This window comes from Vipera ursinii, assembly GCF_947247035.1.
Source record: "Vipera ursinii genome assembly, chromosome: 4".
Taxonomy (NCBI): Eukaryota; Metazoa; Chordata; class Lepidosauria; order Squamata; family Viperidae; genus Vipera; species Vipera ursinii.
The window spans coordinates 23,845,750-23,983,126 of NC_139514.1; the positions used below are offsets into that span (position 1 = coordinate 23,845,750).

Consider the following 137,377-nt stretch of genomic DNA (forward strand, 5'->3'; position numbering starts at 1 on the left):
TCATCATTGGGGGGGGGAAGTAGCTCTTTCCATTGTGGTGAGGGTGGGTGGGTAGTTCACTTGTACATTTTGTAAAACTAGTCAAACTAGTCAAGGAGAGAAGCAACCTAGAACTAAGGAGAAACTTCCTGACAGAACAATTAACCAGTGGAACAACCTGCCTCCAGAAGCGGTGAATGCTCCAACACTGGAGGTTTTTAAGAAGAGACTGGACAGCCATTTGCCTGAAATGGTATAAGGTTTCCTGCCTGAGCAACATCATCATCATCATCATCATCATCATTATTATTATTATTATTATTATTATTATTATTATTATTATTAAATTGCATTTTTGAACATATGCCATTGTCATCAAATGTCGGACCATGACGCTGTAAAGCAGTTTTATAGATTTGCTTTTTTTTAAAATTCCATTTATATCCCACCCTTCTCCGAAGACTCAGGGCGGCTTACAAGCTTAGCAGTAGCCTTCATTCTATGTGTATATGCCTGCTTATTAGGGCTTTCACACACACACCCAAGCGGCATTATTACAAAGTCAGCTTATTGCCCCCAACAATCTGGGTCCTCATTTTACCTACCTCGGAAGGATGGAAGGCTGAGTCAACCTTGAGCCTGGTGGGATGCGAACCTGCACTAATTGCAGGCAGCTGGTGTTACTTAAGGAGGTATTAGCCTACTGCTCCACCAAGGCTCTTTTGCTTTTCTTTTTTGCTGGCCTGTTTGAGCGAGCCGGGGTTGTGGATGTCACATCTTCTGTGCTAATGGAAGATTTGCTGAAATCTCCATGTGTCAAAATGTTTGTTTCTGCTGCACTGAAACTACTGAAACCGCTGCATACATGCTGCTCTAATGCCCTTACTAGTAAGCAGTTACCAAACTGTATTGTCTCTTCTGCTACCATACAATCTAGATCAGGGGTGTCAAACTCAATTTCATTGAGGGCCACATCAGCATTGCGGTTGCCCTCAGGGGGCCAAGTGGGTGTGGCCTGGGTGGGCATGGCCTACTGGGTGGGCGTGGCTAAAGTGCATATGGCCTACTGGGTGGGCGTGGCCAGCTCTACATCATTCGCATCAAGGGTGCCTATGGGGGCCTGGGCAGGAGTGGGACAGATCTGAGGGTCTCTGGCAGAAGGAGGGTCTCTGGGCCGGGGCCAAGGCAGTGGGGGCCGTTCCCTCAGTGTTTCCAGGATGGCTTCGCGGGCCATATGAAACCGCTTCGCGGGCCGGATCTGGCCCCCGGGCCTTCTGTTTGACATGTCTGATCTAGATCAAAATAAAATTCCACACATGTAATGTAGGTACCTGGCTATTTCCTTGCACGTTGGGGCCAGGGTGTTTGGAGTTTCCATTAATAGAGGGTAACAAATTGTGAGTTTTTCATTACCTATTAAGGGTTATATAGTGATTTTAATTAGAGTTGCTTGCCCTATTTTTGTTCGTTTGGGTTTTTTGGAAGCTGCTTGCAGTGCTGAAGATGGGCCATGATATACATTTTTCAGATAAATAAAGTACATATACTTCCTTCGCAAGTTCTCTCCTGTTCTAGTTACAACTTTTGAATCCTTGACAAAATTCCGTCCTTTTCTGGTTTCTCTCTTTTTTTAAGATGATCTCCATTTTTTCCTTTGAGGAAATATATTCTGCCTTTTTAATATTTCCCAAATATTTCTTTCTCTGGATTCTTCCCACTTTGCAAATTGTAACTTTTTAAATTAACATTTTTATAGATGCCTTCAAGGAGCTCAGAGTACAATAGTGTATGTATAGTTATCCCTTCCCCTCCAATAATGTTAGGCAAGGTTATGACTTAATTACTAATATAAAACCACCTACAATGCTTTATGGCTGGCAGAAATGTATACTATGTTAGCTCTAATCAGTGTTTTTCAATTTCTGCAACTTTTAAAACCTGGAAACTTTAACTTCTAGACTTGCCCACCCAGAATTGAAATCCATGAGTCTTAAAAGTTGCCAGGTTTGAGAAACACTGCTATAAATATATAGGTTGACTCAGCCTTCCATCCTTCCTAGGTAGGTAAAATGAGGACCCAGATTGTTGGGGGCAATAAGCTGACTTTGTAATAATGCCGCTTGGGGCCCCCCCGAAAGCCCTAATAAGCAGGCATATACATAGAATGAAGGCTATTGCTAAGCACATTTGATTTGTGCTTAGATTGTAAGCCGCCCTGAGTCTTCGGAGAAGGGCAGGATATAAATGGGATTAAAATAAATAAAATAAAAATAAATAAATCCTTCATAATGTTGGCATTCATATATACTATATATCTGGTGTTTGAATAAAAATGAGTAACATTGCATAAATAATGGAGATAAGAATTGAACCAATTTGTTCTTTCACTATTTCATAGAGAATTGAAAGCTATTTCAACTCATCTTACTGTATTTATTTTAATAAGTCCAACTTTGAAGTAATATATTCAAATCTTTAACATAAGCACTCTCTTCATTACTTTGACATTTTGGAAACCCATGTATGTTTTTCTTACTACCGGTAAATACAAGCATTTTCATATAAATGACTCTATCATTTCTGAAAACAGTGTCTTCAAGAAAAATAAACAACCCAGAATCAAATATTACAAGAATTTCAGTAAGGAGAGTTAGAATTTACTTGACTTACCATTCTAATTAGTGGTTGTAATTAACCATTTCTTCCCTGGTGATCTTTTATAAAGCAATTTATTCTCTATTTTTAATAGAGGCTTGCGTGATAAGTAGCATACAGTAGCATTAAAATAAAGGCACACAAAATCCTTAAGCCTAATTAGAATACTAGGGGGAGCTCTTGCCACACAGAAAATATTAGCATTATTCACTTTTTGCTGAAATTCACCAGTACTAAAATTATTAAGAGATGGCCATTATTTCTTCATAACTTTAGATGAGTCACAATATCTCATAAGTGATAGGTAATAGCGCCTCTTTTTAGCCTAAAAGCATAAGATATCATAATGCTGCTGAACATGTATACAGCCTTTTTCTGCTATTATATAACTGTTGCAGGTGCTCAGATATCTTTTATTTTCAGCCTCAAGGAATTTTATATAATGACATTGGTAATCTGAAGTATAATGTTATGGCATGTTTTATTGCTGTACACTTATCTTCCAGGTTTGAGAGGACTTGGGACAAAATATCCTTTAAAGCATCAAAACATCAGCATCTTATGCGCCAGCAGCCTATTGCAAGCTGGTATCTTGCTCTACCTCTCTCATATTTTACTACTGACAGCTCCTCTTCTCCAAAATGCTCCTTCCACTGATGTTTCAATTATCCTGCTTTCTTCTGCTTCCTTATCATATTTTTTCAAGGCTTGTGTTTGTCTTTGCAAAATACTAGCTTACCGGTTTAAATTTAAATAATTTAAATAATTAAGTAAAGTAAAAGTGATGTTGTTGCTCAGTTGCTAAGTCATATCCAACTCCATGGGTTATAGCGTGCCAGGCTCCCCTGTCCTCCCTGTCTTCCAGAGTAGCCTCAAATTCATGGTCATCGACCTAATGAATATAAATTTGGGCAAATTCCAAGAGACAGTGGAGGACAGGAAAACCTGGCATGTTATGGTCATGAAGAATTAGACACGATTTAGTGACTGAACAACAACAATATGTGTAGTCTTACAAGGTAGTCCAGACAAAAAACATGACTAGCTCTATCTTTATAGTAAGGTCACATTAACAGAATCTTGCAATTCTGAAAGTACCCCTGCCATCCCTTATTTTTACTCTCCTGGAAAGTAGGGAGGGTTACTTCTGAGGTGCTTTCTCCCTACTCCTTTGAATTTAAAATTTGGTTATCAGACTGTTGCCCAGGCTGTGGAGTTTCCTCCTGTCTCCCAAGGTCATTCTCACATACCATTACAATGTACTACTATCTAGTCCTTCCTTAAATAGGTAATAAAAGTGGGAAGAAGTGCTAAAAAGTAGAAGTTTGGGAACTGGAATTTAGGTTAGACATTCTCAACGTTTTTACCCTGGAGGATAATTTTCAGTCTCAAGGAACCCATGCATAGAAATTGTTATAGCTACAGCTAGTATTCCATGGTGCATAAAGGGTTCCAAGGAATCCCAGTTGAGAAAGCCAGTTTAAATGTTGGGAAAATTGGAGATTACAGAGCTAGAAAAACAACTGGAAGAAGCAAGGAAAGTAATAGAGGAGAGCTCAGAAAGTTATAAATACTTAGAGGCAAAGCAACATAAATTGGAAGGAAGTTGGAAGAGTTGCTCTCAGTATGAGCCCTTCCCTTTATAGGCTGAATCCATGGATCATATGTCTACGTTGGGCTGCATTTGGGAGGCAATCAATACTTATTTGTGGGGGAGGGATGATCATACCTTGCCACTTGAAGGGGCCCACCCTGGATATGGCTTGTTTAAAGTTTATTTTTTAAATTAAAAAAATTACTATCTTCTCTTCAACCTCTTCTTTTGAATTTCTCAGCCCTAGCAATTTCTGTAGGGGTTCTATATTTATTTAAGAAGCAAAGACAATTTTTTTTCAGAGAGCTTTTAGGCCAGGGGTGTCAAACTGCCAGCCTGTGGGCCGGTAATGTCATCTGGAAGCCACCCCATTGCCGGCAATGGCGAAAAGGCTCCGATACGTTGAGCGACGTGACGTCACAAATTTGACATGTCTGTTTTAGGCCTTTGCTGTTAATGGGCACAGGGTAGTGTTTGGTTTGAGTTTTTATTGTTTTAAAAGAAATATTATAAACCATTGGGAATGGTTGCTGGAATGTGGTGGTTTGTAAGAATGGTTAAACAAATGTGTAAATCACTAATCCATTGAACATTGTTTACAAATCCTCATATGCTAAATCAAAACCAAGAAAAGCACATTCCAACTTAGTTGCTAACCTAATCAAAGATCTTGGAAAAGAAAGTGAAAGCAGGAGCTAAGAAAAAGTTGCCCAAATATTTTAAAATATAACTAAAAGAATTATTTTTTCTCAAAAGTCTGTTTGATCCACCACTCAGTAGCACATACATATGATATAGTTTCTTTAAGGTGAAACAAATAGAGAGTCAACAACATTGCATAGGGTAGCCAGGAAATGACAAGTGATTGAGAGCTTTGTATTTCAGAGCAGTGCAAAATTCTGGACAAACAAAATAAGTAGAAAGCTTATGAAAGGATATGGGATTAGTTGTGACAATGGAGATAAGGCACTTCAATAAAACAAGGCTATGACTAGGAAAGGACTATGAGGAACAGTCTGGGAGACCAAGTGAATTCTAGGTTAATCGAAACAGAGGTAAAACTTTGAATACGGTAGGAGACCAGATAGAACAAATGATACCCAAATCTAACTTCCATTACAGCAGGGGTGTCAAACTCGCAACGTCTACCACATATAGCGACTTTTTCCCCATTGCCGGTGCTAGGATGGGCGCAGTTTCAGCATGACGCATCTGGCCTGCGGGCCGGCAGTTTAACACCCCTGCATTACAGATTTCATAATGTGCTGAAAGATTTTAATGGAGCAGAACAACAGGATCAGTGCTGCAACTTCACTGTGTTAAAGTCAGCTAACTAAATTGGGCTGGTTTCTTTTCTGGAATTGAGTATTTAGACAAAGTCTTAAGGCAATACAGTAAAAATATAAGACACAAATTAAATCTGGAGCCAGAATCTTTGAACTCATTAATAGCTGCAGACTTTCATAGATGAGTCTTCAAACATTATAGAATGTACTTGTTAAAGAGAAACATCCATAGTCTAGCTTTAAAAAATTGAACCATTTTGGTCAGAGCCAAGTAAATAACTTGCTTTATTCCAAACTTAATTTCAGTGCAAACTGGACTATGATGTATCTTTGGTGTCACCAGGAATAGAACAGACCTTATTCTTTGTTAACCAACTTTCTAACCTCTCTCTCTCCCCCTATCTCTTTCCTACCAATCTGTTTGCTGCTTTCCTTTCTTCCAATTTATCATCTATCTGGAATAAGAAATAATTTCTTAGCAGTGGTAGAAATTTGTATTCCCCAGTGGCCTAGCCACTCATTTGCAAGTTGGTGCCGCATACCAGGCATTTGTGTGGGAGGGGTAAGGTAGATTTCTATTGCTCTTCCCTCCGCTCCTGAATAGGTTGCAAGGAAAGAAAGTGGCAGAAAGAAGGAAGTGATTCTGGAGGCAGGTGGGAGATGAAGAACCTGTTGGTTCTCCAAGCAAAAAACTGAGCCAAAGATGAACCTTGGAGCATGCTTCATGTTTAAAATGAAAATTTTAAAAATTTTAAAATTAATTGTTATCAATTAAGGTTTGCATTCCAAAAGTAGGGAAGATGAGCATTTGTGGTATTTTTACATTATTAACTGAATGTGGAAACATAACAATTTTTTTAAAAAAATAATGTTTAGATTAGCAAGCTAATGTGATTTTTGTCTAACTGTTCTGCATACTTGTAGCATTAACTTTTAATTCTAACAATATTTATACACATGATTTCCAGCTGAACACATTTATGAAAACTCCTCCACATCTGGAGTCTTTTTTCCTTGTATTTCATTATTCTGACAGCTAAAAAAAAACCTTAAATAAATATCTCCATTGCCATTCTTTTGCAGTTGCTGTGTGCAAGCGCCCTAGCCATTTGGTGCCCAGATATATGTTTTTGTCCTTGCAGGTTAAGATGAGTCATAGACTGCCAAGACTGCATTTTGCGGAAAGACCTTCATGTTCCAAAGTAATATATTGTCATTATCTCTTTCAGGCAGAAGTGAGCGCTGAAGGTACTTGAAGCACGAGAGACAGCCTGATTGTTGCAGAAAGAAGGCAAGGTGGTATTTCATGCTCAGGGTATCTATGTGTTTGGCAGAAAAGAGAGTCTACTTCTGTAGTGCCAGTTTACTTGGGGGAACATGAATTTTAGATAAATCCTGTGTTTGTTCTCTGTGTAATGCATTATTGATTTAAAAATAGGGGCTTGGGCTATCAGCCATCTGTCAGCCACTATTTATGTCATAATTATAATTTAGGTAACAAACCTTTGGGCAAAACAGTTAGAAGTTTATTAAAATCTACTCAAGCAGAAAATGCAGTTTTCCTGCTTATAAAAGGTAGTTTTCTTTGAAACTAGTTTCACTCTGGGCGCTTCATGGATGTATCTATGTAGTTTTTGTCATGTAATATGGATATGGTCTGCTGTTCCCTTTGTCTGACATGTCTTTCAACTTCCCGGTTTAGCCTGCAGTCTGCAGATTTCCTGATTTCCTATCCAGCTACTAAGAAAATCTAACCCTTCAGTGGGTTTTTGAGATTCTGTTTGTAACAGTATAAAGTATAAAAAGGATTCTGTTGAGCATAACCAGGCAAAACTTAGGTGTATTTTTCCCACAAAGCCAATATATTATTTTAAAAAATAAATTTAAAAATGTATTAAACTTTTAAACTAATTTACTAACATTAGTAATATTAATCAGATGAGACAAGATTGAATTTGGGTTGGGTTGGGTTGGCACTAGACTTCAGGATATCTTTGGTTATAATATACCGGGAATTGCCCTGTTACCAAATATTTTAATCACGCAGCCTATCATTACTACCATCAAATCTCCCTCCCCCACCTTCCAGGTACCAAGCTATCCCCAGGCCCCCACCCCCACCCCAAAAAGGAAACAGTTTCAGCTACTCTTTCATTACACAATGATTAAGAAATTACCCAAGTTAAATTATCCCCATTAGGTGATAATACATTTTTGACTCCAGCAATTTTTTTGCTTGTGGATGCCATATGGGACTCATTCTCATAGTAGCTATATAGCACAGCTGAAGAGAATTATTGGCCTTCAGATGTGAACAGATCTATTGGATGGAAGGACGGACAATAAAACTATCTCATTCATTCCATGAATCCAATACAGATTACTGAGTTCCCTATAGCACAGACATGTCAAACACAAGGCCTGGGGGCCGGATCCGGCCCACAAAGTGGTTTCATGTGGCCCCCGAAGCCATCCTGGAAACAGTGAGGAAACAGTCCCCACTGCCTTGGCCATGGCCCAGAGACCCTCCTTTTGCCAGAGACCCCCAGATCTGTCCCACTCCTGCCCAGGCCCCCATAGGCACCCTTGATGCCAATGATGTAGAGCTGGCCATGCCCACCCAGTAGGCCAAATGCACTCCAACCACGCCCACCCAGTAGGCCACGCCCACCCTGGCCATACCCACCCGGCCCCCCAAGGGCAACCACAATGCTGATGTGGCCCTCAATGAAATTGAGTTTGACACCCCTGCTATAGCAGGAAGTGAGCAATCTATTCCTAGAAGGCCAGCTATACATGGTAATTATTTGGCTGCAAGCAAAATGAGTAGAACATGTTTGGCATAACTGGTCTCACTTTTTGCTAGCAAAAGTTGCATGGAATTGCAGGTTTCCCATTTTAATTTGTGAATTTAAAAGATAGAAATACCACTAGAGTCATCTTCTCAGCAGAATTTCAGAACCTGCAGACCACAGAGTTTGAGTGCAGTTGTTATGAGTCCTGTGTCTTCCCCCATCCTCTGCCCACCGTAGCAGTAAATAATAACAGCAAATACAATTTTTTAAAAAGGCAAAATGGTTGGGAATGAGATAAGGAACTTGCAAGAATAGAAAGTACAACATAGGAGGTGGAACGTATGGAATTCATCTTGGAGGGTTCCCTCATCCTTGGCAGTGTGACTATTAAAATAATGCTGCATTCATCTGTTTTGGGAGTATAATGCAGAGGCGCCATGACATCTACAGAAATAAGTGATTCCCTTTATTTACAGGCAAGTTTAATTAAGTAAATTTGCCAAATCTGCTCTTAGCCTCATTGTGCTTCACAGCCAGTTTGTAAGTTCAGCTACTTAACATACATAAGCCATAAGTACCTCTAATTGATTTGTAGGTGATACAATGGAAACAGGGTCAAAAGTGACTAAGAAAAGTGCCTGTGCTAATAACCTGGAAACATTTTGGATCATCCATTCTTCTATGCCATTGTGTTGCCTGTTAATGTATTCCTAAAGAGTGGTCCTTTTGTAACAAGAGATGCATTTATTAAGGATTTTAGTATTTAAATGTAAATTACTCTAAATTTATATTTTAATGACAAAATTACAGTCTTAACGTAAAAACATTAGTGGACACAAAAAAATTTAGCCCAAAGTTTTCCTACTTCAGTCTTTCCTATCTGACATCCATAATGGCTGGGAATCCTAGGAGTTGCAGGCGTCATACAACTTGATCCAGTTTGAAGGGCTAGCTTATTATCTTCAACAACTTCTTTCCTATCTCTTTTCTATCCATTATTGAAAATACCTGAAAGTAAACTGCAGAATATCTTTATTAAAAGAATTTAAAGATTAGCAAATAGGTGCTAGATTAAGCAAATAGTCTTTTTTTTAGGTTTCTGAGCCTGTCTGAAATTTAAAAAATAGGCCATTGTTTTAAGAACTGCATTAGATTGTCATGGAGAAAAACTATCCATGTGGTCTATAAAACTTGACACTGATTTAATGGTGGATAATCAATAAATTAATGGTAATTATCACTATCTCTTGTGTAGGTGTAAACAGTAGTCTGAAAGAAAGTGGGCTGGTTCAATGAATGTTGAAGAAATACCACAGTCAGGTTTGCTCTAAAACATGAGTTCTAAAACATTATTTTTAAAATATGCATCACCAAGAGCTGTGGTGGCACAGTGGTTAGAATGCAGTATTGCAGGCTAACTCTGCTGACTGCCAGCAGTTCGATTCTCACTGGCTCATGGTTGAGTCGGCCCTTCCATCCTTCCAAGGTAGGTAAAATGAGGACCCATACTGTTGTGGGCAATATGGGGACTCTGTAAACCCCGTAGAGAGGGCTGTAAAGCACTGTGAAGTGGTATATAAATCCAAGTGCTATTGCTAATACCAAACATTTGTATGGTTGGTATAACTGAATATTGCCTGGTGTACCATGTTCAATAATTGAAGCATGTCCTACACACCTTTACTTTGCCTTTTGAATCCTAACTAGGACTTGGATTGTTTGGCTTTTCAGTCAGATTATTAACTCTTGATATCTTCTGGTTATGAGTAATTCATTTTAGAATTAGGTTGTATAACTACTTTTTTGCTTCTCCTAATCTCTGACTGAGAATGGGACATTAGTTATATCTAACTGAATATGGCTATAGCCTAGTTCCCAAACTTTGATGGTTCACAGCAATCTTAATGTCTTAGTATTTTTTTCACAGTGCTCTAGTGTCTCTCAAGATGTGAGCCATGGTTCTCTGGCATACTGCAGTGAACTCACTAACATCTTCATTCATTAACTAGTAAAATATCCTGTGGCATGTCTGTAAGTTTGCTGCAGTGCCCCCAGGCACTATGGTTACAGTTTGGGAACCATGAGTCTAGTGAATAATTGAGCATCCTGGAAGATTACTCTTCCCTGTATTAAAGAGGACATACTACATTCAGCTGAACAGGACAACACTTTTGTTACATTATTTTTATTCACCATAGGAAGTTTGTGGAAGGAAGGGAATACATGCATTGAGTAGATTTGGTACTCTTGAATATGGACTTCTTGACGTTATTGTCACTGGTTTTCTCAAACTTGATTTTTTTTTGTTGCAGTACTTGCTGTTATGTATTCTAGAGAGATATATTTTATTCTTTGTTCTATTTTCAAAGAAAGCACATGAATCAGTTACAAACGGAAATTACATTATAATATACAGCTATATAATAGCAGTTACACATTTATTGCTAGTTTCTAAATGTTTACGAGAGCACTTCACATAGGCAATACCTTCAGAATTCAAAATAAAAATAAAATAAAAAATGCAACCTGCTGCTTCCTAAATTATCCAAGATTAATGGCCCTGTAGAACAAGTCACTCATAAGAAAGGCATTGCCCAGCTTGTAATTGGTTAGGATGGGATGTCTGGACCACAATATTAGGAAGCGTTTTGTATTATCCCATTTTATATATTACTGAACTGGGGAATGTATATTTACAAACAAAAGGTTTATATGTTTAAGTGAGTTAATTATTGTATTTTTGTATTATTGCCAAGCATGTCACATGCTGTTGGACTTGCTGGATAAAGCAGATAGGAATCATGACCAGATGAGCTAATTTTACTTTATTGTAAAGCTACATTGATTGGGATGAGCTACAATTCTGCCTCCCTTCTCCTTTATAGCCCCAAAGACTAGGGAATGTCTTTACTAAGCCTCCCACTATTTAGCTTTAGGGTTAGGCTGTCTCATATCTGGCTGTTTCCTTGGTAACTTCCATTCACCTACCTCTCCCAAGTTCTTTCCCATATACCATTACACATGCCACTCCAACAATGGTTTAATTTTTTGATGATTCATTTGACTTCAAAAGCCTGGACTAGAGAATGAATCTGTACAAATATATATTGTTTTCATTAGGAGAAAGATGTTCAGCAATTCTCTAGTTGGGTGAAGGGTAATGTTAGGTTACCACATAAGGAGAACTTTCAGTGCATTTTAAAAATCTTTCAGTATTGTTCTATCATACATATTCACCACCAATGTAATTCACAATAATCTTTAGTTTTCCCCAAATGGACAAGCAAAATAACATATCAGGTATAGTATGCCATTCTGTCATTATGAGATTCAGTTTGATATAGTGATTAAAGGCATTGCATTAAAAACTGGGAGACTATGAGTTCTAGTCCTGCCTTAGTCATGAAACCAGCTGGTTGACTTTGGGCCAATCACTCTCAGCCCTAAAAGGAAGACAATGGCAAACTACTTCCAAAAATATTGTTAAGATTAACTGCAGGGATTAGTCCAGATAGTCACCATATACTAGTCATTAAACTGTTTGCATACAGATAGTCCTTATTTAGCAACAGTTGGGACTGATAACCGCTATGATTGTTAAGTGAAGTATCATATGACTGCAATATTTCTGAATTTTCTATTAACTCTGCTAGTTGCAAGTGTTTGGGAAACATATGTAGCGCCATCCCCATAGGGACCGCTTAAGTCCGGACCTTCCCGACGTCCCCTCCAAGTGACCACCATCCCAAGGAGGTCTCTCACGTTGGCGCCTTTGGCTAACAGGGCACATAACACGATGGGATTCAGTCAGGATCGGCAGCCATGCACATGGGGCAGTGATGGTCACTCTCGATGGTGATTCACGTGGTTGATCTCAGGCAATAACTTACAGGGAAGATGGTAGTCAATCTCTAATGACAACAACTTGCCCAGAATGATGTTAATCAGCCTCTGGTGACAGCAAATTGCCTAGAACGATGGTGGTCAGTCTCTGGTGACAGCAACTTGCCCAGGATGATGTTAATCCGTCTTTGATGACAACAACTTGCCTAGAATGATGGCAATCTCTGGCGCTGGCAGAGGCCTCCCTTGACCGCTCTCCTCGCCCCTCTCTGACCTCACTCCAGATAATCCATTTTTATCTCCCCAGCTGATCCTATAAAGAAAAACCCCTTACCTCCCACTAAAAGACATGTGTCAAACTCTTTCCTAACTCTCCCTCTGCCTAACTTACTCCAATGAGGGAAAGGAATTAAAAGTCCCCATACTTCCTTCTCTCCCTCTCTTCGTCTGGCCTACCTGCAACAAAAGAGAAAGAAACAGTAAAACTTCACTCTTCCCCACCCCTCACTCTCTCTCTCTCTCTCTCTGCCTGGCCTGCTTCAAGGAAACAACTCCAACCAGCCACTCTCATCCTCTCTCTCTGCCTGGCCTGCTTCCAACAAACAGCTCCAGCAACTACTCTTACTCTCTCTATCCCTTCCACTTTCATCCGGCTTGCCTGTAAGGAAGCATTAAAAAAAAGCAAACACAAAACCCCCAGCTTCTCTCACTTTGATCAGCTGGCTCAGAACAGCAAGCTCCACCAAGCCTTCTCTCCGCTTCCTCCTCCTTTTTCTTCCCTCCATGCCCCACCACCAGACCCATGGCAGCTGCAGGAGCTCCTATCTTCCTGCCTAATCGGCAGGGCTCCTGCAAAGCCTCTCAGCTGGCCCTATTCTCACCCCAACTCTGCTACACATGCAAATGAGAATCATTTGACCACAGGATGCTAAAACAGTAGTAAATGGGAGGATTGGTTACAAAACTGCTTCTTTGTAACTTCAAAATGAAAGTTTGTAAGCAAGGACTACTTGTACAAACTTACTGAAATTAATTTCCCCCCCAACTCCGAACTAGACATAATCTTACCTTCATCAAAATCAGTGCAGCTTAACAGTCTAATCCTTAATGTAATTACTTAAAGAATAAATCCTGTTTCCTCACTGCATCTGCTAGAAAAAATGAAATCTTACACTGCAGAAATTTGTATTTGCCTGGATCCTGTCTCTGAGATTGCCTTTAATGCTTACCGTACTTTTATTTTAAGCATTACAAAAGATTGATTAAGTGTCATCATTTTCAACTCCTAGTGATTACATGCGAGATAGATTTTCTCCATATTGATCTATTCCTAACCTGTTTTTCACGTCTCCCAATAGTGCATCCATTGCCACTGTACTGACACCATCCACCTTGGGGCTGGTTGTCTTCTTTTTCCTAACAAAATAACTTTTTCAAGCACTCAATTTTCACATAAGGTATCCAAAGTAGGATAATCTGAACCTACTGTGATTATTCAGTTGTTATTAAAACAATGCCAAATACAAAAATACTTTGAAGAAAAAATTAGAAATGCACATATTAAAATTTGCTTTAAATGCTATTAATGTAGTAATCTTGTATAATTTATATTGATGAAATCCTTATAAAGATTATTCATTTATATTGATATTTATCATATAATTTTTCTCTACATAAATTAGTCCATTTAGTCAATAAGATTATCTATTACTCCAATGAAAAATCTTTTGCACTTAACTACCGGTAACTCTCCACGGGAAATCATTCATATGTAGTCTGTTAGTTAAATCCTGCATATTTTAGTAAATGCCTTAAAACCTCATAAAAATTAGAACACAAGGCATATCTACTTAGAAACAAGGGCTCTTGCTCCATTTTGTTGTTGTTGTTCACTACTGAGTGATAAAATTTTATGTCCAAATTTTCTTGAATTATACAAACATAATTAGTACAAAATCCTTGTGATCATTATAGCATGGGAACATAATTTTGCTCGAGAAGCTATCAAACTTCAATTAATAAACCTAACTTACTTGGAGGGGGAAAGTGCCAGACAGCTGCAAGAAGTGGACTTAATTCATTGGTTCATGAAACTAATTGACCAAACATTTTTGGCAGGGGGAAAAAAAGGAACAAGAGATGAAACAAATTTGACTGAATTGAATTCAGTGAGATATACTTCCAAATATAGTAATTATATATTAGATTTAAGTTTTAGAATGCAATAGGGCGTACTATTGTATTCTTTTTCTCCCAGATGAGCATGTATACATTACAGTCCTAATTTCATTTAAAATAAATCAGTATTTCTTCTGCAATTTTTTTGTAATATATTACACTCTATTCTTTTGTTAACCTTTCTGAAATACCTTAACTGACGTGTCATGGTTCTATTCAATTGATACAGTAATGTTAAATGTAACTATGTTTTCTTTTACATTTTCTGAACACTTGGTGAAGTGATAATAGAATTCACAAATAATTTTCTCTGGAGTGATAACATTTAACCTGTTTCTTGTTTTCCTTTAAGTGGGAAATGAGGAACCTGAAGCCCCTGGGTAACTTCTGTACCTTGGCTTGTGTTTTAAAAGCACATATGTTTTAGTTAACAAAAATGATGATTGTCCATGCACTTATGATCATGTGATCACAGTTTTGGCACTTGGCAACCAGCTGACATTTACAACCATTTGTAGTGTTCTGCAGTCATGCAATTGTGATTTGCGACCTTCCCAGCCAATGTCTGACAAAAAAGTTAAATTAGGGAAGCTATATTTACCTAATGATCATGTGATTTGCTTAATGACTATAGTAAAAATTGGTTCTAATCATGTGATTATTTGCTTTATGACCTCCTTGATTTATAATGGAAATTCTAGTCCCAATTGCGGTTGAGAAATATCTGTATTGAAATGTTTTCTTACTATACTACTTAATCATATCAAACACTCATATAGTTGTGTTCACACGTTAGTCATATATTAGCTTTTGAGTCAGAAATTCCTATTACCTTCTTGTGTACTCTGCCCATGTCCGGACTCAGATGACTTACCATCCCATTTGCCCAAATCTCCTGGTCTGACAATGAAAACAAAGCAGAATGTGAGGGTGAGCAATGTTCACACACTATATACGTGCCAGGATACAACTGTAACTGATAGGTTAACTGCTTTGCAAAGCCATAGTGCTTGCAAAGAGCTGACAGTGAAGCATAATGTGGTCTCCCTAGCCAATAAGTGAGTACAAAGATGGCTCAATCGGTTAATGTTTATCTGATGGCCAACATGGAATCCCTCATTCATTCTCTGCTCTTTCCTCATCAAAAGTAACCATGTAAAAACAAACAATTTCAGGTGCATTTATTTATTTATTTAACTTACCGTATTTGTATGGCTGCCCAACTCACACATGGTGACTTTTAATAGAGGCAATCTGCCAAACCACCTATTCTGTCCTGAATTTGGAGCCCTTTCTGTACTGATTTCACTCACAGCAATAAGATGGTGAGAGATGAGTTACTGGACATTAAAAAATCATTCAGTAGTAGAAGATGGTTAAAAAATCAAATAGAATTTAAACCAGAATTGTTCTTGTTAGGAATGATAGGTCCTAACTATGACAAGGAGTGCGGTTATTTAATATTACATGTATTAACAGCAGCGAGAATTATCTATGCCCAATACTGGAAAAATAAAAATTTACTGACTGAAGGAAGTATTAATAAAGAAAATACTAGATTGTGCAGAAATGGATAGATTAACTTTAGAGATTAATGAGAAAGAGGATTCAGTTTACTATAGAACTTGGACTAAATTTTATCAATGGCTAGATAACTGAATTAGAGAGAAAGGAAGGTGATATGTATTTTTGAATGTATTTTAGTAAGAAAAATATTATGGATTGAAAACTTATTATTTTTATTATAATTTACTATATTTATTATTGCTATCAATCATTAACTCTAATATTCTCACTTATATATATGTACTCAGACAATATGCCGTTTGCCAAACATTGAAGGTTATCGGGCGAAACCCCAATCCCTATACTAACTTTCCCTGTATTCTAACCCCAATCCCTACCCCTTCTTTTAACTTCCCATCCTTATAAAAACCAATAAAACCCTTTTAAAAAAATCATCCAGTAGTGAAATTCTGTTGTTTTGGAGGCAATGTGAGCAATTGTTGCAGCTTAAATCAAAAATCCAGATTACAATTCAGGATAGCAAAGATATAGGAAGATTTTCCCCCCTCCAATCATCCATTATTCCTATCCCAGATACAGTAACTGTCTTAGTCCTCCGAGCTTGGGTCTCTTTTGTTAAAATACAGTATATTTATTTCTGCTCAAAATTGATTACGTCAGTTCTAATTCATATACAATTGTTCCCAAACTGTAGAATGGTGGTGCTTCATTGCACTAGAGGCCACAGAATTGTGCACATTTCTGTAACTCCTTATTCTGAATTCTTAGCCTAGATTGTTTGGTAGTTGCAGAACAGGGCTGATCAGTTCCAGGAAAAAATGTTCCAATAAAGAATTGCAAATGGGTGCCATGTTCATTCCGCCACATATTTTGAAACACCCTTCAGCTTTTAAATCTGAAATGCTGTACAGCCCTAGAAAAAGTCTGCTGAGGCTTAACGTCCTATTTGGTGGGAATGTGAACAAAGGCATTTTTATGGCTTTTACCTAGCTAGGGAGGTCAAGCTAGCTTCTTGTGAAAGCCAGTCCAGAAAACTATGACTTTAAAAGTGATTACTATCTCTACTAGGTATATATACCAGGTAGCATTATTAGTATGGAATAGATTCTTAACCATCCTACCTAGAAAAGTGAAAGGATAATTAAAAGTATTAAGTTGTACCCTGTAACAATCCAAGCCAAGCCAATTTGCAGTTTTCAATACAGTTAAAATATAATACAACAACAAATAGTATCATGCTCCAAAGGCCCATTAGAAGCAATCCATTCTCACAATCTCTTGAAAAGCAGATGATGGAAATGAAACAGTCCTACCATGGAAAAGCACTGCTTCCAAGCTTTGGCTCCCTTTAGCTGCTGAAAATGGAGACCAAACAGCTGCTGATCCTGGCAAAATCATCAGGCTGACTCGTGGGGAGGGTCAGTCCTGCAAGTAACTCTGGACCAAGCCATAAAGAGCTTTATAACTTTATAACTCAAATTGCACTTGGAAGCTACCAGGAAGCCAGTATAGTGTAATATGATCCCATCAACAGGTATAGGATAATTCATTCATTCATTCATTAATGAGGACAGATATATAACTCATGTATATCTCAAGGAAGCAGATAGAAAAATGTATGGTCAGAATTACGATTATAATTTCTATAGAAAGAGTTTATTTAATTTAATTTAATTTAATTTAATTTATTAATATTTCTATACCGCCCTTCTCCCGAAGGACTCAGGGCGGTGTACAGGGCAAGAATAAAACATAAAGTTACAAAAATTAAAAAGTAATTAAATACATGCCCATAAAAACAATAAATACATTAATAAAACCCCCAATAAAATGATAATAAAAACCCCAGCAATCCCACCCTCAGGCCAGGCCGGCTTGTTCGAACAGGTATGTTTTCAGATCGCGGCGAAAGGAGCGAAGATCGGGCGCCGTCCGGAGCTCAACCGGTAACTGGTTCCATAACTCCGGGGCGCCCACAGAGAAAGATCTCCCCCTGGGGGCCACCAATCTACATTCTCTGACCGGTGGCACCCTGAGGAGTCCCTCTCTGTGGGAACGCACAGGGCGGAGGGAAGTTGACGCCGGCAGCAGGTGTTCCCTAAGGTACTCCGGCCCCCTGCCATGTAGGGCTTTAAATACCATAACTAGTACCTTGAATCTCACCCGGAAGACAACTGGCAGCCAGTGCAGCTCACGGAGCAGAGGTGTGACATGGGAGTATCGGGAAACTCCCAACACAACTCTCGCAGCTGCATTCTGTGCCAGTTGGAGCTTCCGGGTGGTCCTCAAGGGCAGCCCCATGTAGAGAGCGTTGCAGTAGTCTAGTCGAGAGGTCACGAGCGCGTGAGTGACCGTGCATAGATCATCCCGGCTTAGATAGGGCCGCAACTGGCGCATCAGGCGAACCTGGGCGAAAGCCCCCCTAGTCACAGCTCCTATATGGTCTTCCAGGGTGAGCCGTGAATCTAGGAGGACTCCCAAGTTGCGAGCCCTATCTACGGGGGGTAATAATTCGCCCCCCATAGCGAGAGGTGGAATGTCCGAATAAACCCGGGATGAAGGTATGCAAAGCCACTCGGTCTTGTCGGGGTTGAGTTGAAGTCTGTTCCTCCCCATCCAGACCCGAACCGCCTCCAGGCAGCGGGACATCACGGTGAGGGCATCACTGGGGTGGTTTGGGGTCGAAAAGAAAAGCTGGGTATCATCAGCATACTGATGATACCCAACTCCAAAACCACGAATGATCTCACCCAGCGGTTTCATATAGATGTTGAACAGGAGAGGCGAGAGGACCGACCCCTGAGGAACTCCACAAATGAGAGACCTCGCGGTCGACCTCTGCCCTCCTGCCAACACCGACTGTGAGCGTCCCTGGAGATAGGAGGAGAACCACTGCAAAACCGTGCCTTCCACTCCCAATCCCCCGAGACGCCGCAGCAAGATACCATGGTCGATGGTATCGAAAGCCGCTGAGAGGTCTAATAGGACCAGGTCAGAGGAATGCCCCCTGTCCCGAGCCCTCCAGAGATCATTCACCAGCGCGACCAATGCCGTCTCCGTGCTGTACCCGGGCCTGAAACCCGATTGGTACGGGTCTAGATAATCCGCTTCATCCAGGACCAGAGGGAGCTGATGTGCCACCACACTCTCAACAACCTTCGCAAGAAAGCGAAGGTTGGAGACAGGACGAAAGTTGTTCAATATAGCTGGGTCCAAGGCAGGCTTCTTGAGGAGAGGCCTCACCACCGCCTCTTTCAAGACGGCGGGGAAGCTACCCTCACTCAAAGAGGCCGATATAACTGCCTGGAACCAGCTACGTGTCCTCTCCCGGGCTGCATAAACCAGCCAGGAAGGGCACGGGTCCAATAAACATGTGGTGGTGCTCAGCCTCCCCATGATCCTGTCCACTTCCTCCGGAGTCACAGAATCAAACTCCTCCCAGGTGATATCGACAAGACCACCCGTGTCCTGCTCGACAGACTCTGCCCAGTCAGAGTCCAGACCGGTCCGAATCCGAGAGATTTTGTCCGACAGATGCTGGTTAAACTCCTCGGCACGACCCTGCAAGGGATCCTCCCTCACCTCCTGATTCAGGAGGGAGCGAGTCACCCTAAACAGGGCGGCCGGGCGATTATCTGCGGACGCGATAAGGGTGGCGAAGTGGTTAGACCTCGCCTCCCTTATCGCAGCGAGATAAGACCTAGTATTTTTGTAAAAAGGATACAAATCAAGAAGTTCATAAAGGCTATACCTTTTGAGTACAAACTCATAATTAGTTTATTACCGACGTACCTTTCTAGAAAGCAGTGCTAAGGACATCTTTGACCCCTGATAACTCCACAGGTATAGTCATGCGGCTTTCAGTGGTAATACACAGTGGTTTGCCATTCAGCCTTTTGGTCTTACACCATATTTTGGAATTCTCTGGTGTTCCCCTTTTAGAGGACTGTACTAAGCCAGCCTAAATAAGGCTAAGTTTGTCAGCCCAGACAAGATTGATGGAGCTGAAGTACAGTGCTGGAAGATGCTGTCATTTCCAGATGCCTGTTGTGGAACACCTACCACACTGATACAGGTAGTCCTTGACTTACAATGGTTCATTTAGTGACAGTTTGAAGTTACAACAGCATTGAAGAAATTGATTTATGATCATTTTTCACAAGACAGTTGCAGCATCCCCATGGTCACGTGATCAAAATTCTGATGCTTGGCAACTGACTCATATTTATGACCATTGGGAGTGTCCTGGAGTCATGTGACCTTCTGACAAAGCCAATGGGGAAGCCAGATTCACTTAACAACCGTGTTACTAAACAACTGCAGTGATTCACTTAACAACTATGGCAATTAAGGTCGTACTTAAAAATCACTTAATAAATGTCACAGCAACAGAAATGTTGGGCTCAGTTGCAGTCATAGGGTGAGGACTTCCTGTATCAGATTTAAGAAGGGGAAAAAATGGGGAAACACAGGCATCATGAGTTCATCTTTAAGAATTCATACTATGAATTTGATCTGCAGGAAGTATATAGATGTGGGGACACTGGCCAATTTCTGGTGGATCACCTATTTACCTGTTGGCTAGTTATTTCAAAGGTTGCTCAATACCGTACAAGTTAGGCTCTTACTGCTAAGAGGCACTGTGCCCGCTCTTTTGCTTTATACTTTAAAATCAATCTGTGGACCTCAGGGACTTTAGTTCAGAAAGGAAAAAGAAAAGGTGCATTACAGAGACCAAAGGAAAGCTACCTCCGCATCAGATCTTCTTTTCCCTGTGATGTATCACAGTATCCAGCCACACAATGTACATTGATTGGAGCAGCTGAACTAGAGGGGGAAAAAAAAAGTGTGGCTCCCTAGCCTGCAGCAGACACTGAATAATTATAACCCAAACACGAATGCAGCACTACAGCGCAGTCTACCTGTGCTGCTAAAGGCTTGCTTGAAACAGCCAAAAACCGAATCGCAAGGAGAGGGTACGAAACCAGGCAGCCCTGCCGGTGAAGGAGGACGGGTTTGGAGGGTGTGTGTGTGTGTGTGTGTGTGTGTGTGTGTGTGTGTGTGTGTGTGTGTGTGTGTGTGTGTGTGAAAAGCTAGTTCCGAAGGTTGGGGTCGAGCCCCTTCTCCGCAACCGACTGGCGAGGGGATCATTTCTCTCACTAGGTGGCGCCGCCGCCGCCACCCCCAACACGGCTCTTTTATTTTCTTCCACAGAGCTGCCCGGCACCGAGATCTTCCCGAAGCCGCTGAAAAATCGGCTCCCGCTGCAGCAGACGCGGAGGCCGGCGCACGCTTAGCGCTTCCCTTCCGTCGGAGCTGCGAACTCCAGGAAAGAGACGTTGTTTGTTGCTGCCGCCGCCGCCGAAATGAAGCGCGGGGAGGAGCGCGGTTGGCTCAGGACTCCCTCCGCCTTGGCTGCCTTTTTCCTCCTCTCGTGCTGCGCCTGGGGTGAGTGAGTTGCTGAACGGGACCGGGGAGCCGGAGCAGGAACAACTGCTTTTCGCCGCCTCTTTCCCTCTTTGAGGCGGGAAAAGAAAAGGCAGCCGCGGCTGCAGGCGCGGCACGAGAGCTGCTTTCTAGCCGCTAGCCCGGCCGGTCCCCGTCCGCCGCCGCCCGAGAGGGGAAGCGGATGCGGCGGGAGCTTTTACCCCAGGGGGTCTTCAAACTTGGCCCTTTTATGACTTGTGGACTTCAGCTCCCAGAATTCCTCAGCCAGCAAATGCTGGCTGAGGAATTCTGGGAGCTGAAGTCCACAAGTCATAAAAGGGCCAAGTTTGAAGACCCCTGTTTTACCCTGCCTTGAAGTTTGTTCGCGGGAGATAGGCTGGCGGAGAACCGAAGGAAGTCCCCTGCCCTTCGCCCCTCGGCGTTGCTCAGGGCTGCCGCTGTTTCCTGTCCCTCCTCGGTTTCGCGGTGCAGCCTGTCCGGCAGGGGGAAAAGTCCGGAGTCCAGAGCCCAAGACCTTGTTTTTGTGTTTTTTTTCCCTGAGGTTGAGGGCGGGGTGGGGGTGGGGAAGCAAAAGCTAACCCCGGAAACGAGTTGAAAACTCCGGAGAGGCAGGGTGCTTTTAACTCGCTGCAAGCGCTTTTCCCTTAAGCCAGGGGTCTTCAAACTTGGCCCTTTTATGACTTGTGGACTTCAACTCCCAGAATTCCTCAGCCAGCTTTGCTGGCTGAGGAATTCTGGGAGTTGAAGTCCACAAGTCATAAAAGGGCCAAGTTTGAAGACCCCTGCCTTAAGCCAAGAAAGCGGGCATGGCGTGGAATTTGCCGCCGCCGCCGGCTGATCCTTATGCCGCCGCTGCGATAACGGGAAGCGCGCTGGCCTTATGTATGGTGTGCCGGACTTGTTAAAGGCGAGGAATGGCTGGATTCCCCAGGCTTTGTGTCTCTCGTCGGATCAGTCAGGCGGGAAAGAAACGTCTCTAAGTCATTCTCCCTAATAATTGGGGCAAAGGCAAGTTTGGATAAATGGCTAGCAGGGCAGATGTAGCCGTCTGTTAAAATTGATTTCCATTGGAGCTGTTTTTGTGCCAAAGAAGCAGCCTACCAACACCTACCCCGCTTCTCTGAGCTGCCACAGAGGCCCCTGCTTTTCTGAGGCGGGGGTATCATGGTGTTCCTTGCGAGTGTGTCATAACCTTACTTACCGCCACATCTCTTCTCCCATTCAGATAGGTTTTTGCAGCTCAAAAAGCAATGATAGGATATAGTGGTTGGAAAGGCAGACTGACTGAACAAATGATGCATGAAGTTTAAATATGACAAAAGAAGGAGAAACAAACAGGCATCTGAGTCATCTTGGCAGAACTGGCTTGGAATTTACACACTGGTTATGTATTAAATGTAAAGAAAAAAGCTAATCAGTTTCAGATGTGTGGGAAAACACAATATGTTCCCACAAAATGTATTTAATTAACCTGCATGCATGGGCCATGTGATTCAGCAGCCAAGATTGAAATTTTCCAATGCTTATGTCTTGGTTATGAACCCCGAATGAATGTCATGTCTAGTTAGTATTCCCCTTTATTTGAAGCATGGTTTTTCATTACTTTAAATTTCTAGTTAGAAATGCAGCTGCTGTAAATTTGGGCAACACAATTAACTACAGAAAAGCCACTGGGGAGCTTCCTGAGATGGCAACAAAAAGCCTGTCAACATATGCACCTTGATGAGGTGGAGTTGTTTAATGTTTCTGTGGCCTCTTTTGTCATAGTATAGCTGTACTGTTAAAGGATTTAAGAGGCTTCAGTATCTACATGAGGAAAACTTAAGGGACCTGCATTACAATGCTCTGGAAATAGCAAAATATATTTGAATACTATATTACAGTACCATACCTTTAATAAGGCTTATGATTACTATATGGGGCAACATTTTTAAAAGAAAAAAATGTTTGTTATGGTAGAAAAACTTATTTTAATATTTGTTTCTATGTCTCCAGGTTCAACTGATTCCTGGCAGTTGATAGATAGCATTTTAAAAGTAGCTTTTTTCTTATTGAATGTTGAAAAGGGGTTGTCGTTTATCTTTCTGTCTTTTAGTAATCACTTCCTATCTAAGTCTGCACACTGAAATTCTCTTAAGAGTAAAAATGGAAAAACTAGAAATGTCTTAGCATAACATCTTATCAGGTAGTGGATAAAAATTGGCTAGTTGGATATTTTCTTTTGATTTTCACTTCTGTTTCTGTTATCTGGTGGCACAGATGTCATATATGTTAAGCTAAGAAAGCTAAGTTTCAGTATAAATATAAGAAGTACTTCCCTTCATCCTGATGTTCTACAGCAGGTGCCATTATTTTGCAACTAGAAACACATGATTTTCCCTTTAGGAACAGACATTTGCTCGCTTTATACAAGGCAATCTATAACCAAATAAGATTATAAGTCTGATAAGATGTATGTTATATCACAGACCTATCAATAAAAGATAAATAAAAGAAACCATCCAATACATGTTGATTTCAAAAAAGACTAAAACATCTCCAAGGAAAGAACAAAATTGAATGATAGCCCTTAATTTTTTGTGTGTATTTTTGCACAGGCTCTAATGGTAGTAGCATTCACAAACGTTCCAATTGCTATTCAAAAATTAAAATATCATGTCTGTAGGCCTACAAAACATAATACCTAAGGGAAAGTAATGAAGACAAAAAAGGAAAATCAATATATTAAGTCCCAAGTTATATAATCTCATTTATGTCACTTGGCATACAGAGAGAAAACAGTTTCTGAGGTCTGTCACTGCCTTTTGTGTGTATTTGTCAATTACATAATAACACCTAAGAGGAAGCCCAATAAACTTCTGTGATTCATTTTAATGGTCTTTCACTTGTAGAAAAGCTTTGGATCCAACATAGGCTTGTACTATTCATAGAGGCAGGGAGGCTGTTGATTCCCCATTTCCCCTGAAGACACTGCCTGCTGAAAATGTGCAACCGGCAGCAATAGGGACCTTTCAGATCAGCAAGAAAGATAGTATTGAGAGGCAGGAGGAGAAATGGTTGAAAATCCTCTTTCCTACAAGAAGCCTTTGCTAGTTCATGTGGGAAGACTAACAGTGCAGGCACTGTTAAAATCATACCACTGAAATGTCAGCAATTACAAACGTTAACCGGAAACATATATTGTTGTGTATTGACGTTTAAAGAAACACCTAAGCATTTGTATACAGTCACTACCAGTATGCATTTGAAATGTAACCGTTTTGGCGGGAGTCGATTATGGCGGGAGATTTAGGTTCAATCTGATTGGTTGACGGTTTACTCAGAAAGATATATAAAGAGTGCAAGTACCCCCTAACCTCTCAGTACAGTCACTTCCCCCCAATAAAGATCTGCCATGCTGTACTCATCGTCTCGGCATCCTTCCTACTTCCCAGAATCCAATACACAATATATATTATTGTTTCTTCTTTTTCTGATGTTTGGCTTATCTTATTTAATGTAGCCAAATAAGACTACCCATACATTGACAGGCCTAGAGAACCCAAGATTTAAATAAATGTTCAAAAAATCTGCAATCCCATGTTCGCACTTATCTCTGCCTAAATCCCATGAAACCCAAGGGAGTTACTTCTGAATAACACATAAGCCAACACTCTTAGTTAAATAATTAAATCATTTTCTCTGGAAATTTTCAGTGGCAGAAATCTAAAAGTAAACTCATATGATTGCTAGGCTGAAGCTTCATTCCCATTATTTATTAAGTGATTATCTGGGAATATGTTTTATTTAGGAAGCATTCACTTTTGACACCTAACTGTATTATATAATTTACCAAAACAATGGAGAAAAGGGCATGAGGCAGTGGAGCAGTAAGTAAACAAATGAGAAACAGAAGTACTGACTCAGTGTAAAAAGGAAATGCCCTGTGTACGTTTGACAGTGTAAACATGACTAAAATGAATTTTATATCCCCATCTCTGTTAGTGAGTCTCCTTGAACTCAACAAGTCTAATTTGCATAGGACTGCATTATGAAACACGTAAGATTTATTTACAGGGTTTCTTTCATAGAGTTTAGATTATAAAAAAAATGATTTTGACAGAATATTTATAGCTCAGAGATGAACTGTGGGATCCTTGGTGCTCTCTGGACTTGGTTGTTTTCTTGCAGACGTTTCATTACTCAACTAGGTAACATCATTAGTATTAGAAGGGAGTGAGGTTTGCTTTCATTTTCTATACTAGTGCAGCAGCCCCCAACCTTTTGGGCACCAGGGACCGGTTCTGTGGAGAGAGGTTTTTCAGCGGCCCAGAGGGGGCATGGTTTTGCATGCTGCCTGCATCCCACAGATGGGGCTTCGCTTGTTTGCGCGGACCGGTTTCTGGTACGCTGCAGACCAGTGCAGATACACAGACCAGGTGGTTGTGGACCCCTGTACTAATGGCTTGCTGTGTTGTTGGTGGGAATTTTATCTGTTAATTAAAAAACGGGTTATCTGGTTTAATTGTGGATGGATTTAAGGTATTTAAATTATTCAGATGTAAGTAGATATCACTTGACAGAATATGGAGATTTCCTACATGATTCCATAAGTTTGTTGCTGTTTTCTTATCTAAATGTTTTTTTCAATATGGCATTTATCACCATAATCTGCATTATTCCTGGAGGTGTACAATAAAACCCCTTAGGACAGATGGTGCACACTCATTATCTCCTAAATACTCTCCAACAAAGTAACTTTGATAATATTTTTGATTATCTAAATAAAATTAAGAATGCAATAAATGCCCTTAGTTAAGTTTGCTAATAGCTGAGTAAAGAAACCAGATTGAAATTAAATCTGGACAGTATTATGGGTCAGTAGGAGATAACACTTGGGAATTCACATACAGCATGTTTTGAAAAGGATTACATTCCTCCTGAAAGAGCAGACTCATAGTTTAAGATGTTGTTGCTGGACTGAAAGATAGCAGTTGCATAGAATGCATTTGCTTTGTAGTCTTTTATTGCTCTCATATACAGTAAACAAGGAATACAAAACAGGAAATAATTTGTCTTACAATACAAAAATAAATATCAACATCAGCATTAAACTTTGAACATACAAAATAATACTGGTCAACCTTTCCAAAATGTAAAGAACCACTTCATAGGCACAGATTCAGAAATAGTGATCTTCTGGACTGCAAACTAGAGGCAATAGCTTTCTCTCATAATATTTTTTGGGCTAACGCTCTTGCTCAGTTAATCCTTATCTGCCTCTAGGAGTTATTAGGGAAGTGCAAGGCACAACTGGATGAAAAATAAGAGTAAAAGGAGAAGCAGTAGAAAAAGTGGAAGAAGTAAACTTCAAAGGAAGAACTGGCTTAGTGTGGTGGTCTGGTAATTCGTAAATGAGGGAGATGCTGAAAGCAGCATAGGAGAAAAATTCCATTCTTGCCAGCACACAGTCAGTACTAAATGAGCCCTCAAAGCTGCAGCTGTCATGGTGGAGCCATTGGGCAGAATGTCAGTTGGGAGAGGAGATTCTCAGCAGAGTTGTGTAGGGTTAGAATGTCACCAAGCTGTCATATGTGTCTGCCAAGAAATACAAACCTGTGGAATTGTGATTGATGTGGTAGCTTGACTGGGTCAACAGAAAAGATGGTCAGAGAAAACGGGCAGCAAGCAAAAATTGAATGATCAGCGGAGAACCTGAAAGGCTACAGGCTCTGTGCAACATTTGGCAGTTGCTTCATCTGTTGTAATTCACCAGTAACTTGTGTGAGATGGGTGGGGGGCAGAGAGACAGAGGGAGGGAGAGGGAGATACTGAAGCAATTAGAAGAGATATCCCTCCATCTCTAACTTCCAGAACAGCACTGATTGAAGTGCATTGAACAGGGAGATATAACCAGGGCAGATGGTCCCCAAACTAATCTGATCCAAGTTATGCAATGCTTGAATTGCACTTGGAAAAAAAGAGATATCTGATGTAGCACCTAAATCAGTGATCTAATCATCCTAAAGCAGTGTTGGCGACCCGAGTGCCCAAACTGCAACCCAAAACCCACTTATGTATCGCCGGGTGCTGGGTGGGCATGGCCCACTGGGTGGTTGTGGCCCACTGAGTCGGCATGGCTGACTGAGTGGGCGTGGCTATGGTAGTCATGGCAGACTGGGTGGGTGTGGCCACCTAAATCTTGCCCCTGGGGAGAGATTCCTGTGGGGGTCGGGCAGGGTTGGGGGAGATCCAGGGGGTCTCTGGTGGGTGGGGCAATGGGCAGGAGGCTCGTCCTGCAGGGTTAGGTGAGGTGAGGGAGGGGGGAGGGCAGGGCTGCCATTACCATGGGGCAAGGCAAGGTGAGGCAGGGGCTGGTTGCAGACAAAGGGCGGCTCCGGGGAGGAGGAGGTAGAGGAAGAGAGTTTAAACAAGCTTAGCAACTGGAGTGGGGATCCCCCCCAAAACAAACGTGTTTCATGGGTAACCTCAAAGCACGACAGAAGAGACCAAAACTTGCTGCAACCACCCAGTAGATGGGAGGGGAATAAAAACCAAACAGCCCCCCCCCGGCCAATGCTCAACAGAAATGCTCACGACAAAGAAAGCCTCGGACAGGGGGAAGAGCGCAGGCAGGTGGGTATCTTACCTGATGGCTTGGGGGAGAAGGGGGCAGCTATACCCCCTCCCAAATGCTGCCCTCTCATGAAAGCAGGTTGAAAACTTCCAAAAGCGACAAGGAAAAAAAGTTAAAACAGAAGAGTGTCTCGCGATGGTTTTCTTCCCCACTTCCTTCTAGCTGCAGTTTAAATATATAAAGACCACAAAAGAAAAAACTTTCTCTCATTTTAATTCAGAAGACAGGAACAGGAGGATTGGGGGGTGTTTGTTTCAAAGGAAGGGAGAAATGCTTGCTGAGGAATTCTTGTAGTTGAAGTCCACAAGTCATAAAAGGGCCAAGTTTGAAGATCCCTGTTGTACATTGTATGCCAATGTTTGGAAACACCTCCATGAGAGCCAGGTTTTGCATACTCATGTATGTTTGGGACTACATCACCCTGTTCCAGTCTGATCCCTCCTGAACATGGGTGTCCAGTTAAAATTAGGGAGCTTCTAATTTTTCAGCCATTACAATGCGCAGCTCTCCTCCTTCATCAAACCGACACCCAACAGGGCAGGAATTGCCTGCAGACAGAAACCGATGAAAGTCGAATCGGTTTTCAAAATGGCTTAGTCAGGAAAAAGGTCTGAAAATGCCCAGGTCAGTCGATCGTCTCAGATGCGGCATTAAACCAAACGCCGCATCTGAGCGGCTGCTCTGCCACTTCTTCCACTTACTGAGCCCAGGAGCCCCCCCCCAGGCTTAAAAATCTCCCGGGCCAGCCCGACACACAGCTTTCCCAAGAACTGGAAGATGGATCTCTCATCATCCACAGCTGGCCATACCCTCGGTCTGCTCGCTGGCAACGATGCTGGAAAATCGGTCCAAAGGGAGCCAGTCGGTTAGCTCCGATTCTCAAAGCTCACAGCTTCGGAAGGAGAAAGTCCCCGCACAGTGGCAGAAGGACCAGCACCCAGCTGGGCCAACCGCAAGCCCTCAGGGGCTCCGGCGGCCAGTTGATCCCCTGAGTCGGAGAAGCCGTTGTCTGCATCACACACTGAATCACGAGCCTGGGAAAAGGGTCGGCCGTGGGGGAGACAGACTGACCAACCGAGGTGAGCCACCGCTTCCCCTCCCATGGCCGCTGCCGCCCCCCTCCCTGCCCGAGGGTCCATGCAGGCCCACTCACCGCCAGAGCTTGCCCAGCGTCTTGCTGAGCTTGGCGTTACGCAGGTGCGGGTACTGGTCAGCCAGCTTCCTGCATGCCGCCTGCACCCACACCGTGAAGGCGTTCATGGGCCACTTGACATGCGGCTTGGCCTTCACCGCCCTATGGCCCCGCACCGGCATGGGCCCCAGGCTCCAGTCGTAGCCCTTCAGCACCTGCGAGACGGCATCCTGGATGCGAGCAGGGAAGTGCTCGTCCCTGCTCGTCCCTGCCTGGCTTAATCAGAGCCTGCCTGGGCCGCTGCCACCTCCACCGCCATTGCCGCGCACGAGGCTCGGCAGCTAACTTCTCCCCCACCCCTGGAAGAGGTAAAAGGGGACAGATCCCGATTCCTCCACCCAACCCTGCTCTCGCTGGCTGGCTGGCTGGCTGGCTCTTCGGCCCTGCCTGGCTTACCACAGCCTGCCCAGGCTGCCATAGGTTCGCCACCACGGTCCTAAAGCATTTATCAGTTGGGTTGCTATATTCTGTACATTGTGCTGCCAAAATAGGTTAAACAGTTTCCTTCTTTTGTAGCACACATTAACTTTAAAAGATTTCAGACTTAAAATAGTTAATTCCTGAAAAATACATTGCCCAACAGAAATCCATACATTATTACAATAGTCTTAGTCAACAGGCTCTAAGTTACCAATGTATGTACAAAGTTATCATTGCCGAGAAAGATAGCCACCATAACAACACCATAACAACAAGTAACAGGGTTATTTAGCACAATACTATATACCTGTTTCTGCAGGGAGAATGGAACCATACCCAAAGATATTCAACTTCTATTTCAGCCAATTGACCTTTATCCAGCCAAACTTTGTATCCAAGCATAGGCTTGACTGTATACAACCACACTTGCCAGGTATAACACCTATAAAATCTTGTTGCAAGTCTTTTAATGTTGTTGCAAGTCTTTTATAAAATCTTGTTGCAAGTCTTTTATCGAACTGCTTCTTGTAGATCATGTTGCTTTAGAAATTAAATATACTTTTGATATCCATATAGTACAGTATTACCTCCTGTGTGTATTTAGGTGAACTATTCTGTGGCCAAACATGAAGATGGTATCAAATTATTCAGGATAATTGATTTTAAAGCAGAATAAGGAAAAAAATGATGAGTAAGAATCACAAGAAGAAATAAGGTTCTGTGTAAGCAATTCAAAATAATGCATGTAAAATATATTAAAATTCTTTGAAAAACTAATTGAGATTGTGGCAGACAGTTCATTGGACTAATTAACTTGTATTGGCAAATACTGTACTCTGTATTATTCCATTATTTATCAAATAAATTTGAACTCCAACAGTTCTGCTGATTATATTTATATTTTTATATTTATATATATATATCAAAAGGATACAAAGGTCTTAAGAACAACACTCATACCAAATCAAACCAGATTCTGATTGTGGCTCTTTCTTAGACTTGTTATCTTGGCATTGTTTCAGGAGAAATGGACTGTGAACAATTCCAGCCTCTGAAGAAGTCCTCTTTAATAAATATAAATGTTAACCTAAGGGTAAAGGGAATATCGGTATGCCATGCACATTATTTAGAAAAGTGAAGTGCTGGATGACAAAGCTATGTGTGTATTTATATAAGGCTGTATAGGTTTTGTTTTGACTTGAAACTATCTAAATTGGCTTCCGATCAGATCAGTATTTTTTTTATTCCAGGAAGCATGGGAATAACATTTTCACACACTACTAATTTCAAATATAATTATACTTGAAAATAATACCTATAATAATGACTATTATAGACATTCTACACATTTAAGAGGTATCATTACCTAAATTGCTTTTTAATTTCTATGTAAACATAATTTCTCATAGTTAAAAAAACAAGACACAAACTTGAGAGGAGGATAACTTTGTTCTCCTTTTTTCCAGGTTTAATTCTACATGTTGCTGCTGAAAATAGAAAAGATTGGATTGAACGTCGGTCAGAGGTACCAAATCTTTGTCGAAAGATAGCAGAAACCTTTGAAAAGATTTACCTATAAAATTCATCAAGTTTTGATATAAATATTTTTATTTATTTATTTATTTTATTGGATTTATATACCGCCCCTCTCCCGAAGGACTCGGGGCGGTGTACAGGGCAATTAAAACACAATATACAGCACATAATATACAAAAATTAAAATAAATTAAACCAAATAGCCCAAGCAATAAAACACGTTCTAAAATTTAAAATTTGGAATTTAAAATCTAAAACCCCAATCCCTCAGTCCAGGCCGGCAAGTTCAAATAACCAAGTCTTCAGGTCGCGGCGAAAAGAGCGAAGGTCGTGAGCCATCTGGAGCTCAACAGGAAGCTGGTTCCACAGGGCAGGCACGCCCACAGAGAATGCTCTCCCCCTGGGGGCCGCCAGTTGACATTCCCTGACCGACGGCACCCTGAGGAGGCCCTCTCTATGGGAGCGCACAGGACGATGGGAAGTTAACGCCGGCAAAAGGTACTCCCGTAAATAATCTGGGCCCATGCCATTTAGGGCTTTATAGGTCATCACCAGCACCTTGAACCTCTTTTGCTTGAAATGAAAAAGAGGTTTTCCACAGCTCTGATTGTGAACAGTCTTGTAATTGCATATGTTAAAATTGAATACCCATCGTGCTTACTCTCCACTGGAGTTAAACGCTTATAAATTCCAAATTTAAAAAATATTGTTCATTTATAGTTTGATATACAGGTAATCCTGTACTTACAACTGTAATTGAGCCTGGAATTATAGTCATAAGTTGGGTGGCTGTTTAGTGACTAACCATGTGACTGCACCCAATTTTATATATTTATTCATTTGCCCAATCTCTGTTTTTGCTGGAAACTGGCAAAAATTGCCAAAAATCTCAGTCATGTGACAATTAGACACTGCAAATGGTCATAATTGCAAGTCAGTTGCCAACACCCAAAACGAAGGGCTCTAATTTATTACATTAGAGATAGTGAATGATTTCTATCACTGATAGTTTTATTAATTATTTTGAAAGCTTACCTTTTGCAAACCATCTATTAAAAGTCTAAAAGCAAACTGCCAAAATGAGTATTAGCAGTAATCAACTTGATATGAACAACAGATTCTTATTCAATTTTTTTAAGGTGTGAAATGTCGTACTTGTCAGTGGAAGCTCAATAGCAGTGTTTCTGAAAGAATTCTACAAAAGGTGTCATAAAAGCACATAAAATGATACAAACAAGGCTTTTGTAAAAACTGCTACCTGACTGCAGGGACACTGGGATAGGTGGAATTTGGAGGACTTGTTGTCAGTCCTACCCTTTCAGCATCATTGTAAGTTTGAACAGTCGCTGAACGAGTGGTTGCTAAATGAAGACCACCTGCAGAGTGTTCACCTTTCAAAACAAGCTCTTCCCAAAGCAGCAAGCAAAATGTAATATCTGCAAATGCAAGCAGCTTGCATAAACTTAATATCTAGAAATACAATTTTTTCTCTGCATGAACATTTCTGGTATTTACCCTTTTGAAAGAGGCTCCATGAAATAATATGGTGTATGTTTACATCAAGTATCTTTTTTTGTACTCCTGTATGCCCTGCATTTCTGCGGAAGGTACAGACTCCATAAAGCTGCTGTTGGTGCCCAAGAGTCACACACAATTTGGGAAATTTTGTGGGTTTTTTATGATGATGTGTATCTAATCTTTTAGGATCATTTTCCTCCATATTTTATTTTCAAAATGTCAGGAGAGTTCCCTATCTCAAAATGAGAACAGTCAGTAGTTAACAGCCAGAGGATGCGCAGAATGCTATAAAAGAGACCTCAAGGGCTGTAGATTACTAATGTCTGATGGAAGGAAGAGAAAAGAAAAGCAAAGTGATTATAGGGCTGGAGAAGAAATTCAATAAGCACTATCTTTAAAGTTAGATCATAGTGAGCTAGGATTTGGAATAAGTTAAAGAAGCTATACTTTGCAGGTTGTTGAAAAATACAAATAATTTCCTCGTGCCTCTTTATGTTGCTGCTATATTTCATTGGTTAGGAAAGCTTCCACTTGAATAGTGAGATTGCCACATCAGATTGCCTGATGTATAGGCGATTTCAGCAAGTATCTGCTATCAGTTGCTTAGTCACTACTGAATAATAGTCAAGATATTTTTAGAACTTGGTTTCCAGGGTGATGCTATGGTGAACTTTTTGCTCCAAAGCACAGTGCTAAGTTCTGACATTTCTGTACATAACATTGAATTACTAGATTTTGTTTTGGCCTTTTCGGCTGTATTTAGATTGTAATATAATTTAGATTTGAGCTTTCCTGGGATATATGTTCTCATCAATATTTAACCATATGAACTTACTTGTAAAAGTATTTTCGTTTAATTATCTATATAAGTTCTAGTCGATTATAACAAACAGTAACTTAAAATGGCAAATTTGATCACAGGAGCGAATTTTTTATGCTACAATTTCTAATAAAGTGGTATAAAACAAAGTTCTGCCAGGGGCCCTTTTAATAAACCTACTTAAGCTAGGCATAGTTTAGTGCAGGGGTCAGCAACCTGAAACAGTGAAAGAGCCACTCGGAACCGGTTCCCTCACAAAAGGAAAAACTGGGAGCCGCAAAAAATGTGTGCGCATGCGTGTACATGCGCACATGCGCAGAACAGGGTTTCACTGAAGAGTGGAGCCAAGGCGAGATATGCACCTACCCTGCATATTTGAATTGATTGGTTGAAATTTTTTAGTCCCACTTTTTTGGGGGGGGACTGCACATGGCAGAGGACTGGGAGCCACAGGAGATGGCTGAAAGAGCCGCATGCGGCTCCGGAGCCACAGGTTGCAGACCTGTGGTCTAGTGTGACAATAAGAATGTGAACAGGGAATTAAAGAGCTACCAATGCATTTGGCAGCCTTAGGCAAGGTCCTGTTTTCTGCTATATGAAAATAATAAGATTAGCTTAATTTTGCAAAGCTTTTATAAGAATTACTGAGTTGGTAAGTGTGAGGCTCATTAGATACTCAAAACTTGCAATATAAATGGTGCTGATATACTAAGATTTTTGTTAAAGGTTGTGAATATTTTTAACCACTTGTAACTATCTTAAAGAGTTGTTTTTTTTCCTGTTCTTTTGCATTTTCAATGTAGTTTCTGTTTTCTTAATACAGATGCCAGGAAAAAATGAGAATTCAAGCCAAATAAGCAAAGGTAAGTCAACATTTAACATTTATAATAAGTCTAACAATCAGGATGACTAATATATGTAGCATTCATTGTCACATTATGGCTGGTAGTATCTTCCTAGGACTTAATCCTTGTAACTACCAGTATAGTATTGTGATTGGATCACAAGTTTACATTGTTTTCTTTATCCTCACAAGAACAACTTGTAAGAACATAAGAAGATGCCACACAAGATCAGACCAAGTGTATGGTTTATGCAACTGTTTTCCCTCAGACACCAGCCAGATAGCTTTAAGAAGTCTACTTGTATAACAAAAGAACAGCAACCACACTTTCATTCCTGTTCTACTCCAATTGACATTAACTGCAAGCTGTACTGGAAAGCTGTAAAGTCCAGAATAACAAATACCCTTTGCTCTATTAAGTTCTCTTTTCAGTAAAAATACATTGATTTAACTAGGACAGATTGTCCATCTAGCCTAATCCTATTATTCCAGGAATAAGAACTATGATATCTACTTGTACTGCAGTTATTTGCCATCAACTGTGTCACTGATTGGAGCTGAAGTCCAAAATATTGTGATTGGGGTGGGTCTTGCAGTAGGTCTTCATGGATAGGGACAGAGTTCTTTCTCCTCTTCTGCCACTGCAATGTGATTAGTTTTAGTGAAGATCCGAGGGAATTATGCATTGATTGCTGCGCTATGGACTCTTTCTCTTCCCCCTTGTATTTCTGATTAAGTACTTCTGATAAAAGATGTTCCTGTACTTCATCTTGGCAAGGTTATATTAGTCTCTGCATTAGACATTTATCTGCTTAATACCATTCTTTTCATGGCTATGTTTATAAATGGTTTGAAACAAGATGGTAAGAAATTATGCTATTACAAAAAGCATTATGAATTGAAAACTAAACAACATGATGTTCATGGGATACGGCACCTATGTGTCAGTGAGTGATGAAGAGGCACACACGTTTGTAGCCTTTCAGTAAATGTCATCAGAGTAGGACAGTTTGTGACTTTTGTGTGCATTTGTGTTTGACAATTCTGATTTGACTTCAGGCATCTGTGTGAGTATTTAACACAAAACAATTTATGGGACTTTAAAAGAAGTTATGCATCTGAATACTATAGTAGTTGTACAGACTATATTCCCGAGTTATTGAGATTGTGCATTATTAATGTGAACATTAATATTAACTTGCTCTTATTTGCTGGCTTTTGATAAACTATTTAGTCTTGTATTTTTATATTGTGAACTGCTTTGTATATTTTGAAATGTGGTACAGTGTAACTACAGTAAAGTTAACTTTTGTATAGGTCTGACTAGAGGGGCCCTTGATACAAAGAAATGGACTGAAAGGGATGGTGCATACCAAGAGCAGTTAGAACCACAGCCCAGATTAGCAGAGATGGTTCCTGATGTGATTAACTTAGAACAAAACACAAACATTGCCTTTTCCCTTCATTATCTGATGAAAGGTTGAATATTTTTAAGAGAAGGTTGCAGTCAGAATTGGAGAAGCAAAGCCTCTGAAAATCTTTCTGGGCAGCAATGAAGTTTTAAATGAATTGATTAATGTAAAAGCTGTTTTAAAACCTTGATATGAATATTAATCAGCTTGGTTCATCAGTAAGAGCCCCTTTCTCTTGATCTTAGTAATACTTGAAACAAGGGCCTGGGTGTCAGGTATGGCCTGGGAAATGAATTGGTGGATAAGACAAATAATTCCCTTGAGCTCTCTTTGGACCATTGAGACATTCACTATGCTTCGATCAAACTTTAGAATGCCATAATGAGCACGAACAGTTTAATGTAATTGTATCTACAGTATAGCTATATTGACATTAAGTCCCTCTCTAAGGAAGATAGGTGGTTAAGAAGTATGAAAAATAGACAGACAGAGACAGACACACACACACACACACACACACACACACAAACAAACACCAGGATCTGATGATTAACCAGTAGTTGAAACAAGTGAAGAGATCATTAAAATTCCAGTAGATTCTTTTATATACGTTAAGGAAATCATTATTTTTGTAAGTACCACTGTGTGAATTATTTTTGTACCTATGAGACAAGTTTAGATTGGTTTTTACAGGGGCATAATGCATCTGAGAAAACAAGTAGCATTTAAAACTGTTTACTCTAAATGAAATAGTAAATTACCTTAGGTTCAATGCACAAATACTTTAAAAATCCAATTTGCTATACAAATACTTGTAAAATTACATGAGTATTTTTATTGTATCTTATTTTCCACACTGTAGTTTGTGAATTGGATTTTCAATAGTTAGTAAGATTCTAGCCCTATTCTTTCATTTAAATTGAAAACTTTTTTCTTGCTTTTCTCAGCCAGTTTAGGAGATGTGTATGTGTACATTACTTGAAAACCCAAGGTGTTTTTCAGTGTGCTACTTACAATAATACTGAATTCACTTAACTATTGTTGATGTCATTTATTTATTTCTATTTACAGAGCTAAGGGAAATAGTATTTGTCATCCAGAGTCAAAAGAATTCTTATCATTTGAAGAAAGCATATGATCTTAAACAAAATATTTTAAAACAGGCTGCCTCTTTGGGAAAGGTATGTTACTATGCAAAATATATTTATTTTTTGCCTTCTTTTATGTTTGAAAGTTGAATTGTAATTCCAGGATACGTTTTTCATTTAAAGCTGAAAATATTCACCCATACAATTATGTAACAGTTCATTTCTAAGCTTCCATTTATATACTTTTTAATTATTTTTTAACACTATCCTTATGCTGTTTGATTTTTCCTTTGTTTTGCATGATTTTTTTCCTCCTCATTTAAGCACATTATGCAGATTAAATTCATACTTGAGTTTTGTTTAATAATTGATCCTAACAAGGTCCTAACATTAATATGTATGTTCTTACATATTGGTTTTTATTGATAAAATAGATGCTAAGTTCTTAATTTAAAAGCAAATAGAACTTTATTTGCATTGTTGACTTAAATAAAATCAAGACTATTTGCGGTTCACAGGAGTTAGAGCTAATCACAATTTAACAAGGTTAGCTCTGTCACAGTAATTAATTGATTACAGGTAGTCCTTGCTTAGCGATCCAATTAGATTGGCAACTTAGTCACTATGTGCTGGTCACTAAACAGAAAATCACACAATCAAATAGGTTTAGAACCTTACTCCCCCTTTGGTTGTTAAGTGAAGGGCTATGGTCACTAAGTGAAACATCCCCTGGTCACAACGTATAATTTTACTTCTGCCTTCTCTATTAACTTTGCTTGCTTCTCACATCCAGTTGTAAACACACAAATAGTGATCGCCTGATCATAGAATGCTGTAACATTCTGTAACATTTGTAAACATATGCTGGTTGTAAAGCACATGAATGGTGGTTACATGACTGAAGGGCACTGCAACGATCATAAATGTGAGGATTGGTCACAAAGCTATTTTGTTTACACTGTATAATTTAGAACAGTCCTTAAACAAGGCAGTCTATAAGCAAGGACTCCCTGTAGAATCCTTGGCAGGCTCCAGTTACTGCCTGAAACTGACCAGACTTTAATCAGTTTCACACTGAATTGCTTTGGTGTACTAAATGTTGGCATTTGAGACAAAGGTACTTTTCATAATCATCCTAATTGCAAAAGGTTGTTATCTGAGGAAATTACTATCTGTAACCATTTATCAAAAACCAAGATCATGGCATCCGGCCCTCTCAATTCCTGGAAAATAGATGGGGAAGAAATGGAGGTAGTGACAGATTTTATTTTCCTGGGTTCCAAGATCACTGCAGATGGGAACTGTAACCAAGAAATTAAAAGACGCTTGCTCCTCGGGAGGAAAGCCATGGCAAATCTAGACAGCACACTAAAAAGCAGAGACATCACCCTGTCAACAAAAGTGCGTATAGTCAAGGCTATGGTCTTCCCAGTTGCAATGTATGGCAGTGAAAGCTGGACCATAAAAAAGGCTGAGCGCCAAAGAATTGAGGCCTTTGAACTATGGTGCTGGAGAAGACTCCTGCGAGTCCCTTGGACTGCAAGGCGATGAAACCGGTCAGTCCTAGAGGAGATCAACCCTGACTGCTCTTTAGAAGGCCAGATCCTGAAGTTGAAACTCAAATACTTTGGCCACCTAATGAGAAGGAAGGACTCACTGGAGAAGAGCCTAATGCTGGGAAAGATTGAGGGCAATGAAGTACGGGACGACAGAGAATGAGGTGGCTGGATGGAGTCACTGAAGCAGTAGGCGTGAGCCTAAATGGACTCCAGCAAATGGTAAAGGACAGGAAGGCCTGGAGGAATGTTGTCCATGGGGTCGCGATGGGTCAGACATGACTTTGCAGCTAACAACAACAAACCATTTATCAATAGACATATTTTGAAAGTATAAGCAAGAAAATGATTGATAACTAATAGCAGTTTCTATTGTATCAACAAAACAAGGAATATTAATATTGCAAGCAAAGGAAAATATCAGAGATAGATAACCCTACCTTTGTAATTTTTTTAAAAAAATGAACACAAATTTATGAAAAGTCAGGAAAATGGTAACGTGCCTGACGTGATTTTCATACATTGTTGTATTTCTATTTTCTATCTGCCTGATAGAAAATCATGCATTTTCTTTTTTCTATCTGGATGTTTGTAGTTTCTATCTGCTTCACTATTGGTTTGTTAATGTTCCTGCATTCCTTGTTACTGTTGTATCCTTGCATTTGTTGACTACAATATATTTTCACAAACTAATGAGTAAACAGTAATAAAACACAATGAAACATTTTTCATATTACATTTATTTAGAATTATTAAATGTACTGGTATAAATAGTATGTGTAAGAAGAAAGAAATGGACTGCAATGTTGTTATTCTAAAGAGAACCACTATATTGAAGAAAGACATTTTTTATTTGCATGATAAATAATGATAAAACATATTAAAATTGGGGTAAGTTATTACTATCACACTGTAGCTATTATTATTGCCTTCATATAAAATTGTTATATTCTCTGAGGTCCATTCCATATGGACATTTCCTACATCATCTCTCTTCCATGCACATCAAGTAAACTAAAGAATTTTGCTTCTGAAACAAGAGGAATTGTAATTGAATTGAATAACATGTTTTACATGTGTAAGATTGTAGCTTCATTCCCTGAAATTAAAAATAATCAATAGTAGATGATGGGAATGCACATTGCCTAAAACGTCTTAATTAAAATATAGAATATGTTTCTATTGGACTGCAAGGCGATCAAACCGGTCAGTCCTAGAGGAGATCAATCCTGACTGCTCTTTAGAAGGCCAGATCCTGAAGCTAAAACTCAAATACTTTGGCTACCTAATGAGAAGGAAGGACTCACTGGAGAAGAGCCTAATGCTGGGAAAGATCGAGGGCAATAGAAGAAGGGGACGAGAGAGAATGAGGTGGCTGGATGGAGTCACTGAAGCAGTAGGCGTGAGCTTAAATGGACTCCAGAAGATGGTAGAGGACAGGAAGGCCTGGAGGAATGTTGTCCATAGGGTCGCGATGGGTCGGACACGACTTCGCAGCTAACAACAACAACAATGTTTCTATTTTCTTTCATCCATGTATATTCTTTTGCTATTGGTTTGGGGGGGAACCTATATGTGATCTATTATGTACCAATTATAATGTGTAATACTGAGAAAAATATATAAGTGGGATGTGGATTACCATTTTGCCCAAGAGTAATTTCATATAAACATCAGGAAATGGAGTGAAATTAAAACCTTTTTAATATGCTGTTCTGTGGTTTGGTCATACAGTACTAGTTCATATTTATTTTATATAGAGATTATATGCTATAATTGTATTTGGAGAACAACAAATATACTATGAAAGATAATAATGAATTCTAGTTAAATGCAGATTAGTACTTCTGCATCAGTATTGGAAAAAATGGCTGGGACAAGGGGCGGGGAAGGGCACAAGGCCACAGTGTTTGTCTATAATGCATAATAAAACATGGTTTATGGGACTTCCGCTGGTGGCGCGGCGCCGAAGACAGCCTCCCCTGGCTGCCCGCGGCTCAGCTGTTTGTTTTTTCGCCCGAAACAGCGCCGATCAGCTGTTCGGGCGAAATTGAAGCCCCCTCCTCGGGAGAAGAGGAGGGGGTGAGGCCCCAGGTAGGGGTAGAGTTCTCCGAGGCCGCCTGAGCTTTGAGCTTGGGCGGCTGAAGGATCGAACACCCCCGAAGCCTGGGTTGCTCCCAGCTGGCCGTCGTCTCTGCTCCGAACTTCCTGGAGCAGAGCCAGGCGTCTGCGAACCATCCCTGCCTGAAGAAAGGACTATGATTTAAAGGAGCAGGCAGAGCGGTACAAGAGGAAAAGGTGAAGAGGACTATTTTACTGTACTCTCTAACTTGTTGGACTTTTTAAACTTTAATTGAAAGTGCGTCATAATTGAGGATTAAAAGATGGCGGCTAAACCTCCCTCTAAAACTCTTCGGAGTGGAGGATCCTCGCCGGTGCAACAATCATCACTACAGGCATTGCACCCTCCTGAAGTGCTGACATCGAAGGATTTGCGAGATGCCTTGGATAAACATGCCCAGGTACTTTTGGAATCAATTAATCAATCAATTGCTGATAAATTTGCACAGATGGAGGAGAAATTGGAGAAATTTGAGGAAAGAATGGAAGAGAGGATGGAACAGAAGTACAGCGTGATGAAGGTAGACATTTTGACTTCAGTGCATAAAGTGGCGGAATTTGTGGAAGATTTAGATGAAAAAGTGGATGATTTGGCTCAAAGGAATGCTATACTAGAAGTAAAAGCACGGGAGAATGAAATTGAAAGAGGCAAGTTGGAAAGGGAGTTAAGCCATGCCCAATATTACCAGATGCAGTTTGCTGTCAGAATTAGAGGCTTAAAAGAGAATGTTAAAGAAGATTTAAAGCAGCTGATCTCTGAGGCTCTCGAAGGGGTATTGAATCAGCCAGCATCTGAAATAAGAGCAGCTATGGATAAAGTGTTTCGGGTGAATTCATGGATTGCCAGACAGAGAAAGTTGCCTAGAGATGTGGTGGTTTATTTTGCAAAAAGAGAAATTAGAGATCAAGTTATACAAGCTGCCTATGATGCTAAGGTTGTGATTGCTGAACAAGAAGTCTTGGTTTTAAAAGAAATTCCTCCAAGGATTTTAAGGGGAAGAAAGGACTATACATTTCTTGTGCAAGAGCTCAAGCAAAGAGATATAAGGTTTAGATGGGAGATTCCAGAGGGGCTGATGGTGATGTATGAAGGTAAAAGGTATAGGCTGATTACTGTGAAACAAGCACGTGATTTCTACAATAATGTCTTAAAAGCAACCCCATTAATGCTCCTGGAAGCTGGAAAGGGATCTGGAGAAGAAGAACAACAAGAGGAGGAAACAGAGGAAAATGGTGCTGGAGGAGATCAAGCTACAATCTCTTTGGATGATCCTAGAGAGCAAAGAGTGACGCGTGCTGCTTTAAAACGAGCAAAGAAAATAAAAGAACATGATCAGCAAAAGTCTTCAGATTCTTCACAACGCATTCATAGCCAAGCTGTGGGAGGAGCACGGCCTAAAGTAACCAGTCCTATCAAAGCTGTGGTCCAAGAGCTTTTCGGGGATATACATGGCAACTAAATTTTTAACCTGGAATGTTAATGGACTAAACTCACCGCAGAAGAGGAAGAAAGTTTTTCAATATTTAAAACAATTTAAGATAGATGTTATATGCCTGCAAGAAACGCATATTAGAGTTTTGGATCAAAAGTATTTATTGAACTCGAGGCTGGGTACGCAATTTGTTGCTTCTGCAGAGAATAAGAAAAATGGAGTGGTTGTTTATGTTAAAAGTGCCTTAACAGCGGACCTAATTGAAGCAGATAAGCATGGAAGATATGTTATGATCGAGCTGTTGTTTGAAGGTAAAAAGACGCTTTTAGTTGGATTATATGCTCCAAATCAACAACAAGCTGACTTTTTTAGTTTACTTCATACAAAGCTTACCCAGTTGGATTATAAATCCTTTATTTTTATGGGGGACTGGAATGGAGTTATGGATGTACAGTTGGATAAGGCTGGAGCCTTTAAACGCATTCCAAGTCACGCTAGACTGCCTAAATCTTTTTTTGAAATGAAGGATGACCTGGAATTGCGAGATATTTGGCGTGAGAGACATTTGCGGGAGAAGGATTATACATTTTATTCTGATAGACACCAATCTTTTTCGAGGATTGATTTTATTTTGTTGACTAATGATCTTCTTTTGAGAACTAAAAAGGTGAAAATCTGCGCAAGAATTATCTCTGATCACAGTCCAGTGTGGTTGGAGATTGATAAGGAAAGAGGAGATAGACGCTCATGGCGCGTAAATGAGAATTTGTTTAGAAATCAGAGAAATGTGGAAGAATGCAAACAGCGGATGAAGGATTTTTTTGAGATGAATATGAATAAGGGTACCTCTATGGATATGGTTTGGGATGCTAGCAAGGCCTATATGAGAGGGGTGTTGATATATATGAATAATAGACATAGACGTGCAGTGGAAACTAGAAGGAAAGAACTGGAGAATGAAATAAAGGAAAAAGAAAAGGCTTTGATTTTGAACCCAGAGGAGGTGAAGATCAAGGAGGCTATTAGACTGTTACGAGGACAATTTGATAAATTAATGGCTGATCAAGTGGCGACCAATCTGCGGTTTGCTAGGCATAATACTTTTTGCAATGCTAATAAGCCAGGCAGATGGTTGGCTTATAGACTGAGGAAAAAACAAAGGGCATCTAATATAGATAAGATTGAGTATAAAGGAAGGGTTATGTATCAACAGAATCTTATTAAGGATGCCTTTGTGGATTTTTATTCGAAATTATATACTAAAGAGGACATTAATGCAAAAGATATTGATACGTATTTGGAGAAGGCTAGCATCCCGGTCCTTACGCAAGTACAAAAAGAGGGGATTAACCAGCTGATTACAGAAGAAGAAATTTTTACAGCTATTAAGGAACTGAAGGTGGATAAAGCACCAGGCACTGATGGCTTGACTGCGGCCTATTATAAAAACTTACAATTAGAGATGATAAAACCGTTAAAGGAACTGTTCCAGACAATCCAGAGGGGGGGAAAGGTGCCCCCGTCTTGGAGAACAGCTTTTATCTCTTTGATTCCGAAGGAAGACCAGGATGCTACTTTAGTTAAAAATTACAGACCGATATCGCTTTTAAATACAGATTATAAGATATTTGCTAAGGTTTTGGCTAATAGACTGATGAGGGTTCTGCAACAGGTGATTCATGGGGACCAAACGGGGTTTATTAGTGGAAGACAAATGAAAACTAATGTGAGACATATAGTTGATGTGTTAGAGTTTTTGGAAAGGCACAACCAGATCTCTGCTGCGCTAATCTTTTTAGATGCTGAAAAGGCTTTTGATCAATTGAACTGGCAATTTTTGTTGAAAGTTTTAGACAAAATGGATTTTGGGGGAAAATTTTTACAACCGATTAGGGCATTATACCAAAAACAAACTGCCCGAATTATAGTTAACAATAGTTTGACAACAGTATGTAATATTGAGAAGGGCACAAGGCAAGGGTGTCCGCTATCGCCCTTGTTATTTATATTAACATTAGAGATATTATTGGTTAAGATTCGGAATTTGGAAAAAATTAAGGGGATACAAGTTGGAGATCAGGATTACAGATTGAGAGCATTTGCAGATGATCTGGTTGTTACAGTGACCCAGCCAGAGAACTCTGTTGTGGACCTGATGGAGATAATAACACAATATGGGAAGGTTTCTGGATTTAAAGTAAATATACAGAAAACTAAAATTTTGGCTAGAAATATGACAGTTTCGCAGAAGGCTCTCCTAGAAGGATTAACTGGATTTGAGATTGTTAAAAGGGTTAAATATTTGGGGGTGATTTTGTCGCCCTCTAATACAAAGCTATATAAAAATAATTATGAAAAGTTATGGGGGAAAATTCAAAAAGAACTGGAGAGTTGGGAAAAATTGCAATTGTCTTTGTTGGGACGGATTGCAGCAGTGAAAATGAATGTCCTGCCCAAATTTTTATTCTTATTTCAAATGATACCGATTCTTAAGAAAGACTCTAACTTGGAGGAATGGCAGCGTGGTATCAATAAATTTGTGTGGGCAGGGAAAAAGCCACGAGTTAAACTTAAGATTATGCAGGATACTCGTGAGAGAGGTGGCCTTAAAATGCCTAATTTTAAATTATATTATGAAGCTGCTGCACTAGTAGGAATAAGTGATTGGATTAATTTGACACAATCGAGGTTATTAAATCTTGAGGGCCATGATCTGTTGTTTGGCTGGCATGCATATTTGTTGTATGATAAGAAGGTAGATACTGTGTTTAGGATGCATATTTTAAGACAGGCATTGCTGAGAGTTTGGAAGAAGTATAGACATAAGTTAAGCAGCAAGATACCATTGTGGGCAATCCCAAAACACGCAATAGAAAATATACATGCTGGTTTCAAACATGATGAGACTACTTACAAGGAAATTTTAAGTTTGGAAAGGAATATTTGGTGCTTGAAATCATATAGTTTCTTGCGAGAAGAGAAGGTTGTTCAGACTTGGTTTCAATATATTCAGTTACAGGCCAGGTGGAAAGAAGACCAAAAAAATGGATTTGCAACGACTGATGAAAATTTGATAAAGCAAATTAGAAATCAAGGACCAGCACATATTAAACGGATATATCTTGCATTGATAGAGATCGATTCAGAAACAGAGCTTGTTAAGGATTGTATGATAAAATGGGCCCAAAACATTCAGGAAGTTATTACAATGGACACGTGGGAAAAGATTTGGGTGAGGAATGTAAAATTCACTCAAGCTCAAAGTCTAAGAGAGAACTTTTACAAAATGTTTTATAGATGGCATCTAGATCCTAAAAAGCTTGCAAGTATGTATCCGAATTATCAGCCTAAATGTTGGAGGTGTGGTGATGAAGAGGCAACATATTTTCACATATGGTGGACATGTAAAAAGGTCAAGGCTTTTTGGATAAAAGTCTGGTGGAACATGCAGAAGATTTTTAAACAGAGGATAAAGTTTTGTCCGCAATTTTTTTTGTTGGGAATAATTGTTGACGCTACAGTTGTGGACTCTAAGTTGATGTTGAATTTAGTTACGGCAGCAAGACTTTTGATAGGTCAATATTGGAAGAAAGAGGAACTGCCGACTATACAAGAGTGGATTTTAAAGGTTTCCGACTTGGCAGAGATGGCGAAGATTTCGGCCTATTTGAAAGATTACTCGCAAGAACATTATATTATGGAATGGAGAAAATGGATTGAGTTTATCCAGAATAAGTATAGGGTCAAGAAGTTTTATCTAGCATTTGAATAAGTCTTCTTTCGTTTTCTTTTTTCTTTTTTTATTTTGTCTTCTATATATATTTAATAATGCTAAGTTTTGTTTGATCCTATATAAGTTAGAGAGTGATGGATTTTAGAATTTATAGTTGTTAGTATATGGTTGTTTATGATTGCTTTTTTATATATATATACCTTGTATTTAGCTCTGGGAGGTCCGGGGGGGAGGGGGGTTGGGGGGAGGGGGGGAGGAGGGAGGGGGGGAGGGGGGGAAGGGGGGAGGTAGGGAGGGGAGGAGGGAGGGGGAAGGGGGTTTTTTAAAGGAAAACTGTATTTTTAAAACTTTTCAATAAAAAATAAAAAATAAAATAAAACATGGTTTATGACAGCGGTCCCCAACCTTTCCAGCTTGGCTACCCGGTGGGGAGCCTGTGTGGCAGACCATAATCTTCAACTACTCTGATAAGGAATAATATTCCATTATATTTTCATTCCACCAACAGGTGGCTGATAAAATATTAAAACCAATGATATATTTTTTACAAATCAGGTAAATTAAGACAATTTTCTTGAAATGTTTAATTTTTTTGCAACTCTATCTAAGAATAAAGGTTGAGATCAGTGTTTTTCAAACTTGGCATCTTTGAGATGAGTGGACTTCAAGTTCCAGAATTCTGCAAGAAGTCTGAGAGTTAAAGATCTTGAAGCAACACCCTAAAATTGCCAGGTTGAAAAACACTGGGTTAGATATATGGGTTCACGGAATGAAATATAAACCGTTTTATGCAGATACATCTCCAAATAACCAGGAGGAGAAACAGCTGTTCAACTGAAGGCGCTAAATGGTTAAATAGTTATCATTGGGAAGTACCTACATAAACACAATTCTTGTAATTTAGGAAAAATAAGTGTTATGCTGCAAAATTCCAGGAATCTATTTGGGGTATGGCAACTTTTTATTGCTTGTTACAAGTCATACTGATGTAAATAGTTGATGGTGTAACTGCTTGCAGTTAAGCTGACGGCCTATTTGCTTAGTCTTCAAAAGGATTGAAATTTGGCATTTACGCAAAATTAGCAATATTATGATCCTGGAAAATAGCAAATTCTACATTATCTAAAATTGATTTTCAGTTTTGAATATCTAGAGATGGTTTTATTCATTACAATCTGGGCTATATTACAGTCTCTTCTGACAGATCTCACAAATCTACCCTTACAAAAATGTATCATAGATTTTATATATGTATATATGGATGAAGTAAAACCTAGCTAATTGACACAAAATTGTTTTTTAAAAGTATGAATAATGCTGTGCACATTTTTATTCAGTCTTCCCCTGCTTTTCAGAGGTGGGGGGAGGAGCAAACTCATAAATCACTAGAGAAATTGGCTGGAATAAACTTATAAAAATGATGAATGGGGTGGGAATAAAATTGATAAGAGTCAGCCACTTGCAGTATACTCTCATAGTTGATTCTTGTATAGCCATGACTGTGAAAGGGAAGAACAAGAAAAAACTTTATTTAAAATCTGTTCAGTCACTTATCTGCATGCTCTCTATCATGTAAATATAAAATAAGCAGTAAAGATATTTTTACTAAAGGTAATAATATACCAGATTCAATTCTGAAAATAGCACTTCATTTTATTAAAAATAATCATGGATCTCAGTAATGTATATCTGCATGGGCATACATATAGTTAGGCTCACAAAATAACTTTTATATTACTGATTTTATACTATTCTTAAAAAAATACACTTGATTCAAAAATGGGTACCAAAAATCAATATGTTGATTTTTTTAAAGTGTATTTAAAATATAATTGACACACTTAAGTTTCAGATCAAAACTGAACTCCTGGGCTGACTATTGCAACTGCCTAATGTCTTTTAGCGCCAATCAAATATATTCAAGTTGCATTAATCAAACCTGGATTTGCATGTGATACCAAAAAAATATACATGTGTTAAGGTTGCCTGCAGGTAGGATTTTTAAGTTAAATAAATGTTCTAATGCATTTATAGTGGGATTGGGATATATACTCCTAATAGTATCTACACATTCAGTTTCTACAAAACAATAAAAATACAAAGCTGTTCTTTTCAGATCTATGGTAAAATGTCTTGCAGTTAATTTTTATTGTTCTTGAGCCTTTTATTTCCAAGTTCACTGAGTGTTCAAAAACAGCATTTTGCTTGTGCTTTCCATTGTAGATTAAAAGAATAATCAAGCTTAAGGCATTTAATGAAGGTAGAACTGCAGCTCAGTTGCTTTTTCACAGATCTCAGAAATGCTGAGATATATCCTTTGGGATTAGCAGCTGAAATATCCTTGTATGACTTTTATGCCAGATATTTATATTTCATTTATCTTCAGGATTCTGTGCATACCTTATCAATGCCATTATTGTAAATATCAGTGGATCAGAATGTAATATTTATTTTCAGTAAGGTTCCTATGTGCATCTACTTGCTTGAATAGGTAATCTTATTACTTATTTAGGTTACTGCTCCTTAGAAAATACTCTTGTGTTTGAAAATATTTTTGGTATTTATGAATAGAAATGTTTAATTTATGGAAAACATGAAACAGAATACTCTGTTTATAGCACTGTTTAAGGTGTTCGTTCATTGCTCTGTGGTTCATGAAATATATTTTCTTAAAAGGAAATGCCTACCATTCTGCTTACTCATCAGATGGACAGACATGAAGGAACATGGACTATTTTACCATTAATGCATGAGTAAGTGTAAAAACAAGGTATGCTATTGTGAACTACAGGCTCTTGGAATTGGAAGGGATCATTTCTAGGCCATTTAAGCTTCATCCCACTGCTGAGTTCATGAATCAGTTTAAATCATCCAAATAGATGGCTTCCGGTCTCTACTTGAAAACATCCAGCAAAGGAAAGCTCTCTCCCTTGATATTTATTTATTTATTTATTTATTCGTTTTATATACCGCCCTTCTCCCGGAGGACTCAGGGCGGTGTACAGAGCAAAGTAAGTATACAATAAACCAACAATAAAACAAATAAAACCCCAGATCACCAGCACCTTGAATCTCACCCGGAGGGCAACCGGAAGCCAATGCAGCTCGCGGAGCAGAGGTGTTACATGGGAGTAACAGGAAACCCCCATCACAACTCGTGCGGCAGCATTTTGCACCAGCTGAAGCCTCCGAGTGGTCCTCAAGGGCAGCCCCATGTAGAGAGCGTTGCACTAATCCAGGGGTGTCAAACTCAATTTCATTGAGGGCCACATCAGCATTGTGGTTGCCCTTGGGGGGCCGGGTGGGTATGGCCAGGGTGGGCGTGGCCTACTGGGTGGGTGCAGCTGGAGTGCGTATGGCTTACTGCGTGGGCATGGCCAGCTCTACATCATTGGCATCGAGTGCCTATGGGGGCCTGGGAAGGACTGGGACAGATGTGGGGGTCTCTGGCAAAAGAAGGGTCTCTGGGCCAGGGCCAAGGCAGTGGGGGCTGTTCCCTCACTGTTTCGATGGCTTTGGGGGCCACATGAAACCACTTCACGGGCCGGATCTGGCCCCCGGACCTTGTGTTTGACATGTCTGCACTAATCTAAGATGACCTCCAAGGTCCCTTCCACCTTTTTTAATTGGTTCCATGTCAAATTTACCATTAAGAGGTTTTTAGAATCTGCCTTATACTGTAAAAAGAGCATTATTCTGTGCCCTGCATCTGTGATGATAAAAAACAGATCTTGGGTTTTCATGTGACAATTTTTCCGACGCTCACAGAGTGCTGTCACAGTCCCCCTTCACTTTTCTTTGCTCAGTGGTGAATATGGCCACTCCCTCAGTCTCTGCTGGTAAGACTTAAATTCAGAACTTTGATCATCCTTGCAGACTTTCTTTTCCTGTTCTATAATTTTTCTGCATCTTTTTGAAATGTGTTGGCCATGGTTCTGAAAGAGCAGCTTGGCCAATGCAGAAGAGAACAGAATTGTTTCTTCTGGTAATGTCAAACTTTGTTTCTATTGATGTAAAGTATACTTCTATTGACTTTGCTTTTTTGGCAGCTGCACTATATTACTGATTTTTTTATTCAGCTTGCAATTAACTACAATCAAACCTCACCCTAGTTTAATGAAAGGCTGTCAGTGAGCACTCTTTGTCCAATCTTTGTCAGTGAGCATTCTTTCAAGGCAACTGTTGCTCTTTCCAATGGACTTCTCATTCCACCTTTATAGAATGTTACAGGATACTTTATCAAATGCTGTGCTGAAAGTCAAACATATTATATCCATATTATTCCCATGATCTACTAAAGAAATTACCTAATCGAAAAGGGAAATAATATTAGTGTGATTACTTCTTGATAAATCCATATAGATTTTTGACAACTAATAAATGGTTTTTTGAGGTATTTACAAATGGTCACTTTGTTATCTACTCTATAATTTTCCTAGGTATCCATTACTCTATTTCAACCTTAGAAAAAAACAGGAAACACTTTACCTCCTCTAGCTATCTGATTCTTTCAGTTTTGGATAAAAATTCCTTCGGTCACCTAAGATGCAGTCCATCAGGCTCTGGAGATTTAAACATATTCAGGGTCAATTGTTCTATGCCTTGTTTCTGTCAGCTTTCAGGTAAATCCTGCCCTTCAGTCAACTCTTCACAGTCTCCTGACAGAATTCACTTCAGAGGAACACTGAGCCAAAATAGTAGTTATGCTTGTTCTTAGCTATACCTTTTAGCATTTTCACTCTGAACAGTTGAAATACTATTCCATTAAAATTTAGAATGTAACTGAATAGGCCCTTAATGGTCTTGCTATCCTTCATTAATCTCATTCTTGTTCTGAACTTTAGCTTTCCTGATACAGTCTATGCAATACCAGACTCTGTATATATATTTTTTGGTACTTTTGGTGTTTCCTTTTTAGACACTCTTACCAATCATGAATTTATTTTTCCATTTGCATCTTCTAATATCTGAACTTATTGATCGATACTCTGATTGTATTAAAATCTACCTCTTGAAGCCTAAGAGACATGTTTGCTTACATTTAGTTTTAGTTTCCCTTAATGTCCAGAATTCTTCCAATGTTCAATTCATCAACTAAATCTTTCCTATTTGGTAGGATCAAGTCGAGAATAGCAGATCCTATTATACCTTTCTTCACCTTTTGAGGGAAAAAGCAATGAGCAAGACAGATCCTGCATTTCCTGGAAGAACCATCCATGGCACTATCTCTCAGTGGATGTAAGGTAATTCTGAGTTCTAAATTCTAAGGAATTCTAAGTTCTAAAATCTCTTGGTTCTTTGAAAGATCGGCAGTTTGGTTTAGAGTACATCATTTTTTCTTGGTTTTGTGATTGGCAGGAGACATAAGCAGCATCTATTCTTATTATTCCTCTACTTATTTTCGTCTAGATTCTTTAAGTAAGGCCAAGTTCATTCCTTTTCCATAAATTTCTATAAATTCTGTTCATTTTGAACAACCTGCATTTGTGAGTTCCTGTGTTCTAATCATGAAATCCCAGTGTTTTCAGTTATAACATACATATTAAATCATGTACTAAGCTTATCTAATTTATCACTCATAGTCTGAGCATTAATATATAGAAAATGAAGAACATGCACTTTTGTAAGAAGATGTTATCTTTGAGTTTTCATTAGTCATTGAACATAATTTAATTATTTATTTCTACAGTATACAGAACATTAAGGAACATTAAGTTCTTTGTCCACATATATCCCATACTACTGCACACACAGATTTATAAAACTATTAAATATGACTAATAAATATACCATCATAATATACTATTGTATGAAGCGATAAAGATTAAACTTACAAATTTATTTATAATTCTGAAGGGCTTTAAAATAGTCCATTAATAGTCCATATAAATGGACATAAAATCAAATTTGTAAACTTCTGGTCTATAGTACATGAATTGAACAGAATGAAATTCTGGAACTGCTGTAGAAATTATAAGAAACTGTAGATAAACTTAAGATGTTTATTTCATTAGTGCACATAAAGAAAGTTAGTATCCCATTAACACTATTTCTCTAACTAATCTTTTTGCGGGAGTATTATGCTTCCCCTTTCTAGTCATCTTCTGTGGACTATGAAAGTTTTGGCAGCTTCTCCATCATTTGCCTGATCCATGCTCCCAGACATTAACACATGAGTCAGTCAATCAAACAGGCCCTAGAGTAACCAATTATTATGACTTTTATATCCTCTTACTTATAGCAGCACATCCCCTCTACTTTTTTAAGTTAAAAACTGAAGTCTACTTTTCTGTGTGATAACCCTTCAGATATTTGAAAACTACTATCATATTTCTTGCGAATCATATTTTTGGGGCTAATCATATACAGATCCTTTAAGTCTTTCTCATAGGACTTCATTTTCAGACTCCCTTCCCCCACTGTCTGGGAGTGGGACTCCTCTGAACTCATTCCAATTTTTGTCTTTTTTAAACTGGTGCTCAGAACTGGGCAAAGTACCCAAAATGGGGATGGAGGAAAGTAAAAGGGAACATTTACTTCTAGTGATCTGGGCTTTTTGTTTCTGTTAATGCACGCAAAATAACATTTGCCTTTTTAGCAGCTGCATCACATTACTGGCTCACATTTCATTTTTGTTCATTAAGGACCCACAGATCCTCTGTCTGTTTCATGTGTGCCACTGGCACATTTTTGCTCTCCAACCTATATTTTGCCTTATACTCAGGTGCAGAGTTTTACATTTCTCCCTGTTGAATCCCATTCTATTCAGTTTTGTTCACCCCTCAAGCCCATTTAGATCATTTTGAATCTTTCCTGTTTCATCTAAACTGGCAGCCATCCCTTGAAGGTTTGTATCATCTGCAGATCTTATAAATTTCCCTCATCCAATTTAACTGATAAAAATGTTGAACAGTTGATTCCAGGGAAACTGGCCATGTCATATAACTTTTACCGTCTCTGCAATACATTCTATTTATTTACAAGGAAATAATCGGTCACTTGGACAACAGTCTGCAACACAATGCATTTGGGCTGTTCAGACACGTATGCCAAACAATATAATTTATCATAAAATGGGTGAAAATAATAGCAGCAGCAATATTTTTTTCTTCAGAATTGGCTTATATACCCAAGTGTAGTTCGGACAAAGCAGCAATCTTTTTAACATCCCTGAAGCTACTGAAGATGAAATTTTCCAAAGAGCTTTTGGTGAATTCTTCATTATTGCCATTTTACTCTTATTTCACTTTGAATTATTTATATTGATTTGTTACTATTATTTCATTTTACTTTGATGACTAATTTTATGTATTTCTCAATATCACTTTTATATTTGTATTTCTGTAAGTTTGATTAGTTATTCAATGCTTTAAATTACTTACCTTTACCGTAGACATTTTAATGTTGAAGACAGTGGTAGCCCTTTTTTATTATTATTCTTTTGTAAATCAACAACACTCGGTATTGATTTGGTTTTTAAGAAATAATGTAATGTCCACAATAGAGCAAGATTATCAATATAAATATTTCCTAATATCAGCAAAACCACTTGAGTTACAGAATTCTTTCTAAGCCATGTTTACAATAAATTAAACTTTTTTTTCTTTCAGGTTTTCTGTTTCATACAGCAAAAACTCCTCATGGATTTTTTTGTGTGAAGAGGATACAAGAATACAGATTTTAAAACTACTGAATGTGTTTAGAAGATATGACAAATCTAAGGTGATATTTTTAAAAATGATTTATTAATGTTTGACTCTAAAATGTACTACAAACTGTGAGAAAGAATAAAAAACTGAATTAATTTGCAGTTTGATAAAGCTATGATTATAATAGATAAGGAACAGTTCTTATACAACGTGTATAACGCCTAAAACGTAACCAGTGTAATTAATGATAATAAATTATATACTGACAGTTGTATTATATTGCAATTACAGTTTTATATTAACATCATAAGAATTAAATCCCAGTTATCAAGATCTATTTAGATATGAAAGTTCAAAACAATTATTGTGTAGAAAACTTTTTTAAAAGAAGTTTACAAAGAGCTGAAATACAGAAAGTTACAAATTATTTTACATCTTCTAGTAAAAAATAGTACAAGACATTCTAAAATAATAATTATATCACATTCTATATTTCATTTTTCATTTACTATTAATAAGAAACTGAGATGCTGGGAGATCTTGCGTTCATGTGTGAAAGTACTATTTCTGAGTGGTGTCTTATCTGTGGGTAAAATTACATTTGGTCATGGAAATTTTCTATAAAGTTAACACCTATTAATTAGCAGTCTAGTTCACACTTATTCATATAGTGTTACTTTGTTTGCAAGTAGCTGAAGGCTAGGAATATGCATAGCATAGTAAACATCTTTCATTTAGAACAAATGTTGAAATTTTCTGTCCTCATGACGAATATTGTTGAGTGAAATTAGTTTTTCTTGGGGAGAGGGGGATACGGTGATAAACATTCAGAGGACGTATTTAAAGAAATTGAAAAGTACTCTTGAGAAATTCAGCAAATGGATTGAGGGAAGTATTTTAACAGATTTTTATTCTTACCTGTTTTTTGTTCCTGTTTTCCCCATCTCAAAGCAGGCATTTTGTCAGAGCATGTAGTCTTATTGTGCTGAGATAACCCAGGAGTAAACACAGTAAACAGTGATCTATATTAAATGGTGGTTTATCTTACACTTTCTACAATATACACCAGGAACAAATACGTACACGTGCTAATACAGCAAGATCCAACACACCACAGTTACAGCAGGAAACAGAAGAGAGAAAACACAGCAGCATAGCCTTCCCTTTTTGTACAAAGGCTCTTAAAGGGACATAGACCCTGCTGAGTCATTCCCATCATTACATCATATATCGCACTTTATACAAGCAGGTTAGCTGTTAAATTATTACCTTGACACTCTCATTTAAAGTGAAACAGTTGTTAATCCAAATGCTTTTACACATTCTTGATGCTTGCCTGCGTTTAAAGGCTTAGTTAACATATGAAAATTCCTTCTCTGTGTAAATCCTTCTTTTTATATATCCATTTACACCCCACAGCCTTTGTTTCTGCTGGTAATCTCATAAGGGTAAACACTTGCTGCACATCCATAGACTCCATTTCTCTGTCCATAGCTTCTTTCCATTTATCTTGTTCTGCTTGAGGCAATGATAATATCTCTTGGCAATTACGGGGTTCATACCTTACACTATATGCTCAGAACACCCACTTGCTGAGAACTGATCAGGAGGTACGCCTTTATTGCTACATTCAGACCTCCTCGGTATCATCTGTTCCTGTGTTTCTATTATTTATTTATTTATTTATTTATTTATTTAACGCAAGTCTATCCTTTTCTATTCCTACTATTTCTGACCTGCTATCCTGTTCTTCCTTCATTACACTTTGTGTAGCCCTGAGAACTAGCGTTACATGTTGGCATGAACACCTCGGTGTTAGCATGCACCCTGTCCCAATTGTTCTGCAAAACTAGCAGACCTTGAAATCACAACCTTCTTTTGTTTAATCTGTGAATCTATATTCTTTGGAACCAGGCTCATATCCAACAAACCTAAGTTTCATGGCCTTTTTCTGTCCTTTCCTTCTGGTGCTTTTGGGAATATGCACCCAGGCATAACTACCAAATGTCCTTGCTAGAAACCATACAAACCAAATTCCTGCGAGCCAGCTGCACCCAAAGGAACACCAAATGCCCACTTAAGAATTGAGACAGGTATGCCTCAAATTCAGGTAAGAGCCTGGAAGATTATCATTCATTGGATTAAAACGCATTTCTTTTCAGAGGGACTGTCCCACTAGAGTTGAGTGACAACTTCCCCTCCCCCTAGAAACAGGTGTTAGATCACAAGCTGGGCTCCTATGGGCTCTCATCGGTATTCTTAATGTCCCTAGGCTTTGACCAAGCAAAGCAAGTAGTATTCAATAGAATGAAGGACACGGAGTTCCAAGAAGAACTAAATAGGTTGCCTCTCCACAGTAGAGATAGAATCACACAGGGTGGGTGGGAATCGGCAAGATATCTAAATGATCTGACCTTCCCAAAACAAAGAATAGCTTTCTTCAGAGCCAGATTTAACATTCTCCCCTCAGCATTCCTCCAGGGCAGGTATAAGAGAACACCAATAGCAGAACGGGTATGTATATGTGGTAAAGGAGAAGTCGAAGATATCTCACATGTTTTATTGTACGGTGAGTTATACCGAGTTTATAGGTCAGTATATATTCTCCCCTTATTAGAGAGATTGCCAAGGAGGGCAGACAATTTTTATGTAGGCTTTTTCCTCCAGTACTCAAACCCTTCCACCACGCATGCAGTGGCAAAATTCTGTGTTGCTGCAATGTCCACAAGAAAAAAATTAGTTACAGATTTATAGCTGTCAACTTGTGCCAATTTTTTGGAGATATCTCTTAACAATTTTTGGAACATTATATTTACTCACATACTTAGCGGCTTTTCACTCACGTAAACTAGGGAGTGACACTAACATTTTGAGAACATGTATTTTTGTAACAGGGATGTTACTATTTACTATTAATATCAGTACTACTTTTTAATATATTGTAAAAAGTGACATCTATTGCTGGTCTATGACAGTAATAGAGTTATATTCTTCTATATAACAAGTAATATGGAGTTTCCTTGATAGCAACACTCCATACCCTGTTTACTAGATAGTTGGCTGTTTTCATGGCTTCCCTCCAGTATGTTTTATTCATTCCTGCATCTGCCAGCAGTGAGTCTTTTATGTTTTGCAAAATTCCATTCCTATGTTCAACCACACCATTTTCTGCTGGCGAGTATAGGTTTTTTACATCCATGGCCTAAGTTCCTCAGCCACCTTTGGATGTTGTCAGACATGAACTCTGATCTCCTGTCTGTTTGCAGCTGGCATACTTTATGTCCATTGCCTGAACTGTTGTAGAACTTCTGTTTTGCTGTTCAATAAATAGCAAAACCCATATCTGGTGTAGTCATCTACTAAGAATAGTACGTACCTAGCCTCTCCTACAGAGGGTGCCATAGGACCAATTAAATCAGTGTGCACTAACTGCAAAACTCTGTTTGCCTTGAGCTTTTCTTACTTTCAGGATATACTCTGGACTTTGACTCCTTACAAATAGCACAATGTAAATATGTGTTGCATTGCTTAAAGTTAAGTCCTTCAGCTAGCTCTGGCATCCTTTTCAGCACTTTAAAACTTGCATGATCTAACCTGTGTAATAAATGTACGCAATTATCATGTTTGGGAGTGTTTGTAAGTGTATGTGCACAACCATCCTGCTTCTTCTCTAACACATATAAATTATCCAGCTTAACACCTTGTGCACAAATCCTCCCACCTTTTCTAATGATGTATTGACCCTTTGCAAACATTACTTCAAATCCCATATTATCTAAGCTCGAAATATTGAGTAAATTATGGTCTAGCTCTGGTACATATAATACATTATCCAAAGTTTCTCCAATACTAGGTACATAAACTTTACCTTCCCCTTTAACAGCAGACTGTTGTCCATTTGCCAAGCTAACAAATGTTTGTTTAGCTGGTCTTAGGTTTGAAAACATTTGTGGGTCATTTGCAATATGCTGACCTGCCCCACTGTCCAACACCCAAGTGTTCTTTTCAGTTAATGTTGCTGCCAGGGAAAATGTTGATTGTGTAGCTCTATGACCTTGTTTTGCTACTCCTCTGTTTCTCCTCTCAGGGAAGTGTCTCTGGAGATGCTCAGTAGAACCACACTTGAAGCAGCATTTCACCATGCAAACATTCTCGGCTGCCCTAATATCATTTTTGGACATTGTAGTTCTAGGCCTGGTCTGTGCATTGTCACCCCTTCTCTGCTGCCTTTCCAGCTATTTCTATTCCTCCTCCAGCAACTGGCCAGTCAAATAACTCATGGTTAAGTCCCTCTCTAAACTGGTCACTAGAACGTCCCATGAAGTGTCCAATGAACTGAGCACCACATGTGCCTCAGTAAAAATCATTCCTCTTTCTTCTAACTCCAGGAATGTCTTTCTCATGGACTGCAAATGAATAGACATTCTCCCGGTTTCAGCTGGGCCTTATATAGCTTTCTTGTAAGCATTACTTTGCTGCTTGCAGTCTCTCACATATACACTGCGCAAAGCTTCCCAGCACTCTTTATGCTGGCCAATGCTTTCTCATTCTTTCTCCGGTCCCCATCATCCAGGGCTGCAGGTGGATCAGCAACTATCATCCACAACTCCTCCCTTTGCAAGTACATCTTCATTTTCAGACTCCAGGAGAGGTAGTTTGTCTCATTCAAATGAGATACTACAAAACTTCCTCCCATTACACTGACGGACTCCATGTTGCCTGCTACCACCACAAAACACAACAAACCATAAGCCTTGACTCCTTTGGCTCTGGGTCAAGCTCTCATTGGGTTTCACCTCACTCTGGGCCCATAACACAGCAGCAGGCCCTTTTGTACAACGGCTCTTAAAGGGACACAGACACAGCTGGCTCTTAAAGGGACATAGAACCTGCTGACTCACTCCCATCATTATATCATACATCTCACATTATACAAACTGATTAGCTATTAAACTATTACCTTGACACATTTTTAGGATGGTTGGGGTGGGGGAGATATGGTTTGTTTTTAAAAAATCTTTGACCGCCTTTGTAAATTAGATAGCTGTTAGCATACACTATTTCTTCATCTACTCTTGCACAGTTGTCTGACTCACATATAAGCTGTTAGGCTTATTCATCCTTTGTTTTGGGTTTAGAATGATGTTGGAACCATCTGTTTTACACAAACAAGTCCATATGATTTTTTCATCAAAACATACTTTTTTAAAAATTGTTTTGATATTATGTATGAATATATCAAGTACGGTAAGCAAAAGAATTGTTATCTCTTGTTTCTTGGTTAAAAGTCTTGTCTGCCATCCAATTTTGCCTGTGCAAACCTAGACTTTAATTTTGCTGAAATGGTCCCACTAATAGAACCTCCAATCAACATAATGGTGAAAGATGCAGTGAACTATGGTTCCTCCATATCTGGAAGGTCATAAGTTTCCAAACCTTCACAACTGGTTTAAATGTTTAAGTTTGATAGATGAAGCATTAGTATGATTTATTATACAATTAAGGATGCCTTTACTCGCTGTGTGTTCGTGCACTCGAATAAGTATATAGACAAAAATATAGTCTTATAAGGTTCTGTAGACCGCATAATAGATCTTCAGGATCTTAGTGAAGTTAAATTCACTAAGAATATTCAATAATATTTCTCTTCTCCCGCAGGAATTTTTTTTAGGCAAAGCATTACATGATGATGAATCTACAATTATCCATCATTATGCCTTTGCAGAAAATCCTACAGTTTTTAAATTTCCAGATTTTGCTGCTGGCTGGGCACTTAGTATTCCACTTGTAAAAAAGTAAGATTGCTTGATGTAATTTATTATAAATTGTTTTACTGAATAGTTGGTGGTTTTAAAAGGCTTTGGAGAAGTGATGCTGTCAAACGTTAAAAGTCTTTCCATCTTGGTGTGTATGTATATAAAATGTACTGAGAATCTTTAATCACTCATCAGCTTTTATCTCATTTAAAACATTTAAAATCCAGTTTCATGTACTGTATAAGCTACTATTCCAGAAATATGCATATGTATCTAATATATATAAAGATAAAGCTATATAGCACAATATGATACATGGATGTCACACTATTTTACATCTTTTACAAATTTATGTAAGTGATCAACTGATCAATGTAAACAATAAACTGGTAAAATTGTGTAATAGATGTTACATGACTTGCGCAGCAGAACTGTAAATACTTTGATCCTGTTGCTTAATTTAGCAGAAAGAGCATAAAAGTAAAATTACAGGATCAATTGGTCCATTGGATCTTGAAAACAAAAGAGGAAAATTTATTTATTTATTTATTTATTTATTTATTTATTTATTTATTTATTTATTTATTTATTATATTTATATACCGCCCTTCTCCCGGAGGACTCAGGGCGGTGAACAGGGCATATAAATAGAAATACAAAAGTTAAAAAAGGATTAAATAATTGCCCAATTAAAACAATCACAATATAAAACCCATTAAAACCCTAACGTTCCCCCATCAGGCCAGGCCAGCTTGTTCAAATAAATGGGTCTTTAGCCCGCGCCGGAAGGAGCGAAGATCCGGTGCCGTCCGGAGCTCAACCGGCAGTTGGTTCCATAAAGCCGGGGCGCCCACAGAGAAGGCCCTCCCCCTGGGGGCCACCAGCCGGCATTCTCTGACCGGAGGCACCCTGAGGAGGCCCTCTCTGTGGGAACGCACAGGGCGGAGGGAAGTCGACACCGGCAGCAGGTGGTCCCCGAGGTATTCCGGACCCATGCCATGTAAGGACTTAAAGACCATCACCAAGACCTTGAACCTCACCCGGAAGACAACTGGTAACCAATGCAGCTCGCGGAGCAAAGGTGTAACATGGGAGTACCGGGAAACTCCCAAGACAACTCTCGCGGCCGCATTCTGTACCAGTTGGAGCCTCCGAGTGGTCTTCAAGGGAAGCCCCATGTAAAGAGCATTGCAGTAGTCCAGACGAGAGGTCACGAGCGCATGAGTGACCGAAAATGAAGCTTAGCATTTGTTCTTCATACAAAAAAGTGAACGAAAAAGCAAAATGCAATAAAAATGTTACCTGTGAATCAGCTCTCTTCATGACTGACCCATTATTAGTTTTTAATTTTATTTAACTTGGATTATAATAAAATGGAATGTTAGACGCAGGATGGAACCCAGTGATGATGGGTAGGATCATACAGTCTGAACTTCCTCTTTCCTGCTACAGTATCATGGTTTGGTAGATGTCTTTCCTATTAGTTGGTGATATGCTAAAGAGAAAGAGAAGGCAACAAAGCTAAACAATCAGCAAATTACTTAGGTTACTATTATACATTGCCCGTGCATAATGAGGAGAAAACTATGGCATGACTCAGAACAAAGTCAGTAGAGGCAAGTTAAGATTAGGCAGCGGAACAGAACATTTCATGCCAGTGTAGTTTTATGTGAATCAATGAAAGATGACTACACTTCAACTCAGCATTGGAGAACGGTCCAAAGAGAATTGGAGACTGATGTTGCACAATATTGACAGGATCACAGCATGTAAATACTGTATTGAAAAACAGAAAAATAGACATTATTGGACTTTACAATATGGTAGCAACAGATTGAAGTCAAATCCAGAATTTCTACAGCATAGTTCCTCTGATGCCCAACTACAAATGAGCATAGCAAGATTGCTATACTCATGTTACAATCTGTCTCCAATAGAGGTATTCTGTCAGGCAACCAGAGGCATCTCCATATCAAATCCCAGGCTTATAGTTGGATTGAGAACCTTCTTACACCAGGGATGTTTCAGTACAAAATCCAGGATGGAAAATGATCCAAATAATCTGATACATAATAAAATGCAAAGCAATGGAAGTGAAGAATTAAATTGAACACTCTAGTCAGAAATGCTCACAGATAAATGAAACATATTGAGTAGAATGTATTTATTTATTCAAATTTATATGGCTGCCCATCTCGCAAACAAATGATTCTGGGTAGTAAACAGAGTTATAAAATAATATATGCAACATTATTATTATTAAAAAACTTTAAAACTATAAAAAGTACAAAGTAAAAGAGAAGAAATATTGGACGAAGAATGCCTCTCAGAAATTAAAGTGATACATATATAATTTTATACAAAAATATAAATTCCATAAAATGAAATATATATTTTCATATTAAATTGCATATTACCAATGTTAGTTAATATATTACTATTTTAATAATCCGAGGAAAAAGAACTGTTGCAAAAGAGACACCTCAGGCCAGGGATGGGGAGAATATGAGAAAGAGCAACCTTGCTTTAATTATGTTAGGCATAAACTGAGCAGGAGAATTGCTTAGACAGGTTTTCAAGATTCACTTACATCATGCTACTAGCAATAACAGTCCTTCCAGAAGTCCAGGTGGTCCAGGTTTGCCTGCCTCACAAGTTTGAAATATTAAATATTTGCAGTGAAATACACAAAATTGAGCTTTTTAATAAAGTGTGTTTCATATTCCCCAACTTTGGTGCTTTGGCACTTGTTATTTTTTGGAAAGATTGTTCTTATCTGTTTTTCTGGATAATCTGTTTACAGATTATCTTCAGTTATGTTGGGACTGCAACTTTAAAAATTCCTAGTGGGCATGATGAAATGGGAATTCAAGGACTTGGAATCCAAGAATTAAATAGTGCCAGGTAGGAAAGGCTGACTTACAGCAAAAATATTTACCTGAGATTTTGAAGATTCCTTGCCTACCTGGAAAAGGAATATTAACAACTAAGAATCTTAGGTCCTGAATTTCTTAAGGCTTAAACACATTTTTCAAGTTAGTTGACAGCACTGCTTTTCAGAAAGACAAACTATGCCATCATATAATCTGCTATTTTTTTAATGACAAAAATCAAAAATTCAGTTGGCCAGCTTTCTCTCTCTGTGTGTATGTGAGAGAGAGAGACAGAGTGTGTGCACACGTGCCTTTGAGTCAGTGTTGACATATGGCAACTGCCTACACCAGTCCCTGCTATTTTCCTGGCAAGATTGTTTGCCATTTCCTCTTTGCCAGGGCTGAGAGAGAGTGGCTGATCCAAAGTCATCTAGCTGGCTTTCTACCTAGGCAGAACTAAAACTCACAGGCTCCTGGCTTGTAGCCTGATCTTAAACCACTATACCAAACTGGCTGACTTGGTCAGATGTACTGCCCATATATTAAAGCTGAAAATAGTTCCACCCAACTTAACTAAACAAAGAGGTATATCAAATTTTAAAAGATATAGCTGACTTTACTTTCAAAGTGCCACGCAGTGTCTGGTTTTGACCTCCAAGGAAGGTTTGTCTTGGTAGCTGCTTCAGCTGCCATGAGGACAAAGAAATAGGAGTTCTCCACTATTATTGGATCAGAATAGGCATTATCTATATTCTAAGCATCTTCTCTGTTTCATGAATCACAGACTTTTTTTTTACCATGATCAGATTCTATCAAATAGTCATTGATATTTCATCAGTTTCTAATGTGGAAATCTTCACTATATTGTCATCATTTAAGATAGGATTACAGAATGTTGTGTTACTATGTAATGGTTGGGTAACTGCATTTTAAAAGTTTGATGTTTTCCCACATACTGGTATTATGTTTTTATTATTCTTATTGCTTAGGCTTGCAAGGAGACTGAAGAATGAACCTTTAAAGTCAGATTTTACAATAGATTTAAAACATGAGGTAAGCCCTTTCTGATTCACTTGAACATGATTTACTTTATATAATCAGGTTACAATAAATACAAAGAAGTTATATTAGTATTTTTGTTCATATATAGTAATAACATTCAGATAATATAAAGTATCAGTAATCCTGTCTCTGGTAACAATCTTATGTAGCCAAAAATCACATTATTGTAGGAGAATAGGTCATTTTTTTAAACTGGAGACCTACGGATCTTTGCTGAAGTATAAATTGGTTTATTGATCAGTGCCAGAGACAAAAGCAAGTCTAAAAGTACAACCCCTCTTTATAGAATTTTGTATTAAAAGTACATTAGCTAAAAATAATTGCAAGTAGCAGGTAAAGGGATTATGAATACTGTGTATTCATAGGCCCTGCCTCTGCCGGATGCCATTCAGTAACTCTTATTGGCCTACTGTTTTATTCATGAGTTTTTCAAAGGTGAAATCATGTCATATCATCCGCAAGAAGACAAATGAATGACTGTAATTGACAACTCACTGCTGCAGGTGAGAAACTAACAAGATCTGTGGACTCATGAAATGTGCTGTCTGCTAGGAGCACAGATTATTGATGGGACAGAACAACTTTCAATTATCTCATCCTGCTTATCCATGTGGAACAAATGATATTGCCAGGAGTAGCTAAAATATCTAATGAGGAAGAAAGATCAAGAACCAGGAGCCTAAGGTGGTATTCCCATCCATCTTTCAAGTTCACGCAAAAAGGATGGGAAAGAAAAGAATGCTGTTGATGAATTGGTTTAAATACAGGAGATAATAGTTTTAAGGACTAGGATTGCGCAAAAATCTGGATTTGAAGAAAAAAATTGTGATTTGCTAAACAGATATAAAGTATATGTTGCTCCCATCAGGAACACCATAAGCAGTTGCACCTTTTCCCAGGATGGAGTGGCTTTTTATGCATGCAGTAAATCACATTTTGCCCTTTGAATGTGGCATAAGATGATAAAAGTCTAATAAAAGTGCATTTGCTCAAACCATGATGAGCTTCAACAGGAAGGCTTTAGATCAGGGGTGTTAAACTTCCGACCCGCAGGCCGGATGCGTCATGGCAAAACCGCACCCACCACATTGTGGACAATGGAAAGAAAGTCTTGATACATTGCGACACATCATGTGACATTGCAAGTTTGACATCCCTGCTTTAGATAGAATCCTAAACAATTTGGGCAGTGCAGAAGGAAAAGGGAGCATTAGTGTAATGGGCCCTGTTAAAGAACTCAACCTTAAAAAAAGCATAATATATATATACACGTGTGTGTGTGTGTGTGTATACACACACATATACATATACATGTATATATGTTTTTTGAGGTTTTCGCGGGTGTTTGTATGTAGATCTTTGGTCATTCGGTTTTTTCCCCACGTAGAATTGGAGGTATCAGGGCAACGTTTCGATGAGATTTCGTTGAAACGTTGCCCTGATACCTCCAATTCTACGTGGGGAAAAACCCGAATGACCAAAGATCTACATATATATATATGTAATCCTCAGAAACATCCCATTGGGTCTCATACCTACTAAATCACACACACACACACACACACACACACACACACACACACACACACACACATATATATATATATACATATATATACATATACATACATACTGTATACATGTGTGTCTGTGTATGTGTGATTTAGTAGGTATGAGACCCAATGGGATGTTTCTGAGGATTACAGTTCAGCAGCTGAAAGATATAATTTTTTCAAAAGGAACAGAAGCAAATGAAAGGGAGGAGGAGGAGATGAAGTAAATATTAAAAGTATTCACACCTGCTCAGAAATTCAAGGAAATGAACCTGTCAAGAACATCTAATTAAAACAAGTAGAAGAATGTATAAAAATTACATTGTTGTTTATGTCTGCTATTACCTCCCGATGCAAAAAGACAATATGGATTAAACTTTCCATAAGCAAACTTAGATCTTTCAAACAGGTTTCAAGTAATGATGCCAAGAAAAAATTAATTAGACATATAATTGTGAGGCAAACTCTGCCAAGCATAGTTATTTCAGGAAAATCCCAGCTTGTCTTCTATATTCTCTTTTTAATGATAGTGGAAGAGACATAGTCTTCTTGACTTGATATAAATCAATAAAGAATATATAATTGATGAAATTGTTTTTGGAAGCACCTACTCTGGCAGGGAGGAGGGATCAAATGTGGAGCTAGCCTGGAGTCACTGTGCAACCGCAAAAGAGCTAAGGTCTACACACACACCCAAGTTCCTTGGAGCCTTATCTAATTGTTTCCAGGAGAACGCTGTCAAACTGGAGAGATTTCTATATTATAGGCAGAACATAATAAAGTAGTTAGCTTAAACTCTGCACTTGTGAGTTTGATAGTTTGTACTTGATAAATGGAAATAGCAGCAATACTGGAAGAAAGTGATTGTATTAGGCTAACAGTTTTTATTTTAATAGAATTAAAGGCTGAGGGCAATTAAAGACTTATCTTGGACCAGTAAAGTCCAAGATAAAAAGTTTTAACTTAACCTTTTAAAAAGTAAAGTTAATTTTTTTAACAGATTCAGAGCAATGATAAGTAGAATATCATGGCAGAACATGGGGAAAGGAAACCATGATCATGTAGTTGCTAATAGTTCCAGTGAGGTAAAAAATACAAGTCATGTTGCTGCACAAAATATCCATGACGATTTAAAGGGGTATTAAAAGGCAGAATGATGATATAAAATCTTCAAATACTTGAAGAAATGTGACCTAGAAGAAAGCCAAGATCTGTTCTCCTTCTTTTCAGATAACAAGATAAGGAATAATGGATTTAAGTTATACGAAGGGAGACTCTAGCTGAATACTAGGCAAAACGTCACCTTAGTTCAACAGTGAATTAATTTCCAGAAAGATGGTAGCCTTTATATAAATGCAGATTTTCAGGTAGATAGTAGGTAGCCCTATGATACGATTCCTTTAGGTTTGATTCTCCTGTTGAGCAAAGTGGCTATCAGCCTCAAGAACCCTTTGATTTTATGATTCTTTGATTTCCCTCAGAAGCTTCCTCAAAAATTCAACCTCATCCAGCATAGAAATGTTCAGCAATGATAATTCTAGTCTCTACAACAGCATCTTAAAGCAGTGGGAATTCCATCCTGAATGGAAAGAGGCGATCTTTGTAAATAAGGAATACAATATTTCTGAAAACAAATAGCCTACCAGCATTTAAATCTTTCTTTTTCTCATATATCCTGTTTTATATCTTTAACAATGTAGAGATTGTAGAAGTTTGTAAGAGCCACTGAAAATTCATTTTTTTTCCAGAATGCAAGCTGAATTTATTCATGAGATATACATTCAAACATTACTGTTTTTCCTTTTATTATTGCACTTTATGTTAATAATAGTATTACTAAAGTGAAAATAATTGTGATTCACTCTGACTCAATACAAAGCATTGAAAAGTATTTGATGCCTCAAGTCATACTTTTCTTGGTTTCCTCATTTATGTTCAGTGCTCTATGGCCTTGGATAGGCTATAATGTATTTAATTACAATCCATATTTTTATTATATTCATATTTTTCCTGGCACATGCTGACTTTATTATGGATATCTTTACAATTATTCCTTTCAAAGGTTCTTTTTTTTTAAAGGAGGATTTCTGAAAATAATCTGAAATGGCAGGCTCCTACTGTGTTAGAACCTAATCCAATTCTTTACCAATGTCAAGTTGCATTTGAATCATTAATTATTTTCTAAAATGCTGCATGTTTTATATTACATTAAGAAATAGTAAATCATTCCACTGTCAGTATAAACATGATTTTAAAATAAGTCTCTTACTTTTATTATTTGATTGTTTGCCAAATGTATTCAAATGTTAAAAGTAGCTACAGGGAAGCAAACACAACTATGCCCTTTCTAACCCTCCCTACCATCTGTTCTTGTCAGTCCTGATTGAACTTATTTTTAATTTGTGTTGTCGTCTTCTCCAGTGAATAAACAATATTCACTGAGCTTACTGTTTTATGAGGTAACTTACTAATATGTGTGGTAAAATTCTTTTTCTTTCTTTCTTTCTTTCTTTCTTTCTTTCTTTCTTTCTTTCTTTCTTTCATTCTTTCTTTCATCCATCTTACATATGTGACTCTGGATGGCCTTCAAAACAAAAATAAGCATGCAAACATTACAATAAATAAAACCGCACTATACAGTCAACTGGAATGCACAGTCAGTTCATGTCCAAGATAACCATTTTATATTGTATATATTTCTGGAAGGCCAGCAAAGTGGGGGGCCAGTCTGACCTTCGTGAGAATGATATTCCATAGGGCAAGAGAAGCACTATGAGCGCAGTCTTGTTGATTTGCTCTTTCTCTAACTTTGGCTGTCCTCAACCCTCCTAGTTTTCCCTTTCCATATCTCAGAGAAACAAACAGTTGTGACTTTTGTCAGGGAAAGAGGTCCAAAGAAAATGGGCATGCTCAAAAGCAGCATCTAAAGAAAAGGTCATATATTGTTTCTTATAATTCCAAACTTGAGTTTGAGAAGATTATACATCTTACATTCCCATCTGTATTTTTTCTTAGTCACTCCCATGCTGATGTCTCTTGTGAGGAACATAAAAAGTTGCCTTATTGTAGTTCAGACCATTGCTCTATCATATTTCAGTGTCTAAAACAGTGTTTTTCAAACTTGGCTACTTTTAAGTTGTGTGGACTTCAACTCCCAGAATTCCCTAGTCACCATGTTGCTAAGTTTGGAAAATAATGTTCTAGAGCCACTAGAATGGTTTGTCAACCATAGCACGGTATTTCCAAGCTTTATTGGAGATGCCAAGAGTTGTCTGCAGGATTATGTGCTGGAGCTTTTCATCTTTGTAATGGAAATGTATCTTTTCTCCTTTGGTTGATTTTTATTTTAATTGAGGAGAAAACAGTGCCTTTTTCTGCTTTGCATTTTTTTTAGGTTTCTTAGAAAATCTCTAGGGAACATCCAAACGTTTCTCGGAAAATTGATAAAGTAATAACTTTCAGTGTAATTCTGTCTCTGATAATGCATATAGATGATGCATATCTACTTATGTATGTGATTACATTTTGAAAGATTGCTTTATACATTTGGGAGAAAGGAAATGGACCACAACTCACGCCGGTGCCTGAATTCTGTACAGAAGACTTCAACTCTCCTCATGATGCTCACTGTGCCACTACATTCACTAATTTCCTCCCACAATGTGTAAGTACTTCCTGATTGCTTCTCCTTATAAAGAATATAGAGCAAGTATGCTATTCTATTCCATATGTATCTTGTTAAAACTTTCCAAATTGAGAACTATGCGGGTATAAACAATTTGGTAAAATTGAAGGAAGAAGAAATGAAAAAGAAATGCGTCTATTTATACTGAAATTTGTCACTGGTTAGGGATGCGGTGGCTCAGTGGGTAGGACGCTGAGCTTGTCGATCAGAAGGTCGGCAGTTTGGCGGGTCAAATCCCGAGTGCCGTGTAACAGAATGAGCGCCTGTTACTTGTCCTAGCTTCTGCCAACCTAGCAGTTCGAAAGCACGTAAAAATGCAAGTAGAAAAATAGGGACCACTACAGTGGGAAGGTAACACGTTCCGTGCGCCTCTGGCATCTAGTCATGCCAACCACATGACCATGGAGACGTCCTCGGACAAGTGCTGGCTCTTCGGCTTTGAAATGGAGATGAGCACCAGCCCCTAGAGTTGGAAACGACTAGCACGCATGTGCGGAGGAACCTTTACCTTTACCTTAGGTACAAATAGAGGGCATGACCAAATTTTACTCTTCTGCTGTAAAAGTAAAGTAAAAGTAAAGGGACCTTAGTTTTATAAACAGTAAAAGGGACATTTCCATAAACTTTCCACACTTCAGGATGAATCTGTTTTTAGCATGCATTTTGCAACTTCTATCCATCCAGCAATTGTGACTTAACTAAATAGGTAATATTACCCCTTCCTTTTGCTCAAACCTCAAGATAGTATCTCACACCTCAGCATATCTCTCTCTCTATGTCTCTGTCTTTGTCTTTCTCTCTCCCTCTCTCTCCATTATTGGCTTCGGCACAAAGAAAATGCCTGATAACAAAGGTAACTTTTCAGAAAACATAATTAAAATGGGAGTGGGAAACACTACCAATCTATTTTTTATAGTCAGTTTCATCATCTTGATTTCCATTGTAATGTTGCAAGGAAACCTATCTTATTTTTGCAAAGTTAACATTTGCTTTTAAGGGGAGTCATTTTCCCAAATAGGCTAGAAAACTGCAGAATTTATTTTCTTAGATTCTCAGTACTTTTGTGCACACATACAAATAGGATTGGGGTTGTTTTCCCTCAAGACATTTGAAAGGTCTCCTTGATTCACTATATCTAAATGCCATTTCATTCAAAGAAGGAGAAAAGAGGCAGAGTAGAAAGGCAGGGGGGTCAGTTGCAAGATGTCATCCATCTTGGGGGTTTGTTGGTTCGTGCCTTCAGGTTAGTTTTTTATTCCTGGTATTTGCCTGGTCTAGTCCTTACAATTCTCTTGCAAGTGTTTTCAGAAGTGCCCTTCTCTTCTACCCAAGGCTGAGAGAGTGACTGGCACAAGGTCACCCAGCTGGCCTTCAGCCGAACGTGAGATTAGAATTCACAGTTTCTGGATTTCTAGCCTGATACTTTAACAACTATATCAAACTGACTCGTCTCAGGTTTAACATGTCCCATTGTACTGAACCACATTTTTTTTTCATTAATTAAGAAAAAATGGTTATTAACTGATTTTACCTATTAACATTTTTTTAATGGGAAAACATAGGATTGGGAAACAACAGGTAGACAATCCATTTTCTTTCAGCCTTATCCATAATCCCTTTGTTGTGATTTGCAACATAGAGCTAATATTACTGGGATCTGCAATATGGCAATAGCAATGCTATCGTGTGGTAGAAAGAACTATACAATTATTTCTGTAAAAGATTTAGAATGTTCAAAGCTGGTATTACAGTGTTCACCAGAGAGCTTAGATATTTTTCTTTCAATCTGTTTTTCAATTGCTTCTGACTCTTTGGTGATTCAGTGATCATTGCTGGACAGGACTGTGGGTCAGTAACCGCTTCTTTGTGTTCTTGAAACATATTTGTAACTTGTAACTTCTTTGTGTAACTTGTAACTTCTTTGTGTTCTTATAACATACTTGTGTTATATGTAACCCTTATCGTTGGTTGGCTTCTTGTCCAGTGCTTTTGATTTGTCCAAACAGAAGAATCTTTTCCAATGACTCTTGCTGTTACATTATGTATCCAAAAATATTTGACGGTTAGGCACATTACTAGTGCTTACTTTTAGCAGTCTGGTTTTACTTCATCTAATTCTGAGTGATTTGTTCTTATTCCAGTCCAAATTATTCCACTTTTCTCCAGCACCACAATTCAAAGGAACCATTTTCTTTGTTAAGCCTTTCAAGTGGTCCACTTTTCACAGCCATCTGTAATAACTAATAGCAAAAATCTTGACAACATGTAACTTGGATGTCAGTGGCAAGTGTTTGTATTTTAGTTTGTTGTATAGGTTTGTCATAGTCTTTCACCAAATGGTTACCTCCTGTTTCATGACTAAAGTGACTAATCTTGTGAATTTTCAGCTTGGGAAGAAAAGGTCTTCCTTTTCTTGTACTTACAGAACTTTTTTCAATTTTTTTCTCCACTGATTTACAGAGAAATAAAGGCTGCCATTATCTATTGACATACTGTAATTTTAGCCAGAGGAGGAGGAGAACTGTGATTAAGGAATTTGATTAAAAAGCATCTGATGAAGTAAGGTGCATTCCAGAAAGCTTTTAAATAAAATGCATTTGTCAGAAAAAGTACCATCAGACCTCTGAATTTCTGACATAATTTTAGTTCTTGTTAATATTGAGCAGCAGATAGGCTTTTTCACTTTCTTCATTTTCAACAAGGGATTCCTTAAGTCTACCTTGCTTCTACCATCAAAATATATCATGAACATATCTGAGGTAACTGTTGCCCCAAACAATTTTACAGTAATTTCAAATATTATTTCTTCTATTCCTGCATTTCTCATGATATATTCTGCATATAAATAAAAGAAAGTGACAATAGACAATGCTGATGCACTTCGTGCCAATGTTGAATCACTTAGTTGCTCCATATTCCATTCTGTTATTTTTGGTTATCATACAAATTCTTCAAAAAGCAGATGAGATGTTTTTAAAAGATAGCCACAACTTGTTGTGTGGCCTACATAGTCAAAAACAAAATGAGACATTTTTAGAACTCCTTTGCCTTTTCCATCATTCATTAGATGCAGTAAAATGATATCAAAGGCTCCTGACCCTTCTAAATCCAGCTGGTACATCAGGCAGTTCTCTTTCCATGAGTTGTTGAAGTTGGATTGCAAAATTCTGTGCATTTTGTGTGTGTGTGTGTGTGTGTGTGTGTGTGTGTGTTTGTGTCAGAGATAACTGCAATTACTTGGTAATCTGAATTTTCTTGACTTATTTTGCAAATTTCTTAACTTTCATTTAAGTTTTCATAACAAAGCCATACAGGTAGTCCTTGCTTATTGACCATTCATTCAGCAATCATTCAAAGTTATGACAGTGCTGAAAAAATAAATTTACAATCATTTACAACCTTTTCAGTATCTCTCAGTCAGTGATCCCCTTTTACAGTCAGTAGCAATGTCTTGTGCTTGATCTGTGTTTTTTTCTCTACCCTCTTTGCAGGGCAGATTTATTGAAGAGAAAGGGATTGCAAGGAAATAAGCTGTTTGCTCTTCTACGCATTGAGAGCAATGCGATTGTGCTGGCAGCAAGAAAGGGTCAGGAAAAGGAGAGGCTGCCTACAGAAATTGCTTGCTTTTTTTAAACCATCTCCTCTCACATAGAGAAGAGATTAGAGAGAAATCAACTTCAAGAAACTACTGTAAACTGTATGCATAGCATGAGTTTGGTTCCAAGCCAAATGAAAGTGCATTCATTTTCTTAAGCTTAACTTTAATATTAAGCCCTTCCAATTTGGTTTTCTGATTTTATCTTAGCAATATTTTCTGCAACTACTGGTTTATACTTTCTAAGGTATTTTTCCATTCATGGGTTTGGGTTTTTCTCCTCAAGTTAGTTTCTCACTTTTCTACATTTATGGTTTTACCAAGTGTCTGATACTTCCCTCTTATGAATGATTGTTGTAATTTTGGCTGACACTTCTGGAAACAGGAATTTTTATCATCCTCCAGAGAAAGAGAGACAGCCAAATAACAAGACTTGGGTACAACCATTTCACTGAATATTTGTAAAAAAACTGGACTACCATTTCTAGAAGCTACCAGGAATCCTTATAAAAAACATTTGCTGATAAGATCCAAAGAATCCTGAAATTAACCATATGGCCATAAAAATATAGCTCCTATTGCAACTACATTTGTGTATGTTTCTATTTGTATATGTTTATAAATATTTGACTGATGACAGGAAAAAGGTAAAAAAAAGTCTTAGCAGAATCTTAAGAGAAACAGGCACATTCCACTGAACTATTGCAGAGGAAGTCTTTGGGTTCTCGCTATGAAACAATGGTGAACATAGCGAGTTTAGGAAATGTGATCTAGCCAAAATAATTGAGATATGATCTACTTAATGTCAAGTTTCCGACTTGACTCTCATATTAAAATCAATGGGATTCAACCATCTTTGGCTAGGTCCGTATTCATTCACTGCTGTGATTACTATTTCTTTTTCTTATTTATCACTAGTCAATCTGAATTTCTATTATAGTTTAAGTGGCAAATACTGCTAGGCAACATTTGATTATTTAAATTGTTTACATTTTCAGATATAGAAATGTATTTTTTAATATTTTGTGGAGAATGGAATTGTCTTCTGTAGCTCTTGTCTTAAAAATGAATGCATAATTATCAATCTAAATTGAAAAATGCATAAATTGAAAAAATATATGTGGATGGCATTTTATTTTTAGGGTGATCCTGTGAAGAAAACAGATATCTTTATTGCTGTAAAAACATGCAGGAAATTCCATGGAGACAGAAGTAAGTTCTGGATTTAAGAGTATATATTTTTTCCTGAAGCTGTTTTTACTAATTTATATAACATTTTGAGAAGTATAGCTAGCCTTTTTGTTTAGTATATTCCCTTTTTGAACTTTTCAGATATAGGAGAAAATCACTTGTGTGAAAATTAGTTAGAAAAGAAGAAATTGAAATTTGCATTGAAAATATAAATCCAGAGTTTTCAAAATGAAACATATCTGGTTCCTTTAGCTTCTCAAGAAAAGATGGGATATAAATCTAGCAAATCAATGAAATATTTATTTATTAAATATGTACATATGACATTTTATTTATTTATTGATTAAATTTATTTGCTGCCCATCTCGCTATCACACAACTCTGTGGAGCTTACAGTCTATTGGAGAGTTTTCTTTCTTGGGATGCATAATACTGAGAATCTACGTATTCCTAAAAACCAAAGTCATGAATTGACACCCATTTCACTCAAATTAATTTAATTTAATTAATTAATTAATTAATTAATTAAATTAATTAATCCCACCAGGCTCAAGGTTGACTCAGCCTTCCATCCTTCCGAGGTAGGTAAAATGAGGACCCAGATTGTTGGGGGCAATTAAGCTGACTTTGTAATAATGCCGCTTGGGGTGTGTGTGAAAGCCCTAATAAGCAGGCATATACATAGAATGAAGGCTACTGCTAAGCTTGTAAGCTGCCCTGAGTCTTCGGAGAAGGGCGGGATATAAATAGAATTAAAAAAATAATAATAATAATTTTTGTAATTATGTGATTCTTATTGACATTTCTGATGAAAGCCAATAACAGTCTATCTCTAATAATGGGTGATAGGAGAAATTATTAACCACAGATGCTGTATTTTTAGTTGAAATATATTTTAATGTATATATGGAAATGAAGAAAATCTTTATGTACAATCCCAAAGGTGCTTTTCAAAAGACAACTGGACTTTCTTGTTTTTTTTTCCCCTTTAAAATGTTTTGTTTCTCATCCAAGAAGCTTCTGTACTTCAGACCTGAAAAAGGTTCTTGGATGAAACATTTTCAAGGAAAAAAAAACAGTGAAGTCCAGTTGCCTTTTGAAAAGCACCTCTGGGACAACCACGACCTGGATGATTGAGAATTTCCATAGACACCTTTGCATACAATATTGTGTTTTATAAACATATTATCTAAATGTTAAATATTTAATTTTAACCAGAGTTTTGTTGGAAGTGAAGATTTTGGCCTACATGAAGCATCTGTGGTTGCTTCTTTCTCTTCTAATTACAGCTCTTTGGAGCATGAAGAATTTTCTTTTCATCTTATCTGTCCTCTATTTTTTGCATCCCTGCTATGTCAAATAGTGACTAGTTTGGTAGCCTGTACTGTAAATTAATCTAGTGTCCTTGTTTGAAGGAAATTGCCTTCAGCATTTTTCTCTGCCTTCAAATCACAACAAAGATGTATTGATCCTATTGTCTCTATAAACTGTTCTATCAGTGTGATATATACAGATGATAAATGAGCTTCAGACATTACTTTTATCCTCTGATAGTCTTTTAGGTTGATGAGGGAATTTATTTTCTCAGTACCCAATTATTTCACTCATCACTTGTTTTAATTATAGCAAAGTCAATTTTTTCAGACTATACTTTCTGAGAATATTTCTTAAGGCTCTCTTTAATTTTCTGTGGTCCACTCATGCTACTGCTACAAAGCTACAAAGCTATGCTAAATCAAGAGAATTAAGGAGGACACAAAATGGTGACCAGAATATTACTAATTGCTGTAGCCACTTAAGAAGAGCAAAAAAGTTATGCTGTTGCAAATATCTAATGCTCATTTCTGCGATTTGCGGTTTCAAAAAAAGTTCTATTAAAATGAATCCGCATACCATTTCATATATTACTGCTGTTTTTTTAAAACTTATTTCTTTCTGAAGAAATCCAACCACAGTTTTATGCTCTTTGCATACCTCACAACCTTTCACCTTTCCTTCATGTATTCTCACCCGTTTTACTTCTATCACATGCATCACAGTCCTCAGCTGCATAATCATGCAAACTGTTCCGTAATTCAGTTCTATTCTTTGTGTCATATGCTTTCTCCAGATCAACACACAATAAACCTTTTTAAATAATTTTTGAAAAGCAAAAATATGGCATATGCATTCCCTGCCCTGACTTAAAGCATGTTGATTTTCCCAGTTCATGAACAACCACATCCATATTTTAATACTTCTACAGCCACCACCATTTTCATAGTATTTATGCCTTCCTTTTTATCATTTTTTACTTTGATGCTAAAATTTAAAACATTAATTTCATATGAGATTAATTTCTAATCTCAGGATTACTTTGCAAGTCAATATATTGTGACTGCTGTATCCCACCAACTAGGACAGCGGTTTCAAATTCATGTCATTATGGTGCTGCATAACAGCTGCTTCATTAGCCCAAGTACTGCAAACACATAAGCTGTCAATGACTATGATACCATCTAAAAGGATATAGTACTAAATTAAACTTGAAGACATGATGATGTATTCTAGATGAGTATTATTTCCAAATGGTCATTTTGCTTCTTCTGCTTGTATCTTCATTTTTTTAAAATTCAGTACCTATTGTGAAGCAAACCTGGGAAGGAGAAACCAAATTCATTGAATATTACAGTGATTATGCAGAAAGTTCAATACCTACTGTTGACATAGGAGTACCAAATACTGAAAGAGGTGGGTTTTAATATATTTCTTTCATGTATAGTAACAACTATTCCATATGAATGTCTGGACAAGCGCTGGCTCTTCGGCTTTGAAACGGAGATGAGCACTGGCCCCTAGAGTTGGAAACGACTAGCACGCATGTGCGGGGGAACCTTTACCTTTATCTTTTTAACAAGGAAATGCTTTTGCTAATTTGGCTCCAAGCTTGAAAAGTGATACTTAAGATGCAAAAGGTGACATCAGTTCCTCTACTTTTTATCATTTGGGATTGGGCTGAGCAGGAATGGTTAAATATTGGAGCAGAGCCTCCATAGACTAGATGTTTGTCTACATTACAGTAAGGATAGGCAATCATATTGAAGTTTCCACGTTAGTTTTCATTTATTTTTCTGTCTGTGAGGGCCAGCATAGGCATGGCAATGAGGTTAAAATGCTCAGCCCATTTTTGAGAATTTGGACACTCTAATTGCAGCAAACAAAAGCACTGTCCCAAGTCAGCACTTTTATGGATGAATTATAGCAGAATGATCTGTGTTGCAGAGTAGATGGCCAACCCTCTTTTTAAATTGCTGTATTACATTAAGGGCAGCCAGCCAAGCAGAATCTATCTCCAGAATCTTAGTCCTGTTTTATATGTTCTAATTGTTACTAAGCTGATTGACCCATACCGTAACAGGACATACCTGAATATATATCCGAACATTTACTTAATACCTACTTCCCAGGTTTTTTTTCCTTTTGCTACTTTCTAGGTCATTGTGGAAAGACTTTTGCCATTTTGGAAAGATTTTTAAATCATAGTCCTGCTAAAATGCCTTGGTTAGTCATTGTGGATGATGATACCTTGATAAGGTAAAAATTTCAGAATCAAATTAAATTGAATTATACTACTATCTGTTGTGGTTGTTGTGCCGATGTAACTTGCTGGATTGCAAATTCCAGATGAAACGTTAAGATTCAGGATGCAATGAAATTTTGGAATATGAGACCACAAATCCAAACAAAACAAACTAAAAACATCTCTCAAATGTTAAATTTATTACTGGATATTTGAGCACATTGTGGCATAAAATCATTGTGGCATAGTATCTAGAAAGATGGCAATTTTGAAATATTGCTCTAGCATTTGAATTTATGAGGCTATATGGTGGAAAATGTACAAATAATGAGATGACATTGGTTGCCCAAACCAAGAAGCTTTTCTTTAGCTCACTCAAGTAATTTCTCTCTTGGTCATGCACTAAGCACTCAGCATGTTTGAGCCCATCACTGGAATTAGCAGATTGGCTATTTACTCCTGGATGCAGCTTAATCTCCTTGCCACATTATCCTCTGTTACCATGGGGGGAAGATTGATATAGTTGATTATGTTCATTTTCATCTTTGGCTCACACAGGCTGACAAGCAGGAATGCTTACTTGTCACCTAAGGGCTTCAGAAAGTTTTTAAGAAGAGATTGGACAGTGATCTATCTGAAATGGTATAGGATTTTCTGCCTAAATAGGGGGTTGGAACAGAAGATCTCCAAGATCCCTTCCAACTCTGTTATTCTGTTATCCTGTGGTATATTACCAGATTCTGACATTCCCGAAGTCCAGTTTCCAGAACTCTTTTTGGGGGGATGGATTGAACCTGTTACGCATATCACTTTGCTTAAGAAATTTATTGCAAAAACAATGGTACAAGAATGCTATTCTTCATTAGCCCAACAGGAATATATATATATTAATATTATATTTTATTTTTCACTAGAAAGAATACAATTTGCAGGACAACTAAATCTTTATGAAGAAATAAACCATGACAAATTTTACTAAAAATGATGGAGGTTTCAAGCTATGTTCCTTTAACGTCTGACTTTGTGCACAGAATGCAATGAAGTCTTTTGTGCTAGGAGACCATATGATGGGGAGAAAGCATGCCAGATTTCAAACAGATGGGTTAAGGGAGATTATGCAGAGGAAGAAGTGTTCATAAGGAATTATGTGTGTATTTCTGGATACAGTAGAGGTGATTTATAGTTTTGGCTGGTTTTTATCTTAAAATAACTAAGTTTTTAGAGAGGTCAAGTAGCTCCCAAAGCATTTTCACACAACCATGTAGACAAAAAGACCGGATAATACTGATAGATCTCTCTTTCAATCCCAAAGATTTTTCCAGCTCCCACAGTTCTGTGATTGCAGCAACCAAAGGTGGCCATTCTGATTTAATCACACACTTACAGTATTTTCCCTCCATCACCTACACTATCATTATGTCTTATCTAAGTAATAGAAACATCTTTTCCTTTTGGCATACCTGCTCATCAGCTTTTCTAAGATATCAGCAGTCTGGTGAAACTAATCGAGACTGTTCATGTAAGCCCAGAACAGATGTCTATTCAGATTTATTTACTATTGTCTGGGTGAAACAATCTCTGTTCCAAAATATTCTACGCCAGCTTGTCATCTGAGGTTTGACCAATCTAATGTACAACCATAGTAACTATGTATGTACATTTGGAGGTTGGGTTCAAAGTTTTGCAAGCAGATTTTTACAAAAGCAGATTTTAAAAACAATTTTATCCTTTATGCCCACAAACTTTTCCAGATATTTGAATATATTCCTGAACAGCATGGAATTTGGTATTAGAGCCTGTTGGGCAGAATCAATGACTTTTATATTTTTGGTTCAAATTGCTTTTTCCATGTATGAATGCTGCTTATTTTGATTCTGGCAAACTGCCTTGAAAAATGTTGGCAAGTACCAGGTTTGTGGCTTCCTTAGATGTCCTGATTGTGAGTTCTTTGGTGCTCTCTGAGTTTGGTTGTTTTTTTGCAGACATTTCATTACCAAATTAGGTAATATAATCAGTGCAAGCTCAGAACAGGTTCAGTTCAGAGAAACAAGTATTCCCTTCCAGTGATAATATCCTGATTATAGTATTATAAATTTAAATCATGCAACAAGAGGAATTTAAAGCATGGCACATATGCTTTAAAATTACATTTTCTAATTAATACAACAGGAAAAAAATAATCTCTCTTTCCTGTGTTCTCACATGCTGAAGTAACCAAATATTATAATGAATGGAAGGAAATCTGACATGTTCAAAACCCAGTTATATTTGTTAAATTGAAGATTCAACACTGTATCTAATAATTGTATCGTATACAAAATAAGCATGACTTAAAAAGGAGAAATTTACCAGAAGGTATGCCTAATTTTCCATGAAATTCTACAGTGGCTATAGATGTAAAATGTAATTCATTTTCAGTACTGAGAATTATTTTTACATAGTCTACACAATATAATATTTGCTTATTTATTTAATATATATGCTGGATGTCTCACTATCTAAAGCAAATATGGAAATGTCAAAAACATTGTACCACATTTTAAAAATTAATGTTCACAACATTTCAAGAGAAAAATCTTCACATAATTTGATTACCTATATTTTTTGAATAACTACATTTGGAGAAGTACTAAGGAGTAATTCTTGCATTAGGAACATAGAAAAGAGTGTACATACAGTATTTATGGCAACAAAACAGGCCATATAATGTGAAAAGTTCTCACTTTCATATTTCAGAATTTTTTTTGAACTAGTGACGAGAGTGGCCTGCTTCTGAAAAATCTTTTCCAGCATCCAGGTCTTGCAGCAATAGTCTAATATTTACTGATGTGTAAGTGAATTAAGTGATGCCAAACAGACAGAACATTAGAATAAATCCATTTGGGCATGTTTTTTTTTGGTATTTGGAATATATAGCTTTCGCTGATATATGATAGCTTATATTTCATGTACCATATTGGCAACAGAATCACTGGAAAGTTAATCACACAGCCAGCACTTCTGCATAAGTAATTAAAATGTCACCGTTTGATGCCAAATATCCTTATGTACATCACACTGGAATATAAATGTAATTATATCATATAAATTCACCCAGACCTTCTTTTCTGCATAATTTAAAAGCTAGTCTATATTACTAGAACAGAGTGATTAAATTAAAAATAAAACTACCCACTTGGTATTTATCTTGCTACATATATTTTACCTATTGAAAAATGCAATATAGTATATATTCCCAAAATTAATATCCCACCAACTTCCAAAGACTTCTAAAAATTATCATAAATAATAATTCAAAGCAATAATTAAATATTTCAAAATTGACATGAAATGCTAGAATTAAAGAGCAATGTTAAAAATTACTTTATGCAACAAGGTAATTCAGCCCCATATGATTTTTTGGCAATAGCCAAAATTTAAAAAGGTCTGCTTCTGTGTCTGTGGAGATTCTCAGTCATCCGGTCATAGTTGTCTCAAAGGTGCTTTTTCAAAAGGCAACTGGACAGTTTTTTCCCTTGGGGAAGAAGAAGAAAACGTTTAGCTTCTCATCCAAGAAGCTTCATCAATTATCGTGCTGGTGGGGATGGAAGGATTGTATTTCTTTGTGGTCATCTGGTCATTAGCACTTTCCCTGAAAGCCCATGAGGCCACTTGGGGGTTATTTTTGCCTCCAGGGTCACCTGAATCAGTGCAATTAGTTGTGGAATTTTCTTGGAACTGCTGCAAAAGCTGCGTTGTAGACTGAAGATGGGGTGCTCAATGTTAATATAAATGGCCTCTTTTACTCCTCTTTCCAGTGCTTTTTTTGTAAAAGAAAAAGGTGCCGGAACTCACACGTCATTAAACCTGCCTTGCCTACCCTACAAGGTTCCATCCAAAAAAGGTGCCGGAACTCCGTTCTGAGCGTTCTATGAGAAAAAAAGCCCTGCCTCTTTCAAACCAATGATCCTCTTTGTCCAAAATGTGAACTTTGCTGTCTTCAGAAAAGTGACCTTGTGTTGTGATTCAGAGTCAGCCTGTGGGTTCGGCAGTTGGGTCGGACAACTCAGAGGAGGAGGAGGGGGGTGTTGAAGAGCTTGCTGAGGGGATTGGACAGCTTGATGAAAGCCCCCATCAAGGCCACTCTCATCTGGTCACGATGCAGACCCAGCTGTGTGAGCCTGACAGCGTGGATGAAGATGACCCACAGCTGGCCCTGTTCAAGGACGCCTGACGCAGGAGGCAGTCAGTCAGGAGTAAACAGAGGAAGGCAATGGGGCACCTCGGAAGGAGGCACAGAGAGGCCACGCCCTGAACTGTATTTAAGGGGAATGTGTGGGAGGGCTGGTTTGCTGAAGGCAACCGCTTGGATTGTTCCTGCTTCTTAGCTCGTGTTTTATGGTTGGTGTCTTGTCTTGCTCTGTTTTATGTGAATAAATTTGGCAGGCTTTATTCCAGCCTCTTGCCATTTGTAAAGGGGTCGTCCCTGCTTTTGCTGCAGGGCCGGTAGCAGGCTGGTACAGAACACCTTTGTCTTTCAAATGCAGATGGACTGCTGAATCTTGTCCTGCTGGCTTTGATCTATGTTGTGCCATGTGCTTGTGAAGTGGTTCAGCTCTGCTTTTGTGCTTCTCCCCCCCCCCCATCCAAGCACAGGCACTTGTAGCATCCCTATCCAAATGGGCGAAGAAACAGGATAGGCAGATTCCCTTCAGAGGAGATAGTCCCATAAAAAATATACAACTTCATTTTATTTATTTATTAATCAAATGTATATACATACCATTTTACCAAAGGCGATTCAGGGCAGTGCACAACAATAAATAAAACAACCAATATAAAACATAAAAATATTTTTTAAAAATCACATGAATAAATAAAAACAAAGACCGAAGCAGGATAAAAATGACCTTCATTATAAGTTAATATCAGCACCTTGAAACTTGACTTGAACTTGGAAACAAAATTAGTGAAATATTCCTAAAGTGTCAATTTGGTTCGTGGCATTTTGGAGCAGCTATAGTTTCCAGGTTGTTTTCATAGACAGCCCTAGGTGGCATATTCATCATCATAGTTCCGCCTTCAGATAATAAAAGCAGGAGTAACTGTCATTAAGTCTTCTGCTCTGAGAAGTGCTGCATCTGGCAGACCAGCCAGAACTGGCCAACAGTTGCTCCAGAAGAATTGTAAGTTCAGAAGGAATCTGGAAGCCATGGATCTGCCTCTCAGGAGGAGAATGACCACATCCAGAAGTGAATAAGAGCTGCCAGTAAAACCAAAGATTACTAAGAAATACCATATGGGAGCTCCCTAATTTTCTGAGTATAATAGCTCATGGATATGGGTGGTCAGTGCTGAAAAAACTTTTTCTGTAATTAGAAAACCAAGATTTTGGATATAGTCCTTTGTGAAAAGGGCAAATGTTGAAATATGTATCATGAATTTACAGTGGAAATATTGCAAATCAGGTACTTGCATCAAATGACAAGGCACATATGAATTGTGATCATGAAATCATTAAAACAAATATTTATTACAATCACTGATCAGCACACATCTTCACCATCTTGATTTGTTGCAGACATCAACACTGAATTTTGTCATTTTTCCTGGTGGGGTTGTAATTGTAGAAACAAGTTAAATGATGCAGCCTGATACAAAAGTTTCATAAAAATAACTTTTGCTTTAGAATATTAAAATTAGGAGGGAATGACGCGGTGGCTCAGTGGGTTAGGACGCTGAGCTTGTCGATCAGAAGGTCGGCAGTTTGGCGGGTCGAATCCCGAGTGCCGCGTAACAGAGTGAGTGCCTGTTACTCGTCCCAGCTTCTGCCAACCTAGCAGTTCGAAAGCACGTAAAAATGCAAGTAGAAAAATAGGGACCACTCCGGTGGGAAGGTAACAGCGTTCCGTGCGCCTTTGGCATCTAGTCATGCCAGCCACATGACCACGGAGACATCCTCGGACAAGCGCTGGCTCTTCGGCTTTGAAACGGAGATGAGCACCGGCCCCTAGAGTCGGAAACGACTAGCACGCATGTGCGGGGGAACCTTTACCTTTACCTTTTTAAGGTTATAGGCCTTTATATTGAAGAAAAGACCCAAACAGAACAACAGAAAAGCTTATACTTTTTATAGTAATATTTGATGATTGTATAGATTTTTTTAGAAACAAAGAGGGTTTTTTTAAGTAGCTAGTGAAAATTTTTTAAATATTCAAAAGACATTCTCTTAAAAATTCTGTTTCAGCAATGTACAGCTGCAGGGTTTGGGATTTTTTAAAAGTAATTAAATATATTAGATGGTATTTCACAATGTAATTTTGTTCTAGCATCTCTAGGCTCCAGAAATTACTCAGTTGTTATGACTCAAGTGAGCCAACGGTTCTCGGGGAACGCTATGGCTATGGTTTAGGATCGGGAGGCTATAGTTACATTACTGGTGGAGGAGGGTAAGTCATTTAAGTTATTCAAAGGAGTAAAGAAACGTAAGAACAATAATTTAGTTTTCAACACTTTCATGATGGATAGATTTCTTCTGATATCAGGCTCTGCCACTATGAATGAGATTTTTATAGTCCTGTTGTCATAGAATTTTTACAGGAATGAGAAATATAAAAGTGTCCTAACTTTGTAAATAGCAATATAATAACTTACTGTACCATTTCAATAGACAAATAAACATAGCAAAAAGAAATTCAAAGCACCATGAGTACAATTAGAAATCATATCTGATTTATCAAAGCTGTATACTTGATACCTTGTTGTATCCTGATAGGTATTGTTTTTTTCAGTTGAGTTGTATTTGGAAGTGGTATATGATTGAGCATCTAATTTGTCAATAATCCTAAAACAGATTTCTACTATCAATCACAAGTAATGGTAACGTTAAATGACATCCATTAAGTTATGTTGATATTACTAGGAAGAAGAACGTATAGCATTATGATTTCATTAGGAGACCAGAGCAGTAGTAATCTGTTTGCGATGACTGTTACAGACTCATAATTGCTGTTAGTAGATAAAACCTTTTATTCAGTAATAATTCTTATCTTCTTGATTATTATTCTTTTTGGACTTGTCTTAAAAGGATGGTCTTCAACAGAGAAGCAATCCAAAAATTGTTTGCTAGTAAATGCCGCTGCTACAGCAATGATGCCCCTGATGATATGGTAATTGGAATGTGTTTCAGTGGTTTAGGAATTCCAGTTACACATAGCCCTCTCTTCCATCAGGTGAGTGTTGTTACCTGTAACTTAAGTATCTCATGGTTAATATTAGGTCAGTTTCCGTAAAACCTAATTAAAATGATACGACAGCTGTGAAATATGTTACATAAAGCATTCCTGCTTTTTCCTAGATTCTTTACTAGGAAACAGGGATGCAAGGGCGTTTCAAACTATAAATAGAAGGCTGGAACTTTGGCAATAAAGTACAGAACATACATTATTAATAGGATATTAAAAGATGCCCCTTTTTGGTCTACACAAATTAAATTCTTCCAGAATAATAAAATGGAAACAGGTGAACATACAGTGAATATCCTAGTGTTTCAAATCATGCTTATTTTTATAAATATATCAATATTTATCAATATATGTCAACATATGTCAAGTCTGGCTTTCGTACAAAAACCAACTAGAGCATCTTATCTCAACACAACTGTCAAAACATTACAAGATGTGTTTAGATAATTTTTTAAAAAATCAGGAGAGATTAATTTTTTCCTTGTAGTTTTAACCACAGATTTCGTGGTCTTCAATTTCCACGTGTAGCTGCACTTTTCTTCCCTAAATCGTGTTTTATCATCATTCAAACAAATGTAATTTCCAAAATATAATGTCTAACTTTTAAAATGTGCTGATCATCACCAAATTTATCTAGAATACTTTTGTAATGGTAACATGAAAGCAGTAGAAAATGCTAAGAAGGGAGATTATATGAAAAATGGACTCCTAGCGTTTCAGTGAAACATGAATATCATTTAAAGACTCATGTAACTAGTAAACTTTCTGTTTCAAATAAACATTTATTTAAAATATTTATATTCTGCTTTGTCATAAGTATACAAAGTACATTAAATACTAAATTAACAATTTATACATATTGTTAGCTTTCTCATATCAATTAGCAGCCATTTTATGTTTGAACTATAGAGTTGGTTTCTATTAGGAAATGGTCCGATACTGTTTCAGAATCCACTTGAATACTCTAATTTTTCATAAGTATATAATTAATGTTTTGGGAAGATCTTATTACTGCAACTGTTGGGTGAACAATTCAGATTATGAAATTAAGATATTGTTACCTCTTTAGCTTTTATTTCAATCAGTCCTCTAATTATGCAGCAAGTGAAATGCTTAACTTCAGATAAAGAAGTTTGTTATCCAAAGTCATCCAGTTTTTCATCTATCCAGCCTTCTGGTACAATATAGCCTCAAGGAAGCATAAATCCCCACAGTAATTTTAAACTTCTGCAGAGTCATAAGGCAAAATGTATGAATCTTAATATGAAAGCAGAATAAAAATTGATTAAATAATAAATTAAAATATAAAACAAATTAGGCAGAGGAAATTCTATAATTCTAGGTCACAAACATCAATTTTGCATATTATTAATGTTTGAGTAGGAGCAACTTTCCAGGGACGCTAACATAATTTTTTTCATATTGTATTTAACTCTTGGAAAAAAGAAGTACCCTGAGATACCACACACTGAATTGCAAAATAGTTTCATTATAAAATAAATATGAAAATTTAAGGACAGAGCATAAATAATATTTGCATGTTGAAAATTAAGAAGACAGATTCTCATCACTTTTCCAGTGCAAGCACAATTCTTAAAATATATAGTCCATTTATTTATTTATTATTCTTATTTCTTGGGATTTAGTTTAACATTTAAATTTCAAATGGAAAAGGCAAACCAGATGAGATAGCAAAATGTATCTTCAAATTATCTTCTTATACAAGTACCTGGTCAAAACTAATATCTTCTTATGTTCTTTAAAAATTCTCTTTAATTTATTGTGGAAGCAAAAGGCAACTATCATGTATAAGCTTGTTTGCTTCTGTTTAAATATTTCACTAATATGCATTGTTACATTATGAGACAGTGAAAAAACAAATGCTGTTGTGGTTCTGAGAATGTACTCATGAACAAATGGTTTTGAATTGCCATATTCAATTAGCCAGATCCTTAATAGACTTTCCATATTCCCAAGATCTTTATATACTTATTTGGTGTTGTTGTTGTTGTTAGTTGCGAAGTCGTGTCCGACCCATCGTGACCCTATGGACAATGTTCCTCCAGGCCTTCCTGTCCTCTACCATCTTCTGGAGTCCATTTAAGCTCACGCCTACTGCTTCTGTGACTCCATCCAGCCACCTCATTCTCTGTCGTACCCTTCTTCTATTGCCCTCAATCTTTCCCAGCATTAGGCTCTTCTCCAGTGAGTCCTTCCTTCTCATTAGGTGGCCAAAGTATTTGAGTTCAGGATCTGGCCTTCTAAAGAGCAGTCAGGGTTGATCTCCTCTAGGACTGACCGGTTTGATCGCCTTGCAGTCCAAGGGACTCGCAGGAGTCTTCTCCAGCACCATAGTTCAAAGGCCTCAATTCTTTGGCGCTCAGCCTTTCTTATGGTCCAACTTTCACTGCCATACATTGCAACTGGGAAGACCATAGCCTTGACTATACGCACTTTTGTTGACAGGGTGATGTCTCTGCTTTTTAGTGTGCTGTCTAGATTTGCCATGGCTTTCCTCCCAAGGAGCAAGCGTCTTTTACTTTCTTGGCTACAGTCCCCATCTGCAGTGATCTTGGAGCCCAGGAAAATAAAATCTGTCACTACCTCCATTTCTTCCCCATCTATTTGCCAGGAATTGAGAGGGCCAGATGCCATGATCTTGGTTTTCTTAATGTTTAGTTTCAACCCAAGCTTTGCACTCTCCTTCTTCACCCGCAACAAGAGGCTCTTTAGTTCTTCTTTTTCTTCTTCTTCTTCTTCTTCTTCTTCTTCTTCTTCTTCTTCTTCTTCTTCTTCTTCTTCTTCTTCTTCTTCTTCTTCTTCTTCTTCTTCTTCTTCTTCTTCTTCTTCTTCTTCTTCTTTGGTGTAAAGTACAATATATCTTATGGGCTATCCAGGTACCATAGTTTTCATACCAGATAGATTGTAGAATTTGGAGACAAAAAAGCATTTTATACTGTATCTATTACATCATCTAAACAAGAAGATAATATTCTTAAGTGCGTAATTTAAGACCATACTTTAATAAGGAGGACTAATAAAAATGCTCATTTTTTAAATTTATATTGCTTCAAAGGCCAGAAGCTACGCTCTTCGGTTAATTTCGCTATTCTATTTTCTCAGGTCTAAACTTCTATTCTTTTAAATAACAGTATTTCGAACTTACTGGAAACAATATGCTTAGCTTTTTTATTTTATTTCAGAGTATAATCTTTTGTTGACAGTAGAACAATTTGTTTTATCCATTATTGGTTATCAGATAATGGGATTTAGTAATGCTTCTTCTAAAAAGAATAAATACAGCTTTGTTTACCATATACACAACAGTTACATTAGCTCTTTGCAGCCATTCAAATTGTATATGCAGTGTTTCATTGGAATAATAATAGCCCAGCCTCACTGCCATATTAGATTCATCTTGTCACAAAGAGCTACATGTGTAAAGGTCAATGTGAACAGATTTTCTACAAAGATGCCATACATTCCTGCTGTGCTTATCATGTTATCAACTTAACAGGACTGTGTCTGTATCTGATTTGAGAATACATAATCTTTGCTTTTTTATATAATTGAAAAAAATATTTTATAAGTATGCAACTCATTCTCTCTTTTACTTCAATTCTAGGCTCGCCCAATGGATTATCCAAAGGACTTCCTATCCCATCAAGTTCCAATATCATTTCATAAACACTGGAATATTGATCCAGTAAAGATTTATTTTACATGGTTGGCTCCAAATGTACAAGATTTGGAATATGGAAGCAAACATGTCAGAGAGGATTTATAATTATGAAAATATTTATAAATATTGTTATGGTCTTAATATTTAGAATGTAGATAAAATTTTATTGCTCTATTTATAATTATTTGTTGCCCATGTTATACAAGTACCACTTTTTGGCACAGTATGCTGCTTTCTTCCTTTTGGACTACTATAATTTACATCCCATAATTAGAACCACTGTTTAGGGATATAGTATCTGTGCCCAAGGCAATTAACCTCTCCACTGCCCCATTGCCACACTGCCACATTGTTCATTACTTTGTGTAGGTACTAATGAAGGATGGCTTGGAAACAAGTTTATATTAAATCTTGTGAGTGTAGACCACACAGGATCCACAGTTGTTACTAGACCATGCTCTGAATATTGCTGCTCTAAATCAAATGGATGCAAACTTTTATTTGTGCACTTATTCCCTTTTATTGGCCTTAAAGTTTTAAAATTAATGCTTCTGTTATAAAAGTTTGTAATAGTTATCACCTATTAGATGCTAAGATCTTTTGCCAATTCATCAACATTCTTTTGCTTCCCAAAAAAAGGATACATTTTGAAGGAAAAAAAGACAATAACCTTCACATACACATTTTATGTCATGTAATCATTTTGCAATTATTTAAAATACGAACAGCAGAATAGGATAAAATGTTTGCCCAGAATCAGAGTAAAAAATATTGCCCTCATTTTATTTCCTCATCTAGCAAAGTTTCACTGCCATATGACAATAACAGCATTCCATTTCCCATAGGAACTGTAATTGCTTGGAATCAATTCAAGAAGCAGCAGTTACTGGCAAGGATTGCACATGCTTCAAAAAGGGTTTGGCGGAAACGTTTCACCTTCACAGCAGCTCAGTGTTTATTTTTTATTTTTTTGATACTCATTAAAACAGCCCCTTTTTTAAAGCTTCGGTGCAAGCCTGCGTCTACTTTAAGAGTCTGCGTTTTGCTTGCCGAAACATCCAAAGCACTTCTGCTGAATCATTTCTAAATGCACACAGCTCTACTGTTTCTTCATTTTTTTTGAAATAGCAATGGAACAAACAAATCGAATGTGGTGAATCAAAAGGTAAATTAGGGCCATGCCATTATCTCAGAGTCCCTTTCTTCCATATGAGCAAAATTCATTGCAGCCTTAATAAAAACAGTTGTATTTAGTACACTATCCTATCCTAACTTTTTAAATAAAATTTCTTCCATCAAAGGTAGTTACAAGATATAAATCAATTTTGCTTGCTATATTGTAACCAGATAAAAATTCTTAAAGCGGTATTGTAGTTTTGTGTTTTTTTTAATAGCACAAAGCATTGTGGTCCAAAGTATTGTCATTCTTAGATCATTGGCCAATTTGGAAAAAATACTTATTTAACCAAAATCAATAAAGCAGTATACATTTACTATGAATGTAGCCTGGATTTTTTTTAAGAGTATTCAATGGCCCTACTCAAGATGGATTGAATTGAAGTGTTTGAATTAAAGGAGTCACTGTCTTCTATCGTTTCTGTATTTCCTTCTCTCAGTGCCTTAAACAATGGATACATCTGCTGATTCAGATCTATGCGTTTTGTACTGAATGGGATGGATTATTATTTATGTTTACTGTGTGAAATAAAACAAATGATTTAAAATAGAATAATATATTGTACTGTCACTTTTTGTCAACAGAGCAGGAGCTGAGAATTTAACAAGATCCCCAAATTACTAGGAAGAGTGCTACCCCATTCATAAGATCAAAAGTCAGCAAATCCAGGCGGCCTAAAATCAATAGCTACTCCGTCTTTTCAGGAATAAGCTGAAGTCTTTTCTTCCCCAGACTCACACAATTTCCAGGGAAAGAATTAGACACTAATTCTTTGGTCTGACATGGAGCAGAAGTATATAACACCTTTGGGAAGATGCTTCTAATATTCACATGATGAATGAGTGACCAAACAAATTGAATAAATGAGAAGAAAAATCTTTTCTGTAATCTAAAATCATATGCCATGCCCTTCTCTACCCTTCATTTTTGGCATGTTCTTTATTATGGCTTCTTTTTCCCCCTCTCAATTACTGACACTGGAGCATCTGTTCCTTCCAGTTATCTTGCTGCCAAAAAAATAAAAGTTGCACTGACTCCATGGATCTCCATACACAAAACATATGCAGATGACACCCAGCTTTGTATCTCTATCCCTGGCCCTTTAAGTGATACTGTGAACATCTTACTCCAGTGTCTGGAAGCTGTTGGGACTGGATGGGGCCAAACAGACTCAGACTCAATGTCTATAGAGATTCTCAATTATCCAGGTCATAGTTGTCCCAAAGGTGCTTTTTCAAAAAGGCAACTGGACTTTCTTTCCAAAGAAGCTTCTTGGATGAGAAGCAGAACCTTTTCAAGGAAAAACCAAGAAAGTCCAGTTGCCTTTTGAATAAGCACCTTTGGGACTCTGACTCAACCCTAGCAAGGCAGAGTAGCTGTGGATATTTGGATCTTCCAGAGATAAGGTTCTTTCATCTTTGATCCTGGATGAGGTGGTACTACCCCAAGTAGACCCAGTGTGCAATCTGAACTCGCAGCTCTTGCTCAAAGAGCAGGAAAAAGGTGGCAGCCATTGCTAGGAGATCCTTTGGGCACTTTCGAGTGGTATGCCAGTTGTGCCATTCTTGGACTCGGAGGTGCTATTCACAGTAACTCATGTCTTTGTAGCCACTCATTTAGATAAATGCAACATGCTTTACATGAGGCTGTTCCTGAAGAGCAATAGCAGGACAAGCCCATATCACAAGAATAAGAATCTGTTCACCATTTACAACACAACGAACTTGACAATCAGCCACAATGAACTTGATGATCTTTAAAACATTTTCTGGTACCCACTAAACAAGAAGGAACCTTTTGAATGGTTTCATTTTAAATACTTATTAGTATTTAAGAACTTAGCAGTTAAAGAGTTCTTGAAAATAACAGCATCAATCTTAGTTATGCTTTTTAATTGGGTTTGTATACATAGTTATACATGCATACACACAATCAAGCTATAAACATAAAATCTACCAAAATACATACCAATATCAACATTAAATTGAGAGGTTTAGGTGATGCTAAAACATCTCAAAGTTTCCCAAACTTGACAACTGTAATATGTGTGGACTTCAACTCCTAGAATTCTCCAATCAGGAAGAACATTAAAGGAATATTGCCATTTTGAAATTTTCACTATCTAAATTTCTCTTGGTAACAGTCTAAAACATGTTTGGCAGTATGCTGTTCCACAGTAATTTAATGATAATGTTCAAGATCGCCAAACAAAGACGATTATAATATGGCTGTGTCATGTGAGCTGACTCACTCAAAACGTCAGTCATGCTGGGAGTGATCAGTGGAAAAAGGAGAAGGGATTGCCCTGGTACCCTTTGGCTGGATAAAGGATGACACCGGGATGAACATAGAAGATCTGAAGGAGGCGATGCAAGATAGAGGGACATGGAGAATGTTGATCCATAGAATGGCCAAGAATTGCACATGACTGAATGGCTGACAACAACAATGACAATGATAATGGTCAAACTCAATTTAGGATTATTCCAAGGCATACATGTCTTATATGAGTAAGGATCAAAATTATGCTTTCATTCTAACCTAACTTCTTCCAATGTATCTGCAACCTTCTATTTGGATTGCTGCAACATGCTGTACATGGAGCTGCCCTTGAAGAGCATTGAGAAGCTGCAATCCAGAATACAACAGCATCAGCAGTGTTCAACATCTCTCACTATGACCATATAACACTTTTGCTCCATAAATTACACAGGTTCCCCAGGGGCAGGTCAAGATGCTGGTTGTCACCTGTAAATCTCTGTCTATAGCAACATAAGACCTGGCTATTAGCAGGACTGCCTTTCTTCCACTGTTTCCACTCACCCCACCAGATCTACTACAGAGGGCAAGCTCCAGTTCTCCTTTTGTAAACAATTTCATCTTGTTGGATCCAGGAGTTGTGTCCTCTATGGCAGCTCCTGTATTATGGAACAGCATCTCATAGAGAGGTCCTGATCTGTTAGCCTTTCATAAGATTCTAAAGATATGGCTGTTTCCCCAGGCATCTGAACCAGGAGTCTCTGCTGTGGATTTGATTTAACGATTTTATAATTGGAAGGTATCATTTATCATAGGACATCATGGGCTATTTTTTAAGTATTGAGATTTAAATCTATAGAAAATGCACTATAAGATCTCAGTAGACTCAGTTTTAATAAAAATGAACGAGATACCTCCCAAATATCTCCTCCCAAAATTGGGGGGGGGGAAATCAGAAAATAAGAGTCATGAAATTCTGCATGTATTTTCACCTAAATGCATAACCCAGCTCCAAACAAATTCTACAAATACTCAGGTCAGCAGGCAGTTGCCAATCTTAGCATGATCCCAACCAATTTTAATGTGAATTTTCTTGAACGATGGAGTATTTTTACTTTTGGGGTTTCAAAGATGAAAGGGTCTTTGCAAAAGCTCCACAATGTAACATATTGTAGTTTGGGATTTATGCTTTTGCTCTGTCAAGCATTAAAGCTTGGATTGCAAATGGAAATCAACTTTTCAGATGCAAGGTAACGTTTGCTGCAAATCATTTGATTTCTCAGCCAGCAGCAGAGCATTGTCTGCATATAAAAGTACATATAGATTCATATGCCCAGCCAATATACCTTTCCACTCCAAGCATTCCTGTTACATTTATCTGTGAATAACTTTAGACAATCAAAGAGACACTATACAGCTTGTCCCTGCATAGTGTTAAATAATTTGCTAAGCATGTAATTTATTCTCATGCATGCTTTATTTCTGTCGTACACTATTCTTATTATACTCAGCAACCAACCATGACATCCTATGGATAGAAAGCATTTCTTAATTCAAACTGTTCATTTTCTTGTGTTTTCTCTAATCAGTGATCATACGATAAAGCATCTTTCTTATTCCTACATTTCTTAATGACTTGGTAAAGAATAAAAACATGCTCTGCATCCTTTATTTGGTATAAAAAACATATTACACATCCCAGATTTGGCTTAATGTTCCCTTTTATACAGTTTCAATCAAATTTTGAATAAGCCTTATTTCATTGAAATGTGGGTTCAAATAGCCATGGAAGAATGTGGTTTCTGAAATTTGGATGGTATTCCCAGACATCTTCAGGGTGTGTCAACAGTATCAAGATAATGAGATGAAATCAGATCAATTGAAGCCCTGCCCATTTTTACATCATTGCGATGCATACAAGGCACATTAATGGTTGGATTTGATGGCCCACTGCCCCCACTATTTTGATGAATGAATGCATGAGAAAACTATAGGTAGTCCTCAATTTATTACAATTGAGTCAAAAATTTCTGCTGATAAATGAGACATTTATTTATTTATTTATTTGTTTGTTTGTTTGTTTGTTTGTTTATTTATTTTTGGGACTTATATGCCGCCCTATCTCCCGAAGGACTCAGGGCAGCTAACAACAATAAAAAAACAACAATACAAAAATTAAAAAAGAATTAAATAACAGCCCCAAAATAAATTAACTACACAGTTAAAAATTAAAACATATTTAAAAACCCAACGTCGTCTAATTGAATTTGCTAATTGAATTTCCCCCCATTTAATGAATGTTCTTGCCACAGTTATTAAGTGAATCACTGCAGTTGTTAAATTAGTAACATGGTTGTTAAGTGAACCTGGCTTCCCCATTGACTTTGTTTGTCAGAAGGTCACAAAAGGGAATGACATGATCCCAGGACACTGCGACCATCATATATATGAGTCAGTTGCCAAGAGTCTGAATTTTGATCACATGACCATGGGAATGCTGTCATGGTCATAAGTGTGAAAAACTGTCATAAGTCTCTTTTTCGGTGCTGTTGTAACTTTGAATGGTCACTAAATGAATTGTTGTAAGTTGAGGACTACCTCTATTTCTTTTTTTTCATTCCTCTAATATTACAATGCCAAAGAAAGTGGAGGAAGAAGTGACAAAGCTTAAGGGCAGTTTGTGCTACAGGCATACCTTTAAAAACAATATGAATTGGTCTAGAACAGAGGTCCCCAACCCCTGTGACACAGGCCATTACCAGGCTGTGGCCTATTTAGAATTGGGCCACATGAGTGGCAAGCTGGAGCCCGCATGCGCGTGCACACAGCTCAAATTGCGTGAGTGGAAGGCCGGCAGGCACTTGCACGTGTGCATGCCAGCCCACCACTCACGCAAGTTAAGTTGTGCGCACGCTGGTCTGCCACTCATATGGCCCAGTTCCCCTCTCTCTCCCCCTGCCCAGCCAGGCCACCAACCCGCAAAGATTGGGGATTGCTGGTCTAGAATATTATGAGGGATTCTTGTCAATCTGCTAGATCTGTATCTACTAGATCTACCTTTCTACCCTTTTTTGAAAACTGGGACCATATTTCCTATCATCTAGTCATTTATCATTTCAGCTGTTCTTCAGGATTTCTTAAACATAGTTTTTGCTCATGCCACTAGCTAATTCGTTCACTATCATGGAATGTTGATCCCAGACATAAATTTATTCAAAGTAAAAAAAAAAAGTATCCCCTGACATGTTTTTATCAACCTCATGCTTTGATCCTGTTCTTTTAGATGTACTCTTCACATTTCCTGCTGGAACAGATACTTTGATGGAAAAAAACAGAATCTATATACTGGCTGTTTGCTCTTTATTAGCATTTTGCCACCTTCATGGAGCAGCTTGTACACTAATGCCTTTTTTCATTATTTTGAACACAGCTTAAAAAAAAAAAGCCCTAATTGGAATTCTTACCATCCTTTGCCAACTTCAGCTCATTCCAAGCTTTCATTTTTCTGATATCAAGTCTACAGTTCCAGGCTATCTATCTATACTCCACGTTTATGAGTTGACCCACATTCCATTTTCTGCATGCATCTTTTTTTATTTTCAGAACATTACTAAACTTTTTCAGTAGTCACAAACACATTTCTACTGTCTCTTTTCTCTCTCTCTCTCTCTTTGTCTTTTCCTCATTAGGATTGTTTGCTATTCTCCTTTTACATTTTTCCCACCCACCGTAAATAGCTTTCCCCATTGTCTTCTTCTACTGTGGGATCCTATTGATAATTGGTGCAAATGTATTAAATCTGCTTTTTAAAAAAATCAGGATACTCAGCTACACTGGAAGTTAATTTCTCTTAAAATCCCTTAACTTCATCTTGCTTTTAAAATTCCATAAAAGATTGTCTTCATGGTGATGATGAGCTGTCTGTAAAAGTTCTTTCTTTGAGACTTTTTAAGCTCATATTTCCCACTGTTGTGTTCCTCCTCATAGATTTTTATGATGCTTCTGTTACTAGTCAATTGTTTAACATTTTAAAGCTAGTTTTGATATATGGCCCAAAAAGAAGCATATGTGTATTTTCCTTTAAGCCAACCATTATAATAACTTTATATATTTGGTTTATGTTTGAATTAGTGTAATACTTCATTTTTCCATATCTCTTTTCCCATATGTGTTGTAAACCTAGAGGTAGGAACTATTCTGTTTTTATTGATTTTATTAAAAAAAACTCTAAAAGCCTTTTTCAGCTGAAAACCAGTGTACAAATGGAGCGTACAAATGTACATTCATGCAAAAACAACCCAACAACCACACGATAGCTAACAACAAATCAAATTTTAGTATTGTATGCACATATAGACATACACAGAAAGTGGAAAGATATTACACTATACATCATTTTTGAGGAAATGATTGTTAACAATAGCAAGCGGAATTAAAAGGCTACAATGGTCTATGGGAGACAAAAGATGTGTTTGGCTGCAAAAAACAAGATTCTAAAAGTAATGTGTTATGTCAGTAAATTGTTGCAAACATGCAAAAAGCAGGTTGCAATGAAGGTTCTTTGAAGCGGGAGATTCTGGTGCAACTATTGGTTAAAGTTGTAAAGAAGCGGGAAAATAGTGACTGATGATTGGATACAGTTTAAACAGTTCTAGTATAAAAGCCTGAAACATTTGACAGTTGTCAGTTGACTTATGTGTATTGAATAAACTCTTTTCGTTGTGAACCACTCTGAGTCATTGTCTACCTGAACCAAACAACTGGCGACGAAGGTGGGATAGACGGAGGTCCAGAGAAGGTTCGGCAGAACAGCTGCGCGTAGGCGGCAAATTTGGAAAGAAGTCACAGTCAACCACAAGCGGCCGCGGCGGAATCAACAATCCTCCGAATGGCGCAAATTGGGTCCTTGAAAGAATTCGACCCAAACTTCCCAGAGGACTGGGAAGAATATGTTGGACAGGTCAAAGGGTTCCTGCTTGTTAACGGGATAACAGATGACCGGAAAAAGGCGGCAGCTTTACTGACCATATGCGGCACACCGGTGTATCGGATCGCTGTAGGACTTTGTCAACCACAGCCGGTCTCAAGCGTTCCATATGCCGATCTGTTAGCCAAATTAAAAGTGCATTTCACGCCAAGGAGATCAGAACTCTTTTGGCGTCGCATATTCGAAAAAAGGAATCAGAGACCGGGCGAATCGATCCAAAGATTCGTTGCTGCAGTCAGAGAAGCCGCAGTACGATGCAAATATGACAACTTGGAAATAAGAATCAGGGACCGAGTGGTACTAGGCTTGCGTGATGAGCAACTACAAAATAGAATTATCGCCAAGCCCACCGGCGATTTGCAAGAAGTACTGGACGAACTCTTGACTTATGAATCCACCGGGTATCGCGACCCCCCCCGCAATAGCATGGCTGCGTCTGCCGAAATTAATCAAGAAGGCCTTGTGGACTGCGGGGAGGTGGACCAGCAATGGGAAGCTGACATCGCCGAAGACACCAGACGGTTTGGAAAAATGGCGGCAAACCCATCCTGAAGCGACGGCCCTGAACCTAACCGCTGATTCCAAACCACAACACCGCAACGACAAGCAACCGCAACCCAACGACAACTGAGAGACACTGCAACGAGACCGCGCGACAACGACAACCGATGTGGCAGCTGCGGGGGCAATCATCCCCGTGCAACTTGCAGATTCCGTACCGCCAGATGCAGAGTGTGTGGGAAGACCGGCCACATTCAAGCCATTTGCAGGGGTCGTGCACACGACAATCGCTTACATGAAGTCGACGTTTGGCCCGAAGGTAAGGTAACCCCTTACTATAGTGGCAAAGAGACCCCTAGACCGAGGGTTAAATTCCCGAACCGTGGGGAGGTGGCGCGAGTCAATCATACTAGGAAGGGAAAAATTAACAATTTTCCGGGTGAAAAATTAAAAATTATAGTCCAATTGCAAGGGATTCCTTGCAAAATGGAAATAGATTCTGGGGCTTCAGTGTCCATAATATCTAGTGAAACCCTTAGAAAAATTGAACAAAAAAGTGGCAGAGAGATTCCACTTAGTTCAACCAAAATCCAATTGACCGACTTCCAAAAACCCCCAATAAAAATTAAAGGGAAAATTACCCTTAGTGTTAAATATAAGGGGTTTAAGGGAGCATTAGATTTAATAGTTACTGAAGGCCATAGAACTAGTTTAATAGGCCTTAACTGGTTCCCTGCCCTGGGAATTTGGATAGGGGGAATAAACACAGTTATTAAAAATAAGACCCTCGAATCAGTCTGCGATGAATTCGCAGACGTATTCGATGGGTCTTTAGGTAAATACAAAGGGCCCCCAATTAAATTTAATTTAGATCCGTCGGTTAAACCCATCAGGCTTAAGGCCCGAAGGGTGCCTTTCGCCCTTAAGCAAAAAATCGAGGCCGAGCTCGATAAGCTTGTAGGCCAAGGCGTCTTAGAACCAGTTGAGGGTGGTTTGTGGGAAACGCCGATCATCACACCCCTTAAACCTAATGGGGATGTGAGGATCTGCGCTGACTACAAAGCCACCCTGAACCTTGGAATGAAAAAACATGCTTACCCGGTCCCGACGGTGAAGCAGGTCCTCGCCACGATACAGGATGGCGCCATATTTGCCAAGTTAGACTTGGCGCAGGCGTATTTGCAATTAACTGTTTCTGAAGAGGCTGCTGAAGCTCAGACTATAGTTACCCACAAGGGGGCGTTCCCAGTCCACAGACTGCAATTTGGTATTGCAGCAGCTCCAGGCATCTTCCAAGAGGTGATGGAGAGGACCTTAAAGGGCATACCTGGTGTATGCCCTTATTTTGATGATGTTCTTATAGCTGGAAGAAATGAAGAAATATTAGCTGAGCGTCTGGAACAGGTATTGGAAAGGTTTAGGAGGGCTGGACTAAAATTAAAAAAGGAAAAATGCTGTATTGGGATTAAATCCACTGAATTTTTAGGATTTAGGATAGACAAAAATGGAATTCATCCTACCCCTGATAAAATCAAGGCAATTAAATTGGCACCAGAACCAAAAAACAAGGCTGAATTACAAGCCTTCCTTGGATTAGTTAATTTTTACCACACATTCGTGCCACACAAAGCTGCTATAGCAGAGCCTCTACATAGACTTTTAGATAAAAAAAAACCCCGTGGCAGTGGCTTGACAAACATAGAGTCAGTTTCCAAACATTAAAAAATATTCTTTCTAGCCAATCAACAGTAACCCATTTTATTGAGAATAAACCAATTTATTTAGCATGCGATGCTTCACCTTATGGTGTGGGGGCTGTTATCAGCCACTTGGACAGTCATGGTATTCAAAGGCCAATTGCATATTATTCCAGGACGCTTACTAAAGCAGAGCGGAATTATGCACAGATCGATAGGGAAGCATTAGCAATCGTGGCAGGAGTAAAAAAGTTCCATGATTACTTTTATGGTAGGAACTTTACCATACTCACTGACCATAAACCATTATTGGGACTGTTTACCACTGATAAACAGACACCCCAAATAATGTCGCCCAGGATGCTGAGGTGGTCAATTTTCCTCTCAGCATATTCATTTTCCCTTCAACACAGACCTGGCAAGGAAATGGGACATGCAGATGCCCTTAACAGACTGCCATTAAACAACACTGAGCAAGACCCTGCTCCTGTGGGACAAATTATGTCTTTACAGGACATTCCTGAATGCCCCTTAATGGCTAAAGAGATAGCTGAGGCCACCAATAAAGACAATATCCTAAAAAGAATCATGGCCTGGGTCCTTAGTGGGTGGCCAAGTACTAACCCGGATGCCAAGTACGTTCCATATTTTAGAAGGAAGGATGAACTATCATCCCATTTGGGATGTATTCTCTGGGGCAACCGTGTTGTCATTCCTGAAATCCACAGATCTACAATTTTATTAGAGTTACATGAGGGCCACCCTGGAATAGTACGTATGAAGGCATTGGCTAGAAGTCACTTATGGTGGCCTGGACTTGACAAGGACATAGAAGAATGTGTTTCTGGATGTTATTTGTGTCAGCGTTCTAGACCTGAGCTGCAACACACACATACTCATAAGTGGGAATTGGCCAGGAATCCTTGGTCTAGGATTCATATTGATTTTGCTGGACCCTTCCAAGGGTTAACCTTCCTAGTAGTGGTGGACAGTTTCTCTAGATGGCTAGAGGTAATACCTGTCAGTTTAATGACTTCAGGTAAAACAATACAAGTCTTAAGGGGCCTCTTTGCCACTCATGGGTTACCTGATGTAATTGTGTCAGATAATGGGCCCCAATTCACCTCTGTTGAATTCCAGGATTTCCTCAGGGCCAACTCGATTAGACACGCAACATCAGCACCCTTCCACCCGTCCACCAACGGCTTGGCTGAACGCAACGTGAGAACCACCAAAGATGCATTAAAGAGAATCATCCGTGGCAATTGGCACCAAAGACTGGCAGAATTCTTGCTGACCCAACATACGACCCCTTGCACGGCTACCGGAAAAAGCCCGGCAGAGATGAGGTGGGGAAAAAGGCTAACCACCAAACTGGACAGGTTACATCCTGACAGACTACCATCCAGTGCTGAACCGTACATTCCCAACAGATCATTCAAAATTGGAGATCTAGTCTGGGCCAGGAATTATGCACAGGGGGACAAATGGGTCCCAGGGGTGGTCACTGATATAATGGGGCCTTTGTCTTACACTATTGAGGGGGAAGGGAATAGGGTAAGCAAAAGACATATAGATCAGCTAAGGAAGAGAACTATTGGTAGCATGCCAGTTGAGGGAGATCATAGTATACACGGGGGGAACATTGCATCACGGCTTAATTATAACAACCTGCCAGTAAGTGGGGAAGCAGAAATTCAAACCAGTGCGTCCATAGCTAACCAACAATGTTTGGTTCTGATAGACGAGGACTCAGAGAGGTTTAACAATGAACGAGTTTATTGAATACACAAAGTCAACTGTCAACTGTCAAATGTTGCAACCTTATATAGGGGTAGTGTTTGAAGTGTAGCCAATCGATGGAGCTTATTTTCCCGCTCCTAGGTTATTACAACCAATGATTGCACCTGGATTTCCCGCTCAAAACCCTGCTATTTTGCAAACAGCTAATTCCCTTATTAATAACTATTTACATACACAACACCCCTTACCCCCCAGTTGTTGTTAACTCTTTACAAAGTCCCTTAAATATTTTGGTGGCCTATGTATTCTAGTAGGGTATCTATTACTCTGGCTGCTGGGGACCCCTTTTCCTGATTGACCGCTTGGCTGCTTGTCTGTGTTGGACCTAGGCTCTGGGTTACTCGACTCTGATGTTTCCCTGTTGCTGTTTTGTGCATTGGTTTGTGTTTGATACTCAGTAGTCACTGGCCTACCTCGCAGGGGTACCGCCCAATCTATTTGACTAGATTGTTGTTGTGGGGATGCAGGGGAAGAGATGTTTTGCCATTCCTCTACCACACTCTCTGGCATGTTGTTATTAATGAATCTGGATGTACTTCCTTCCCCAATTGTGCTTTGGCCCCCCTCTGCTGGCAAGCACCCACTGGATCTCTTCCTCAGCTGATCTGTGTGTCTTTTACAGATCCTATTCCCTTCCCCCTCAATAGTGTACGACAGAGGTCCTAAAATTTCAGTCACCACCCCTGGCATCCATTTGTCCCCTTGGGCGTAATTCCTGGCCCAGATCAAGTCCCCCACTTTAAATGTTCTGTTAGGAATGTCCAATTCAGCGCTTGGAAGAAGTCTGTCAGGGTGTAATCTGTCCAATTTGGTGGTTAGTCTCCTTCCCCACCTCATTTCAGCTGGACTTTTCCCTGTAGCAGAACATGGGGTCGTATGTTGGGCCAACAAAAACTCGGCCAGTCTCTGATGCCAGTCACCTCGAATGATTCTATTTAAGGCGTCCTTCGTGGTCCTCACATTCCGTTCAGCCAAGCCGTTGGTGGATGGGTGGAAGGGTGCTGATGTCCTGTGCTTAATCGAGTTGGCCTTGAGGAAATCCTGAAATTCAATAGATGTGAATTGTGGCCCATTATCAGACACGATTAAATCCGGCAACCCATGAGTGGCAAAGAGGCCCCTTAATGCCTGTATGGTTCTACCTGAGGTTGCTGAACTGACTGGTACTACCTCTAGCCATCTAGAGAAGCTGTCAACCACTACCAGAAATGTTAACCCTTGGAAAGGCCCAGCAAAATCAATATGAATCCTGGACCAAGGATTTCTAGCTAACTCCCACTTATGCGTACGGATGTGTTGTTGTTCCGGCCTAGAGCGTTGGCACAGATGGCAATTGGCAACACATTCCTCGATGTCCTTGTCCAGTCCTGGCCACCACAAGTGACTCCTAGCCAACGCCTTCATCCGTACTATTCCAGGATGTCCTTCATGTAATTCTAGTAAAATGGCTGATTTGTGGATTCCTGGAATAACCACACGATTTCCCCAGAGTAAACATCCCAGATGAACTGACAGTTCATCTTTCCTTCTAAAATAGGGAATGTATTTTTCATCCGGGTTGGCGTTTGGCCACCCGCTCAGGACCCAGGCCATTACTCTCTTTAAAGTGTGGTCCTTATTTGTTGCCTCAGCTATGTCTTTAGCAGTTAGGGGCCAATCGGGAATATCCTGTAGGGACATTATTTGTCCCGCAGGTGCAGGGTCTTCCTCTGTTATGTTTAGAGGCAATCTGCTAAGGGCGTCCGCATGTCCCATGTCCTTGCCCGGTCTGTATTGGAGGGAGAATGAGTATGCTGAGAGGAAAATGGACCACCTCAGCATTCTAGGTGACATTATTTGGGGAGTCTGTTTATCTGTGGTAAACAGTCCCAACAGGGGCTTGTGGTCTGTCAGTATAGTAAAGTTCCTACCATAAAGGTAGTCGTGGAACTTTTTTACTCCTGCCACTATTGCTAATGCCTCCCTGTCTATCTGAACGTAATTCCGCTCTGCTTTGGTTAGTGTGCGTGAATAGTATGCAATTGGTCTTTGTATTCCTTGTTTGTCTAAGTGGCTGATTACAGCCCCTACACCATAAGGCGAAGCATCGCACGCCAGGTAAATTGGTTTATTTTCTATAAAGTGAGTTACAGTTGAGTTACTGGACAAAATGTCCTTTAAAGTTTGGAAACTTACTCTGTGTTTGTCTAGCCATTGCCAAGGAGTCTTCTTATCTAAGAGTCTGTGGAGGGGTTCTGCAATGGCAGCCTTGTGGGGCACAAACGTGTGGTAAAAGTTTACCAGTCCGAGGAAGGCCTGTAGTTCCGCCTTATTCTTTGGTTCTGGGGCCCATTTAATTGCTTTAATTTTGTCAGGGGTAGGGTGGATTCCATTTTTGTCAATTCTAAACCCCAAAAAATCAGTGGATTTAACCCCTATGCTACATTTTTCCCTTTTTAGTTTCAATCCAGCCCTCCTGAATCTACCCAATACCTGTTCCAGCCGCTCTACTAACATTTCCTCATCTTTTCCAGCTATCAGGACGTCATCAAAGTAAGGGCATACTCCAGGTATGCCCTTTAAGGTCCTCTCCATCACTTCTTGGAAGATGCCTGGAGCTGCTGCAATACCAAATTGCAGTCTGTGGACTCGGAACGCCCCCTTGTGGGTAACTATTGTCTGTGCCTCTGCAGCCTCTTTAGAAACAGTCAACTGTAAGTACGCATGCGCCAAGTCTAGCTTGGCAAACATGGCGCCGTCCTGGATCGTGGCGAGGACCTGCTTCACCGTCGGGACCGGGTAAGCATGCTTTTTCATTCCCATGTTCAGGGTGGCCTTATAGTCAGCGCAGATTCTCACATCCCCATTGGGTTTGAGGGGTGTGACAATCGGTGTTTCCCACAAGCCACCCTCAACAGGTTCTAATACCCCTTGGCCTACAAGCCTGTCGAGCTCGGCCTCGATTTTTTCCTTTAGGGCGAAAGGTACCCTTCGGGCCTTAAGCCTGATCGGTTTTACAGAGGGGTCTAGGTTAAATTTAATTGGGGGCCCTTTGTACCTACCCAAAGACCCATCGAATACGTCTGCAAATTCATTGCAGACTGATTCGAGGGTCTTATTTTTAATTACTGAATTTATTCCCCCGATCCAAATGCCCAGGGCAGGGAACCAGTTAACCCCTATTAAGCTAGTCCTATGTCCCTCCGTGACTATTAATTCTAAGACCCCCTTAAATCCCTTAAATTTAACGCTAAGGCTAACCTTTCCTTTTATTTTTATGGGGCTTTTTTGGAAATCGGTTAATTGAATATTTGTTGAATTAAGTGGAATTTTCCTTCCACTTATTTGTTCTATCCTCTCAAGGGTTTCAGTGGAGATTATTGACACTGAAGCCCCTGAGTCTATTTCCATTCTGCAAGGGACCCCTTGCAGGTGGACTGTGATTTTTAATTTTCCTCCAGGAAAATTGTAACCTTTTCCCTGTTTCCTCCGGCTGACACGCGCCACCTCCCCTAGATTTGGAATTTTAACCCAGGGTTTAGGGGTCTCCTTGCCACTTAAACTAGGGTTTACCTTACCCTCGGCCCACACATCGACTTCGTGGAGGCGGTTGTCATGAACACGGCTCCTACAGATGGCCTGGATGTGGCCGGTCTTGCCGCATGCCATGCACTTTGCGGTACGGAATCGGCAAGAGGCGCGGGGATGGTTGCCTCCGCAGCTGCCACACCGGTTCTGGTTGTCCATGTCGCGCGGTCTGGTTGTGGTGTCCCGCCAAGGTCGTTGTGTCGCCGTCGCTTGTCTTTGCGGAGTTGCGGGTTGTTGACGGCGGGCAGGTTCAGGCCCTTCACTTCTGGGTTGTCTTGGCACCAATTTTCCGAACCGCCTGGAGATTTCAGCTATATCTTCTTCCCACTGCTGGTCCGCCTCCCCGCAGTCCACATAGCCCTCTTGATTGATCTCGGACGCCGCTGCCATGCTGCTGCGGGGGGGGTCGCGATACCCGGTGGACTCGTACGTTAGAAGTTCGTCGATCACTTCCTGCAGAGTGGGTTTGGCAATTATTCTGTTTTGAAGCTGCTCATCACGCAAGCCCAGTACTACTCGGTCCCGAATTCTTATTTCTAGATTATCGTATTTACATCGTACTGCGGCTTCCCTGACGGCAGCGACAAATTTTTGTATGGATTCTCCCGGTCTCTGGTTTCTCTTCTCAAAGATGCGCCGCCAGAAGAGTTCGGACCTCCGTGGTGTAAAGTGGACCTTTAGTTTGGCTAGGAGGTCGGCGTAAGGCACGCTTGAGACTGGTTGCGGTTGACACAGTCCGACAGCGATTCTGTAGACCGGTGTGCCACAAATCGTCAATAGCGCTGCCGCTTTTTTACGGTCGTCTGTGATTCCATTCACTAGCAGGAACCCTTCGACTTGTCCTATGTATTCTTCCCAATCCTCGGGAAAGTTTGGGTCGAATTCCTTCAATGACCCTATTTGCGCCATTCAGAGAATTTTCTTTACTGCCGCGGCCGCTCGGTTGACTGTGACTCGTTCTGACTCTGCCGCCTTTGCGCGACGATTCCGCCAAATCTCTGGTCTTCTGTCTATCCCACCTTCGTCGCCAATTGTTTGGTTCTGATAGACGAGGACTCAGAGAGGTTTAACTATGAACGAGTTTATTGAATACACAAAGTCAACTGTCAACTGTCAAATGTTGCAACCTTATATAGGGGTAGTGTTTGAAGTGTAGCCAATCGATGGAGCTTATTTTCCCGCTCCTAGGTTATTACAACCAATGATTGCACCTGGATTTCCCGCTCAAAACCCTGCTATTTTGCAAACAGCTAATTCCCTTATTAATAACTATTTACATACACAACAAACAACACAGTCAAATTGACTGGGAGCTGCCCCCTTTGAGCAGGCCCGCATTAGCTGAACATCAACATCAAACACAACAACAGTCACAACTCGTTAGCAGAGAAGCATCTGAGCCAACAATTCTAGAGTCTAGATCCACCAGTGTAAGCCAGCCAAGCAGACAATCTGATAGCGATGACTTAGGTATTCAAAGCAGTAGATATCCATCAAGGGTCCACAGGCCACCCAAATACTTAAGAGACTATGTCAATAAATAACAACAACTGGGGGGTAAGGGGTGTTATGTCAGTAAATTGTTGCAAACATGCAAATAGCAGGTTGCAATGAAGGTTCTTTGAAGCGGGAGATTCTGGTGCAACTATTGGTTAAAGTTGTAAAGAAGCGGGAAAATAGTGACTGATGATTGGATACAGTTTAAACAGTTCTAGTATAAAAGCCTGAAACATTTGACAGTTGTCAGTTGACTTATGTGTATTGAATAAACTCTTTTCGTTGTGAACCACTCTGAGTCATTGTCTACCTGAACCAAACATAATGTTTGAGATAGCACTTGGTGCCTACAATATACAGGAAATTATAAACCAATTGAAGTGGGAGTAAGAATACCATGTTCATAATGATATAACAAACAGATGTAAAGGAAACTATAATATAGGAGTCTCAATTACAGGATGTCCTGGCTGGGAGGATACCATGTTGTAGTAGGCATCTCCAAATGATAGAATTGTCCCTATAAGGTGGGGTTTCCCACTGAGTTCAAAAGATACCTCTTTATGCACCAAACCCCTAGCATGTGTACAGAGCTGCCCCTCATCTATTGAAAAGAGCAAGAGCCTAAAAGATCATTTGATGGAATGCTACCTACAGATTTATTCCACAATATCCTCTATATATGCTAATAATGTTATTACTATATGTTAGTAAATAATGTTAGTAAACCTAGGACTATCTTTCATGTTGATAGACGTCTTCGGATTTATGTCTCTCTTCCCCCACTATCATCCCCTTTTAAGGGCCTTCCTATCTGACTCATGTCATAATAAAAAAACAATGGCATAAATTCAGTCAAGAAAGGGATGTCAGCCATCTTAAGGCCTGCAAGCACAGAGGCAAAGCCATAAGACTTTATATATACATATAAAGACTTCTGTTGGAGGGCCAGTGTATTCCACATTATATATATGGAAACAAGGGGCAATAAGTGCAATACTGAGTCTTCAAAATTCAGCAGAAAAATATATTGGATTTTGTTGATGCTGTTTTTGTTCATAAATAAAATAAGCAACAGTATAAGTACTCAAGAGCTCCTTTCCCAAGATTGAAAATTTCAGCATTTTCCCATCACTTCATTTTCATGTCCATTCAGTGCTCAGCAATTAAAACATATTGCACATACAATGGTTAAAATATAGACCTGCAAACATAACAAATATATTTTTTTAAAGTAGTGAGTATATACTATTACAGCAACAGCTCTGAGTTTTTGACAATATGTAGACAAGATACACCCTTCGGCCAACCCAAGATTGGTGTATTATTGCCAATATAACATAACTTGGATTCCTGACCAAAGAAACTCTGCATTAATATAGGCAACCCATGGAATTCTAGATGTAACTGAACAATTCCCAAAATCCTTCATAATTCATTATGTTTCCTAAAAATGCTGGAAACTGCAGTTCCACAAATATCTGGAGTGCTACAGATTACCCATCATGACTTACATATCAAACATATTATACGAGCAGTGTACTCTTAGTGTATGTGTTTCCATTAATGCATTTGTCTTCTCCATTCATGTACTCAAGCTGTGCATTTGAAAATGGTTATACAGCTGCATTTATATCATCATGTCCATCACATTTCTGAGGTTTGGAGACCTGAATCTTGCTAAATTCATTCTGATGTATTACTAGTGTGCAAAATTAGGTAAACTCAAATCCCTTTTACAATTTATTTGACTGTTTCATCAATTGATTTTGTTCCACAAAATGTTGGACTGTTGTTGGATGTTAACTCAAACATCCTACAATCTTAAGAATGCATGCTCAGAAAAAATACCATTTTCATTATAACTTTCTCTCAGATAAGTATGCTTAGAATCTCAGACTTAGTAGGCCATTGATTTGCAAAAGAAATAAGGATGAATAGTTAATTAATCAGAACCAGACCAACACATGCAAGAGTCGTTAAAGGGATTTATAAAGCTGATTGATCTGCTATGAAAACTGATCACCTTGGAAACCATTGATGTGGATCTGAAGCTGCAAGGAAAGTGATTCTTTCTGGTTGATGCCTTGATGAAGGATGGATGACTGAGAAAATGCATATCTTGAGACATCTATAAGCAGCATGGAATGGATATAATGAGGTCATGATAACACTAGACTGACCTCACCTTGCTGTAGTTTATTTTCAAACTGCAAACTTCTCTCTCCCTTGGGGGTGGGAGAGGTGGATAAATACTGCTTACAGGAGAAGACGTGTTATAAGGATTGGCCACAAAAGTATTAATGATGTGATTTAATTTCTAATAGGATTGTACAATATAACAATATGAACATTACAAAAATAATAGTTACAATGTCAGATTTTAAGTCATTGAATCTTGTTTGTATTGCCAACGCAAATAAGATGGAAGCCTGTCATTTGATTTTAGCCACATAATGCATATTTTCAGCTATTATTTTTATTTTGAGGGGATTGTCTATCAGAAGGATGATTCTATCAGACAGACAACATACCTACTCTATTGGTTATTAATTCACTAGTATTCAAAGCTCCTATCTTAAAGAGCATGTAACCCTCTTCCAGGGATTTCAAACTGCTGGCCCATGGACCGGACGTGTCATGTGGAAGCCGCGCCCACCCCATTGCCGGCAATGGCAAAATAGTCCTGATATGTTGCGTGACATCACATGACATCGTGAGTTTGACATGTCTGCTTTATTTAACCCATGCTGGGAAGCTTTTTTTTACATACCCATCCCAATGCTGTTTCTGTTCATTTAACCCTTGAAAGCCCTGAATACTACAAAATAAATGTTAATTCAACTGAAAACAATGAAGTAACAACCCTGATTTATTTATTTATTTATTTATTTATTTATTTGCTTGCTTGCTTGTTTATTTATTTATAAAATTTGATTGCTTGAGACTAGCCAGACTTTAGCACCTTACCAAGTTTAATATAAAACTACCTTTCATATTTCAAAATTTTATACATGTAGTCTTTGTTTAGCTGCTGCCCTGGACAGGGACTGTTCCCAATTACAACAATGATGAAAAGTAACTGTATGACCAATCCTTGCATTTACAATTTTGCAGGTCTGTAAAATAAAGAAAAGCTGAAGTAAAATTGTAAGGACAGTTGTGGTTTCACTTAGCAACTTCTTCATTTAGTGGCTGAGTTGCCAGTCCCAGTTTTGATTATTAGACCAGAACTATCTGTATGTTTTGTACAAATAACATTTTATGCAGGATTTTCAAATGAAAGATGGCCATCTGATATTGAAAAAGTTGGGTATAATTTTGGAAATTTTTCCACTTTTGCTTGCGTTCTGATAAAGGACATGACTTTTTTCCAGTAATGACTGACACATGGGTTTCAGAGTATGAAGATCAATTGCTTCAGTAGCAGCAGCTGTAAGTTTTTGCTTATTTTTCTGCAAAGTGACCTCCTCACTTATAATCATAAAGAACAAAGTAATGTCGATGTTACTCACTAGAGGGAATAAAAGAAACTGCTGGCTTTCATGTGACAGATATTTAGAAATGGAGCATAACGGAACATGTCAGAATGCACGAATAAGATACAAAATCTTTATGTATATTTTTCTCTCTGAAATCTTTCTTTTGACATTCCAATGTAATATTTTGGAGCCTCCCATGACATCCACTCCACAGAACGAAAACTTTGGGCTATTTATTGAACTGACTTCTGTTTTCTGGAAGCCCAAAAATAAATCTGGAATTCATAACCAGTTAATACATTTTGTTAAAGAATATTTGAAGTAAATAATAAATATGGCAATCAAATAATCACATGGTATCCAACAGTTATAAACAACAGAGATGCTTTACAGAGATATAAAATAGGTATTGAACCCTGGGAAATACGCTACATTCAGTTAAGTGAGAGAAGGAGTAAAGAGCATTCAAAGACAGACCCAGGAAGCAGGGAATTTCAAAAAGAATGCAGATAAGAGTTCAGCTACAAATGAAGCAAGCAGAATAATAAAAATGGAAATGATACACACTACAAGAGTTCTTCCCAAGGCAAGAATGTCAGGCTTCTCCCCAAGTGAACATGGAACACTGCACAAGCACAGCTTGGCTTGGGAATAGAGAACAAAAGAAGGGAAGATGGCATGTTTTGGAAAGAAGGCAGAAAAGGGATTTCTGGTTTGAGTAGGGAGAGGGGAAGAACAGACTGGGTTGACCAGTATTAACTTGCATTACTGGGTTGGTTATGATGGAAAATAACTTAGCTTCTTTTCATATAAAGTGTGTGTGTGTGTGTGTGTGTGTGAGAGAGAGAGAGAGAGAGAGAGAGAGAGAGAGGGAGGGAGGAAAAAAAGCTCTTTGGTTGAACAGAATGGTTCTCCACTGGCTCAATGGACAGGTGAGAGCCAATTTTTATTCTTTCCTTAAAGAATTTAATAAATTCAAAAAAGGAACAAGTTAATGGTTTTCTTGATGGTAAATTGTGTTACTTACTGCTTACTTAACCTTCAAAAGGATTTGGGAGACATCATATTGTCTGGCCAAGTTCCAAAAGCTAACACTGCAAATGGGTAGAGGATATTTTTAACCTTTAGCAGTTACAAGTTTGCTGGGGAAGGTCTATCTCAGACTGCTTTAATATATTTTTTGCCTATTCTTGTGGAAATTGGTGAGCAAAGTGAAACATGGAAGGAGGGATGCCCATAGGGAATGGTCCTAACAGTGAAGATGACAGCCATGGTTGATCAAGGCATGTAAAAAACAGATGGAGCTTCAATCACACCATTGGACTGCCATTTTTACTTTTTTGATCTCACACTACAGACATCCCTGCATGTCAAGGTTCTCTGAAAGCACTTCTCTGTCAAGTAAGAATACCTTTGCAAGTCAGTCTCTGTCATTTTCCTTCTCAAAAGCAAGCATGCCAGCTTTTACAAGAGGAATGAGATATTTTGTGCAACCAGCATTTTGGTTTAATAGCCCAACTGGAGTACTGAAAATACACAACAATGAGCCAATTACGAATGCAATTTTGGGAGCAGAGTCGAAAACCAGGTGACACTTATAATAGTAGCATCCCATGGACACCAGATAAGTACCCTTTACTTTTGATGGTAAAGTTATGTTCTTTATTATTCTAACTTACATGCAGCCTGCAAATAACAGTAAAAGCACCTTACAAATAACAATTAAAAATTAAGACATAGAAAGTAATTTTTAATTTCCAAACTAGCCTGCAAATAACAATTAAAATTAAGGCATAAAAAGTAGAAGGCCCTAATATGCCACCAATCAGGCAACAGAATGTTGGCATTTATACACTTTAAATAGTGTTATCAATTTTATTGTCTCTTTGTGCATGTATCTATTCTGTCTCTCTGCACCACCACCCCTCCCATATATATTATTGGATGGATCATTGAAACTTTCTCCAACCTTCAGTCCTCCAGACAGTTGAAATGAAATCCTAGGAATTATTTGTCACAACAGGGCACTACATTTTGGAAAGTAATCATTGCAGATTATGAAATTCTAACATTCCAAACAGATGGCAATATGAAATGCCATAGAGTCTGCGGTTGGCAACAACTGCCCATTCCAGATTTCAGTAGAACCCATACTGAAGGAACACATCATCAAAGTAATGTGTACATCAAATTAGATAGGTTATTGATTGATCCAAGTGCCATCATGAGCTCCCACCTCATCTACCCTACAGAAAATAGCAGAGATAAAACTTGTTTTAGGCTGTACATCTATTTTATTTCTACATTTATTTTATTTCCCTCTGTCACTGAGACCTCTGCCCACTAAACTATATTGGTCTTTTTAATTTTGATACATCACCAAATCAGAGAATATTATTATGTTACACAGGAGAAACATCAAGATTTCTTTTTCCCAACAATTCCATAAAATTCTTTATCAGATGGTCTCAGTTTACACATTATTGCTCTGTTTTGTTTTGGTTTCGCTCAGCAAAGCATAAACAAATGCATACTTTCTGTAAATAATACAAAAAAAATAGCTGTCTAATTACTCTTGGTATAATTTATGAAGAATATTTTTCAAGTATGTTGACCCATTGAACACAAAAGCTAGCAAAACAAAGCATTTGGGCTCTATGGGCCTATAAAGGCACCGACCCAATTAAAAACTTTGACTAGAATAGTGAAATCACATATGTTAATTGACCACAAATGTCCTTGTTTCATTCTCATTACCCCAAATACTATTGATTACTGTTATATACATGCAAATGCATGCACACATACAGACACAGAAAAAGAGAGAGAGAGAGAGACAGATGTTACTTGGCATTTCATTTACTTGATATGAATATAAAAATGGTGGCAAATATTAACACACAGCTGGGGGTAGCTTTCAGAACAATCACTGGTAGCACCTCAGCATTCATGCGCTTTTGCAATTCTCAGGTATCTTCAGGCAAATTCTGGCCCTAAAAATGTTTATTATTTTCAAGTACTTGCTAAGAGGTTACATTAGTGAATAACTTAAAGTATGTTCCTCCCTTCTTCAACCTAATATAATTTTATCAAACCAGACTAAATACATCTTGTATTTTCTAAATGCAGTCTATAAGATTTTTTTTTCTAGATTATTAACATTAACATCATGTTTAATGAACATGGCTCTTACTTCCTAAGACCCAAAGTAAAAATAAACACATTTAAGCTGAAAAGGATCGTATTATATCTATACTGAAAAATCAATACTTATTTCCAGCTCTTTTTATTGATTTTAAAACCACAAAGAGTGTTGAGCTCTCCCCTTTGCTGAATATTTGAGCTGTTGCTGGGAGGCTGTCACCAGAATTGCTATAACTACATTCTTCATTGAACTATTTCATTATTAGACAAGTAGTCCTCAACAGTTCATTTAGCGACCATTACTACAGTTTGTTTAGTGACTGTTCAAAGTTACAACGGCACTGAAAAAAGTGACTTATGACACTTTTACACACTTATGACCATTGCAGCATCCCCAGGATCAGTGGTGGGATTCAGCCAGTTCGCACCACTTCGGCAGAACCGGTAGCTAATTTTTTGTTGCCCAGGCCCAGAATGGACTTCCCGAAGCAGCATCCCCACATAGAACTGGTTGTTCACATATATGAATCCCACCACTGCCCATGATCATGTGATCAAAATTGAGACACTTGGCAACTGACTTATATTTATGACGGTTGCAGTGTCCCAGGGTCACGTGATCCCCTTTTGCAACCTTCTGACAAGCAAAGTCAATAAGGAAGACAGATTCACTTAATCGGGTTACTAACTTAACGCCTGCAGTCATTTGCTTAATAACTGTGGCAACAAAAGTTATAAAATGGGGCAAAACTCACTTAACAAATATCTCATTTGGTCACATAAATTTTGGGCTCAATTGTGGTCGTAAGTCGAGGACTATGTGTATTAAAATTCAGCTCTAGTATTTTTTTTTAACCAGTGGTTATTTTGATCAAAGGAGTTAGTCTATTGCAGCTGGAAAGTGCTGCACTGTCTAAAAAAAGGTATTTTCAAAATATTTTCCAATATCAAATTAAGCCTATTAAAGCCCAATGAAGTCAGTACTGATAAGTCTTTTCAATTTTGTGTTGGGTTAAGACTTTTTGTCTGCATATATAGTGTGAATCAACATATGCTCTTTGGGCTACAGATCATGGGTTACCAATCCCCAGATTAGCATATTTACATATTTACATAATACCACTTGTTATAAAAATTGTTTGAGGAACAAAGTCTTTGTGTCCATGGGTTGATGGAATTTAGAAGTGAACTCACAGATTGAAAAATCAGCTTTCACAAGCCAGAAGCCATTTATGCTCTAGTAGGAGTAGTTCTGAAAATGACAAGTAGTAACTTTTTCCCCAACATTGCTATCCGTGTTACATTTCATGGTCTATTTCACAGGCACATAATTTCCACACAATTGCCCATCAAATTACAAGTCAGTCTCTCCCACTCAGTCTCAGAACATGAGCTCTGTTTAGTACAAAGCAAACTGATGATGGAACCAATGCATTTTTAGACTACTTTTTCTGTTTTTTTAAGCAGCAAATGATATAATGGTGAGATATTTAAATTATGTTTCTCAGAGCCAGCCTTAACAGTGTGCAAATCTGGGTGTCTAATAATAGATCAATCAATACATAAAATCAAATCTTTTTTTTTCTTGAGAGTCAGTTTGGGGTAATGTTTAAGGCAACAAGCTGAGAAACAGGACACTGTAAACTCTATTCTGCACCACACAGGAAACAATTTGGTGTATGTGAATAATGTAACTAACATGGATACTGACTGGCTATCATTATTGGCTTATTGATTGGCAGATGGATCAATGTTCTACATGGGAACTGGTCTTCTCTCCCTTTTATTTATTTATTTATTATTTATTTATTTATTTATTTATTTATTTATTTATTTATTTAAATTTCTATACCGCCCTATTCCCGAAGGACTCAGGGCGGTTTACAGGGCAGCATAAAATACAATATAAAAAAAAAAAAATACTTCCGGTGGCTCCGCGGCGCCGGAGACAGCCTTCCCGGGCTGCCCGCGGCTCAGCTGAGTGATTTTCGCCCGAAACAGCGCCGATCAGCTGTTCGGGCGAATCTGAAGCCCCCTCCTCGGGAGAAGAGGAGGGGGTGAGCCCCCAGGTAGGGGTCGAGTTCTCCGGGGCCGCCTGAGCTTTGAGCTTGGGCGGCTGAAGGATTGAACTCCCCCGTAGCCTGGGCTGCTCCCAGCTGGCCTGCGTCTCTGCTCCGGATTTTTTTTTTTTTTATTGAAAAGTTTTAAAATACAGTTTTCCTTTAAAAAACCCCCCTTCCCCTGCCCTCCTCCCCCCCTACCTCCCCCCTCCCCCTCTCCCTCCCCCCCTAGCTCCCCCCCTCCCTCCCTCCCTCCCCCCTACTTCCCCCCCTCCCCCCTTCCCCCCCCTGACTTCCCAGAGCTAAATACAAGGTATATATCTAAAAAAAAAAAACAATCATAAACAATCATATACTAACAACTATAAACTCTAAAATCCATCACTCTCTAGCTTATATAAGATAAACCAATCCTTAATAATATCAAATATATATATAAAACTAAGATAAAAAGAAAACTAGCGTCATTCATGTTAAAAAAAAAACCCTCCTCCACTGTCTATATTTTTCCACAATTCTCTATTTTCTAAACAAATTCACATTTACACACCAGAAACACCTATCCCTATTATCCTAATCAATCTCTAACCAACATAGTCTATAATAGATAATTCTTACACAAATTAACCCACATTAGCCCATAAAGCTTTCTTCCATTTCTTCTGTAGTAAATTTAGTCCATTAGTTCCACTGTTTAACTATAAGTATGTAATAAGTTTAGTCCATTAGTTCCACTGCTTAACTGTAAGTACGTTATAAAAGTTCCATAGATTTCTGCTAGCCTTATTTTTTAATCTTTTTTGAACGTTTTAAAGCAGCACGCGTCACCCTCTGTTCTCTAGGGTCATCCAAAAGAGTTGTGGCTTGATCTGCTCCTACACCCTTCTCATCTGTTTGTCCATCTTCATCCTCTTGATATTCTCCTTCTCCAGATCCCTCTGCAACTTCCAAAAGTATTGATGGGGTTACTTTTAAAACATTGTTGTAAAAATCACGCGCTTGCTTCACAGTAACCAAACAATACCTTTTGCCTTCATACGTCAGGCTCAAGCCAAGTGGGATCTCCCATCTGAACCTTATATCTCGTTGTTTGAGCTCTTGCACAAGAAATATAAAGTCCTTCCTTCTCTTTAAAATCTTTGGAGGAATTTCTTTTAAAACCAGAACTTCTTGATCAGCAATCACAACTTTAGTATCATAGGCAGCTTGTATAACTTCATCTCTAATTTCCCTTTTTAGAAAATAAACCACCACATCTCTAGGCAGCTTTCTCTGTTTAGCAATCCACGAGTTCACACGAAACACTTTATCCATGCCTTGTTTTATTTCAGATGCTGGCAGGTTCAATACCACCTCAAAAGCCTCTGAGACCAGCTGCTTTAGATCTTCCTTAATATTCTCTTTTAAACCTCTAATTCTAACAGCAAACTGCATCTGATAAAATTGAGCCAGACTCAGTTCGCTATCCATTTTGTCTTTTAACTCTTCAATTTCCAATACTTTTTCTTCTAATATAGCATTCTTTTGAGTCAAATCTTCCACTTTTTCATCCAGATCTTCCACACATTCAGCTACTTTATGCACTGAAGTCAAAATGTCTACCTTCATCTCTCTAAGTTTTTGTTCCATCCTCTCTTCCATTCTCTCCTCCAATTTCTGCAGTTTCTCCTCCATCTGTAAAAATTTAACACCCATTGATTCCAAAATTAACTGGGTATGCTTTTCAAGATCCTTCAATGTCAATACATCAGAAGAATGCAGCGCCTGCAATAATGAATGTTGTTGCACCGGAGAATTTCCAGCACTCCGAAAAGTTCTAGGAGGAGGTTTAGCCGCCATCTTTTACTTACAATTGTGACGCACTTTCACTTTAAGTTTTAGAAAAAGTCCATCAAGCTCGAGAGTAAAATAAAATAATCCTCTTCATCTTTCCCTCTTGTACCGCTCTGCCTGCTCTTTTCCTTTCATAGTCTTTCCTTCAGGCAGGGATGGTCACAGACGCCTGGCTCTGCTCCATAAAATCCGGAGCAGAGACGCTGGCCAGCTGGGAGCAGCCCAGGCTACGGGGGAGTTCAATCCTTCAGCCGCCCAAGCTCAAAGCTCAGGCGGCCCTGGAGAACTCAACCCCTACCTGGGGGCTCACCCCCTCCTCTTCTCCCGAGGAGGGGGCTTCAGATTCGCCCAAACAGCTGATCAGCGCTGTTTCGGGCGAAAATCACTCAGCTGAGCCGCGGGCAGCCCGGGAAGGCTGTCTCCGGCACCGCGGACTGCTCCGGATTTTATGGAGCAGAGCCAGGCGTCTGCGACCATCCCTGCCTGAAGGAAGGACTATGAAAGGAAAAGAGCAGGCAGAGCGGTACAAGAGGGAAAGATGAAGAGGATTATTTTATTCTACTCTCGAGCTTGATGGACTTTTTTTTTAAAACTTAAAGTGAAAGTGCGTCACAATTGTAAGTAAAAGATGGCGGCTAAACCTCCTCCTAGAACTTTTCGGAGTGCTGGAAACTCTCCGGTGCAACAACATTCATTATTGCAGGCGCTGCATTCTTCTGATGTATTGACATTAAAGGATCTTGAAAAACATACCCAGTTAATTTTGGAATCAATGGGTGTTAAATTTTTACAGATGGAGGAGAAACTGCAGAAATTGGAGGAGAGAATGGAAGAGAGGATGGAACAGAAGTTTAGAGAGATGAAGGCAGACATTTTGTCTTCAGTGCATAAAGTAGCTGTATGTGTGGATGATCTGGATGAAAAAGTGGAAGATTTGACTCAAAAGAATGCTATATTAGAAGCAAAAGTATTGGAAATTCAAGATTTAAAAGACAAAATGGATAGCGAACTGAGTCTGGCTCAATTTTACCAGATGCAGTTTGCTGTTAGAATTAGAGGTTTAAAAGAGAATATTAAGGAAGATCTAAAGCAGCTGGTCTCAGAGGCTTTTGAGGTGGTATTGAACCAGCCAGCATCTGAAATAAAACAAGGCATGGACAAAGTGTTTCGTGTGAACTCATGGATTGCTAAACAGAGAAAGCTGCCTAGAGATGTGGTGGTTTATTTTCTAAAAAGGGAAATTAGAGATGAAGTTATACAAGCTGCCTATGATACTAAAGTTGTGATTGCTGATCAAGAAGTTCTGGTTTTAAAAGAAATTCCTCCAAAGATTTTAAAGAGAAGAAAGGACTTTACATTTCTTGTGCAAGAGCTCAAGCAACGAGATATAAGGTTCAGATGGGAGATTCCAGTTGGCTTGAGCTTGATGTATGAAGGCAAAAGGTATTGTTTGGTTACTTTGAAGCAAGTGCGTGATTTTTACAACAATGTTTTAAAAGCATCCCCATCAATACTTTTGGAAGTTGCAGAGGGATCTGGAGAAGGAGAACATCAAGAGGATGAAGATGGACAAACAGATGAAAATGGTGCAGGAGGAGATCAAGCCACAACTCTTTTGGATGATCCTAGAGAACAGAGGGTGACGCGTGCTGCCTTAAAACGTTCAAAAAAGATTAAGAAATAAGACCAGCAGAAATCTATGGAACTTCCACAACGTACTTGCAGTCAAGCAGTGGAACTAATGGACTAAATTTACTACGGAGGAAATGGAAGAAAGTTTTATGGGCTAATGTGGGTTAATTTGTGTAAGAACTATCTATTATAGACTATTTTGGTTAGAGATTGATTAGGTAATAGGGATAGGTGCTTGTGGTGTGTAAATGAGAATTTGTTTAGAAAATAGAGAATTGTGGAAGAACGTAGACAGTGGAGGAAGGGTTTTTTTTTTCTTTTATCTTAGTTTTTTATACATATTTAATATTATTAAGGATTGGTTTATTTTATATAAGCTAGAGACGTAGCATTCGAATAAGTCTTCCTTCGCTTTGTTTTTTCTTTTTTTTATTTTAGTTTCTTATATATATTTAATATTGCTAAGGTTTGTTTTATCCTATACAAGCTAGAGAGTAATGGATTTTAGAACTTGTAATTGCTAGTATATGGTTGTTTATGATTGCTTTTTTATATATATATACCTTGTATTTAGCTCTGGGAAGTCGGGGGGGGGAGGGGGGGAGGGGGGAGGGAGGGGGGTGAGGAGGGAGGGGGGGAGGGGGGGAGGTAGGGGGGAGGTAGGGGGGGAGGAGGGTGGGGGAAGGGGGGGTTCTTTAAAGGAAAACTGTATTGTAAAACTTTTTAATAAAAAAAAATACAATATAAAAATAATATAGAATTAAAATACATTAAATTAATTAAACCCAATTAAAACAATATTTAAAAAGCTAAAACCCCTTCAGTCCAGGCCTGATAGATCGAAAAACCAGGTTTTCAGGTCCCGGCGAAATGAACGCAGATCGAGGGTGGTCCTAAGTTCCACGGGTAAATCATTCCAGAGGGCAGGTGCGCCCACAGAGAACACTCTTCCCCTGGGAATAACCCGCCGGCATTCCTTAACCGGTGATATCCTGAGAAGGCTCTCCCTGTGGGAGCGCACGGGACAAAGGGAGCTTGATGCCGGCAGCAGATGTTCCCTCAAATAACCCGGACCCAAGCCATTAAGGGCTTTATAGGTCATCACCAGCACCTTGAATCTCACCTGAAGGGCAACCGGAAGCCAATGCAGCTCGTGGAGTAGAGGTGTTACATGGGAGTATCGAGAAGCCCCCATCACAACTTGCGCAGCTGCATTCTGCACCAGTTGAAGCCTCCGAGTGGTCCTCAAGGGCAGCCCCATGTAGAGAGCATTGCAGTAGTCTAAACGGGACGTCACGAGCGCATGAGTGACTGTGCGTATTGCATCTCGGTCCAGATAGGGTCACAACTGGCGCAACTGGCGCACCAGGCGAACCTGGGCAAAAGCCCCCCTGGTCACGGCTCCTATATGATCTTCTAAACTGAGCCGTGAATCCAGGAGGACGCCCAAGTTGCGAGCCCTATCAACGGGGGGTAACACCTCACTCCCCCATAGTTAACGATGGACAAAACTGGTTTTCCCGAGATGCCGGTATGCACAGCCACTCAGTCTTGGCAGGATTGAGTCTTATATCCAAGCAGGTAACATTGAGACTGAGTTTTACCACAGATACTGTTGAAAATCTCTTCCCCTGCATGCTATTATTGTTATTATTTGTTAATGATATGAGCTCAAATGATTCACTTAGCATCTTCACATTTAGTTTTGCCCTCAGGATCTTTTGCAGAAGCAGCTCTGGGAAAACAAAGTCTCTGTCAGATGCTCCTGCAGATCCCCCCCCCCAAACTAACATAGTAAAATTACCTAAATTTAACAATAAGAGGGTCTGAGAAAATATTAAGCCTCACTTCTATTCAACTATGTATGATTCTTAACAGTGTGAGAGATGTTTAAATCTCAATAAAAGTGGATGTTTATATTTTTCAGGTTCATCTATTTGAGCCATTGTCCTAACTAAACAAGTTTTTCAGATGTATTTATGGAGCTCATATACATCCATAAAGCAGGAGCATCTTCTAGTTTTATTTGTTACCTAGATTATTGTCAGGCACAAGCAACCAAATCCACACATGCTAAATACTGCCTAAAATCGTATTCTGCCTAAAGTACAAGAATCTCCCCAGCCTGTTTGCCTTCCTTTGAGAACACATAGACAAGGTTCCATGGAGCTGGGGTTTGGGGGCCAGTTCAGAATCTTTTGTGGCTGTGCAACAATTCAAGGTTAATTCCCCACTTGATCCCTCCTCCATGCCTGGTTGGGCATTTCCCAACAGTTATAAAAAAAGCGTACATATTAAAGTGTGTATGTGTGTATTTCCTTATGAAAGTAATCTATATTTTTCTCCTTAATCTTTAGATACTTCAGAATTTCTTTGCATAATGTTTCCAAACTTGTCTTATTGTTTAATGTCATTTTTTTCCTTTGGGCAGTCACTCTTAGTTCAGCCCAACTCACAGGAAGAGTAGAAACATATTTAACAAAGAAACTAATAAATAAGTAAATCAGCCCTCTCAACACACACAGCTCATTTCCTTGCAAGTTTCTTTGGGATCAATTCAACTCAGAACATAAATCCAGAGTGGTAGCAATCTGGAAATGGGTGTGGGGAAATAACATTGTGTTTCCCAGTGGTCTCCTCCAAGGCTCACACTCATTCATTTCAACAGAAACCATCGGGAACTGCCAAGAACAACCCTACTGCCAAAATGTAGGAGGTTGTCAGGGCCAGTCCACATTTATAATGGTTACTCTTTTTTCTAGGTGTTTTAGTGGTAGAGATATTGAGTTTCAGCATTCATATCTATTGTGTGCTATGAGAATCACTTATTGGGCAGAACTAGCAAATCGGTTGAATTTATCATTTCCCCCAGATTGATGTTCATGATGGCCATATCTGGCACGTGTGTGAAGGATCCTATATGCATCCTTCTTTGTGTACAAAAGTTCAAAAGAAGTCACAATTCCTCTGGCATTGGTCAGACTGACTTTTCCCCTTCTCATTTGTAGTTTGCATACTGAAAAGAATCAGGGAGGGAGCTGCTTTAACATTTGGAAGATACAGGACACCAGAGCTCCTAGCTTCAGGCAGCAGTTCAGTTTCTTGTGCAGTTTGGCTTAGGCGCAGCTGTGTTCTGAAAGGAAACACAGCATGTGGTTTTAATGAGTCTTTTGCCAGCTAACAAACTCACGTATGTTTCTGTAGCTGTTAATTCCATTTTTCCAAGAAGTCTAAAATCTGTAAAGCTCTAATTCTCCACTGCAAACCATTAGGCCTGTATGTGTGTTTTTAACTCAAGCTTGGCATACTTTCATAAAGCACCATGCCTAAGGCATTGCTGCCATTTGTGAACAAAAAGCATTTTGCGACTTCAATTCATTGCAAAAATTATGAAGCATCAAGCTGTGGCAACAGATGTGGATGTTGCATAGTTGAGTGAACAATTAATTGACAACTATTACAGCATGGCTGATTTTCTGCCAAACTATTGGTGGTGATTGAGAGAATTTAATGTCAGTTTTGGGGTTTGTTCTTTTCTCTTTATTGAACAATAAACTTGGAAAGGCCAGTGAATCTTACTTTCTGTTCTGTGCAGGAATCCTGGGTAATGTACCCCTGACTGGTGCTATTATAAAGAGCATAAGGTTTGGCCTTGAAAGACAGAAGGAAGAAATGCTGCAGTTTGGCAACAGTTGGATAAGAGAGACTTGAGCTCCTTGTAACAAACTAACTTGAGAAAATATTTCAGACAGGCTGCTTCCTAATTCACACAAAGAGCAAGTGAAGGAGATCACATTCAGAATTGCAAAAGTCTTTTCCTAAACCCGTTGCAATAAAGAAGTCCTGATTTATATACTATTGGTTTCTTAGTCTTATAGGGCTCACAGCTAGCTAGTTTCTGCTCAAACTGCTCTTACCATTAGGACGTTTCATCTACGTTCCTATTCTTAGACCATTATTCTACATACTGCACTCTAAGATGAATGAAAAGGGGTCAAGACATTTTTCTGTATGGAAATCCCTCAGTCAGTTAAAGCATGCTAGCCTACCCCACATTCAGTCAACTTTTCTGAAGGCTAAACATATCTACAGTAATTTCCTCTGCATTCACAAGGGACTGAACACATTTGCTACCTTTCTTTCTATCTGTTCTGGTTTGTCCAAATCTTTCTAAACCTAGGGTGGACAGCAATTGCAGTGGTTCTGACCAATGTAATCCAAAGAGGAATGGCTCTTTTGTGTGATTTGAAATCTATAACTCTATTGATGCAAGCTAAAATGATATTTTCCTTTTTTGCAATCACATAACTGTGCTGGTTTATATTCATCATGTGATTGATACAATTTGTATCCCTCATTCTACACCCATGGATTTGATTTTTTCCCCATTTACTGTAGATATGAGAAGATACTAGCACAGAAGAGGTGAATTGATTATTTGTTGGGACCAGATTGGACTCAGCTCTGACCTGGTACGCCGAAGAATTTGGTGTAGTACAAATAACTATGCCCTTCTGCTTATAACATGAGTATGTTAAATTCTTCACATTAGTCATACTTTGCATTTATCTCTGATAATTTCCATTCTGTTATTTTCAGCCACCTTTCTAACCTATTAAGTTTAAATTTTGATTTTTCTAGATTTTGAGCAGGAAAGCAGGTTAGCAACCAAATAAAGGACTTAACTCCATGGCGTGCCTCCTCCTTAATATCTCTTTCCAGTTTGATGAGGACAGTTGAGGACTTTTTGAATTTAGATTTCAAGGCAGTTGTAATACATTTAATAAATAAATCATTCAAATCAAACAATTTACTTATTAGAGTATCATGCTGCACTCTATCAAATATTTTGCTGAAATCAAGATATATTGTGTACATTGCGTTCCCTGAATCTAATAAAGAAAATTTAAAAAACGAAATAGTTTTATTTGACAAAACTTTCCCTTTACAAGATTACTGATATCTAGTAACCATTGCATTTCTTTCAAAGCACCTAAAGGCTGGTCATTTTATGATAGAATTTTCCTGGTATTAATTTTAGATTGACTGGTCTAGACTACCATTTCTTCTTTTTCTTTTATGGAAAACAAGTTCAGTACATTTCTGCTGAACTTTTAATAAGTTTGTGTAACTTTATGTTAACAGATCCACATGTAATTGACTTTAAGAAGGTCTGGATCTGGGATGATGGATTTTTCAAGCATGACATATGGGGAGAAAGAAGGTTTTAATGGAGCATTATGGACTTGTCCAGGCAAGACATGATTGAAATGAAATAGAAAATGGGCATATATTGTTGTTGTTGTTAGCTGCAAAGTCGTGTCCGACCCATCGTGACCCTATGGACAATGTTCCTCCAGGCCTTCCTGTCCTCTACCATCTTCTGGAGTCCATTTAAGCTCACGCCTACTGCTTCAGTGACTCCATCCAGCCACCTCATTCTCTGTCGTCCCCTTCTTCTTTTGCCCTCAATCTTTCCCAGCATTAGGCTTTTCTCCAGTGGGGCATATATTATTTGCACTGAATTTTCATATTTTCCTCTTCAGTATCTATATCTTGCTTTGTATCGAAAGCCATGCTCAACAACTCTTTATTACCTGATGAAATGGACTACATGCCATAAAAAATGTGTTAGCTTTTGAGATGCTACAATGTTTTTTTGTGGCAGCCGACTAACACAGTTACTTTTGTAAAAATGAATTTTGCTAACTTTCTTCACCAATAAAATATCAACAACAACAACTTTATTGATTAGCCCTTGGGCCATATCAAAGTACAAAGTTCCAGCAACAAACCGTCACCAAAACTAGATAAAAGCAATCCGAAATGGAATTTGATAAAATACAATTTAAAATGGAATTAAAATACAATTTAAGTTAAAATAGTAATAAAATGCAAATTTAAGATATAGTTAAAATATGGAAACATTATATTTCGGAGTCGCCCTTACAATCTACCCCAATCAGTCCCACATATGCAGATCTTAACTGAATCATTTTGTTCAAATACTGTGCTACGTTGGATGTTATTTTCAAGTTCTGGCCGGACATAAGGTAAGTTATTTTGATATGGGGATCCCAATGGGTCATTCGTTTGGTATATAGACCAAGATACCTGTCTCTCACCCTCTTATACAAACAACAGTCAAATAGGATGTGAGCCAGGTCCTCTACGTCTGCCGCTCCGCAAATGCAGAGACGCTCATTGTACAATAAAATATCAATTAAACATTTAATGCATAATAACCTTAATAACAGATGTGGAATGCTGAGTAACATTCTACAGAATGTAGAGTGATAGATCATAAACCTGTAAACATAGCAAAATAGAATATAGGATAAGAATTTTTTTTAAAAAAGATAAGAAATAGAAACAAGAGCTTTAAAGCATGAGGGATGCTAAAGGGGAAAGAAACCTTTATTTATTTCTATATTTCTGTAATCAAAGCCCATTCAAATGGAATTGGTTGTCTCTTAACTGGTTTTGTCACTGTCCCTGAATTAGACTTGCAACAACCTTCTCTCCAATTTTGGCATGTATGACAGCTACAAAGTTCCTGGAGAAGGGTAACCTTTCAAGGATTGATATCCCAAGATTGGGGTACTGTTGACACTCTTCCCCAGAGGGCAGTTTGGAGGGTGCAGTTACCATAGACTGATATGGCATCTTTACTCAGTGATATTTTTGAATCCACAAATGGAACCAATGTATAACAGAATAACAGAGTTGGAAGGGACCTTCTAGTCCAGCTCTCTGCTCAAGCAGGAAACTCTATACCATTTCAGACAAATGGTTTTCCCATCTCTTCTTAAAAACCTCCAGTGTTGGAGTATGCACAGCTTCTGGAGGCAAGTTGTTCCACCGATTACTTGTTCTAACAGTCAGGAAATTTCTCCTTAGTTCTAGGTTACTTCTCTCCTTGATTAGTTTCCATCCATTGCTTCTTGTCCTGCCCTCAGGTGCTTTGAAGAATAGCTTGACTCCTTCTGCTTTGTGGCAATCCCTGAGATATTGGAACACTGCTATCATGTCATCCCTATTCCTTTTTTTCATTAAACTAGACATGCCCAATTCCTGCAACCATTCTTCATATGTTTTAGCCTCCAGTCGTCTAATCATCTTTGTTGCTCTTCTCCGAACTCTTTCTAGATTCTCAACATCTTTTTATATCATGGTGACCAAAAGTGGATGCAATAGTCAAAGTCTTATCAAAACTGGTTGCAATATAATGTCTTACCAAGACATTATAAAATGGTAACACTTTGCATAATCTTGATTCTATCTCTCTGTTAATGCAGCCTAGGACAGTGTTGGCTTTTTTTAACAGCTGCAGCACGCTGCTAGCTCATATTTAAGTGATTGTGGACTAGACTCCAAGATCCCTCTGAAATGTACTGAAGTTACCGACTAGTTTTCCATTTTTTTTCATAGTAGTGTTATAGGTCTGTAGAGTACTAAACTGTTCAAGGAAAATTGTACTTCCATACAAGCCTGCCTGTTTTTTGTTCTTAGATATGTCCTGTTAATTATGTCATAGCCTGCTGTTATTAATTTTACTGTGTTACGGATTCAGGCCTTCTTTTAATGCTACCAACATTAAGAAGGCAGGGCCGTCAGCAATTGAAAGCTTCTTTTCTTTTGATCATTTCAGTTGCCCTATTATTTAATTATGGTACAATCAAACTAAAATAGTTCCTTTTACTGTTTTTATTTTTTTTTGCTCTAGCTTTGATTACATTTATGAGCTTTGATTATATTTATTAATGAGAATATATTTAAACATTTGTACGTAAAATTAAAATAATACTTTTAGGTGAATGTACAATAAACAAACTTGCTTAGAGGGGAAATCTTGCACTTTTCTGAATTTCCTGAAGCCTTTCAGAGGTCATATATATATATATATATATGTTATAAATTAATATATGTTGTGATTCAGGGTCAGCCTGTGGGTTCGGCAGTTGGGTCAGACGATTCAGAGGAGGAGGAGAGGGGTGTTGGAGAGCCTGCAGAGGACAGCCCTGAGGCTTCGCAGAGCCCTCAGCCATGCCCCTCTCATCTGGTCACTACGCCGACCCAGCTGTGTGTGCCTGACAGCGTGGATGAAGATGACCCACAGCTGGCCCTGTTCAAGGACGCCCGACGCAGGAGGCAGTCAATCAGGAGTAAACAGAGGAAGGCAACGGGGCACCTTGGAAGGAGGCAGAGAGAAGCCACGCCTTGAACTGTTTAAAAGGGGAATGTGTGGGAGGGCTGGTTTGCTGAAGTCAACCGTTTGAATAGCTCCTGTTTCATGGTTCATGTTTTGGTTTTGCTCTATTTGCTCTGTTTTATGTCAATAAATTTGGCAGGCTTAGTTCCAGCCTCTTGCCTTTTTGTAAAGGGGTTGTCCCTGCTTTTTCTGCAGAGCCAGTAGTAGGCTGGTACAGAACAATATATGAAAAGTATATTTGCAAAAAATGTCTATGTACACTGTTAATGTTTAAGAAAGTCCAACTAATAAATTTGCCCACCCTTAATTTCAGTTTCAGGTTTCAAAACAATATGCATTTTTGCCTCCATCACTTCCATGGCAATTGTTAGGAAGTATTGACTAATGAACAGTCTGAAATTCCCAGAACTGCTTGTATGAGTAAAAGATATAATGATGCTTTAGGAGAAAGTCTCAGCCAAGGGAATAAATGAACATGTTAAATCAGGGGTGTCAAACTCAATTTAATTGAAGGCCACATCAGCATTGCGGTTGCCCTCGGGGGCCGGGTGGGCATGGCCTACTGGGTGGGAGTAGCTGGAATGCGTGTGGCCTACTGGGTGGGCATGGCCAGCTCTACATCATTCGCGTCAAGGGTGCCTATGGGGGTCTGGGCAGGAGTGGGACAGATCTGAGGGTCTCTGGCAGAAGGAAATGGGACCGGGACAAGTGCCAAGGCATGGTCCACTGGAGGAGCCTCACTATTCCTCTCAGGCTATGCGGGAGGCAGGGGGCAGGGGGCTGGATGGTGGCGCAGAGGTCAAATGCCCAGCCCAGCCCTCAAGCACCCATGGCACTAAGACCAGCCCCACTTCCCCAAGGGGGCACCCAGCTGCACTTACCTCCTCCTCAAGGCTGCTGCTGCTGTGCTTGCTCTCCTTAGCCAGGTTGCTCATGATGGGTTTGAGGGCAAAGTCAAGAAGGAGGCCCACTCCCTCTCCATGTGAGGAGACCTGGCTTTGTATCCAAAGCTTCCTTAGCCCCCAGAACCCCCCCCCAGGATAGGCCAGGGGGAAGGAGCAAGGGGATGGTGAAAGGGCATTAGGGCAGGACTAAGGCAGGACTTCCCTCAGACCCTCCCTCTCCTTCCTCCCTCCCTTCCTTCCTTCCTTCCTTCCTTCCTTCTTTCCTTCCTTCTTTCCTTCCTTCCTTTCTCCCTCCCTCCCTCCCTCCCTTCCTTCTTAAGAACAGAGTGGTGGGAAAATATTTGAAATGAGGGAGGGAATAAAACAGGCAAGAAATGCAGCTGGGGAAGTGTCATCCTTTGTGAGGAATGAAGAAATGCACCATCGCCTGGAATTGGCCAGCACATGGCCCTCGCCTACTTCACATATCCAGCTTGGTGGGCTCTGGGGGAGGGGATGCCATGAGCAGCATGAGAGTTGATGTTATCTGGGCAATGCAACCCAGCCCCCAGTCTACCTGATTTTGGCAGGCAGCGGGGTGCTCTCCTCACAGTGCCGAGAGGCTGAGCTGGGTGGCACGAATCTGAAGAGAAGCGCAACGCTGCCCAGCCTCTAGCTTGCCCGCAGTAGGCAGGGCCATGTGCTAGCCACTTCCAGGTGATGGTGCATTTCTTCATTCCTCACAAAGGATGATACCTCCCCAGGGTGTATCCAGGGGACAGTGCCGACATGGCAGAGGCCGGTCCCTCACTGTTTCCAGATGGCCTTGTGGAGCTAAGCCTAAATGTATTTCAGCCTAGATGACCACCATGAAATTGTACACTAGCTCCTGGCCAGCCTGGGCCAGGGCCAAGGCAGCGGGGGCCGTTCCCTCACTGTTTCTAGGGTGGCTTTGCGGGCCACAAGAAACCACTTCACAGGCCTGATCCGGCCCCCGGGCCTTGTGTTTGACATGTCTGTGTTAAATCATCAGAAGGAGAAATTGTAACATATGTATTTGAAGGCTAAATAATATATTGCACAGTATGCATATTTGCAAAATTAATGCTTTCATGGGGTAATATTCCTTTTGCAACTGACTAAGGCAAAGATGTGTACTTGCTTTTAATTCTTCTGATACATTCTATATATTAATGCTGGTATACCGTATTCTTTTGGTTATATAATATCTGCTGAAATACTGGAATATAGATTTTTTCCCCTTCCTTTTTTCAATACCAACTTGATCCTCTGCATCATTTGGCCCAAATACAATAACACGGACCAAAGATGGGCGTTAAATATGCTGTCACAAATGGGATTAGTATATCAATACATTGTTGCAATGTTGCAAGATTTTCCCTTCTCCATTGTTCTCCTTCCATTCTCTTTTATTTCTCTTATTTTTTTCTTCACAAAGTGCTCTGTGCTTACTGAGTGAGTTTAGTCAGTAAGGTTTTAAAAGATCCCCCCCCCCTTCTCCCCCTTCTGAGTTGCTTAAGGCTTCCATTTTTTTCTCAGCGGCTCATTTTGGCAAGAACAAACAATTACCATTCATTTTCCTTTTTTTTCTGTTGTCCTGTTCTGTTTTCTTGTAGCAAGAACATTTATTTAGTTGATGTAGCTGCGGTAGTGGAGAAAAGAAATAATTAAGAATTCTGTAGGTTGCCAAAGGGTTTTGTTGCAATGATATTTGTTTGACAGCTCTCAGACCCACAACCAGCAAAACAGATTGATACACATCTCATCTGTTAAGCCCTGATGTTTTCAAATTGTTACCCAAATATATCATAAATCCTACATCTCCAGCATCTAGGTTTATAATAAACTTCTCTAAGGATGCCTATGTTAGAGTTTCAATTAAATTGATTTCCCCCCACCCCACCCCCCACGCCTATAGTATATGGCTTATAGAAGTGAGAGAACAATGTTTGCCTGGCACAAAAAACAAAAAAACAAAACAAAATCGAAAGACCTAGGAGGAACAAGAAATGCATTCTGCATATTTTTACTTGGCAAAATATATTACTTTAAATTGTAGGCAACAATGAATGTTTTGCTGTAACAAATATCTGAATGTTTTTTTGCCCAGCATTTGAGCAGAGAGTAGGAATAAATGAAGGCATGTAAACAGTGAGTTCCCCTGCAGGAATTATATTGGGACCAACTGTTGTTTATTTATTGGATATTTAATGATCCAGTCAAGAAGGAAAAACAGGAAAAATTGGTAAAATAAGACCAAAGGTAAGAACACATGAGATGTACAAGCCTAGCAAGACAGAGTAGCTTTTTTCAAGATGATTTCAGTTAAATTCTACCTAATAAAGTGTCTTAAACCAAGAATTTCAGCTTATTTTTAAGATCAATATGTTACAATTATCAACAGTGATTAATATCATACAGTATATAAATCAAAGACATTATGATAACTGCTGTTAAATCTAAGAGATCTATCCTTATTCAGTGCATCATATCCAAATGAATTACTACAGTGAGCTGTGGCAGCACACTTGTTAGAATTCAGTATTGCAGGCTAACTCTCCCCACAGCCAGGAGTTTGATCCGGATAGATTCAAGGTTGACTCAGACTTCCATCCTACCAAGGTCAATAAAATAAGGGCCCAGATTGTTGGGGGCAATATGCTGACTCTGCAAGCTGCATAGAGAATGCTGTAAAGCACTATGGGGCAGTCTAAGTACTATCGCTATTGCTATTTTCATGGGGCTGCCCTTGAAGACCAGCTGGAAGCAACAACTGGTGCAGAATGCAGCAGTGTAGGCAGTTATTTGTACTCCTTGATCAATGCATTTGTCACTGGTTACTGAACAAGGTAAGATTATATATAATTTCCAGAATGATAGGGAAGTGGCAACAGAAGTAGAAAGAGCTTTATGACATTTTAATCTGTATATATTGCATGAACCAAAAATGCCTCAATTTTTTTAGATGTTACAAAATGCATAACTACATCGCATGCTATAAATACCTTGCAGAAGTAACATATATATTATGGTGTAAGCTTTTGTTTCAGGGGGAAAAAAGAATTCTAGGTCTCAAAAAACATGTAGGTGATTACAAATGTCTTTGTCTTTAAGGTGCCAACAACATTTTCTATTGCCATATCTAAAGCATTTAAAATGTCCATAACTTTTAATTTTATCTGGGTACCATATCCAAATTCCTGTAAGGTAAAGTGATATTACTACTTCCATATTTGACAGATGGGTTAAGACCAAAAGGAACAATGGCTTACCTAGAGCAGTTGATCAATGAATCCAGGAGTTCTTGATTCATACCGCTAAATTCCTGTCTCATTTGTTCTTAAAGTAAGATGAATAACCATGTCTTAATAGAGGACATGTCTGGAAGCCTTTTGAAATCATCTGTCATGTAACTCCTTATTTACTGACTTATTAATAAAAAACAATTTTGATTTTGTTTTTCTATCGTCATGAGATTTACAGCATGATCAGCCAATATTTGGAAAGGCTTTTTTCCTAGGTTTTTCAATTAGCACACCTCATACGTCAAAGATTCCAAGAAAATAAAAACTGTAGCAAGCATAGTACTTTGGTGGAGTAGCTGTCAATGTTTGCTTGACAGTTAACCCTCTGAAGATTGCCTTAGCATTTAGTACAAAGGCTCAGCCTTTTATGACATGTAGCACATGACCTTGACCCTGTACATATAAAATGCATGATTCTAAAATCCCACATTAAAGTAATCGTCTTATCAACACAACTTAATCCAATGATATGCACATTTGTGATTTTTAGATAGCATCGTTATTATTTGCCTTTGAACTGGCTTTTGCTCTGATACGGATTTTGGATATTTCTGTATGAGGCAGCTTGCTATTTTGTATGCAAATGACTGACCTTACCATGAGTTAGACATCTCTTCAGACTTGAATTTATAATATTGATGGAGAAAATTCTTTAGTTTTCAAACTGGTTGTCTTTGGGATTTCACAAAGCTATCTTGTCTTCAAGGTAGTCCTCAATTTTAGTGACTGTTTAGTGACAGTTCGAAGTTACAACAGCACTGGAAAAAGTGACTTATGACTGGTTTTTACACTTACAACCATTGCAGCATCCCCACATCACGTGATCAACATTCGGGTGCTCGAGAACTGGCATATATTTATGACAGTTGCACCTCCTGGGGTCATGTGGTCACCATTTGTAATCTTCCCAGCCATCTTCTGACAAGCAAAGCCAACAGGGGCAGCCAGATTTGCTTAATGGCTGCCCAATTTATTTAATAGCTGCCATGATTCACATAACAACTGTGGTAAAAAAAAGATCATAAATGGGAGCACAATTCAGTTACTGCCTAGCGTAGCAATGGAAACTTTGAGCTCAATTGTGGATGTAAGTTGAGGACTACTTGTAACTTTCTTGGAGGAAATACATTTTAAAGATTATGGATTGGGAGATATGTACATTTTCCATCAGTATATAGTTGTTTAGATGAAAGTTTATAGTGAACTGGATTAGATAGGTTGGATAAACATGTCACTTCCACAAAACTCAGCAGCTAACATCTTGTAAAGACTAGTACCAATATATATTTTAAAATATATTGTATTTTTTAATCATTATAGCAAACATGGATGGCATTTTTAACAGTTTATAATTAAAAAGGTACGGACAATGGACATATCAAAAGAAAGAATATGTAGGATGGGAAATTGTCAGATAATAACAGGATTTTTATCTTTTTTTATTTATTTATTAAAGAGTTTTACAAAAACAAAATTTTACAATATATCCCCAAATCCCCCCCCCTTCCCCGAGCTAAATACAGGATTATAGTTATAATAATCATATTCTAAATAAAAATTATGCATAATATACAATAAACCAAATTCATAATGTGCTTTAACTCCCCTTTAACATAACTACAAAGTACCAATAACAATATCCCACTAAAATCTACTCATAAGCTAAATGGAACTTTTTAGTCCCATATTTGTTCTGAATATAATCTATCCATCTCCTCCAAACTGAAATATATCTTTCCTGTGAATGATCTTTCAAGTAAGCAGAAATCTTAGACATTTCTGCAAGATTCGAAACTTTAAACACCCATTCTTCTATAGTAGGCAAACTATCCTTCTTCCAATATTGTCCCACCAGTAACCATGCTGCTGTTATCATATTCAACATCAAATTAGTTTCTTTAACATCACAATCTACAACAATACCCAATAAAAACAATTGCGGAGAAAACTTTATCTTTCTCTTAAAAATCTTTTGAATGTTCCACCAAATTTTAATCCAAAAAGCTTTTATATTTCTACAAGTCCACCATATATGAAAATAGGTGGCTTCTAAACTACCACATCTAGGGCAGCAATCCCTAACCTTTGACAGGGGTGGAAGAGGATGGTTTTGCATGTGCACCCACCACTTGCATAAATGGAGTTTTGGGTGCTCACCCACCACTTGCATGGACCTGTTCCCAATGGGCTGTGGACCAGTTCTAGTCTGAAGACCAGGAGTTGGGGACCCTTGCTCTAGGGTACAAAATGCTCATTCCCTATGCCTCTCCATTGTTTCATAGCCATGACAAACTTCCTTATTTCCAGCAGGTCCATCCATTGCTTCCTCCAGAATGGGACAACTTGCCACAGCCAATTCGCTGTGGATAACTTGCTTTAAGGGACGCGGTGGCTCAGTGGGTTAGGACGCTGAGCTTGTCAATCAGAAGGTCGGCAGTTTGGCGGGTCGAATCCCGAGTGCCGCATAACAGAGTGAGCGCCTGTTATTCGTCCCAGCTTCTGCCAACCTAGAAGTTCTAAAGCACATAAAAATGCAAGTAGAAAAATAGGGACCACTACAGTGGGAAGGTAACAGCGTTCTGTGTGCCTTTGGCATCTAGTCATGCCGGCCACATGACCACGGAGACGTCCTCGGACAAGCGCTGGCTCTTCAGCTTTGAAACAGAGATGAGCACCAGCCCCTAGAGTCAGAAACGACTAGCACACATGTGTGGGGGAACCTTTACCTTTTTTAACTTGCTTCAGACATGGCCAGCTCACCAAGGGATAATTCTCTGTGTGACAATTTAACAATTCTATTTCATTATTAAAAATAAATAAAAGAATATTTTAATTTTTGCCATTCACATTTCATTCTCTCCCTCCTTTTAAATCCTTTCTTTAATTATTCTTTTCTACCATTTATTTGTGTAATTCTTGTCCCGCAGTGAGTTGTCCTGTGGTGAGTTGGCCATGGCGATTTGGTTGTGGTGAATTATCATAGACCCTGCTTCTTTCATTGCCTTTTGTTCCTTAAGTTTCTCACCTCATTTTTTTAATCATATCATCAATTCCATCTATTTATTTACCTGTTCATTAAACAAATTTGTATAGCTGGCCAACTCAAACACACCATGACTCTGATTTCCATTCTTCTCTTCTTTCTTCTATTTGTTCTGCAATTCAGTCCTCATTCATTCTCTTTATATGGCCAAACGAGTAGATATACTTCACTTTAACATAAGTGTTCTCTAATTCAACAAGTTTCTTTCACATATTTATACAATTCTCAATGTCTTTCAATGATTAACAAACACCTGTGCATCCCCTGCTCTGCATACCTATTCTTCCCAATTTTGCTAGTTTTTGCCTTTGTAATCCTTTAAAAAGAGTTCTACCAAACATGTTTGAAGGCACCTCCAGAGTATTACGTACATTAGGCAACAATAGTTCCAATCATAACTTGTGAATATCACCTGTTTTGTATTTGCTAACATAGTGGTATCAGTGCAGTCATGTATAATGTGTGGGCACAGGCATGCATTCCTACAAGATTTGCTGGTTACTCCAGTCCCTGGGCCCATATTTTGCAACAAAAAGAATATTTAGGGTACAATATTGTTTTTGTGTATGTCATATTTACATGATATGTCTGTTTCTACACAGGAAAGAGAGAATACTAAAGGCACTTATAACTAAGATGGTTCCCTCTTCCACAAACTCCCATTGCTACTACCTGAGATATATGAAACTTGTCAAACAGCCATCTTCTCATCCATTCTTGTGTTTTCATATAGCCCATCACTTTCTTTGTCCTGCTAACCTTTTGCACATTTTGGCCAATATGCTATAAGCACTGTCAAAGCCCAAATTTAATTCATACACGCAATTCAGATGAGAAAATTATCCAATTCTCATTCGAAAATATTGCACTTCAACTGAATAGAAAACCCAACATACACAACCCAAAATAAGATACAGAAAAACATAGGAATGCAGCACTTTAACAATATGCAGTATCTAGATTCAGGAAGAGATGGGAGATAAGTAAATGTTATCCATAGCTGGAGAAAAAGTCTGCCATAGAAGTACATTAATTTTTTTTGATGAATTCAATATGTTTCCCATTTTCTGGGTTGAAGCTGACTATACCATACTTCTAGGTCACCTGACCACATTCTTTATTTATAAAGAAGAAGGCATCAGACTATTCTCCAAAGCACCAGAGGGCAGGACAAGAAACTGATCAAAGAGAGAAGCAACCTGGAATTAAGGAGAAACTTCCTAACAGTGAGGACAATTAACCAGTGGAACAGCTTGCCTTTTGAAATCATGGGCACTCTATCACTGGAGGTTTTTAAGAAGAGACTAGACATCACTTGTCTGAAATGGTATAGGTTCTCCTGCTTGAGCAGGGGGCTGGACTAGAAGACCTCTAAGGTCCCTTCCAGTTCTGTTCTATTCTATTCTATTCTATTCTATTCTATTCTATTCTAGTCTAGTCTAGTCTAGTCTAGTCTAGTCTAGTCTAGTCTAGTCTAGTCTAGTCTAGTCAAAACTATTGCTTTTCTAATTCAATTTGAACATTATTTTAAACTTTACATTTATATGCAGATTTCACATAAAAGTGTGTTTACTTTTCTCCTGATATGATCACTGTTTTAAATAACTCTAGAAATTGTATTCAACTGGGATTCATCAACTACATTGTACTATAGTTACCAAAGCTTTAAGTTGTGCTATTATATCTGGGCTACAAAAATCAGATGACCACTAGATGGTAGCAAATACAGTTTAATGGAGCTCCTTGCTGCCATCTAGTAGAAATCTTAACTTTTTTCAGCCAGATGTGTTAATCATATTTTGGAACTGTAATTAGTATGGTATTTCTGAAAACATCAGGTTGTAGAAAATTGGTGTACAGACTATAGCCAAAATTACACTGAAATATTCATTTAAAATACTGTTTGTTCAATAGCAAACACTTTGAACATGAAAAATGATTTTGTTTAATTAGAAATGATGTGCTTATTTTATAGTTTTTTCCATTAACTGAAGATATTTCAGTGAGCAATGTCTGTCACAAAGTCTGTTTTCCATATGAGAATTTCATAAAATATTTACTTCAAGCCTTTGGTGCAAAATCTAATGTTACTGATATAACATGGCCATAATAATATAAGCTGGCCATTGGGTTTTGGTTCAGGTTGTACAGCATAGTCAGGTGCTGTGGTTTCTAAACTATGATTTATAACATTTTATATTACAATCAATTATGGGTTATTCAATGAAGCATAGTTTATATCTTAGTGTATTATGTGAGCCAGTCAACTATGCTTCATTCCAAAACATGATTAAATAAATTATAACGTAGCAAATGTTTGAAGCCAACCATGGGAACAATGATGAAAGCTCTGGCAACATGCTATAATCTGAAAAAAAATCCTAGTAACAATTTATGTTATAATTGGGTAATTGGTTTATTTGTGAGCCTAAAAAAACATGAGATTAGTTATTAGCTAATATAAAGCCCTACATGGCTTGGGTCCGGGGTATTTGAGGGAACACCTGCTGCCAGCATCAAATGCCCTTCGTCCAGTGCGCTCCCACAGGGAGGGTCTGCTCAGGGTCCCACCGGTAAGAGATTGCCGGCGGGTAACACCCAGGGATAGGGCCTTCTCAGTGGGGGTGCCTGCCCTCTGGAACCAGCTGCCAGTGGAGCTGAGGACTGCCCCCGACCTCCGTTCATTCCGCCGGGGCCTGAAGACCTGGCTCTTCGAGCTCTCTGGCCCAGGCTGAGGAGTAATTTATTTTAATTGGGGTTTTAATTGCACAGGGTCAAGTTTAATCTTTTTAAAATTGGTTTTAACTTTTGTATTGTTGGTTTTTAATTCCCTGTAAACCGCCCTGAGTCCTCAGGGAAAGGGCGGTATATAAATGTAATAAAATAAATAAATAAAATAAATAATGGATATAGCTGGCTCTTGAGAAGGCTGGGGTACCAACAGAAGAGAATATACTGTATGTAATAGGGTCAAACTGTGGAGTCCTTCATGCTCCCTGAGCTGGGTTTTTACTTGCAAATGTTTCATTACCCAACTAGGTAACATCATCTGTGTAAGTAAGTTTGAGGTTTACTACCTAATCATAATCAGCAGTTGTGGATGGGGTAACCTAACGTATATATATTGGGAGAGATCAATGGATATTTAATACAATATCTTAATGATATTTTATGCATGCATCAATCTTTCCTCATGATCACAAAAGATCCACGTCTGGAATTCAGGAGTGGTACCTTACAGATATTTCACCAAAGAGGGATGAGACTTCTAGTATTCTGCTGTTTTTCTCATTTACCATGATCTGAAGGAAACTAGAAGATTAAAAAGCATAGTAATCCAAAATCCCAAATTATCAAAAATGGTAACATCAGCTACCTTAGAAACAGATATAATAAATAAGTGGCTGTACTTAATGTATTTTCTTGCTCATATATTAATTTCTTGGGCTCAGCTAAAAATATTGTTTCTGGTCTCCTTTTCTGGAATTTGTGTGCTTGTTTATAACATCATCACAGTACAGAACAATTTTGTTTTATAGCAATCTGATTTATACAAATTTATATAGAAATTACTTACATGTAATGCTGAATAATTATCTTATATCTTTAGGATGGTCTTTTACAAGTCCATCTGTTAATGTGGCTGATACAATTTGAGTAGAAGAAATTACTCATTTTGACTTTTGGTGATTTACAGACATTCAATTTCCTGTGCTCTTATAACAATTTCATAACAGATATTGCAAAATTTCACTTTTGCAATAGCAAACTTATTTACAGGAAAGGACAGAGTTCAATGACAGGAATATACTTTGCAAAGAATTTCAGTTTTTGGCACTTCCAAATAAGTGGATTCAGGAAGCTACAGCTAGTCAAGAGTAGACAATATTAATCTGATTCCTGATTGACAGGTCCTACCAGTGTCAGTCAAATGTTATTGTATCATCATTCTTCTCCCACTAAGAAAAAAGGAACAATGAGAAAATGAAAAGCAGAAAACAAAATCTGTATACAATTTTATGAAAGCAGCTTCATTTATCTTTGTAAGCTGCTCAGAGTCACTGAGAATGAGTTGGGTGGCCACATATTTTTTTAAAATAAATATGTTTTAAAAAAATAAAAAATAGTGTCTGAGCATGTATTAGTTGTGGTTGATGAGCATACTATATGTTCAATACTGATCCAAGGATTTACTATTCACAGGCACAGAAGCATCTACCTATGAATAATGTAGTAGTAACATCCATTCAGATGTTTAAAAAGTATCATCTAGTTGCATATTGCTTCTATAGAATGTCAAAGAAATGTAAAATGTAAAACATTACAAGATATTTACTTGGTATTCTCTTATTTTTTTCAGTTGCTTAGAAATATGAAAGGCTATTTAAAATACAACAAAGCTAATTATTTTTATAATATGCTGACTCAGGAATTCTGGGAGTTGAAGTCCATGAGTCATAAAAGAATCGAGGTTGCCTACCCCTGGTCTAGAATTAGACAAATTCATAAATACCCCTCTGTTATGTCATATAGATGGAAGAACCAGGATCAGGGAAAATGAGGAGGTTTTGGAAAGTGTCACCACTGTCTTCATCCTTTATGAGCTTCAAAGGAACGTTTCAGTAGCGATTTTGGAGATGCTGGATTAGATGTTCAGTAACTTATAATTAATACATCTTAGTTTATTGACTAAGGATTCAGCAGTAGAATATCCATCACCATAGATTTCTGTTCCCTGTTCAGCATTTGGCTGATTTAATTTCTTAACATTCCACTCTGTGGAAACATAACCTTTTCATAGCAAAGCAATTTAGGGAAACTTTTATGTACCAAGCCAATGAAAAAAAGATT

General features: G+C 38.6%; 1 protein-coding gene across 1 annotated transcript; it reads left to right on the plus strand.

The window, feature by feature from the left end:
* The first annotated feature begins 21,053 nt into the window (after positions 1-21,053).
* Positions 21,054-89,140, plus strand: B3GLCT (beta 3-glucosyltransferase). The gene is made up of 15 exons (XM_083361878.1): positions 21,054-21,305; positions 31,000-31,058; positions 34,231-34,270; positions 36,735-36,844; positions 48,271-48,347; positions 53,205-53,316; positions 58,902-59,038; positions 62,862-62,925; positions 68,020-68,151; positions 72,910-72,979; positions 75,575-75,688; positions 76,432-76,531; positions 82,826-82,945; positions 83,584-83,728; positions 87,366-89,140. The coding sequence occupies exons 1-15, from the start codon at positions 21,224-21,226 to the stop codon at positions 87,525-87,527; spliced, it is 1,524 nt and encodes a 507-aa protein (XP_083218004.1). The 5' UTR covers positions 21,054-21,223; the 3' UTR covers positions 87,528-89,140.
* The last annotated feature ends 48,237 nt before the right edge of the window (positions 89,141-137,377 follow it).

Excerpts from the sequence above, each read along its gene's own strand:
- B3GLCT (XM_083361878.1), top strand. The coding sequence starts at position 21,224 with ATGAAGCGCGGGGAGGAGCGCGGTTGGCTCAGGACTCCCTCCGCCTTG. Across the intron at positions 62,926-68,019 it reads CAATAGATTTAAAACATGAG|ATTGCTTTATACATTTGGGA; the intron begins GTAAGCCCTTTC and ends ACATTTTGAAAG. Across the intron at positions 82,946-83,583 it reads TACATTACTGGTGGAGGAGG|GATGGTCTTCAACAGAGAAG; the intron begins GTAAGTCATTTA and ends TTGTCTTAAAAG.